Raw genomic sequence first — 126407 nt, 5'->3', positions numbered from 1 at the left:
AGTGGTATCGTTCTGCAACAGTAGGTGAAGCCAACTTTAGGTCCAATGAACCTAGAGATATAGGCTGTTTTGTTTGGATCAAGTAAATCCCTGTGAGGCTGTGTGTCATGTGGTAGGTGTGTGTTTGAGTTCATCATTGTGCAGACATTGTGATTGTTACATTACTATGCACTTCCCATTCTCCCCACATGTAACACAATAGCCTGCTTTGTTTACTGAGTGATAAGCACAGTGCTAACCCCATGTGGCTATATCATCATCCCTGGGTCTTGGCAATTACACTGTATGGCCATGTGAGACGAGCAGTTCTCCGCCCACTGACCGTGCTCTCCTTTATGTAACCAGTGTGGTGCATGTTATACAACTACTGGCTTGGAATAAATTGCACAGAGCTTCTGTTTGCACTGCCTGAAGCTGTGCTATGACCAAGGCAGCCAACGTTCCACCTAATTGGACCTCTAGCACTTCAGGATAGTTGTGTCTGTACAGCAGGGACACTTCTGAACAAAATAACTATAATTATTGTATAGATTATCTTGTTCCTACTACACACGTCAGACTTTTTTTTTGTCAATAACTTTTTATGTCTGATCAGTTAATTCTTGTAAGTAAAATAATTGACCCCATGCATGAAATATCCATGAAGTTTCAAACAATAACCAGCAACGGTGGCCTTCCCTCAGGCAATCATGGACCTGTAGAACCACCATCTTACTCCATACATAGTAACCCATTAGCAACAAATCAGCAATTGTGGGGGGGGGAAAGACCAAAGCAACCAAATCATTTTTATGCTTGAAATCAGGGCTGGAACTAAGGGTAGGCAGAAGAGGCATGTGCCTAGAGTGCAGTGTGTAGTTTCTTTATTCATTGTCCAAACTGGTGCTGATTGTAATTGGCTGTCCCCAAATAGTGGGGAAGCTTATTTCTCAGCCTCTGTACTTTGAAATTACAGGCTGGGTGGCTTTCTATTTGGCTTTAAGTGTTAGAGGAAAGACGATGCAGGCACCCAAGCTCTCACCCTCCCTTCTGAAGTCTGCAGTTCACTGAGAGCAGGGGGTGCAGCTAATCAAGTAAGTGCAGCATGGCCAGGCCTTCATAAGACCCAAAAATCCACCGGGCCCAGGACAACTGTCCCCCTCAGTGGCGTCCGTCCAGAGGTGGCAGCCCCAGGGAGGCCAGAAGCAGGCCCAATAGGGGCGGGATGGGGGCAATATCACCTCTCTAGGGAGCAACAATTATGGGAGCAGGATAGCCCCCTGTGCCTGGCAGAGATCAGATGGGGGGGTCGCTGGGGGCAAACAACACAGCAGCAGGGCAGACACCTGGCCAAAGCATGGAGGGGGGTATTGGCAGCCATGGCCTGCAACTAGGTTTGTGTCCCCTTCATCTTGCTGCAGTTTCCAGCTTCAGAACAGCAGTCATGGTGGACCCCAGGGGTGTTTATGGGACTATTGCAACCAAAGGTATACCCTTTACTAGCCCCAGTTCAGTCACACCTTCATTAGCAATACAGTGGATATAAAAAGTCTACACACCCCTGGTAAAATGTCAGGTTCCTGTGCTGTACAAAAATGAGACAAAGATAAATAATTTCAGAACTTTTTCCACCTTTAATATGACCTATAAACTGTACCACTCAATTGAAAAACAAACTGAAATCTTTTAGGCGGAGGGAAGAAAACCAAAAAAACTAAAATAATGTGGTTGCATAAGTGTGCTCACCCTTAAACTAATACTTTGTTGAAGCACCTTTTGATTTTATTACAGCACACAGTCATTTTGGGTATGAGTCTATCAGCATGGCACATTTTGACTTTGCAAGATTTGCCCACTCTTCTTTGCAGAACACTCCAAATCTGTCAGATCGCGAGGGCATCTCCTGGGCACAGCCCTCTTCAGATCACCCCACAGATTTTCAATCGGATTCAGGTCTGGGCTCTGGCTGGGCCATTCCAAAACTTTAATCTTCTTCCGGTGAAGCCATTCTGTTGTTGATTTGGATGTATGCTTTGGGTCATTGTCATGCTGAAAGATGAAGTTCCTCCTCATGTTCAGCTTTCTAGCAGAAGCTTGAAGGTTTTGTGCCAGTATTGACTGGTATTTGGAACTGTTCATAATTCCCTCTATCTTAACTAAGGCCCCAGTTCCAGCTGAAGAAAAACAGCCCCAGAGCATGATGCTGCCACCACCATGCTTCACTGTGGGTATGGTGTTCTTTTGGTGATGTGCAGTATTGTTTTTGCGCCAAACATATTTTTTGGAATTATGGCCAAAAAGTTCAACCTTTGTTTCATCAGACCATAACACCTTTTCCCACATGCTTTTGGGAGACTTCAGATGTGTTTTTGCAAAATGTAGCCTGGCTTGGATGTTTTTCTTCATAAGAAAAGGCTTTTGTCTTACCACTCTACCCCATAGCCCAGACATATGAAGAATATGGGAGATTGTTGTCACATGTACCACACAGCCAGTACTTGCCAGATATTCCTGCAGCTCCTTTAATGTTGCTGTAGGCCTCTTGGTAGCCTCCCTGACAAGTTTTCTTCTCGTCTTTTCATCAATTTTGGAGGGATGTCCAGTTCTTGGTAATGTCCACTGTGCCATATTTTCTCCACTTGATGATGACTGTCTTCACTGTGTTCCATGGTAAATCTAATGCCTTGGAAATTCTTTTGTACCCTTCTCCTGACTGATATCTTTTAACAATGAGATCCCTCTGATGCTTTGGAAGCTCTCTGTGGACCATGGCTTTTGCTGTGGGATGCGACTAAAAAAATTTCAGGAAAGACCAACTAGAGCAGCTGAACTTTATTTGGGGTTAATCAGAGGCATTTTAAATGATGGAAGGTGTATACTGACTTCTATTTAACATTATTTTGAATGTAATTGCTTAATTCTGAACACAGCTTCATCCCCAGTTAGAAGAGGGTGTGCACAGTTATGCAACCACATTATTTTAGTTTTTTTGGTTTTCTTCCCTCCACCTAAAAGATTTCAGTTTGTTTTTCAATTGTGTGGTACAGTTTATAGGTCACATTAAAGGTGGAAAAAGTTCTAAAATGATTTATCTTTGTCTCATTTTTATACAGAACAGGAACCTGACATTTTACCAGGGGTGTGTAGACTTTTGATATCCACTGTATATCTGTCAAGATTTTCATTCATCCAGGTCATGATATACTGTGTAGTAGAATTAAGTCTAAAAGAACTGGACTTTTCTGAGTTTTTCTTGAAAACGTTTTACCACTCATCCGAGTGGCTTCTTCAGTTCAAATGACTGGTAGAGAATTCCCCGGCATTTAAACCCTCGAGGGTAGTACAGTCACAGACATCCAATCACAATGGTTCCACTGAAATTATTCAGTTACTGAGAATAAGTTCAATGGAACCATTGTGATTCGATGTCTGTGACTTCTACTAGATACGGAACTACTTTAGCACAAAGCATAGCAGGCCCCTTTGCAGAGTCCCATCTACTGGGCCTTAGGGTTTCCCTGCTGGGGTTTGTACCCAAAAAAGAGGCAGGGAAGTTCCAATTCATTCATCATTTACTGTACCCCAAAGGGGGCTTGCTGAATGACAAAATAGACAAAGAACTGGTTTGGGTCTCATCCACCTCATTGGATGAGGTGGTGTGGACAGTTAGCGAAGCAGGGCAGGGTGCAATAATGGCCAAACCTGACACTGAATTGGCCTCCATTACACTCAGAATTACATCATCTATTGGGCTTTTTTTGATGGGGGTTACTATGTAGAAAGGAGCTTGCCAATGGGATGCTCCATCTCCTGTGCGTATTGGAGTGGGTAGTTCGCAGGCAAGCAGGAGTCAGCTCTGTTATCCACTACCTGGACAACTTCCTGTGCATTGAGCCCATGAACTCCGTGCTCTGTGCCAGACCAGTTTTTGTCCTGCCACTGGTGCAGGACAAGACAGAGGACCTAACCAGGCATTTAAAATTTTTGGGGATTGAGGTTGACACTACATCAGGAATGTAAGTTATCATTGCACAAGGTTCAGCTCCACCAGGAGGAGGTGTAGAATGCCCAGACTACAAACAAACTAAAGCTCAAACAGCTAAAGTTGCAGTTGGGGAAGCTGAACTTTGCCTGCAGGATTGTCTCAATAGGCAAGTGTGAGTGTCACTGACACTTTCCAAGATGGGGAGCTCCTGTGACAACTGTGAAGACCTAAACTATTGCTGCTGTTGAGATGCTGAAACTTTAGGCTGGTGCAGTAATTTCAGTAAATAAAATATGGCATTTCTGGCCATATATATTGTTAGGGCTTAGTTCTCCTTTAAGCTTGTGTTGAAGATAGGATGCCTCATTGTACAGGTCTTATTTTCAAGTGAGTTTAGGAAAGGAACAGCATTCCGTTTACCTGCTATGCTTACCAATGGAGAGTGCTCTGGGAAGGGAGTGACAGCTGGATTAGAATGTTGTGATCCATACTTGGTCAAATAAATGACTGTCCCTTTTAAACAAATTGTGGCTTCTGTCTAGATAAATAGGCAAAGAAGTTCAATAGCATCTTCTAATTTTACAGAGCAATTTTATTTCAGTGCTTTAAAAATGGGAGTTTATTTCTTGCAAGCCGTGGTATATGACAATACACAATGTACCCGGCACTTGATGACTATAGGACTATAGGGCGGTAATATATTAAAGGTGCAGTTCACCTGCACAAAACTCTTCATTTTCAAATAGCACAAGTACAACTTTTGCAATTTTCTAAATTGTTAGTTTATACTAATACATACCTGTAAATATATATATATACATATGTATATATGTTAGTTGCTGAGATATCTCTGATGCTTCTTAGAAATGTACTGTATTGTATGTATTGTATTTTTTGTCCTAAGTTATTCAGTGTCCTGTACATTATATGAAAGGAAGGAAACTGACCAGATAAGTATTGTGTCCCTGCAGTAGCCTGTTGTTTAAGGAGGCTACTGTAACAGAGGAACACCAGCAGAGGGCACACACAGCTACTGCCATGGACAGATTATAAAATTGATGGCTGACAGAAGAGAAATTATTACCTGGATTAAACATAGGAAGTAACATTTCTGCCCCAGTTCCTGTGTTTCAGAAAAGCATAGAGGGGTAAGGGTGGGTAATATTGTGTGCTCTGCCTCAGGTAGAAGCAGACCCACAAGGGCCTCTGGACCTAGGTGCACATTTGTTACAAAGATAACGACTGATAACTAACATAGATAATGACCGTGCCCGCTAAGTATACTCTAATGAAGTGTTTGAAAAATAAATTAGAAAGATAGGGACATAATGTATTTTTAGAATGCTGCTGTAACAATATATTGCTCTTGTTTTTTCCATTTTCTGTTCATCTGCTATATGGTGCATTTTAGGCACTATTTTGCCATAAGGGGACACAGGGGCTCATTTGCTAACACTAAGCAAAATTGACCCTCAGCAACCAATCAATATTTCATTTTGATTAGTCTGCTACAAGTAGAATACAAATATCCAATTCTTAGCAATATTCCATTATATATTAATTACAAATGTCAGTGTTTTCAACGTTACATGCAACTGAAAGCAATATATCTACATTTACACATATCTTGCAAACCACTGAAAATGTATTTACTTACTCTTTATTCAATATGTTGCTTAGAACACAAAAATACTAGAATACAGTACAGGTACAGGATCTATTATCCAGAATGCCTGGGATGTGGGGTTTTCTGGAGCGGGGTCTTTCTGTAATTTGGATCTCCATACTTAAGTCTGTTAAAAATCATATAAGCATTAAACAAATCCATTAGAATTGTTTTGCCCGCAATATGGTTTTATGCAACTTAGTTAGGATCATGTACAAGGTACAATGGTATTAAGCAGAAAAGAAAATTATTTTTATTCAATGGGATTATCATATCCACACGGAATGATAAAGGAAGGACTAATAAAAAATGTAAACTAAAACAACTAATAAAAAATTTGCATCTGGGTCCACTTTTTCTTCAACAGCAACTGGTGCAAATGCTTTAGGAAGATTGTAAAGTATAAGTGCTAGGGACTGCCTCTGTCTTGTCCAACCTGTGATAAATGTGAATCTAAATCAGCATGACCTAGTTATCATGAAAGCATTTCAGACAAATACTGTTCAATGAAGTGAGAACATTTGGTCCTAGAAAGAGGCAGAAAATAGTAGCACCACTGTTACTGTCAATCATGGGTTTTAAAATACTCTTGATCATCAGCGTGTCCATTAGGAGCCCTGAAATTCATTTAGCAAGGCTTGTAATTAACAGAGTAATGATCTGCTAATATAAGACGCAGCTATACCTTAAATAAATAGAACTGTTGTTTAAATTAACTCCATATGATATCAGTGATAATTCTCTTTACTTTTTATTGTATATATTTTGTATGTGCCTTATATACTTGAAATACCCACACTTGTTGTGCCCATGTTTATCAAGTAAACACTTTAGCAACTCTAGAGTTTGTTGGTAGTTTTACCTACAGGTTACATTATTTCTCCTTATTTTGCATTAATATCAGTGCAACGGGTCAGAATGTTTAAAGGAATTTTGCCATGATTTTTATGATATACTTTTTATTTTAAATCACACTGTTTACATATCAAATAATTCACTCTACCATTTATAATTCTATTCTCGGACCAACGAGTGTAATTTTTTAATTATAATATTGGTGTGTAGGGAGCCAGCCCTACACATTAGAACTGCTTTCAGGTAACCTATTGTTTCTCTTACTCCCATGTAACTGGAGGAGTCCCAAGCCTGACTTGGATTTTTTACAACTGAATGCTATTCTGATATCTACCGCTTTTGGCAATACAAGTGTCAGGGAGCTGCTATCTTGCTACCTTCCCATTGTTCTGCTGATTGGCTGCTTGGGGGGTGGGGTGTTGATATCACTCCAACTTGCAGTGCAGCAGTAAAGTGTGACTGTTTATCAGAACACAAGTCACATCTCTTTGGCACCCTGGAAAATGAAGAACATCTGTTTGCACTTTTGAATTTCAATGCAGGAATCTGTTGGAGAAGTTCTATTAACAGATTGAAGCAGCTTTTTTCATGATGTCATGCTTGGGTGTGGGGGAATATTCTGAATCTCAATTTTATCTGTCTTGGACTTTTACAATGCACCATTGATTACCATTACATGATTACTTATAGCTCTTATCATTCTTTATGCAACGACACCATCTTGCGGTGTTTTATTTCTATATTATTTATTGGGTATATGGTATTGGTACTGATTGGTTAGAGTGTTGTCTTCAGAAAGAAAATACATAGCCGTGCATATTATAACAATACAAAAGGACTCATTGTTTAATCATTATTTATTAAAATAACATTTACTCTATATAAATATCATAACAGTTGCTCATGGCAGTATCACAAAATATATTCCATAATATTCTTGCTCAGGTTACACCTTCTTTAGAGCATTTGCTATATTTAGTAAATATTTATGATTTACAGCATCACAAGATGTATACACTGAAGGTAGAAAAATACAGTCTAGTTAATCTGACTTTGTACCTGGGCTCATATTTACTGAGTGCCTCTACTACTATGAAATACATTTCATATATAATATAGTCACATTAACCTTGGGTCTCTAGCCACATTAGGGGTCACAACCAAAAAATGTTATAGGTAAAAGTGTATTTTAACATTTACTGTGTTGTGTAATGGACTAATGGGCATGCCATTCAGTCAGTAAATTAATTAATAAATCAGTTATATAAAAAATCAGTCCATGTGGCGAGTAGAGTTCTGTGTTCAAATATATTTCATTATAATTAATAATAAAGTGCTTTTATTGACAAGTGCATAGCCCAAATGTATTCTTTTGATTTATACTAGCAGTTACTATTCATTGTAAATGCTACTAGATTGCATTGGTTGTATTTTATTTAAACACAACCACTTTACAATTGGTGCAGTCCAACATTGTGCATTTATAAGAAGTGTCACTTGGTAACCCTAAAGCTTAGTAGAGCAAAGGTCTCTAAATATATGAAGCACAGAACCCTGACTAGTAAAAGAAGTAATAAATCACACCTCAGCAAAAGTGCTTAGTGTTAGTGATCCATAGCAATAGCTCCACTTAGTAAATATGAGCTCACCTGTTGCTTCAAGTTAAATACATTCAAGTACACGTTACTTAACCAAGATTCGCTTTCAATGTGCAACAATAATAATGTAAACATTATGCAAGATTGGCACCATGTATATTTAGCTTTAAAGTCACTTGGTTCACTGATTGTGTCTGCCATCTGGGGACACTGTTAACCTTGGGTTAATATAAAATATACCAAGAATTCACATGACCAATAAGGTATTGTCTTTCTTTATTTCTATATCATGTAAATACTCTGAGCTTAGTCAAAGCAAACAGGCACAAGGATCAGTTACTGAATGACAGCTGCTGCATTGTGGATTCATAGCCCAAGATAACTTTGGGTGTTAAAGCTATTTTAATAAAGTAAAATCTTCACAAGCACAATAGATACAAATTTGTTCCAGTGCAGTTAGTCACAATAACCGACAAGCAATTACAACTAGTGAAGATAAGGTGGCTAGAAATAGGTGTTTCAAATTTGTTTGATATTTAATTATTCCCAAACTGGAAACAATTAAACTTATTTTTCTAGATATCAATATAAAGAAAACTTCCCTGACATAGATCTTAAAAAACAAATATGGGTAGAAATGCCGTATTTTATATGCTAAGCTTGCTGCACCAGCCTAAAGTTTCAGAATCTTTCTAACTTCAATGCGGCCACCATTTTGTTAGAAGTGTCAGTGACACCCACATGCTCAGTGCACTCTGGGCAGCTTTTGCGAAGCTGCAAGACAATGAGGTTGGCGTGCTGAGCGCTACTAGGCTGATTATTAAATTGCACTGGTTTCTGAACTGCTGTGTAATGAGAATCTAATTAATCAGTCTTGTATTGTAACTCTCTATATACAGGAAATTGTGAGTCCTTCCCCAAGCTAAGGTAACTGACAGCAGCCCAGAGGATCAGTAGAAAAGAAAATTGCTGGGGGAATAATCTGCGGCACAATTCTGCACTGCTTAAGGGCTCTGGTTGCCTTGGACTGGTACAAAATCTCAGATCATAACGTGCATCAATTTCTAGCCTACTTCTTTGTTCAGCTTTAGTTTTACTTTAAGGCACCCACACACAGATAATGGTTACCAATTCAGCCTTTCTTGACTATACTGGCAGCATATTGTCCCATATATTTCCACTAAATTATTTTTTTTTACATATTAATTAAGCTGAATAGAAAATCTCCCCTGACCAAGGACCTTCTTGGTTCATGTGTGTTGTCTGTTTGTTTAGACAGTTATGAGCATATTTATGAAAGAGTGAAAATGAGCTCACAGCAGTTCTTCAGGGAGAGAGAAGTGGCTCCAAAGGGAAATATGGGAGCCTGTTATGAAGGAGTAAACTCTCATTCTGATCTCTTGATAAATATGCCATAAATCTATGGAAGTGAATGGATAGCTGTAAAATTACCCTCTGCCAAACACTGGGGCTCTCTATTTTCACAGTTTAACAAACATATCCCTGAGGTCTGAACATTTCATCAGGTCACTAAATAAGTGGATTTTTAAATATATTGTTTATATAAAATACTGAAAGCAAAAGCCTGATTTGTTGCACTAAAAGCAAATTTACCCAGATTAGGAGATGAGCGCAAATTTGTTTTAAATTCCAGGAAAAATCTAACATATTTGAAATCTGCATGCACAGAAATTAATGAATGATACCTACAAATGGCAAAACACAAAGTGTAGGTGACTAGTAATACAGTACATTATGATACACGCACGCTTATATACAATGAATGAGGTAATTTTAACCTGATTTGTGTAACAACATTTAATTATTTGCCCAACTATAGATATCATAGCACAAACACATTACTTACATGTTTCCTTAAAAAAATAGTCTTTTAATATTGGGCATTTCTAAATAGCACAAAAAATGTACATTTGTGTTAACCATTCTTAAATATTCTTTGTTTTTGCTCTAGTGTCTGACCTGCCACTCTCTAGCTGTGGCAGAAACAAAAACTACTTGGCTATATAAAGTGTATGTTATGGTTTGTTATTGCTATCACTAATTCAGTTAAATGATATGATGATATGAACTGATAACACACGTTCACAGAGACTTTGGACTGCTGAAGAAACACACAAAATAAACCTTTCCTGTGTCATACCTTCCAGCAGTTTCAAAGCAAAAGTTGGGGTAGTTTAAGCTGTGCACCTGTTATGTATTGGCTGTGCTCAATTACACCCAACCAAACCCCTATTCCTTTAAAACACAACCCACTCTCTGGTAAGCACTGACCCTTTGAGGGTCCCCAGTTTAGGACTTTCCTGCCTAAAGATATGGGGAAATAAGTGGCACATTATTAAAAAGCTGGTAGAAACTTTCATTACCTTTCTGAGAAAAAAATTAGCTTATTTTGGGCTCTTTCACACGAGTGTTTCTTCATTTGTTTCCCTGTGGTACCTCTTTCATGCATTAGACCGCAAGAGAATACTTAAATTAAACCAGCAAGTTCATTCTGTTTGTAGCACTGAAATGGGAGATGGGAAAATTAATAAACTACATTTGAGATTATAATGACTGCTTAGAAATGAAAATTGAATTATAGGGAACTGCTGCTTTAAAGGAGGAAAACAGTATTGAACAAAAAGAAATATATATAATATTATATTTTAATATATATATATATAGGAGGCAGTGGACACTAGTGCACCTAGTTGAGGTTTTGTCATTAGGTTAGTAACAGTAGACAGACACAGTAGCCAAGTAAATAGGCAATGTGCTTACAGTAAATCTATATCACCTTAACAAGAGGAAAAATTGGGGAAATTACTTTTACCTATTTTAAAAGGAACAGCTCTTTGTAGAACCTACAGTACTAAAAGCCTTGTAAGTGGCATCAGCCAAATGTGTATTAGATATTGGGATAAAACATTCATTCAAATGACATAAGCACATCTATATATAGTATTCAGTTGTCCAATCCATGACCCTCCAGCTGTTGTGTAAATACAGCCCCTTGCATCCTTGATGGGGTCTAAGAGTTGTATTTCAGCAGCAGTTGAGTCCTGGTTAAACTGTGCTTTAATAGCATTATAATAGGATTGTGTCATATTAGATACATTCAGAATTTATAGGAAATAAATATGGGCAAGGGTTGAGATATTATGTAATAACACATGACAAAAGTATATTTCAATCCTCAGTTTCTATCCCACTTTTTCAAAGGACCAGCTATTGGTCTCTTCTGTATAAGTGTCTCAGCGCTGAATATGATGGTCAGAATACGGGTGGGAGTACTGCGAGGGTTATTGGTAAAAAGCACAGGTGAAAGTGTGTTGTGACAACACACACTGATGGAGCCGCTTCGTGTCCAGGATCACATTTCATCATGTGTCGTTGGGTTAACCACTGTCCATATCATTCTCGGGTTTAACATTTCTTGTGCAAAAAATAGCAACAGCACCAGGTGCAACTTTCCATTTTGAGTTTCAATTCAGCTTCAAAGTATCCTAAATGCTCTTTTTTTTTTTGTTCCAATGTAAAACACTGTTGACCTCTTTTTCCCTCGTTCAGAAATAAAATACAAAAGTGCCTTAGCTGCATTACATAAGTTCAGTGTAAACAAAAGAGTGCAGAGCAGCTATATTTAGAGCAGATCTATATTCAGTGCAAGAATTATGCAAGCTGCTCATCTGAGTCAGTGTCCGCATACACCTTAAATAGACAAGTGCTTCTCGCCTTCCCTGTGCTGAAAGAGGGTAGAAAAACACACAGGACCATTAGAATACAGATCTTTTATATGCTATATGTCATACACTATAACAGAAGAGTAGCACAGCAGAAATTGGGACCTTGGGGAAAACATCCATGCTACCTGGTGGAATGGAACTAGTTGCATAATTTCCCCCATACTTTATTTTGATCACATTACATTCTTGTTAACATAAATACTATTAAAAATATCACCTAATTCCATAAACTAAAATTTGTCTGTAGGATTAAAAAATCTCATAGGGCTGCTTAATGGAAAACCAGTACAATTTTACTAACAAAATCACCTCACCAATGTGCCCCTATTTTGCTATACCACTTTGATTTGTCAGACACTTGTACATGGATATTGGGGGGGGGCAAAATTACCCCAAAGGTTGTTCTTTAGGTGTCATGGGGCTGCTGTAACTACAGATATGTACAGCAGACTTATGACAGGAAACAAACCTCTTGCCAAGTTTTAATTCTTCTGATTTTGTTGATCTTCAAACCGGCAACTTGCTGTATTTTTTTTATCTTGATTTATCTATATGTTATAAAGATATTGAGGAAAAGAAAGTGATGTACACTGATGACATATTTAGGTTGATAACCACTGTCTATAAATTTGCCAGCCCAAATGTATCTTCCAACATCTATTGGCAGCTATTAAAGGGGATTCCACCCAACACCTATTTTTTTTTGTATAATGTTGTAATTCTAAGCAACCTTCCAATATACATAAATGGTTCCAGTGGTTTTAAAATGATAAGTAACTGTATGAAATCAGTTCTTGCTGTGCATTACTGGTTCTGAAATTATACCTGAAGAAGAACTGGCTTCTGCTTCATTGTTTTTAAGGGTCAAAAACAGAAGATAGGACAGAGAACAGAAAGGGATAAACAAATTCTGTTTTGAATTGCAGTAATATTTACAAACAACTATATAATTTTTTTACAAATTAATGTATAATGGAAAGTTTCTTTAAATTACATTTACTCCCATTATGCAAAAATACTGTTTAATGAGACTGGTGAGTATCATTAGTGAATGCTGCAGGCTGCAGCACAAGCATATCACTGTGTACAAATAATACAGATGCACTGCACATTTGTACCTGACAATACAAACACTAAGAGCTTCCTGCAATATCATTGACAATTGGAGATTTGCAATGCTGATGTAGTTCAATCCAAATCAGAGCTAGATGCCTCAGTTATAGAATCACTATATTTGTCTTTTTATATTGTTGCAAATATTTTATACACAAAATCCAGTATGGAGTGCTGCTGTTGGCAGATTGCTGTCTGCATTGGTTTAAGTACATTCTAAGTAAGGTGTGTGCCTAATCTATGGCTCATTTTTGTCAGTATTTGGGGAGTTCAAAAAGAGCTTGGGGCTGCAGGTCTAAAGCTAATGGCACATGGGTTAGTTTCTATGCTGGTGTATATATTATATACAATGTATATATAATATAACATGCTATATCATCTTGCAATTTGGTGTTAGAATAAGACTAAGTACATAAGAGCAGTATTAAACCCCCAACCCCACCACCAAGTGGAAGGTTTATGTATTAAAAAAGCATTTGACACCGTGTGTACAAGAGAAAAAAAACCCAAATGCAGGCAGAATGCCAACACAGAAAAGTAGGTCTTGACCCATATTTCTGCATCAGCATTTGTTCAGTGTCCATGACTGTGCACACACAGTGAAATAACTCAAACATTTATTAATATATTTGTCCTCGGGCCAGGAGGAAGGTGAACACTGCACCAGCGGCTAACAGGTGATCATCCATACAGAGTAATATAACTATTAATTGGTGGGCCCGCAACAAACTCTCTTTAGGCCCCCCTACATCAAAAGCTGAAAAAAAATTCAACATCCAACTGAACCCGCTTTACCTCTAGGCCCCCAAAGCAACTGCTAGGTTAACTGTTGTTTTGTCCTATATTCATGCAACCTTATTTTTACTCCTAGGACTAATAAAGTGAACATAACAAAATTTAACTGGAACAAAATCAGAATAAGGGTCCAACTGAAATAAATTATTCAAAGCAATATGTATTATTTAGAATAAAGCATTTACTGAAGTTTTCCAACAAAATGTTATCACTGCTGCAGACCCATGGTCAGCCATTTGTTGATATGGAATCCACTAAAACGGAGAAAGAATGCTGGAGCAACAGCTGGAGGTCACTGACTCCACATTCTGAATCAAGTGCACTTATAAACATACACTGCTTGCAATGAGATACTGTCATTAAATATCTCAGAGTAATACTGTACTGTTTCAGTTGGATTCGCATATTTGCAATTATGGAGCTATAGTAAAAAGGAAATTACATGACCCAAACAGCCTTTTGGCACCACTCACCAGTTTCCGTTGATTACTTAGGCAAAAAGTACAGATGGGTCTTGGGGCAGCACTGGCCATAGAAGATCTGTACTGAAGGCACGGTTGTCCATCCATACAGTCTTCCCCTAGTAGCAAGATATTTGCTAGATGTGATATGTAACTGGAAGCCAATCTCAGTGTTTCTATTTTGGACAGTTTGCGGTCTGCTGGCTCTGTGGGGATAAGTGTCCTCAGTGCTGTAAAGGCTGTGTTCACACTGTGTGTCCGGTCTCTTTCCCTTGCATTGGCAGCTTGTCTCTGTTTGCTGACTCCAGATAACCTGCTCTTCCTTTTCCTTTTGCCTCGACTCTCCTCTGCTGGGCTGCAGCATCCACCTTCATCCCCCCCACCCAGAGATTTGTCAGAGCTGTCACTGACACTCTCCAGATCCTCTGCGTCAGACAGTAGGCCATTGTTGCAGTCACCAGGTTGCCCCATACTAATACCCGCACACTTCATGGCCCAGCAGTCCACTCCAGTTGCCTGTGTCTCTTTCTTCATTAGCAGCACCATCCCCCGGGCCCCCATCACTTTTATGCACTGTGGGCAAACAGCACCTGTTAGCATCGAGCAACTCCACTTGATCCACTGACACCTCAGCAAGTCATTTTTTGAATGGTTGCTCCTTTTAGCCTGAGCATGTGGTTGCTCGGTAAGGCAAGGAAGGTGGGGTTGGTGGAGAGAGTTGTAGACAGTGGGGCCACAGCACCATCCTGAGCAGTGCACCTGTTGCCGTTGTCATGTTGTGTATAACATCTACAGACAGAAGCTTTTCCTTGCCTACAGAAAGAGTGAGAGTGGACTTAGCTAGAGTCACAAGAATGTCACCTTCATGAACTACAGATATCAAGGTAATCAAGTTTTATCCCTGTTCCCCATTTAGTTCTACCTTTATGTAATTTACATACCATATAAGCATATACATGCATGTATGTACTGTATATTTGGCTACATACACTGGGGTGATTGAATATTGCTGACCGCATGCACTATAGAGGTAGAAAGGTACATTGTATGTATAGCTGAGAGACTGTACATAGCCTCAAGAGACAACATATCTTGTAGCTGATGGGGCCAAAAGAAAATTGGGGGCTCTAAGGGTCTGACATGTCTAATTAAAAAATGTCAGGATTCCCTTGCATTCTGCTCCTGTAGTTTGCACATGTTGTGCCTGTTAAATCACACGAAAGGGCATGTAATTGCACATCTATGGTATGGCATCAGTGATGCAGTTTGCATGCACAATTCTGTTACTCTTAAATCTGGTGCAAAAGTTTGTGCCTGTTGCACCAGTACAATTACGCTGGAATTTTGTCACTTAACAGGCCAGACAGCTGCTCTCTTAACAAAACACCATGTTATTGCTTGTCCTCTCTGGTAAATTCCCTTCAGTTATATCTGTCCCCCTCCTCTTCACTATCTCTTTAACTTACTAAAAGATATTATATTCTGTAACTTATACCCCAGCGTTGACCTGCTTTTTAATATTGCTGTGCATCTGAATGGGCTTGTTAAAGCTGCCAACTCAACCACCCCAGACGAAGTCGCCAAGAGCATTGGTCTATACCTACAAGAAGAAGCAGCGAATAAAGAGAAGAAGGAAGAATAGCAGGCTAAAATGGTGGAAAGGAGTTAGGGAAAAAGTAAAACAGAGTGGGAAAAAAACTTATAGAAGATAAAGAGGGAGATTGCTGGGAGAGGAGTAGAAAAAAGATGGAGAAGTGTTATATACAGTAGATAAGTTACTGGCCTATAGGTTAATGACCACTTTCTGTTACACTTTGATATAGTGTTGGAAAGGGGTGGTTCTTTCTCTTTGGCCTTCAATCCTCTGAAGCAAGTGGGGCCTTATGTCAACAAGGGCCAGTAATGAGTTCAGCTTTAAATGGGAAACCCTTTTAGTGAGAGGTGACCAACAGGGAATCTGTCAAATAAGTCTGAATAAAGGAATAGTTTTCTAGTTTTCAGAGTATGTTTCCAGGAACATGAGATAGCGAGACATAGCTGGAAAGAATAGCTTTGTGGTCCACCTAAGGAGTGATAGCTAGAGGTAGTTCTCCCTAGGCATTGCTGGCTTAAATTAAAGGGACCACAGTGCTGAAGGGATTCAAGCTTAGCATATGGCTCCCTGAACAGTTTTCATGGGAGGGGATCTGGACAATGGCGTAACAATGGAGGAAGCAGACCCCGGGGGGGGGGGTCTGGGGGACCTGCTTGTAAATCTGTACTCCATGCCGGCTCTGAGTGGGCGGGGGAACAGGGGACACCTCAGAGTGGAGGGACGATGTATCATGGGGGGCCGGGGGCCAGGTAAATTTACTACTCTTGAAGATTTTTTTACAGGGGGGCCCGGCGCAGAGTAATTACGCCACTGGTTTCGGACCACTTGCTGGTAACCTAAAGGTGTACCTTAACCTACCACACATCTCTATTTGCTGCTTTTCTGTGTGATTGTATCCGACTGCACACCAATACTACTTCATTGCTTTGTAAATAACCCTATGGTATTTTGATAATAAAGCCTTTTTGTTTTGTTTGCAAGAACCTCAGGCCTCCTATTTTTGTTTCTACACAGCAGCAGGAAGGTATGTCTACCTTCCTCCTCCATTTAGTGAGGGCACATCTGGGTAAGAGAGTAGAGTGTGGCCCACAATTGTAACTTTCTTTCATTTATAAGAATAGAAGGAAGTAATCCTATGCAAAAAGACAAACATAATAAAATATAAGTAAAAGTATGTGAATTTTATTAGTTATTCATTTCTACAAAGTGCTTTTTTTCTAATAAATTTTCTAAGCACCCTTGTGTCTGCATAATGGTCTAATACTCTAGTGATAACTAATTAATAGTCACATTTAACCTCTGAAAGCCCAGGATGATGCCAAAGCATTTGTTTGATGCACTTACTGGTCCATCAACTTTGATGAAGGGGCACCTATCTTGCTCCAAATAAAAGAATGAAGAGGCTATCTCTGACTTCCAAACATTCTGGACTCTAGTAAGTTCTTCAGATATCTGATGACTTCCAGTCAGCTCAACAAGTCTTCCTGTTTATTCCAGACCTTCAGTTGGAAGAAAAGCAAATTAATGTCCACACTGCTATGAAAAGATGACACTACTTTAGGTGAAGAGTGTAACACTATGTTTTCCAGGTACAAGATTGCTTGATCCATTGAACTCTTAAGTGAATGAATTTAGTCCACTTACTAGAAAGAATGGTGTTTTAAGAATAACATCTGGTAGGGGTATTAGCTCAATAAATTCCAAAGGTGCTTTCAGTAAAGCAATTAAAGCTAGATAACGATTTTGATGAGTAATAGTTAATTTTCTTGGAGATCTGATGTGTTTTATGCCTTGCAGAAATCACGAATCTGAACAACTGCTGAATTAATGCTGGCAGGATCAATATTTGGATTTTGAGAGTTATAAAGTCAAGACTTCTATCAATAGCTTTTTGTAAAACTTCAAGCACATTTTCAATAGATAAATCCAGTCCTTTTTATGCCAGCTCCTATTTACCTGGCTGCCAGGAGGGTATATGAGATGTGTATGTTCCCCTTCAGTCTCTATGTGATTAAACTTGATCTAGTATAATGAGGATGGGGTACAGGACCCTGGCAAATGACTGGTCCTCCAAGAAAGAATACCATTCTGTGTAGGTTGTACTTGAACTCATCCTGTAATGCCTGTGTGTAAGGACCCTTACAATATGGGCCAGATTTATCAAACTGCGAGTTTAGAGCTTAATACATAAAGCTCACCCACGTTCTATTCATTCTTATGTGATTTTTAGAAGCGTATATATCAAATGGTGAACTCTAACTTTCCCCCATTGATAAATAAGCTTCCAAAAATTCAATAGGAAAGAATAGAACATGGGTAAGTTTTGTGTATTAAGCTCTAAACTCACATTTTGATAAATCTGCCCCTGTGTGTGTAATCACCTGCACTTCTTCTGGACAAGTAATATACCATCAGTCTGGGGTCTACTAGAAAACCCTGGAATTTAAGAGTTTGAACTGCTACAGCTCTATACTCTTCCAGCCAAGGCCATATTTATATATATATATATATAGGCATGTGAGGGCCTGTGCCTAGGGCAGCAGCTTTGGGGGTGGCCTTTAGGTGCCTATATAATAGATTAATTATTAAAAAAATAAATAAATGTCCTCTCAGCCTCCGCTGGAAACTTGTGGGGTAAATCCAACGGCTAAGCTGGGAGGGGGTACAGGTACTTCGACTGGCTGATTTGACGTCACAAAAAGAAAGTGACATCATGCGTAAGCATGAAAGAAAGTTGCAGGAGAGTTTGCCATTTTTCCATACTGGGACATGCAAATAGGCATCCAAGAGATTCATCTTTGTTATGCTGTTGCTTATGCGAAACTGTATAACTAACTTTTACAATGACTCCTTTAAGATACTTAAAACAAATTATTTAATTTGGTAGCTACCATTAAGTTTTATATAATGTCCTGTTATTAAAAACTTTTCAGTTGTTCTTCAAGTTCCGAGTTTTTGAATCATTTGTCCACATACATGCATCATACTAAATGTTTAATTATATTTCAAAATATTTTTAAGGCCTGCTTGGCTTCCAAAGCTTGATGTTCTTTTCATGTCATAAATGAATGACTGTCATATCCAAGGAGAAACCTGATGCTATTGTATCTAAAAATGTATTCATCTTGAAATGTTAAAGCCCATAAGTCTTGAAACCTTTGGAGTGGAGTTTGGAGCCCCATTTGAGTAGGTATTTCCAATATTAGAATTCTGCCATGTATTCAACAAAAATAAGCTGCAGTGCCCCCCCCCCCCCCACCTCATTTCCAAAATGGGTGTTTATAGTTTAGTCTTGTCCAGGTTTATATTGAGCATCTCTGAAGACTTATCATTATGGTATCTTCCTTCCTGTGGAATTGTAGTTATCATGGTGTCCAGCTTGCTTCCAAAGAGTAACTCGTCTTCATATAGAAGCATACATATATTTTGCTTAAATGTACTGTATATACATCCTTGTGCTGCTTCCTTAGCAAAGATACCACAAACATCTGACTGCAAAATATAGAACCATAGATTTAGCTGCTAGATTAAATGACTATATAAATAAATCTGCAATGATCTTTAGTCAGTTTGATCTCATTTTGAGCTTATGCGGTTATTATAAAATTTCTGTGTTTCAGTATTTGGCAGCCACTGTATTATTGCACTAGTGAAACAAGAATTGGCCACTGCTTGTCGGATCTTTGCTTTTGCCACTCATATGGCATCTACAGTACCTTCAGGAAAGAGTTCCATGTCTTAACATTTACTTCTAGGAACAGATATTTATTGTTACATTTTTGTTATAAATCTTCTTTGCTCTTCAGACAATTCATCGCTGAAATTCTTCTGCCGGACCTCGTACTGGAAATGTTTTGTTTGTCTTTATTTAACTGTCATAAATGTCATATCAAATACAGATTGAACTTAGATGATTCATGGAAATGTAATTCCATGGAATATTCTTCTTTGACATAGCTCCTGATTCTTTTCAGACATATGTGACTAGCTCTTCTTCTTCATCAGGGCTGAAAGCTGCCTATTCTCTGTGAGGCTTAACTGATGTAGAGGTTAAATGAACATTTGTTGAAGCTTCAGCAGCTGCAGAAACCAAACACTGCATAGTCTATTTAAATGAAGCCTTTATTCACTGCATACATTACTCAAATCTGCCTGAAGTAGCTGAAGCCCATGCAGCTCCTTCTATCAAAGTTTCATCACACCTGTATGATTTTTGGATCATCTATTTCCCTCATCTTCTTCAGCGGGTAGTACAGTGCAGCACAGCCGGGCGTATGTTCCACTAACCTAGGCCCACCAGGTGCCAGGTGTAAAATAGGGAAAGAACTTACCTTGTGCTCCTTTTAGCAGAAAACTGCACTGTCCTGGGGTACCTCTGAGCAAACACCACTGGGCGATAGTCTTCTTCCTCTCCTTTGTTTACATATGCAGTACAGTGAAAAATGTGGTACAGATCAGCTATTCACTTTACTTTGTGAAGATGGAAGACGTAGGAAGAAGATTGCTCTGTGGTGTTCACAGGGTTTTCTGCTAACAGGAGCACTGGCCTGGGGTACCAAGTAAGTGATTAAAATAGCTGGCAGTACATAGCATTTGACACCCCCCAGTAAATTAACCTTTCCTTCTCCTTTAAATATTTTTTTTTCTTGGGCTTACGTTGGCAACCTTGGGTGCATTCATGTCAGTATATTGTGGTGAGGAAGAATCGGCAGTCTGCTATTAATCAACTGAGCAGCAAATTCCCAGAATTGCTATCTGTGCCTTTGCCATTGAACTGAATCAAATTCTTTCTCCTTCACTTATGCATTTAAAAAATCATATGCAGTATGGGTAGTGAACAAATTAAAAAAAAAGTGAGGTTGCAACTTAAAAATATAATAATAAAATACCTATACCTATAAATACCCATTATGATACCTAAGTAATCCTATCACTGTAACCCCACAACATTTACACCTCTATGAGTTTCAGGTGTCACCTCTCTGAAGAGTTACAATGGGCCATTGTGATTGGATTAGTGTAAGAGTTTATTTGCTGAGGACGTCCCATACCAGTCAATTGAACTGAAAAAAGCTACTTGGATGAGTAGTGAAACAACTTCAATGATTACTCAGCAAGTCCATTTACTCTAGATTTACTTATACTAGATAATAATAATAAAAGGTAGGTTTTCATGTATTCAGTGGTGTAACTACATTTTAGCAAATCCAGTGACTGTAGTGGAGCTCCGGGAGGATTTGGCCCTGTAAGAATCCAGTTCCCTCCCTCTAGTCAGAGGAGGACCAAGGCGGATGGGCGCCCTTGCGCAACTTGCGCAACTTTTTTGACACTTTCACGACTTTTTTGACGCTTGCGCAACTTTTTTGTATTTTTAGTGCGAAAAAATCAGATAGGTTTTGCCACTGTTTACAATGGTTCGGTATGAAAATTTTGTGACTTTCTGTTTGCCAATACGATAGTATTGTGACTAATACGATTTTTTCAGAAGCATTTTCGTGATATTTGCGATCTTCAGAAATTTTCATTTCCAATCCGAATTTTTCCCATTCAGGATTCAAACTCATGTTTTGATAAATCTGCCCCTAGGGGTGGCAACAGAGACACCTGCCTAGCACCACTTCACTCTTGCGCTGTAGGCAGGTGCCTCTTCTGCCTACCCCTAGTTCTGGCCCTGCCTCTTGCCATCTTGTTGTTGCCTCCAAAGCCCCTTGCTCACTACTTGTCTCCCGAAGTATGCAATGTATGTTTGGGAGGTGGGAGCAGGGGTCTGCAAATTGCAATACTGGGGCACCTGATCATGTTAGTTTATTCATTTGTATCTGTTCAGCTTGAATAGCACCTAATAATAGTTTTGCATTTCAAACAGAGCAAGATCAGCTTCAGGAGAAAGGCCTGGATGAATAGCGCCTTTGTTTTCAATAGTTATCCATTTCAGTTTGATAGAACTGGCAGATAAAAGTATGGTATTCCCTGGAGCTGTAAAGCTATACGTAAACCAACTGTGGAAATCCATTTTAAAATTCTGAGTGTGAATTCTTATGCCTGGATTCAACACAGCTGATGCACATACATGGTATCTTGGCTGCTAGTTCAAGAAGTCCAGCTGTTGGAATGACCTTGCACCTGTAAATGACCTATGAACCAAAAATAAAGCCCCCAAAGGCTTCCATAATAAAACATAGCAGTCCTGGAAAACTACAAACCAGTATCTTTTTTATTTTTTTTTTCACAAACAGGCCAAGTGGAATGCTGCAGGTTTTTGTATATAGTAGCTAAGGTTGAAATGATACATGTTTCCTTCCTAATACCTTGGTCTCATTTAGTTCCAATAGTGTATTCAGTGCATTATATGGGGTGTGCAACCATTACTATAACCTGTAGAATCAGCTGTGATTGGTTGGAAATATTGCTTTTGAATTTTTTATTGATGTATATGTTGGGGCAAAAATGACACAAATATTTAAGGTAATGTAAATTATGTGGAGGGGGCATCAGTCAGGCATCTGACTAGAAAAACATATTCTGACTTGTGTATTTGTAGGACAGACTAAAACTTCTCCTAATTGCTCTACTGATTATAAGTAGACCCCCACTCAAAATGTATAACCAGCTTCAATCAGCTGGCTTGCAACCTTGTTTCAGGAGTCAAAGCCAGGAGCACAATGACCAGTTAGAAATATATTGCAAGTGCAATATTACATACTGTGCAGCTCTACCACATTGTGGTCACATTGAGATTTCATGGCTAAGGGCTGTTACACATGTTCCTGCGGTGGCTCTTGTACATGTTCAATCGTAAGGGAATTTATTTAAGTTAGTTTACCCCTTTTCTTTGCAATCTGTTAGTACTCACTGTGGCACACAGAAACACTGAATGCAGGTAGGATACATCAAGTTTCAAGTTTTCAAGTTTCAAGTTTATTGTCATATACAAATAACAATGAAGCATCATTACTGTAATGAAATTTTTTTTTTTTTTTTGACCCGTGTTCCTCCCAACTTTACATAGACAAACAAAACAAAAAAAAAAACCAAAAAAAAAAACCACAACAAACAAAAAAAAAAAAATACAAATATTAAATATAATAAAAGTGTGCAATAAGGTACAAGTATTTACAATAATAAAATGCAATGCAATATTTGAAAGTGTACAGTGAGGATTTAAAGTGACACTGTGAAGAGTCCAGTAGTTATGGGGAGTGTGTGTTGGTTTGGGTAGAATGTCAGCAGTTCAGAAGCCTGATGGCTTGTGGGTAGAAACTGTCTCTGTATCTGCTGGTGCGGGTCTGGATGCTCCTGTACCGCCTGCCTGATGGTAGGAGCGTGAAAAGTCTGTGGCTGGGGTGGCCGGGGTCAGAGAGGATCCGCTGCATCTTCCTCCTACAGCGCTGTCTGTACAGGTCCTGCATGGCCGGCAGTTCAGTCCTGGTGATGCGCTATGCTGATCTCACCACCCTCTGCAGAGCTTTGCGGTCCAAAGCATTACAGCTGCCATACCAGGTGGTGATACAGCCAGACAGAATACTCTCAATGGTGCATCGATAGAAGTTTGTGAGTATTCTGGAGTCCATGCCGAACCTCCTCAGGCACTGCAGAAAGAAGAGCCGCTGTCTTGCAGCTTTTGTGATCACACCAACATGGTGAGACCAACTCAGATCCTCACTGATATTGATGCCAAGGAATCTGAAGCAGCTGACTCTCTCCACCTCTGCTCCCTCAATGTGAATGGGGGTATGGCCTCCTCCCTGCAGTCTCCTGTAATCCACAATGAGCTCCTTAGTTTTGCTGACGTTGAGCAGCAGGTTGTTGTCCCGGCACCATGATGTCAGGGCTCTCACCTCTGCCCTGTAAGCCGACTCATCTCCATCAGAAATGCAGCCGATGATGGTGGTGTCGTCTGCAAATTTGATGATAGTATTGGAGCTGTGTGTTGCTGTACAGCCGTGGGTGAACAGGGTGTACAGCAGGGGGCTGAGCACACATCCCTGGGGGGCACCGGTGCTAAGTGTCAGTGTGGATGAGGTGATGTTGCCGATCTGAACCACCTGAGGTCTGTTTGTCAGGAAGTCCAGGATCCAGCTGCACAGGGAGGAACCGATGTTCAGGTCACGGAGTTTCATGACAAGTCTGGATGGTACGATGGTGTTGAAAGCAGAGCTGTAGTCAATGAACAGCATCCGCACGTATGTGTTTCTCTGGTCCAGGTGGGAGAGGGCAGTATGAAGTGCAATTGCTATTGCATCGTCTTTAGATCTATTTGACCTGTAGGCAAACTGGAGTGGATCAAGTGAAGCAGGGAGTAAAGATGTGATGTGAGCCTTGACTATACGCTCAAAGCACTTCATGGCAATGGAGGTGAGTGCTACTGGGCAGCTCACATTCATTTTCTTAGGGACAGGGATGATGGTGGTCCTCTTAAAACATGTTGGGACAGCAGACTGGAGCAGGGAAAGGTTAAAAATGTCTGTGAAGACATCTGCTAGCTCATGGGCGCAGGCTTTGAAAACACGACCTGGGATGTTATCTGGTTGTGTTCCACCGGTGTTCTGTGCTTTTGTGTGGTGCATTGAGTACAAACAGATAGCAAAGAATGGGCTGTTTTCTTGTGGTGGAACGCATGAGGAAAATGTTCTAAGTGCCCTAAACAAGGAATTCTGATCATTCTGGCAGAAAGGGTCTACCATTATGTTAAATAAACAAAGGAGATTGCTAGAATTTTCAGTGGATTGTAATATAAATCACAATGTGATAATAATTGCTTTTCATTTTGTTGCTGTTTTAAGTACTTACTATATTAAATGCAGATATATATTATTTTCTATCCATCATTACTATGGGACAGCCAAAATGGCCAATCTACATCTGCCTGAGCTAGGACAGTAAGCATGTATTTAGGCACTATGCCTTCCTTTACACAATATAAGCGTAGGCTATATAAAGATCCTTCAGTGTTACTCATAGTTAAAGGCAAACTGTCACTGATAAAATGAGAATATTGGTCCTCTATATGCCCGCGTGCTCCAAAATCTACTCTTGTCCGCAAAAACTATCAGAAAAAACAAGTGTGTAAGACAGTACCATGCCTCCATATTCTCACTGTTTAGATATGATAGTTCTGATCAGTAGTTGTGAGTTGAAGTCTGGTTAAAAAGGAAGAAAGACTGAGCATTGGCTTTGACACAGACTTGTTTGCTATTCATGGCATTGTTAATTCATCACTATACCTTCCTAATGTAAATTGGATAATGTAATAATTTGTGACTATATAAGTGGGAAAATTGTAACATAATATTAGCCATGCTACATATGATGGTGGGTGTTTTCAAAATTCTGATGAGCCTTTGTAGGTCTCATAAATTTCAGATTTTGTTGTGAAAATGGTAGAGACCTTCTAGGCAAGATGCCGTGGACCACTGCAATGGTTATGCATTCAGGGAGTATGGTGATTATCTGCAAATTTGTTTGGGGGGGGTCATTCTTTTGCTTGTATATATAGCAAACTAGGGTCAAAAGTCACAATGAAGTAACCTGTGCAACCTTTTTGAGCATGTCATCGTTTGGATGCTTTGTATCTCAAGACAATGAAATTGTGTATCTATTGCCAGATGTAGCAAATACTATAACCAAAGCTATACCTCCTGAGTACTTAAACAGTTACAGTGTCCCTGGGTATGGAGGTTTTGTTATGCTTCTGGTTACAAACCACAAAATGGGTAGAAGTTTGGGCAAATTGCAGGTGGATCTGGGTATGTCTGCATGTGAGGAGCATGGTCAGGCATGTTCTATTGTTTGTTGTTTTAATTTTTTGTCTGGTAAAAGAAAATGTAATTAAAGTTACTTTTACCATATACATTAATCACCAGTTCCCCTGCCACAGGGGGCCCAAGTTGCTAGACCACTGCTTGTCTGGGACTCTGGATTCAGGCCCAGTAATTTCCATCCAAGAAAAATAAAAGAAAATGGAATTCTAAACATCTTTTGCAAAAAAAATTAATAAAATTATTTCTTTCTATCCTTTGACTGTGACTCTTGAAACAATGTAGCAGAAGCCAGTTCTCCTTTAGTACGGTAAAAAAGCTGACTTTGGCTACAAAGATTCAGAAGTCGAACCAGTCAGAATCAATGCAGAGAATACAGACAGAGATAAGTCTTTAGCTGGTATTTGTCCTAACTATGATTTCCAATCCTACTTTGTCATCTCAGCATTAGCCTTTAGGGGTTTCATGCAAATGTAAAAACATGAAGCAGAATGTGACTGAGATACTGATTGACTTATTAAACATTAATCTGAATGAAATTGCATCCAACTGTGTAATCTTGGTCAATCTTAAATAAGTTGCCAGGTGATTATTGTAATTAACACAATTTGAATGCAAATGATTTTAATTTATTATATTTGTAAATGATACTATATTTTAAAATATGTAAAAAAAATTAAAAAATAGCCAATTTTTTTTTTTTTTTTTTAAACGGAGATTGTATATTCTTCTCTTTAAAGCTGCAAAAAGAACCTGAAATATACATTTAGGGCTCTTTTGCACAGGTGTTAAGCCCTGCGTTCTCCTGTGGTGGATTCTTCTGCTTGCTTACATCTGAATCGGGAAGAATGGGCTGCATTTCGTCCTGTGTTCTCCTGAGGTGGAGCACAGGAAAGATCCACCTCAAGAGAAAGCAGGGCAAAATGACCATATGTAAGAGCCCTAAGGGGTTATGTGATAAAAGGCCCAGGAGCAGTAACCCATAGCAACCAATGAGCAGGTAGAATTTACTATTCACCTGATTCAAAGCAAAGTTCTTATTGGTTACTATGGGTTACTGCTCGGGCAAACTTAGTGCCTTTTATTACATATGGGCAGCACCAGATTTCTCTGGAGGGCTCAAAGAGGCCACCCTCATTCCCCTCCGGATCGATCAAGCGGAGCACTGGGGACAGGACACACTTAAGATTTCTGTATGTCATGTTCCCAGTAGTCCGTATGTGAGCAAATTTAGGTGCGGTGGGGTGGCATGCCGCCCCTAAATTTGTGCCGGGCCTGCATATGGGGGGTTAAAACCTAAAAGTTTTTTAGTCCGAGTGGAACCTTGACAGAAACAAATTATTTGCCTACTGTGCCACTAGAGGTCGCCATATACTGAAACTTGAGAGAAGATTCAGGCAACATGTATAACCTTTTTCTATAAGCAACAAGGACATCCAGTAATGTTTTTGTAACTTTAATTGGCAAAGTAAAATATAACATCTGTAGAACACATAGAAATTATGTATAATTTTGGACAGGGCTGTTTTAATAAATGGCAAAAGGGGCATTTGCCCAGGGCCCACCAGGACAGGGGGCCCACTAGCACACCTTTCATCTGGGATAACTTATGGCAGAAGCATCCTGCAGAGATGCCAGACATTTTAATTCATAGTATGATTATTTTAGCTTTTTTGCCTTTTATCTTGTGGCATCACTGTTTTGCCATTTTTCTTCTCCCAGGGCTGTTGGCATCCGTAGAGAAAATGTCTACTTCAGTAAGCGCAGACCATTTATTCTCTGCCTGCCTTACTGTATTCAACCTTTATAAGCTTGAGGGTTATTCTATCACAAATTTCTTGGGGGCAGTGGGGGCCCACCAATAAAATTTTGCCCAAGGCCCACTGATATCTTAAAGTTGACTATGGAACTTTTAGATTTAAAAACTAAACTGAGCAATTTTAAATTTCAATAATAAGATTGAGAATAAGAACTGGCTAAAAATTGGTTTTAAGTTTAACCAAAAAGGTGTTATTGATGTAGGTGTTGCTGGTAAGAAAGAAGTTAAAACTGAACAAGCTGCCATGGGCATGTTTGGGAGTTCCTAGAGCAGGCATGTCAAATTCACTGGAGGGCCAAATTAAGGGGCAGAATTATTAAATGGTTTTTTTCAGTCTCTTGAATTTAACTTTTTAGCGCTAAAATCACCTATTTAGATAATTACACTAAAATACAATTTTTTCATAATTTATCAAGCGAGGTCATGTAAAAGTCAGTGGGAGTTGTCCCTTGCATATTGAGGTTTTATAGGTTTTCCAGATTTGTATTTATTTGTGCTTTTTGTACTTGTACTAACCCTTGGAATAGTACTTAGCACACTCTAAATGGTCCACATTTGCACCATAGTCCCACCAATTTATAATGCATTTAATTGGGTGCTTTTTTCAGATTCTAAAGCCATGATTTCCCTCATTTTGCACCAAAAATGTTACCTTCCTTTCCTAAAAATGTGTTGAATGTCCTTTGCGGACGTTAATTTTAGTGAAGTGTAGATACAGTACTATACACATGCATATCTTGCCCTGGGCCTCCTATATATAGTGATTTGCACCTATGGTCATTCACAAGTCACTTATTGTGAGGCTGTGCATCTGACATGCAGAGTAGTTTATGTACATGCTGCCCTATAGTTTTACATTAATGCACTGCTTAGTCCTTGACATTAACACAGTAAGGTATTGTATTTGTCAGCTAACCTGACTCCTGTGCTTTTATCCTTTGAATACTTGAAGCTTATATTAAGTTGCTTCACCACATTTGCCACATTTTACATTTTCACAGATTTTCTGGTCCCATGAGAAACATAAAATGGGATTTCTTCTGTATCTGCAAATCTTTACAGTGCCATAATCTTGAGTTTTGTTACCTCTTTATACCAACTATACAATAACAGAACCCCCCATCCTTGATTTATACAAAAACAATATATTCCCTTACGTAGTAGGCAAATGCCAGGAGCAATACAGATAGGGGATATCTGCATACCCGCCCCACTTCATATTCCAAAAAGCAAACTTTTGATGCCCCCTGGACTATCAAAAATATTTATTATGTAGATTATTTATTTTATATTATTTAGAAGTAATATAATGCAGCATTTCTATCCATCCCTGCCCCAGTCGAGCAGGTCCTATGACATGTCCACTCAGATTGTAAGCTCTACGGGGCAGGGACCTCTTTCCTACTGTGTCTCATACCACATGGCACTTATATATATATATATATATATACATATATGTATTTATTGTATTTATTTATTATATCACTTGTCCTCCCTGTGTGTAATTTTGTATTCTGTAAGACTGTACAGCGCTGCGTACCCTTGTGGCGCTTTATAAATAAAGTTATACATACATACATATACATACATGTCTTGGGGCATTGGAGGAACCATAAATGACGACACAGGCAAATCATACAAACACCTCCTGAGTGTGGCCCCTTGTACACTCTCTGTCTTATCGGGTGTTCTTAATTGACCTGTGTATTTAGGATTGAGAAGTTGTCAATGGAATGGATCAGTGATAAACTCCTGTACAGAATCTATGAAGGGAGGCTGGAGTGGTTTCTGTGGGCCTAGTACCTAGAGGATCTACAGAGGAGCGCCAATGATACCACCTAAGGCAGTGATCCCCAACCAGTGGCTCGTGAGCAACATGTTGCTCCCCAACCCCTTGGATGTTGCTCCCAGTGGCCTCAAAACAGGTGCTCATTTTTAAATTTCTGGTAAGGGGGCAAGTTTTGGTTGCATAAAAACCAAGTATAATGCCATACAGAGCCTCCTGTAGGCTGCCAGTCCACATAGGGGCTATTAAGTAACCAATTATAGCTCTTATTGGCACCCCCAGGAACATTTTTTCATGCTTGTGTAGCTCCCTAACACATTTTCCATTTGAATGTGGCTCACGGGTATAAAAGGTTGGGGATCCCTGACCTAAGGTATGTAATATACAACAAGATATTTCTTGCTTAAGTAAGCAGAATGGAACCTGAAACTACACTTTCTTTTCATTTTCCTACCTCACCCACCTGTTTTTATAACTTCCACTCTTTTTTTCTTTATCCTTAAATATCTTAAAAGAAATCAAGAGAGACAAACAAAGATGTAATCGGGCACAACTTTATTGTACTAAATTGCTTATTTCTTCTTAATGCACAGCAAAAAGATGGATATGCATAATGCAATACATGTCAATAAGATACACAATTGCTTAACAAGATACTGATATTATTTTGTCTCCGTTGATGTAATCACATTCTGTCAAAATAAGTAAAACTTCAAAGAAAACAAAATTGATTGAGAAGTTGTATAATGTAGTAATGTTGATATCAAAACAACAGTTACACCAAAAATGAGAATATTTATGTTGACTTGTCATACTAACTATTTGTAAGATCATCTTTTCAATCAATTTACTACTAGGTCATTGGAGTTTTTTGACTGCATCACTGATTGGACACAGCATAAATATAAAATATGAAACTGGGGAAGACCTTAAAAGTTATACAGCCTATCAGACCAAAGACTAATGCTTTGGAAATGGTAACAAAATGTGCATGTGGGTTTGTGATGAAAACATTTTGTGAGTTCAGGGTTATGGCCAAAGCAGATTTCTAAGCTAAATGTTCATTGGTCCATTACAGCCAGACTACAGAAATAACTTGTTATAGGGATAGGGGTAGTATTGCTTTGCAGTGTTGGGAATGAGGAAAAAAGTCCTACCAGCAAAGTAGTTTCCACTTCAGTACTGTGTGTTGGTTATATGTTAAGGGAATATGGGAAGTAGAATCTTATGGTGATATTTGAATACTTGCTATCTTGTCTAAGTGCATTCTTGTTTGGCATATCAGTTTTATTCTTAATGTTTACATGGCTACAAACTAGGCTCAGTTTCCCCTCAGTAAATACATCTGATGCAGCTTGCACCTACTCTGTGTGCAGTGGGCTACACTGTTGAATTTTCCCCCAAATATGACTCAAATCAGCAGAATGGGAGCTGTAGGAAAAGCCAGCCTACAGAACCTCACAGCTGACAGCCTACATAGGCCCCATGTAACTGGCCGCCTGTCAACTGACACAGATACTGTGACTCAGCTCCTTGATAATGCACTGTTTTATGTTGCTTGTCTTTGTTTCCTGTTATTCTTATCACAAAGTGAAATAAAGGATGTGTTTTACAAAAAATAAATCATAGCTTTTATTGAGCCAAAGCTGATTTTTTTTTTAGAGAAAACTATTTTGTGAAACAATTTCAGGTTCAAAAAGGACAACCTTTTATAACAGATGACTCCAGGGTTGGACTGGATTGGTGGGACACCAGTGGAAAACCCAGTGGTCTCTTATGAGCCCCACCACTCCAGGTGCCCAGGGTTTTTGTGGGGATTGGTTTGCTACATCTGCAAATTTTTAGCAGCTAGGAAAGGGAGGTGGGTAAGGGTGGTGGCTGCAAAGGGGGTGGGTCCTTAAGGACATCCCAGACACTGAATGTGAGTCATATGCATTACGAAACCTAGGCAAAGAGGAACCATACCATATATTTGTGTGGAGTCAAGGTTTACACTTCAGCATATGTTGGAACTGATCATGATCAGATTACATGACATATGTGAGGGAAGTACAGAGGACAGCATTGCTCTTATATTGCCATTAGCAAGAGAACTGAGATTCAAAGACTGCATAGTCACTGACATTATATCCCCAGAGAATTAATCTGGTTACCAAGCTACAATTACATAACTACCATAATTTTACTGTTAAAAAGTAGGACAAATTAGGCCTGACCCCATTCTGGCAACAGCATCAGACAGATTACCTGTTTGTTGGGTTTTATTTGTAGGTATTGCACAATTCTTTATGATCTTGTGTCTTTCAAAGAATGATGCATTATTTTGTGCTAATACAGCAGACAACCTATGATTAAAGGAGAAGGAAAGGCTAAATCACTTGGGGGTGCCAAAATGTTAGGCACCCCCAAGTGACTTAAATCGCTTACCTTGTACCCCGGGCTGGTGCCCCTGTTAGGAGAAAACAGCACCAGCCTGGGGTACCTGTAGCGAGCGCTTCCTCCTTCCGCCTTTGTTTTTGGAAGGACTAACGACAGGCGCATGCGCAGTAGAGTGAAAAGCCGATTCTCTGTTAAAGTTCGGCTTTTCACTCTACTGCGCATGCGTGCGCAACCAAAGACGGAAGGAGGAAGCACTGCAGCTACCCCGGGCTGGTGCTGTTCTCTCCTAACGGGCACCAGCCCAGGGTACAAGGTAAGTGATTAAGGTCACTTGGGGGTGCCTAACATTTTGGCACCCCCAAGTGACTTTGCATTTCCTTCTCCTTTAAGGGTTCTTCCTGAAATTCACCACTTTGGTTTTTATCTTAATGGAATAAAGGACTTTTTCCCCTTTTTTTTTACAGAATGCAAAAAGTTGCCACAAAAAATGCTGTTGACATCAATGCGTTTCACACATTTTTGCCAATTTTCGAACTTTTCGCAGAAGCAAAATGGGACAGATTTGCTCATCACTGCTAATTTCTGTTTTTCATTTGTGACTGTATTTTTAATATTTAAGTTTAATGTTCCTTGGTCTTACAGTTTGGCAGATTCTCAGCAGTATCTGTGGAAGGTAAGCAGCTATTGTATCATTGTAACTTGGGCTTATGCTCAGCGGGGTGAAAGATAACAAATGTATCAACTAATGTATTAAATTAGAACAGTTTACAGAGTTTGGGACCCCTATCCTTCCAGAGCTGCTCTTGGGAGAAACAAAAAGGTTAAAGGGGACATATACCATAAATTTTTACAATGCACTAAACCATGTAAAATAATGTAGAATAGAAGTAAGTGCTTTTATTTTAATATCTTTGGGTTCAAATATTTCCATAACTGCTTGAAAACTGTGCTCTACCCAGCCCTTATGCCAGCTTCCGGTTTAGACTCTTCAGTATGTGGCTGGGGCTGCCGGCCCTGATAGACTTCAGCAGCATAGCAGCAGCTACTTAAAGTGCAGTGAATATGCATGGGGTGGGCCTGGCTTTGCGATGTCACAGGCAGTCCTTTCTCTTCCCTCTCCCCCCGCCCCACTGTTGTGTAAAGCCTGTCAGTCAGTGCTGTGACCACTTCCAGTGGGAGACTGAAGCAACACTCCCATCTTTCATTTAACTCTGGCTTCTGACTTGAGAGGTTGTCTCTGCAGCTCTCATATAATGACGGTTTTAGGAGGTAAAATTCTTTCAAAACATCTTTCTTGCTGCATCATTTCACATTTTGAGGGAGGATGAATATTATAACTGAATATGAACTTTATATAAAATGTCTCCTTTAAAAATAAGACTTTAAATTTCATTAGAACACTGTATTAAAATACAAAATAAAAAACCGTGGTAAAAAGTCTTCATTCAGGTGTTTTATTTGAAACCAACTGAACTGAAAAAATGTTTTTGGAAGGTGAACAACTCATTTAAGTAAAAATCTGAAAAAACTATAGTTGATATGTTTTTCAAACATAAAAGTGTATTTTATACAATTTATTAAAGGAGAAGGAAAGGCTAATAAAGAGTTAATCTCAAGCTGCAGGCATATCTTCAGTTGTTTCAATAGTGCCCTTAAGTCTCCCATTATTTCACCTGTTCAGATGATCAGAAGCCAAACAGGAAGAAAAATGCTGAGCTGTGTAAAGAAAGCTCATAATGCCTCACTCCTGCACAGACACCCAGACCAAGTGAACATGCTCAGTTAGTTAGACTATGGGGCAGCTTTCTGCTGATTGGCTCAGATCCACATTTTTAAGACAGGGGAGTGAGTTCTTAGCATTCTTGAGGGAGGGGGGAGCAGGAGAGGGAAGAGAGCAGAGAGCTGCGTGTCTCTAGCACATGAATTACAGACAGAAATCTTTTGACAGAGAAGTCAGTGCAGTGTTTCTGTGAGTGCTTATGGCTGTATTTACATAGACCTTTCTGATAAAGCTTACTGAGTTTTTACCGTTCTTTCTCCTTCAAAATAGAAAGTAGTTTACCACTGATAATTAATAACATTGTCTACTTATTAAATGAAAGAAAATGTCTCTCTCTGTTCTACACACTCCACGCTTCCACTGAGGCTTGCTAGTTGATTACAATGCTAACAACTTACCCTCAGGTGAGAGGCTTTCAGGGAATTAACCCTCTCATCCCTGTTATAAATTAGGGAACTGTGGCAAAAAAAACTGTCTTCAAACAGTTTCTAGTTACAGCATATAATATATGATGATTCAGAATACAGAATACATGATGGATAGTGCTATAAGACCACAAAGGCCTAGGGTGGCACAAATTTAGGGGTGGCATACCACCCAGCTGCACCTAAACATTGCTCCCATACAGAGCACTGGGGACAGGACTTACAGAAAGCTTTAGGTGTCCTGTCCCCAGTTCTCTGTATGTGAGCTAAATGGATGCACATGCATGGGGGGGGGCTAATTACTGTAGCCTCTGGGTGCAGCATTTTTACTACTTTCAACCTATACAATAACTAGTAATTTGATCCTCTGTGAAGCAATTATATAATGAATCCATCCCAATAGATTACTGTTGATAGACTACGACCAAACACACATTATTAAAAAAAAAAACATTGCTACATACAAAATCCAATACACACCTTCCTTCAGGTATCCCATAATATACCTTCACACTCCAACAAAGTGCATCACTGAGTATATTTTGTTCACTAAAAGTACAGAACACATAGGGGCTGATTTACTAATCCACGAATCCGAATCCCGAATGGGAAAAAATCGGATTGGAAACGAACATTTTGCGTCTTTTTCGTATTCTTTGCGATTTTTCGTGAATTGTCGCGACTTTTCGTAGCCGTTACGACTTGCGCAATTTGTTGCTACTTTTTCGTAGCCATTACGACTTGCGCGAATTGTTGAGACTTTTTCGTAGCCATTACAACTTGCACGAATTGTCGCAACATTTTCGTATTGAGCGTTAGTAAACAGCGGGCAAACCTTTCTGATTTTTTCGCGACGGATACAAAAAAGTCGTGACAATTTGCGCAAGTCGTAACGGCTACAATATACGAAAAAGTCGCGACGGCAACGAAAAAATCGCAAAAAAACGCATTCGGTTGCTTTCGATCTGTTCGTGGATTAGTAAATCGGCCCCATACTGTATCCCCCAAACCAGAGAACCCAAGTAAAAACAGTTTTCCCAAAAGTAAACGGTCCTAAATCAACACTAAAACAATTAACTAAACTAAAATAATATGACTCTAGAGCAGGCACAGTTCCAAAGTTTTAAACTGAGCATAATACTGCACATTCAGGCATGCCCACAAAGGCACTGCTGCATCTATTAGCAACTGTTGTTGCAACCAAACTTTTTCACGTATGCAATTATGTTGGAGTGGTGGGTAATAAACATGGTAAATGGTGTTGAAGTAGTGTCTTCTCTGGTGTGTAATCTTCTGTGGTGTGTTCTTAAAGGGATGTTCACTATTAACTGTCAGTATGTTATAGGTATTCCTAGGAACTTTTCAACTGGCTGTCATTATTTATTTTGTATGGCTTTTGAATAATTAGTGATCTTATTTCTGCAGCTGAAAATGCTATCTGGTTGTCAGGCTCATTTACCCCAGCAACCAAAAAACAGATCAGGGTTCAATTTGATTGTTCTTATTTTTTAATTGTTTATCTTTCTTTTCAGGTTCTTAAGAAAGTGCCAGTAACCAAAAAGCAAATGGAATGGCAAACCTTCCAGGAAAAAATGTATACAAATTGCCTTAAAATATTAATATCTGATTCATGCAAACAGTAAAGTTTACAGTGACCTACCCTCTTTTTCTTAGTTTTAAAACGTTTATTGGAGATTTCACAAAATATAAAGAGATACAGGTTTGTTGGGAAAAATATTTACCAATATGGTTTTGCTAAATAAACTGGTGTTTGTTAACACATTTTGGGCCTGATTCACTAAAGTGCGATAAAACGTGCGCTATTTTTAGTGTGCGCTATAAATTTTACCGCGTCTTAATTTTGGCGATTTTTCGCACGATTCACTATAAGCATACTTGCGCTTTTTTAAGCGCGATATTGCATGCGTTATTTAACTCACGAAGACTATTTCAATGCGGTATTTGCCGGTACATGCGCTAAATTACGCACGCGAATAGTCGCCGTATATGAATGGTAGCATAGAAATAGTGTATAAAAATTGTCACCAAATATAAATGGTGTATATAAATATTAGCCACATATAAATGGTAGCATATAAATGGTATCATATAAATAGTAGATGCTTATAAATAGTAGCCACTAGTGATGAGCAAATGTGTTCTGGTTATCTTTAGTGAAAAATTAGCAAATCTTTCGAAAGATCCACGAAACGGCAAAAATGTTGTGCGGGCAAAAAAATTGTTGGCCGTGACTATTATTTTTTGACGCTTGTATAAATTTTTGGATGTGCGTTGAATTTTTGCGTGGCGAATTTTTTCATGCGTTTTGCCATTGGCGGATTGTTTTGCGAAACGCATGAAAAAATCCGCCGCGAAAAAATTCAACGCACGTCCAAAAATTTGCTGCGTATCCATGCCTGGCGAAACATTTCATCGCTTGTAGCCAAATATAAATAGTCGCGCAAATGAACGCACGCCATGTTAGCCATACACGCCAATACTTGCGGAAAATTACTGTATTAAAAATGAACATTTCGCTGCAAACTGGCGGCTGCGTCACTCTAGGGGAAACACAGACTTCAATAAATAACACTGCAAAGTCCATATTTTATTGCAAAAAACTCATTTACTGTACTTTTCTATAATTATCGCCTGCCTGTAGTAGGAGTTAATTTTGAGTAAAATTGAGTAAAAAGACACATACTTGAATAAATAACACTGTAAGTCCATATTTTATTGCAAAAAACTAATTTACTGTACTTTTCTATAATTTTTCGCCTGCCTGTAGTAGGAGTTAATTTTCGCATAGCCGAATGCGATATTTAGCGCGCAAAAGTTATAGTGAATCATGCGATCGTATTCTTTTCAGCGCGGAAATTAACGGTAAAACTAGCGCGAGAAATACCACATGCGAAAATGGCGATTTATCGCACGCGATAATACTATGGTGAATCGCGCGCAAATTCTCGCGTCTTTTTTACCGCTAAAAAGCGTGCGATAATTTTTATCGCACTTTAGTGAATCAGGCCCTTTGTGTCTTGCATCTCTTTGTGACCTAAAAGAAATGTAAACGCTAAAATAAAAGGAATTCGTAAATGAAACAGCATCTGTTGCTTCCAATTCTCTGACTCTCCTGCTGACTCTCATTACTAAGGCTGATGCCAGACGAGGCGTAGAGCGGATGTTTTCGGCAAGCGGAAAAGTGCTTGGCGAAAATACCGCCCTACGCCTCCTACATGTGCCTGCACCTGAATGAATGAGATTCGCTCGGGTGCAGGCACGTGTAGCCGAAATATGCATAAAAACGCGAGGCTTTGCATTCTCTTGCATTTTTATGCGTATTTCGGCTACACGATCCTGCTCCCGAGCATATTCCATTCATTCAGGTGCAGGCACAAGTAGTAGGCGTGGGGCCGTTATTTTCGGCAAACGCTTTTCCGCTTGCCGAAAATATACGCCCTACGCCTCGTCTGGCATTAGCCTAAATGTTTGAACCTTGCTGATTTAACAGACCTGTGAAGACACATTGTGGGAAATAGAAGCTTGGTTGGAGGAGAGCTGGCTCCTGCTACATTGTTTCAAGAGTTAGAACCAGCTGTGCAGAGACATTCAAATACTGCTTTTGATTGTAATGAAATTTACAAATAGCTTTAAACCACTGAAAAATTACAATTTTTACAAAGGAAGCATTTCCTGCTTTTTGATCCAATATTATGCATGCTGATTCAGTTTGCTGTTGAAACAAGTGTCAGTGCAGTATTTATCTTTTTTTATTAATAAATTGTAAGGATGGCAGTCATCCAGCACTCCAGTTTGAACTCTAAGCTTCCTCTGAAAGCTGCTCAACTTATTTGATATAGTTGGTTAATTGCAGTTTCCTGACAAATATATCAAATTCATGATTCTTCTCCCTCTCATATATATTTTAAACAAAGGGCAGATATCTGGTACCCTGTGACTATATGATGTAGCCAAGTAAAGGTAACTGTTGCTGCATTTATTTATGCAATTAAAATTCAGAGCTCACAAATGGAAGCAGTATACATTTACCTGAAGGGATCTATTTTCATGTTCCCCACAAGCAGAAACACACACATAGTAAGACACAAAATGACACACAAACACTCTCATAGTCACACATTGACGCACCCAGGGTGATAAGTGTCAGCTAGTAAATTGAGCTGATGAAAAGAGACCTCTGAGAAAAATGATGCCCAGTTATACAAGAGGAGGAGCAGGCAGTGGACTTGGTCACATTCCCTTGTTTTCCCTGCACGGATGTATCCGCAGACCCTCTTGTTTCTCCAGCAGGGCACATGGAGAAAGACACAGAACACATGAGCTAAACTGTATGATCTCCAGGGCAGTGAGAAGAGCAGGCTTTTCATAGCTTGGAGGGTAGCTGTTTGGGGGTCACGTGTTAGGGTGAGGGACAATTCTCTGTCAGGTTGATTTCACAGTGACATCTGTCAGGATGCAGACTGCCCCTAGCCCTGCTGCTGCTGCACTGGATTCTACAGGTAACTAAATGTCTTCATTTCTATCTAATTCCTTCCTCATTAGGAACTTTTTTTTTATGTTATATGTCCTTCTTCTTCACCTTTTCTGATCTATTACATCTCTTTCTGACCCATGATCCCCATTGAAACTTTTTTTGGTGACCCCCCCCTTCCCTTGTTATTCTTATGGGGATTTTTCAGTGGGCAATACAGGTATGGTATAAGGATCCCTTATCTGGAAACCCATTATCCAGAAAGCTCCGAATTACGGAAAGCTTGTCTCCCATAGACTGCATTTTAATCAAATAATTCAGAAATGTAAAACTGATTTCCCTTTTCTAATAAAACAGTACCTTGTACTTGATCCCAACTAAGATATAAATAATCCTTATTGGATGCAAAACAATCCTGTTGGGTTTAATTAATGTTTTATTGATTTTTTTTAGTAGACTTAAGGTATGGAGGTCCAAATTACAGAAAAGATCCCTTATCCGGAATACCCTTGGTCCCAAGCATTCTGGATAACGGGTCCTATACCTGTACAGTAGCATTTTATTTAATGGGTATACTAAATGTTCATTTCATATTTAATGATTTCATTAATATTACTTTAAATAAATTTTCAATAGTGTATTAAATGCAAGGACATATACAGTGTGTGGAATTCTCATGCTATTTGTTATACAGGAGAGGGGAATTAGTGGGGCAGAAATTCACAAAAACATTGCACAAAGACTCACAAGACATAAACGGCCTCAGACAACACACTCCCCTATAGTTAATTCAACAGCTTCTGCCTTTTGGCAGACTGAAAGGTACAAGGTCACTGTGGTACATACATATCTATTGCAATGTAAGCAAGGCTTTGTCTTCAGCAGTGAGATTTCATTATTGTTAGGCCTATGGTTAACACTGACATTTGTTTTGTAGTCAAAAATGTGGTTTGGAAATTGCTGTCTCCCATTAAAGCTGCAGTTTGACTCTTGTCTTTTGCCAGTGATTTTTGAATCTTTGCTGCAGATCCTGCTCTGTCTCATAATGAAGTTAGTTTGATATACCGGACTTCCGATCTTACACTCACTTTGGGTCTGGCCAGTCTAGTTTTTTTATGAAAATGTGTTGGCACTCCAGTGTCCCTCCAGTGTACACCATATAGCTTAACTTCCATTTTTAATTCTTTTTGTATTTTGAGTACACATTAAACAAATAGCCCTTGAATTGTTTCAATGATCTCCTTTGGCATTACAACAAAAACCTAAAAAAATACAGTATGTTAAGTATTTCAATGATCTAGCAAAACAGTAGCTATTCTAATTAGAGCACTATAATAGTAGCACACAAACACACACAGTTTTTTTTAAACAAATGAACATGTCTTTACGGAAATTTGAAAAATGTTAGTTAATACAAAGAAATCTTCTATTGTCTGTCAATTCTAAATATTGTGTTCTTTGTAAATTAGTATCTATGTGTCTAATGAATAATAATACAGGTAAGATCCATTATCTGAAAACCCATTATCTAGAAAGCTCCAAATTAGGGGAAGGCCATTTCCCATAAACTCCATTTTAATTATTCAATTTTTTAATAATGATTTCCCTTTTCTCTGTAATAATAAAACAATACCTTGTACTTGATGGTAACTGAGATATAATGAATCCTTATTGGAGGCAGAACAATCCTATTGGATTTAATTTACTATTTATATTATTTTTTAGTAGAGTTAAAGTATGATGATCAAATAATGGAAAGATCCCCTATTCATAAAACCACAGGTCCTGAAAATTCTGGATAACAGGTCTCATACCTGTATATATAATATACATGGGATCTATTAAACAGAATATTTAGAAAACAGGGGACCAGGAGTTCCCTGATAAGGAGTCTATTAACTACTAGGAGGGACAGTTACTAACATTTGTATTTGTTTTTATTTTCCTAAAATAAAACCTTAAAGCTGTCGAGGTTATATAAAAGTCAATGGGGCTGTCCTAGGAAAATTGTAACAATCTTTGTTTAATTAATGGTTTTAGAGAATTTTCAGATCTTTTAATAAATAACTAGACATTTGTGATTTTCGTGGAAAAGAGTTTATTCAGGGCAGATATAAAAAACTATTAACATAAATAAAAATCTTTTCAAATGAAAAAAAACCTATAAAGCACAGAAGCATGTAAGCACTAAACGCAGGTGGAATGCAACATGCTGTGGCAGTAGGGGCACGCCCTTAGACTGACAGCAAGCAATTCTGACATTTTTGGGAGTATATCATTGCAGGTACTAAGTTGCTCTACTTAGAAAATAATCAGTAGGTAGAAAGGGTATTAGCTGGAAATCATTTCTCAGATTTCTTTGAAAATATGTCTTAAATGTTTAGATTCATTATTTTAACTAATCTGAAAAAGTGAATTATATCATTCAGTTATCTTTTCTGGAAGAGCAGAAAAACTGCTGCACTTTTGCTTTTGCCAGTGTTGTCAGTTGTCAGTCCCATTTTGTTATTAGGGGGAACTTTGCCACAGTATTGTACCCAATACAATTTAATAATCAGCACTGTAGCATCAGCTTATATGACAGAGGAACATAATTTTCTGCTTGATGATTTGTGATGACCCCTAAGCTTTGATTCTCACCAGCTGCCCAGAGCGCACTGAGCATGTGGGTGACACTTTAAAAAAAAGTTCAAGATGGGGAGCCCCTTTCAACAACTTTGAAATCCAGCATTGTTGCTACTATAGAGATGGTGGACTTTTAGGTTGGTGCAATAATTTCAGTATATAAAATATGACATTTCAAGTGAGATTAATTTTTAGGATTTAGTTCTCCTTTAAAGGAGAATCAAACCCCTTTATAGTACTTCTATACCCTGCAGAGTCCACAACACCCTCCTCACTTCTTCCCCTGTTAGCTAGAAAATGAATTGAGTTCATAGAATTCACTGCTTAAAGGTGGCCATACACGTGGCGATCCGACGATGTTTCGTACGACCATCGGTCGCACGAAACATCGTAAGATCCGCCACACACCATTCAGGGCTGAATCGGCAGGTAAGGAGGTAGAAACAATAGGATTTCTACCTCCTTCTGCCGATTCAGCTCTGCCTTCTATGGCGCCCGATCAAATTTTCAAACTTGTCCGATCGGCGAATAATGATAGAGACATGCCATACACGCACCGATTATCGTACGAAACGAATACACTGCTTAACTCTCAATCATATTGTCAGTTTGTCCGCCCTGTGGTTGAGTTAAACTCTATGGACACCTGCCATTTGCAGTAATGTCTAGGAAAAGCTTATGTTTTCAGGTACAGTTTAGAGAAAATAAAAGGTTACTGAGGAAACCAGCAAACTGATAGTGTGTAAATTATTTAATGCTGAAACTATGGTAGCACAGCAGATGCTATTAGGTTACCTGACAGTATCGGTTACATTCTGTAACACTTTACTAATATGTCTCACAAGTGAGTACATTATGGGCTTAGATAAACTGGATCATGGTATTGTAAATTATGCATAGTAATAAGCTGTTGATGGCAGTTGGATTCTAGAATGGTTATAGCTATTTTTATTTTACACATGTACTCTATGATACTGTCTTGTCTTTGCTTTACTATGTTATCATTAACATTGAATCATTGTTTTCAGCTAGTATTCTATCATTGAAAGGTGACAACTCTCTGTTTCTCTCTCTATATACAGTTTAGTCAAAAGTGATTGTAGTGCTTCATATGTTTATAGAATGGTAGGATCTAAACATAAAAATTAATTCATATAAACTTATTCAGAATGCTTCTCTAAACACTTTTGCAATTTGCATGAATTTTTATTTTAAATGGTTTGTGAGATGTTAGCAGTTTTAGTTATAGGCTGCCAATAGCAGGCTTGGCCCAGAGTGTCAGTGAGCTTAACTGTTTATCCATTTCCTGTATTTAGTTAACCCTAGGTCTGAGTCTCAGCATTCCATAAGCTTGGAACAAAAAGGCAGCAATTGGCCATATTTTGCAATTTGTATACTTAACTTGGGTGTGCATAAATAGACCCAGACCTCTGTGCTCCATTTTGCATTGTACAGGTATGGGACCTGTCATCCAGAATGTTTGGGACCTGGGGTATTCTAGGTACATGGGATCTTTCCATAATTTGGATCATACTTTAAGTCTTCTAAAAATTATTTAAATAAACCCAATAGGATTGTTTTGTCTCCAATAATGATTTATGTCTTAGGTACAAGTCAAGTACAAGGTTTTGTTTTATTATTACAGAGAAAAAGGAAATCATTTTTAAAAATGTAAATTATTTGATTAATATGGAATCTATGGGTGATGGGCTTCCTGTAATTTGGAGCTCTCTGGATAACAGGTATCCAGATAAAGGATCCCATATAGGTACTATCATATTTACTACCATATGTACTATTTACTATATTGTATAACCATATTACTACTTGCTTAAGATTTCCAGTGTACCATGACTAACAGTATAAATGGCAAAAAAAATTGACTTGACTTGAGGTAACTTTACATTAGCACTTTTGCTCTGGTGTTATATACATGGACTCTGGTCCATGTATATAACATGGTGTCTGGTGTCTTAATATGCATGGAACAAGAGTTTGAAATGTATACTATCACGCTAGAGGGAGGGGCTAATGTGAATGGTATATAATCTCTGTACAGTCTTGCAGAATATGTTGTATGGAATATATTAAGGTTCATAACAATGTTTATGAGAAATTTAGTCTGCTAATACAGTTGTAGACTGTATTGGAATAATTTGGGAAACAGGATCTCATTGTGTGAGGTTATATCCCCACCCTATTAAACTCAATTAATGAGCTGGAGAGAGTGCAGAGACGTGCAACTAAACTGGTAAAGGGGATGGAAGATTTAAGCTATGAGGTGAGACTGTCGAGGTTGAGGTTGTTTTCTCTGGAAAAGAGGCAATTGTGAGGGGACATGATTACTCTGTACAAGTACATTAGAGGGGATTATAGGCAGATGGGGGATGTTCCTTTTTCCCCATAAAAACAATCAGCGCACCAGAGGCCACCCCTTTAGATTAGAGGAACAGAGCTTCCATTTGAAGCAGCGTAGGTGGTTTTTCACGGTGAGGGCAGTGAGGTTGCGGAATGCCCTTCCTAGTGATGTTGTAATGGCAGATTCTTTTAATGTAGTTAAGAGGGGCCTAGGTGAGTTCATGAACCAGCATTGTAGCCACGGCTACTGTGATACTAATATCTACAGTTAGTATTAGTGGTTGTATATATAGTTATGTATGTGTTAGTAATAGATTGGTAAGTATAAGTTGTCTGTGCTGGGTTTACTTGGAAGGGTTGAACTTGATGGTCTTTTTTCAACCCTATGTAACTATTTAACTATGTAACAATTGACTGCAAAACAAACAACAGTATGGTGTTACAGCTTCATAACTAAGCAATGCTGATTTTCATTCTCAATGTGTCTGTAATTAATAAAATATATCGATATGGTTGTGTCGTTATTATGTTTATTTGTTTGGGTCACCACAAACCTGAAGTCTGCATCTCATCTCTTCAGAGTTTTCGAGCGTAGTGCTTTCCCCTGTGCTCTGTCTCTGAATGATACTCGGTTCTGTTAAACAGCAAACATTGTTGTACTGATAAAGCTGTTTCCTTCACAAGGGAAAGCTCCTTGGCCAGCCTTGTGCTTTGGAGTAAAAACATGCAGAATCAGAGAATTAAGGACCGTATATACTCGAGTATAAGCCGATCCGAATATAAGCCGAGGTACCTAATTTTACCTAAGAAAAACTGGAAAAACGTATTGACTCGAGTATAAAAGCCTAGGGTGGGGAAATGCACCAGCTACTGCTAAGTTTCAATTAATCAAATAATACCAATAAAATTACATTAAATGAGGCCATCAGTGGTATATGTTTTTCAATATTTATTCAACGAAAAACAGTAAACTGGCTGGTAAGCCGAGAAGAACGGTCACAAACAATATAAGTACTACCCATGCTCATTGCACATTGGCAAACTGGCAGCAGAAACCCGGTACAGGAGGAGAGTAAGGGGAATAGGTATTGCTAGTGGAGCTAGGCCAGGGCAACAGAGAAGTCTGGTTGCAGGTGGGCCAATTGCACACAAAGAGAGAGGGTGCTAGTCTAGAGAGCCCCATGGCACCCGACTCGAGTATAAGCCGAGGGTGACTTTTTCAGCACATATTGGGTGCTGAAAAACTAGGCTTATACTCGAGTATATACAGTATTTTAGAATAAATATTACCACAATGCCAAGTTCTAGCTTGGAGGAAAAGGCAAGAGGCTCAGCCAGCTGACTGGAATGAATGCATGTGGTTTTAGTGGGCATATGTGTAAATATTTTCATTAATTCAAACTCCGTGTTCTCAGTTTTGTTACGCTGTCCATAGTTTTAAACATAGTAAAGTTTGTATATAAAGAAAAGAGAGGATCCTCTGCCATCCCAGTGAGCAGAATCAAATTTATAAAAGGTGAACTCCTTGTGAGCTGACAGATTTTTAAGGGACCCTAAACAGCTGTGGTGCAAATATTGGGGACAGGTAGTCCACCAAGCAGTGCACTGTCCAGGGAGGGCTGCAGCATGAAGTTGCCGCTTGTAACAAATTGCAAGATGGGGTGCTCTAAAACATTTACTGATACCAATAGGTCTCTTGTTACGCCACTAGAGAAAGCAATTTATAAGGGACTATTTACCAGATCCATTGTCACAAGTACTAGAACACTAAGGGGTGCAAAATCATGCAGCTTAATGTTCATTTACAGAGCACTTGTGGCAGGGGCTGGGTGCAGCCTGTGCCTTGCAATGAATCCAGCAAGGCACAGCAGTGTGCTCAGTGCAACCTATAAGACAGGTACGAGGTATTAGGTCCTGCTGCATACCTGCCAGGTCTCCCTAACCTGTGAGTTCCAATGTTGCACCTTCTGTATTATATGTGTGCATTGTTTTTGTTCATAGGGCTGTTTGCTAAAAGGAAAAGGACGTCCCTTTTGTTTGCAATATCCCTTCTTGTCTTGTCACTTTTTATACTCACTATTGGCCTAGTGGCAACTACAAGGACAGAGAATATAACTGTGGGAGGCTACTATCCTGGCATTATTGTAAGTATGCTTAATTTGGATATTTGAATCCTATTTTTTGGCACATGTAATAAAAGCTAGTACATTTTAAAGGGCTAATTTGCAAGTGCACATGCTAAGAGCATTTGTTTTGCTTAGTGTTTTAAACATGTGGCTATAGCAGCCCTGGGATTAAGCCACTGTACCTAACTGTGGAGGGATAAAGTAGATCCCCCCAGCTCCTTTCTTATTATGCCTTATTACCCCCCTGTATGGTTTTGTATCATTTTGTGTCATAAATACTAATTCAAGATTAAGCCAATACTCAGCATACTATATAAGGGAACAGTGCTTTTTTTTTACTGAGATTAAGTCATTGGTAGAAAAGACCCCACAATGAGAAATACATAGAGTTAATAGAGAGTTGGATTGGTGAAAATGACTCCATCCATCCAGCAACATTAATCCTGGGCTATCAGCTCTGATCTTCACCATTTGCTGATATTTGCAATATCTAGAAATCAGCTAAAAATTAAAGTGGGTTAAAAATTACATTGAAGCACAATTACTTGAATTTTGCCTGTGTATTACAACACAATCTATTCCTTATTTCTCCTCTGAAGAAGCGGGTTTCCAGACACCTGTAGTCATGTCCCCTAAATTTTATCTGCCTTTTTAGCCATCATTCACTCACAATCCATTTTTTTAGATAACTGTTGTGTTTTGATGTTTCAGCTTGGTTTTGGATCTTTCCTTGGCATTATTGGAATCCATCTTGTAGAAAATAGAAAACAAATGGTATGTAACTGAGGTATAATGTTGTGGTTTGCTCCTCTCCTTGTGTCTCCTACCATGTTAAAGGGGAACTCCACCCAAACACAAGCATGATTTCAATCAACTTTGCAACATACATTGATTTAAAAAATATGCAGCCTTTTCATGATTTGTAATGTAATAATATGATTTGGAACAGTTACCTAAGCTTGGCCCCTGTTCCCCTGCTGATTTGGCTGACTACTTTGAGACTCACAAAAAAAAAAAACAGTAGTCAACTGTTTTCAGCCTGCCTTCAGCCTGCATACTCCCAATCACACAATTCCCTGCACACGTGATGTCAATAAGGAAAGGAACATCCTAGCGCAGTGCATTGTGGGTTAAGTAGTTCCTGCATGCTGTCTGTAAGCTGTGGAAAAGTTATTTTGTAACATCAATGTTTTAGTCCATTCTCCCCTGCCAGGATTTCAGATGATGCAGAAAGAGAAGAACTGTTTTGCAGCTGCATTTCAGCATATAAAATAGTATTTATTCATACAAGGCATGCACCGAATCCAGGATTGGTTTGGAATTCGGCTACGATTCTGCCTTTTTCAGCAGGATTCGGATCCAGCCAAATCCATGTGCCTGGTTGAAATGAATTTGAATCCCTAAAATCACATGACTTTTTGTCACATGGAAGTTGAAAAATTTTCATTGTGCTTGCATTTCTCTTTAACCCATCAGTGGCTGAATTTGCACATGCAAATTAGGAGTCAGATTTGGTTTAGTATTTGGCCAATTCTTTCACAAAGGATTTAGGGTTCGGCCAGATACCAAAATAGTGGATTCCATGCATCCCTCATGCATACTGTTTGATGTAACAGATTACAGTGATAGGTACAGTATATTAGAGCGTTTCTGTGTTGTGTGGGGCTCTTTAACAAATTTTGTTGAGTTCTCCTGAATATGCACCTGGTATGAAACTGAGAATTTTATTTAGGATAATTGTTTGCAGAAAATAAATAGTATTTTCCTTAATATAAATCTGACTTTTTGAAGTTGAAAATAAATTGAAAGCATGCTATCCAGTGAGGAATCCATAATGCACAGAGGAGGCATGAAATGTAGCAACAGAGCATGAAATGGCCCACAAATGTAATTCCTGTAACAATTGCACAGATCTATTTAGTGTCATCTTTCTCCTCTGGGAATAATATTTAACTATTTTGGAATACAGAATGGAATAATGTTATTTATGAGAATTATGTGCATCCATTTTCCCCATCAAGGGAGATGTGAATACAAGTGGCAGTGTTTATGACCATGTCTAATGCCTAATGACCTGAAAAATGATCCCAAATTGTTTGCATGAGTAGCAGTTCTGACAATCCTGAAACAAGAATTGTTGATAGTGGACAATGATAGAATGCTTTAATGGTAAAATATACTCACTTATATGCAATGTCCCCCCTAAAAAATGTTTTGGCTGCACAAAGATTGTGAGCATTTTTAAAAATGCGTGTACAGAAATTGGTTTTGTTAGAAAATGATAAGAAAATTTGTGTTTCAGTACTCTGGGCTCTAGGCAAACATTGGCGCTTTCAGGCAATCAGCACTTGATGACTCATGACTTTTTATAGGACACTGCCATTCTTGATAGGAGTTCCATGTGTCAGGGCGATAGGCCATCTGAAGATGAGGTATCCTATGGGTTAAACAAGTTCGTAGTCAAAATGTATGCAATGGTCAGGACATGTAGCCAAATGGATGGTCTGCAACAGGCAAGAATAGTGCATCCAGGAATTTGACACAAAGCCTCTGCTGTGCAATAATGATGTCATGGCTATGGGTGATGCCATCTTGGATTTGGGGGTCTCTATAAGCACCAACTGGCATTCTTGAAACCAAGGTGGCCAAAACCAGCCATGTGCCATTGACCATTGTAGTATTATAGGTGAAGAACTACAGCTTACATGCATTTATGGGATTTATGACAGTATTAGCAGTGGTGGTTGTAATAAAGGTTGTGTTTATTAAAGAGAATTCTGGCTATAAAAGGCATCAAAAGCCAGACTAAGAACTACAAAAAAGTGACATTGTTGGTTATTATTAAATAAAAAGTCCCAGTAGGAGGTATTTAGGAGAAATATGTTATTTAATTTTTTTTTTGGAAATAAAGGGTGCTTTAAATATCAATAATGAATCCAACCAGTTCAGTGACAATAGCTCCAAGTTAAGTGGGCTCTGCAAGATAACCTTTGTCTTACTTCTCCCTAAATTTCTTGATTTCTAATTCTGTCTTAAAAGGTCATGAATGTTTGTGGAATCCATCAAACTGTCCTATAATTAAGATTTTAAACATATCACTTTTGAAACCCCTCATTCTTTCTATACTTTTTTATAGTAATGAGAAATACTTTCGTAAACCTCAACCTCCCAGGGTTAGATCTAAGGTACGTTATTAGAAGAGATGCAGTTTTATTAAAATGTCTGCACTCCTTGCAACACCCTGCAATATATGGCTCTGCTTAGTTAGTTCAGGGGAGATCTCTTCCCATACAGCACGTGTGTCTGTAAAATATTGTACCAAAAAATATTGTATGTATGAGCCTTTAAAGGTCATGATACTGGAAACCAGGGAGTGGCGCCTGTATTCTTAATGTGAAATGGTAGATTGAAAGTGATCCCAAGGGCTCTGGACATCATATCCTTTGATAATTCGTACCAAGGTCTTTACAAAAAAATTTAACTGAGAGTGATGTGACTGCCTAATTGTCCTTGATTAACAACATTATCATTGCAGAGCATTAGGAGCCTGGGCAAGCTCATTATTGATCTGCACCTGCAGTATTTCTTCAGAACATACAAGCTTTCTGCGGAAGTGTCTGTTGTGGTTGTACTAGTGGGTTGTTCAGCTTGCAATACACTTAAAGCATGCAATAGTGAACTAAGATCAAAAAATCAATGACACCCAACAGATTACATTTCAGCTATGCCATAGTCAGGATAATGTGGCACATTATAGCAGCTGTAGCACGCAAAGCTAGAACACAGCTGGCAGACAGCTTTTGCAGACAAGTTACTAAATACTATAATGTATCATTGTTTAGTACACTTATCTTCCTATGCCTCCCCCAATCTGCTGCTGAGAGTCCTGTAACAGCATTACAGCAGCCATTCACACACACACACACATATATATATATTGTATATATATCCAATAATATATAACCAGTTTCCTATAATTTTCCATATACAATATAGATGTTACCCTTTGTTATACAAATTCCACTCTTCTCAGATTTCAAATGATTTATGCTACTGTAGAACAGTACAGTTTTACTTGTGTTATTATTGATACTTAACAAAAACAATATGTCTTTTTTTTCCTAGCTGGTAGCATCTATTGTTTTTATAAGCTTTGGGGTTGTAGCAGCTTTCTCCTGTGCTATTGTTGATGGGGTGTTTGCAGCTCGGCATATTGTAAGTATTTTATATTTTTCTCTGTTATAGCTGTTATATTTGTACTTAATGATACGTGGGCCAAATGTTTTTTGTAGACCTGCACAATTACCTAAACTGTAGGTTTGAAATCATAGGAAAGAGCCTTTTATTGGCACTGTATTAATGGCGTACATAGTACAATAAATAGTTATCATTACTTTCTGGTTTCTGTGCAGCAAATATGATAAATCAGAAATATGACAGGGTGCATATTCTCATTAACAACAATAAAGAAGGCAGACATATTTGGACATCCTGCATTCTTTTCTAGATCAAGAGAGGAACTTTTCATAGAAGACATTTCACTACTCAACCACGCTGAGGACTTTCCATACTAGTCAGTTGAACTGAAGAAGTTGCTCAGATGAGTAGTGAAATGTTTTCTATGATTACTCAGCAAGTCCAGTTGTGCTAGATTTACTTCTACTGTTAATATACACAAGCTTGTTTGTATTAGGGCTGTCTGCTATTAGATCCAGTGGTTGAATAAATAAAACATGCATATTTCCTTTCAGTACATCTTATAGCATTTTTTGTTAATATTGTTAAAAACAGAACCTCAACCACCAACCGAGTATATATGTGTATAAGAATGGCAAAGCCTTAAAGGAGAAGGAAAGGCTAGTAAAGAGTTAATCTCAAGCTGCAGGCATACCTTCAGTTCTCTCAATAGTGCTCTTAAGTCTCCCCATATTTTACCTGTTCAGATGATCAGAAGCCAAACAGGAAGAAAAAACTCTGAGCTGTGTAAAGAAAGTTCCCATAATGCTTCGCTCCTGCACAGACACCCAGACCAAGTGTACATGCTCAGTTAGACTATGGGGCACATTCATGAAAACACGAGTTCTAATCCCAAATGGGATAAATTCAGATGGGATATGAAAATTTCTGAAGATCGCAAATATCACGAATATGCTTACGAAAAAATTGTATTAATCACGAAAATATTGTATTGACGATCCGAAAGTCACGATTGTAAACAGCGGGAAAAGCTTTCCGATTTTTTCGCACAAGCGTTCGAAAAAGTTGTGCAAGCGACGAAAATTTCAGCGAAAATACGCTCGGAACGTTTGTGTCTTAGTTAATCTGCCCCTATGAGTCAGCTTCCTGCTGATTGGCTCAGATCCACATTCCTAAGGGGGCAAGTGAGTTCTTAGCATTCTTGAGGGAAGGGGGAGCAGCAGAGAGGAGACAGCAGAGAGCTGCGTGTCTCTGGCACATGAATTACAGACACAAGAAATCTTTTCACAGAGAAGTCAGTGCAGCATTTCTGTGAGTGCTTATGGCTGTATTTACATAGACCTTTCTGATAAAGCTTACTTCGTTTTTACCTTTCTTTCACCTTTAATAGAAAATTGAAGTTACCAGAAGCCATATATTATTAGATCTGCTAATTGTGTTCTGTGTTTGTGCATTTGGTGGTGCTCATTAGAATGAGGGGTCTGTCATTTCTGGTAGATGCATTCAACAGTTGTTGCAAATGAAATAATTGATGATGGCCCCTACTATCCTAGTGGGCCCTGGGCAAATGCCCTTTTTGTCCACTTTAAAAGTGCCTCTATGGGGACCACTGGGCCTGAAGGTGATGCAGATTTATATTCACCTGGTGGATGGAGGAGAGAATGAGACCATGTCTTTTCTCAGCGGCTGGCAAACTCTTGTTCTGCCACTGCTCCATATCATTCAATGCAGATTGCTGGTATGACAATAATAACAATATTACTTGATGGGTTAATTGATTAGTTTGTATTTTGGAAAGCAAGTATTTCATATCATATAGTAAATACCATTCTCTCAGCTACTGTTCTAGACCCTTAATAATCACATTCTAGCTAACCATATATATTTTTTAACATCTTTATTGTTTTAGTTCACCAGCTGAAAGGCTATTAACCTCTACTGACATCAGACAATTCAGTAATGTACTATCCATTCTGTGAAGCGTGTCATCTTGTTCTCCCGTGTTTCACTTAAATACATTTTCCCTCTTCCTTTCTTGTAATTCCATTGAGTTTCATTACTCATGGGCAGCATAGGTCAGATGACTATTCTTTATATAATACAAAACTGTATGCATGATAATCCAGGTGTCTGTCTGAATTTTAAATCAGTTTTCAAAACTTAGCAAACTAATAGCTCATACAGCAAATTAATATAAATAAGAATTTGACAGCACTACAAGGATTACATTATAACTAACCATCAATGATTAATAAGGCTTGCTTGGTTCCAGTACCCAACACTAGCAAAGCTTTGGTGTTGTGGGAGTCAAAGGCTTGACACTATTATAGCCATTCCATGTGTATTGCATATCTCCCAGCTGTCCCACTATGTCATGAAATGTGTGGCCACAGTGTGTCTGACATAAAATACTGGTGCACCAAACACTTCTGTACTCCGGAAAGATGGAGATTTGATATTGAATATAGGAGTTTTACCCTTAAAAGTAGAACTAAAGTAATAAATACTGAGGGTAAACAACATTGCTAATTTTTTACCCCAAGATAGCGCAACTATTAAGTTGCAGCTGCCGCTGCAAAGGGCACCACCTTTTCTCTGCTCTTAGGTATCCCTTATGGTGGCTTCGGTGGGCCTATGCACAATGTTTTACTTTTTGCAAGCTGTACAGTGCTGTGAATGTGATCAGCTGATGCCATCACAAGCAGAACCTGGAAGCACAGGAAAGATGCAGCAAAGTACCTCGGGCCTTTTCATTTCCTGAAGAAGAGGAGTAAAAGGTTAGCACCATTGGTCAGTAGGGCGGTACCAAATCAGCACTGGCCAGTAGTTTTTATTAATTTCTACTAAATAATATTTAGTTATATAAGTCATGTTGAAGAGTACAATAAAGACACACTAATACACTATATATACATCATGTAAATAGTACTGTAAAAGATAATTATAAATAAAACAGACAATGTAAAACACATAGTAAGATACCAACAATACTTGACAAAACAATAAATTCTACACCACACCAAGAAAACAGTAGCTGGCACAAGTTGTTCTGGCACAAAAGTGGCACAGTGGTCTGTTGTTGTCTGATTCTATTTTATAAATATCTTTTACAGTATTGTTTACATTTAGGGTTGCCACCTGGCCTAACTGGTTATTACAAATTTGTTGTTTCCTTCTCTGGCCGTCCCAATTTATGTTTAACTTGCCTTCTTTGGCCGACTGCCCCTTCAGTTCCAATACCAATATTTGTATAGCTTTCATATAAGCATTTTATCCACACAACAATTAGCAACACTCACAAAGCAGAAGTTTAGTTTATTGGCAAGTGTGGTCTTGTTGTGTTTGTATATATTTTTATATTGTCTGCATCTAGTCTTCTATGCATTTGCTGTACAGTTGCCTGATATGCATACATACATACTCACTGACATATGTAGGCACATGCAATACACATAGAGGACATTCCACACGTAAAATTAAATTTTTTTTACTGGACCAAGATTTGTTCTTTTCTCTTATAAGATAATAATTAGGGGAGATTTGGGCCAATTTATGTGCTATAAAAAAATCTTACATGTTCCCCAAGTGCTCCGCACTGGAAATAAAGGAACTAAGTGTAACATATGAACTGTGGCTTCAAGGGTTGATTGTACTGTTTGCATTTTAAAAGAGACCCATAGCCCATGTCTGAAGCAGGTACATCATTAATATATGGCAAGGGATCTTGTAGTAAACTCCCTAGTCACAAATTTCACCTTCCTCCTCTGTGTCAGACACAACACTTACTCTAACCAAACTTAGTAGGTGTTATTGCCAAATTATCCCTCCTTTTAAGACTTTTGATTTTTAATTTATTTACCCTCCTGCAGCCAAAATAGCCCTTAGCGAAATAGCTTACCCTTTCTGTCTATTTTTTATAAGACCCTGCAGCAGAGTTAACACTTAGGGGCTGATTCATCAAAGTACAAGTTTGAATCCCGAAATGGGTTAAATTCGGATTAAATACGATAATTTCTGATGATCGGAAATGTCACGAAAATGCTTACGAAAAATAGTAATAGTCACGATAATATCGTATTGGCGATCCAATAGTCACTAAATTTTCGTATCCAAACTATCGTAAATGGCAGGAAAACCTTTCTGACTTTGATCCTTCTGTGCATGGTTTTGGAAGCCTCCCATAGGACTCATTGGCACTCTGCAGCTCCAACCTGGCCCAAGGAAAATCATGATAACGAAGCTTGAAAAAATCTGAAACTTTCATACTCATTGCGACAAATTTTGTTGTGTAAAATTTGACGCAAATTAACGAAAAAATCCCAGAAAATATGCACAGTTCTATAAATTAGAAAAAATATTATTTTTTTGTATTCAGAATCAATCGTACTTTGATAAATGTGCCCCTTAGGGGTGTATTTATTGGAGACAAACATTACCAGTGATGTTTCCCATAGCAACCAATCAGCAATTAGATTTAGCCGGTCACCTACAAGTTAGAAAACAAAAGCAAAGATCTGATTGGTTGCTATGGGCAACATCATCGGTCATGTTTGTCTTCAATGTTAATAAATACAACTGGTAATATCTGATCTGCCTCTCCTTCTTCTCACTCAGCTGTACAGTTCTGTACAGTAGAAGCTGCAATAACTGCAATTAAACTGATTTAGGGTAACATTTTAAAAGTACTAATCGTAGATTACAAATGGAAGATAACAGCAGTGAAAGCTAACACATATCTTATTAGTTAACATTTATTTTGCAATGGATGGAGAATTCAATAAATTTTCAGACTCCAACAGGGCAATCAGAGAAAATGCAGAGCTAGGCATAAAGGCCGCCAGGTATATTAATGGGAGCCATTCATTGATCTGCCAACAGTGACCTTCAAGGACACAGCACAACCAGAGTAGAAATTGCCGATAACGTGTGAGCAGTTGGTCCTACACAGATAAAACCTGGTTATTTATAGTTTATTTTTGTCTGCTTTCTTCAGCTTAAGATACTCATCAAGGCTCCCTTATAAATAGGACAAATTACAAAGAACATGCAGAAGCTCCAACCTACCCTGCTCTTTTGTATCCGCACAAATCTTTGTGTCTCTTGTATGGGGTGCTTACATTTGTGCATGACAGTCAGTGATAGTAAATAAACCCTCTCATATCTAACATCATGTTTTACTTATTAGTGAGAAGTTTCCACCATACAAGTCAAGTCTTAATGATTACGTCTCTTTTATTTCCTGGCAGATGCAGTCGGTACTGCATTTAATGTTAAGTTATGCTCCCCTTGGGACCTGTATACAGAGAAGCGAACCAACTTAGATAGTATTACACACTCCCCCTTGTCTATCCATTGATAGATAAATATCAGGTCATATTTTCATTAGAAATACGCTTTTAGCTTTATATACACATATATATGTATGTTATACCCTTATTTCTAATTAATCAATACACAACTAAACCATTACTTTATTGCCACATGCGATATAATGAAAAGTAAAGAGGCATATGTAAAACATGTTCCTGTTTGCACATGGGAGTCAGATGTATTCACCAATATAATGGGAATAGCCATGTTAATTTTCTGGGATTGATGGAGAAGGGTAGAAGGTGCCAGGAAGGCCCCAGTGAAGAGAAGACCTAAGTGGATTAGCTAGTGGTAGGATAGATCCTAGGGTATTAGCTCCAGGAGCCAAAAGTAGTAGACACACTAAGTAGGTCGTATTATAACCCCAGTGTGTCTAAGCCACCCCCTCTTCCACCGAAGTCACACCTGTTCCATCTGCCAACACTCCCCCAGGCCACAGCTTCAGTTATGCTCCCACCTCTGCCTGTTTTGGAGGATTTCATTTTTAATCTTTTTCAATGGCAGCAGATAAAGTATATTCAGTTACAAATTCTGATGTGACTGGACTGTTAGTGGGGTGACTGGGTGACATTAGGGTGAGTTGCAACCCAGGTTATAATCTTAGCGTTGAGGAAATACCCATATTAAAACAAACATATAGAGACAAGCCTATAAAGATATCAATTAATTTTATGTCACAAAAGGGCAAACTTTGTTAAAAACTCAATAGACGCACCTTGTGAAATGTGTTTAAAACTTCAACTTCACTGCTGCTTCTAAAGTTTGTAATTATGTCATTTAAACACAATTGGTGGTGTAAAATGTGATGTAAGAAAATTATATTTCTGATACACCTTTAAGCCACTTGATATATAAATGCCTTTGCAAATACTACAGGTATGGGATCCGTTATCAGTTATCTAGAAAGCTCCAAATTAATGGAAGGCCATCTCCCATAGAGTCCATTTTAAGAAAATGATTCTATTTTTGTTTGTAATAATATTCCCTTTTTCTGTAATAATAAAACATACTGTGTTCTTGATGCTAACTAAGCTGCATGAATCCTATTGGGTTTATTTCAAGTTTAAATCAATTTCAGCAGACTTAAGGCAATCTAAATTACGGAAGTATCCCTTTGCTGGAAAATTCCAGGTCCTAGGCATTCTGGATAGTAGATCCTGAACCTGTATTATATAACTAGGTGGTCTTTACGCTGAATTATATAATGATATATATGTAAAGGAATTGTGTTGAGATGGGCTATAAAGGTGTCAGTTGTGACATTTCAGATTTCGCCTTCAGCATGTGGTTTGAAGATAAACCAGACACACAATACATACATAAGTCTGTATCCAGACTCATGGGTAGGGGCTACATTTCAATTATATGCACAGATCTGCTCTTGAATTATATGTGCCATAGCTGTGGCTGCAGTAAATATTCACTGATTTATGGATCAGCCTCATTATCTCAAGCGCAGCAGAACAAACATTAGACTTGGTTACAGTGCATTTTGTTTTTAATGTTTATTGAAATACTTTATTTGTCTTGTAAAACCAGTATTATATATAGCCAGATATTGCTATGAATGACACAAGTAATTTTGTAATTTTACTGTGTGAATAAGAGTACAGGGAATGAACAGATTTTTGAGTACAAACCAGAAACTGTAAAGTGGGGTATGACAGTGGTACTGACAGATTTCCACTTAAGTTTCCATGTTTGTTTCTGAATAGGTATATAATTACACAGTTAATGGGTTGCAGCATTTTATGGTAAAAGTAATGGCCTTCTTATGTCCGTTATCTTCTTCCCTATTAGTCCAAATGGCAACAATTATTATTTATGCCTGCCAGGCTGTTGAAATATTGCCAGAAGATAGCCATACTGAAAAACCTTTTAACACACCACTTGTAACTGCTGACCGAGAGGAAGACAACAGGTAGTACCAGAGGATTTCCTAATTGACCCCAGATAATGGCACAGTTCCTGTTACCAGGTTCTCTGTTGGACATTATGGGCCCATTACAGCACTGATTTTATTGCACTATTTTGGTGTTATAGCCACTCCTTTATCAAGACATGATAATCATCAACAATTCATAGTGGAGTTTTAGAATGAACTAATGATCACCAACTACAAACCCACTTTTTCTTTTGAGAAAAATGTCCAGTTAATTGCTCTTCCACAAGCAGGGTAGAATTTAAAGGACAGGTTCTTTGAGTAATACAGAAAGGCTGAGACTCCAGCATGAGAAAAAAACCTATGAAGATTATGGATGCCCAACTCTTTGTGGTCAAGAGTCTTCTGCCAGTCCGCTTCTGCCAGATCGTTAACTCTTTTGTGCTGGGTCATCTTTACCTCTTGTATCAACAGCATTTTTGTATATAATGTGTATTTCAACATATACTGTATACCCATTTACTATATAGCGGAGCTAAATGTATTGGCACTTGTTAATAATAATAATAATAATACCAGCCTGTAAATGAACTGTACATGCAAAGAGATACAAACTTTTTATTTTATTTACTAATACCTGTATACATGTATTAGCTGACTATAACCATTTATACGGGAGTAACTCAAAGTCCTGGATATGATAGATTGTGTTTTTACCCCAATTAAAATGCATTGAAGTTCATTTGGAGAGGCTGCCCTATTGTGCAACAGGCGCACAATGGAGGAGTACAGTGCAGAAATTATGTTTTTGTGATATCTGAGGTCCAAATATGACGTGCCTATTGACACTGGCCACTGTAGGAACCCAGGAGCGACACCATTCTCCCAGCATCTATATGTGCACTTGCACCCTCTTTGCAACAGGAGGCTAACAGATGCACACAGTGCAACTATGTGGGAGTTCAAGGAGCAGATTTGAATGAAAGCACCTTTAATGAATGGCGTCAATATGTGGAACAACATTTTTGCATGCCAGCAACAGCATTACCCCTTATGTGGCACATGAGATTCAGTGTTGATAAATATAGGATTATGCACTTGGGATTTAAAAACATGCAAGCCATTATACCCTTAATGGAACTAATATGGATACATCCTTGATGGAGAAGGACCAGGGCTACTTGTGTATAATAAACGTAGATGCAGCAAGCAATGCCAGCCAGCAGCAGCAGTGAGGGCCAATAAGATATTGTCCTGTATTAAAAGGAGTATATGTTTATGTGATGAAAGGCCCCAATTAGAATATGCAGTTCAGTTTAAAAGGAATATTACTGAAATAGAGAAAGTCCAAAGAAAAGTGACTAAGATGATAAATGGTATGAAAGGTGTCAGTTCTAAGGAATTGCTGACCAAGTAAGGAAAGATTACAATGGAGAAAGTGTGCTTCAATGGAGATGTTAGCTATGTATAGATATATAAGAGAACCGTAAAATAAACTCTGTGATGTCTTATTGACCAGCAGATCCTTCTAATAGATAAGGGGTCATACGTTGAGATTAGAGAAAAGAATGTCTCATGTTGGGTTTAAGAAGGAATTTTTACATTGAGAGCTATGAAATTGTGGAATTTTCTCCCTGAATCAGTTGTACTGGCAGATACAGTAAACTGCTTCAAGAAAGCAGTTAGGCAGATTTCATATGGGCAAAAACCTTAAAGTCGATGGATGAGTCTCTTTTTTAGATTCCTACTATGTGTCTATGTATTTATGCACCTGAAACATATATTATATATGTATGTTCTTTCCTAGGAACCTAGACCTTTGTATAATGGCAGATGCCAGTTTTACTCCAGTGAATCTGGGATTGCATATGACTCTTACCAGACTGAAGTAAGTTCATTAATACCTATATTGAGTCCAAAGCCAAGCATATATAAAAGCCAATAAAATGGAACATATTTAGTTACATAGAGCAGATTTGCAAATATGTATCATAAAAATCTTATAACTCTTTATTTTGCAAATTAGGTCCTAATAAAAACATTGTAACAGGTTTGGTGCAAATTAGCAAGCATTTCACTTTGACTTAATTCTTTGGGAATTGTTTATGATAACAGACTTCTTGTAAATGTAAAACGGAAGCAAATAAAGTCACAAAAGGTCATTGATGAAATCCCCGGCTGAACATGCTAAACCAACTGCACGCTCATTAGTGCACAGAGCATTTTGCACAAAAGCACAGGATGTGGATGCAAAGCAGCATGGGCCAACCTGGCACAATATCTGAGCGACTGGCCCAGTGGCAGCTCTTCTTCACTTCACATCACTGACTGAAGGAAATTTTCCATCAGAACCAATAATCCTAGATCCACTATATTGCACTTCCATCTATAAGATGCCTCATATTAAATGGCAACATTCAATGCATCAAGATCAAATGGGACGTGGTGCTCAGGGGATTAAAACAGCACAACTATAACATAGACAAGATTCACATCTGATTGGTTATTAGTTCCTAACTTTCTAAGCAGGGTCGTCCTTCACTCCCCTACTCCTCTGATCTGTATGTTTTCTAATGGCTTCCAGGCTAGCAACTCCATTTTCAGATGCATTTATGGTGTATTTGTTGGAGAAGTGCAAAATATTAGTGGTGACTGACCTACAACAATTATATGGATTTTCTAAACACCCCCCACCAATAAAAAATATATTGAGTATCCTTTATTATCTTAGTGTTAAATTCCCTTGGGGTTCTGCTTTATGGCCTTGCCTACATTCTTTATATTCTCTTTGTAGGTGACATGCTATAGAGAGGACAATACATGCCGGCTACGATTAAAAACCCATACATGTTACTGCTGTGATCTCTACAACTGTGAAAGGTAGGAGTACTAGATGTTCATTTTATTATTTCCCTCTTGAGAATTAACTATGGAGTAGCTTCAATTTCTTTGTAGGACCCACTTAATGGCAATGCACTCTGCGTGTTTTCCGAGAAACAATATCGGAAAAATTGAGTACTGACGAAAACACATTTTGTATCTCGTAAATATCTAGAAGTAAAATAAATGTGACTTTTTCTCAAAATAGCTTAGTAAATATACCCCTTAATCCCCTTCAGCACAGGCAACAAAATGTGAACATTGGGGTCAGCAATGGAAATTGCCTTTTGCATTTTCCAGCACTTGGCGGAATGCGAAGGTATTTTTTGATGTTTTGTTGCCTGCAATGAAGGAGATTAAGCACTGTGACAAAATGTACCATTTTCCTTCAAGGGTACAAGTTACACTGTGGGAATTGAGGGAGGGCCATAAACTGGGAATTAGGGTATATGCTAATTTAATTTTTGTATAGTTTTTTTTGTCTATTTCTTTCTTCACCATGATAACCTAAACGTGCTTAAGATGAAGACGTTCTATAGAGATTACCACATAATAGCAAACATCTAACTAGATATGAAAACTTTAAAAAAAGGAATGTAAAATTGCTTAGAGATCAGAAACCTCAGATGACCCTGTTTTTACTGAACAGAGCAACATTAGAACAATTAGAGTTGGAAAAACTGACCAGCAGAAGAAGCTGTTGTTCCAAAAGTAATAATATTAGCAGTTAATAAACAGCTTACTAGCTTTGAAAAAGAAAAAAAAATACAAAACACCAATTAGTTTGTTTTTAGCAGTCTACTACCAGATAGAATATAAAAGCAAAGGAAAAGATCTGATTGGTTGCTATGGCTAACTTATATTTGTAAATAAGACCCATAATCTGTACTCTTCGAGATCTAGGGCTTATTTACTAACATAGGCAATGAATAAAACATAGCAGGAAGTGAAATATAATGTCTGATTGGCATACTGCAATGGGTAATTTAATACAAATGTTACTAAATGAGTAGTGTGTATTATGCTATACTAGTGTGAGATGCTGAGTAGGTAAGATTGAGAGGGTCACTTATTGCAGTCAGAACAGCATTTCAAGCAGTGCAATAGGCTAGTCATGAGGAGCAGGAAAAATATCTAGTGCAAACTATGGTCATGTTTCATGAGCCTAGTCTTAAAAATAATCTTGAATCTTTTCTGTATTAATTTTTTTCTGCAGTCCAGATCCACCCTCCAGCTACTATGAATTTGTGGGTGTTAACAGCTGCCAAGATGTAGTACATTTATATCGACTGCTGTGGGCCTCTACTGTGCTGAATGTGGTGGGGCTGTTCCTTGGCATCGTCACAGCTGCTATTCTGGGAGCCTTTAAGGACATGGTAGGTTATGGATTTTAGAGAGATGTATACAGGAGATATATAGGGAGAAGATAAGGTTATTAGCTTAGTGAGGTTGAGTCCTTTTACTAATCCTTGAGTTCCAATGGTGTTTTGCAGGAGTTAGGAGACATACATATAAAATTGTGTGGACAGATTTACTTTGTTTTCTAGGCACCATTAAACCAACCAAACTTCAACTCAACGCCACCTCCTCAGATTCTGTACAATCCAGCCCAGCAGATCCTAACGTATACAGGCTTCTGTTCTCCCACAACAGCTCTTCCTTCCTACGCATCTTATCCAATGCCTATGCAGGTAAGGTACAGGCACATCTCACAGCTACACAGATACAGTGCACTACACTGCAACAAAAAGGGGGTCAAAATATAAAAAAAATCTGAAATCTGATAAATGCAGAAGTTGTTATGCCTAAAAAGTGGTATAAGTGGTTTTTCACCTTTTGTGAATATCTTCTCATGCTTTCCGTGCTTATCCAATCTGAGGGCCTTTTCTTGCACTGTATAATGAAGAGCAGGCACTCACTGAGCAAATCTCGAAGCAGAATACTCAAAGTAGATCAGTTTATTGAAGTACCACAGTAAGACAGTCACCTCACGTGTTTCGTGTTCCATGATAAACTCCACAGGAGATTTTGAGGGTCTGATTTTATCTGATCTTGTCATGCAACACCACAAGATTTTGTAGTATCCCACAAAATCTTATCTCCGTCAGTTGTAATGTAATGTCAGATCAGATAAAGCTGGATGGTGTGTTTTATTTGTCCATATACAACAGTCAATGTATTTCAATGAGAAAAAACATCTGTCAGACACCATCACATTTTATCTCATGGGATGAAGACACAGTAAGCAGCGTTCCCTTCTGACAGGTGTGTTGTGTCGGATGGCAATTCTTTCATGTAGGATTTTCATTATTAGGTTTTTATATCAGTCCTATATATCAGTCCCATTATTTTTTGACTCATGCAACTACATCCCACTTGTAGAATGCATTTTGTCGATCCAACACCATCATACAAAATCTCCAGTGGAGTATAGCCCTCAATCATAGGCCTATGATAAAGGATCATTGAACACAAAACGTGTAAGGTGACTGTCTCACTGTGGTACTTCAATAAACTGATCTACTTTGAGACTTCTGCTTGGAGATTTGCTCAATGAGTGTCTGCTCATCATTATACAGTGTGAGATCTGCTCCCCTAGCTGAAGGCTCAGGGCAGTGCACCTGTGTCTCCTTCCAGTCATGGTGAGACATATTTTCTTGTTCTGTGAATACCTTTTCTTGCCCTACATTCATGAGTAGGTAAGCAGCAGCTTAGCCGGTAGAATCAGGGCAGTGCAAACGTCAACTGCTTACACAGTACCTAGTGCCTTGTGCCTTCCTTGTTCGCTTGCACATTATTAATCTTACTGCCAGTCATTACAATATATGCTATGCAAATGAGTTAGGAAAACACAGGCCATGCACTAAAGTAGAAGTCCATGTTTCCCTGACTCTTCATGGCTACTTTGGCAAAGACAGCCTTTAACTTTTAGAATGGGTAAGTGCTTGGTTTATAAAAGGAAAACAAGTAATAAAGTGCCTATTTTGGCTTTAGGGACAGCATGGAATGATGTCCACAAAAGTTGAACTAAGCCTTTAATTGGCCACCCACTGGTTGCAGTAACAACAAAGTGATTGTGGTCCTACAGCTCAGGTGAGTTACACCAAGGTACAGCATATAAATGGTATTTGCATACACATATACATATAGATATTTAGCATAGATGATCTAGTCAAGCTTTTGTCTAATCGCTGTTTGGCATGTAACTTACTGCCCTACAACCTGCCTGGCAGTGGTTATCCCAAAAACTAGAAGCTCTGAGAGGTCATTGCAAACCAATATCATTTATTTAATTGGTGTGACTGGCAGGTGCTTTGAGGAAATGTATGCATGTTCTATGGGGATGTTGTTGTTCAAGGAAAGTCAAACAGTGGACCTTTCAGCAGATGTCAGATGCAGAGAATCTTTGTTTTGTAGCTTGAGGGCCCTGTGGCACAGAATCTATCTACTGCTTATATGAGACCAAATGTGAAATGTGCCTTTGTCCATCGAAATAGATATCAAGGGCTCAGTTAGCAAGACCAGCTTTCTGATTGTCAGATATCTTTGACAGCACAAAGGCCAATCAGAGAGCTCAATGCTCTGTCAATCACAAAAAAAACCTCCCACCTTCAGGAGATGGACAAGTGGTGCAAAGACAGGACACTAAACAATAAGTCATATCTTAACAATTATTAAGCATTTTTTGATGGATGCTGTTTGACAGAATGCTCATGTAATGTACACCAAAATGGAGTTGATTTCTTGATAGTTCTCCTGTACAATTAGTCCCAAAACAGTATTTTGGAAAAAGGGTAATTGTATAGGACAGATTCTATTGGTTTAGTGCCAGAATCCTCATAAAATGCAAACCTATTATAATTTAAATATTACAAATAAATGCCACTTCTAATGTTATTAATGTATTCCTATGTCATAAGTGAATAATTAAACTTTGTTTTATTACAGCCGTCGGGCTCTTATCCAGCCATTTCATCTGCAGATATTTCTTTATCAGATGATATCCAGAATCCATCACAGTCCAACTCAATGAATGGCCTTGCTTCTAATGCTGCATCTCACTATGCTTCCAGTATTCTGTTACCAGGTGAAAAGCCACCACCATATGTCCCCTAATAAGTGTACATAGACTATAAAGGCACAGACAACTGCAGGAAACAATGGATTAAAGGGCTTGTGAGTCATTCTATAACACTGCAATGGAAGACATGCCTGCGTGGGTAATAAAAACAAACACTCTGTTATATGTTGTGGTATAATAGATTGAACTGTTTTGTTGTTTCATCTGTTCTTACTATTCTTGTAAAGAATGTTATCATTCTATTCACAGGTAATAAACAATCCCCTTAAACCTTGTATGACACAGTACTGCTTAATATCTATGCTGCAATTTAGGCTAAAATATCAGCGGTTGTGCCACCTCTTAGCAGCCACAACATTTCTCCAGAAGAGTAGGGGGTAACAAAACATGTCAGATTGTCTAAAGGTGCATCTTTGCTTAGTGAAAATTGGAGTTGTCATTTGGAGTTGTCCACTCTGGGGTTGTGGCCTGTTTATGTGGCCCTTAGTAAGGGCTGGCCAACAGATATCTGACAGAATATCGGGCAGATATCATTGGGCAGGTTTGAAATATAAAATACCAGAAAATGAGGACCACGTTAGTTTGCTATGTGGTCATCACCCAATGGGTCTCTGTGGATCTGCAATATGATCCAATCATTGGGCCACAGTCTAATGATGAGATCAGCCCAATTGGGTGCAGCACATGAGCTGCCAAATTCGGTGTATGTCCAGCTAAACTCTTTTGGTTGCCTTTTAAATATGAATTCCATTAATGCACAGAACACTTTTCTTAAAACAATGTAACTTCTGATTAAAAAAATATTTTTGTAAATATTTTAATTATGTGTAAATTGTTAATTATAAAGCAGTGTTTGCTATTAAAAAAATAACACATTTTCCAGTTTTTGTTATCGTGCGAAAGTTACAAGATCACAACAATCCCCAACTGTACTTAAAACTCACATGTCCATGAATTACAAACCAAAATGGCCACAATGTTCTGATACTTAATATTGGGGTTTTTTTTTTTTTAAACTATTTACAAATATATTACAAACTTGAACCACAACTTAAGGGGATAACATGAAAAAACAGTTTAACACGGTGTAAAAATCAGCAGGTCCTACTTAACTTCAGTGTTTTAAGAAACTATACAAACAATACTGCAAGTCTGAATAATTTATATATAAAAAGTCATTTTGAATATTTGGTAAAGAGAAAAAGGCAATGAACTTATTTGGCTGATTTAATCGGAGGGCAAGAGTGTGATGTGATGTCATTGTGCTTGTATACAGAATCATCCAAGTCTAGTGGTTTATTCTGAATCTTCATTGTCATACAGCCATGGTAGAATGCGGTGACTGGAGTCGCAGTGACAGCAACATCTGTTTAACACAGAAGTCAAGTCAGAAATATACACACAATGTTACTTTTGTTGCATCACTCTCCATTGTTTCTATCAAATTGTATTCACATTTTCCATCTCCACAACCCTCCTTATCTTGTCCCAAAATTTAACAGCAGTAAAACTATAAAATAAAATGGCTAAGCTAAACTATACCTTCTATATTTTTGGGGCAAATTCATCAAATATGGTTAACTCTTTACAAGTGGTACCTCTGCAGGATTCAGACAGATGAGCACTGCTGAGCACTACCACTTTATAGGTCAACTTCTTAAAGCAGTCCAATGCACACTGATGAATTGACTTTGGTATCAGCTTTGATTAATGTGTCAAACCTTTAATAATATTTCTGATGGTCAGCAAACTTTTAATAAATCATGACCTAGAGCAAACTGTTGGAAAAGTGTCTGGATTCCCCAGTTCAATTTATAGTAAAATCTGGGAAATCCAGACACACACACATACACCTATGTTTACACATTCCCAGTATTAACAGCAGGACTATGTACTTATCGAGTAAAACCCATTTGTCTGTATGTTTCAGTAATCTACAGGCCCGCTTGGACTGCCACCTTACTTATCCACAAGGGATTACTCTTTAAAAAGAAAGGTGAGAAGTTACTGACAAGTTATAAATAGGCTGTTGCATAAAGATACTGTAAAGGCAAATTGGCTGTGCTGAGGGAAGGATTAATCAGAGTGAATAAACTTATTGTTTTATGTCACAGATTGTGTTGGGTTACAAGTCTACAACTTTACCAATACAATTGATTTAAAACACATTTTAGAAGGAATGGCTGAACCTCTTCTAACCTCTAATTTATGTAATACCCCAATCCCCAGCCATTTAACTTGGATTATGAGCTATATTAATGAGAGTCTCACAAAAAATCCTATGTACATACAGTACTGAATGAGTATGTCCTCACCTGGCAATCCTCCGACATATGTCTTTACACCCTTTTCTAAGTGGTCATTCAGCAAAAGCAAAGTAGTTTGCAGCTGTGATTCATCCAATTCTTTTTGTCCGAGAGTCCCATCAAAGGAAAGGAATACATCATTGATGCTAACAGAAATCTCCACAATATGTTCTCTGTCACAGACCTGGATTTCTATTCTGGACACAACAACGTTTTCTACAGACATAATAAGGAACTAGAAGATAAACAATGCAGAGGAAAAATTAATTATTAAATGCTATAATGGTGCCAGGCAACATTTGTAACATTACAAATGGAGAAAACAATATTAAGGACTCCCCAAAAGAAGAATAACTCAAAACTCATAATGAAACAAATTACAGGATTTAGTACCATAATTGTACTTCCCATTCACATGTTGTTTCCCAGAAGAAATGATTCCCTACCCCTATCACTACTACCCCATGTGACATTGAAAATATCAGAATACAAACAAGATGCAATACACAAAATATACACATTATAACTTAGAAAGAAAGATTTTTCAGTAGACTATACTTACTTGTCTTTTCATTTTTGCAGTGGAATGGTAGTCGATTAGAGCTAAAGATAAAGGGACAGCCATGTCCTTTGAAACCAAGGCAAAGAGGACACCAGTATCAGTAGCTGGATTTATTTGTGCATTAACCTCTACCCTCCAGTTTGCCTTACTTTCTTCTTTTGAAGGATATGCTGCAATAAATAAGAAAATTAATGTATTTGAATATTATCTCACAGGCAGAATTAACAGGATTGGTGCAGTTTGAGATACTGAGGTGATCAGACCGATCATCATAATGCTTTTGAATTTTGTTTTATTTCTTTACAGCATCTTGCAATTAAATTAGAAAATTAGAAAAAAATAGACCTTTGGATTCTTACTGTAATCTATGTGAAACAGGGCAAATCCTCTACCAGGGAAAAAAGAGCCCCTCCCAGCAACTAAGAAACACTGCATTTTTTCTGTCATCCTGACTGTCTCTTGAATTGATGTATCTTCACCATTTAACCAGTTCCAGTTGCGCATGCAGCCATCAAGGCGTGGGTTTATCTGGGGACAGAGACAAGGGAGAAACTGTGTTTGCAATGGAAACAGATAAAATTACAGATTAATGGTGGAAATTGTAGTTTCATGACCCTGAATAACCTGGATATTGCATATTCTTGGTTTATGAAGAAACCCTGCCTCACTGTCACACAGTTACAATGCAATGTAGTACATTTCAGAACTTAGAGATACAGATTTATCTTGTTTTTTTGGTGCAAATTTTATTCAGCAAGTTTACATCCCACTAATTTTTATCCCACTAACAACAGAAAATTATGGCTTTTAAGACTCTCTTACAGTATATAGTTCATATATAAGTTACTATGTAGCAGGTCTAAAAGGACTGCTAGGTCCACAACAAAGTACTTTATGGTAGTCATGGTGTTATGTTTGCCCAGATATACAGATTTCTGGAGTGCTTTGCATACCTTGGAGCTTGGTCTTTTAACACAACCACTGATTCCTATCCTGCTTGCCATCAACTTTGATCTACCATACAATTTAAATTTGGGATTTTCCCTGCTTCTTTGTTCTTCTTCCATAAATCCTCTCTCTCTCTCTCCCAGTCTGCTAAACTTTCTACACATACATGACAAATGCTTCTGCCACTCATCTAATAAATTGGCCTATAGGCTGAACTATTAAAATCACAGAGTTTGGTCTTGTACAGACAGAGGCTTGTTAGAGGTCTGCCTTCTCTTTCCTGTCTTTCACATTGTTCATACCTCTTCTGGCTGAAAAAGGGACCCTGTTGTAAAAAACATGTTTTAACAGAAGTCTAAACAGCGTACGTGGTCAAACAGACATCTATGTAACTCATAGAATCAATTTTTAAACAAAATATTTTATTTTAATGTTCCAATGCAAATTATGAAAACAAAAGTTAAAGTTTGGCCCCTCCAGCAATTTTAAGGATGCAGCAATAATGAATCATGGTATCTGGAAGGTCAAGAGATTTAAATCCCTGCATTATACATGCTGGTTATTGTTCTAACATTTGAACATGCAGAAACCTGAATAAGATGTTAAAACATAAAGGTCACTGTCAGCCAAGATTCATAGCATTCATAATTGCACTTACCGACTGAACGAGCTCACTGCTTTTAAAGGGAATGCCTCCAACTGTTAAATTCAGCTGGTATAATCCTTTGTCTACACTAAACAGATCTCCAGACACTGCTATTTTCATGACTGCATCTTTGTTGACCTTGATAACTAGATTCCGCTCCAATTCCTCAACAGAAATCTGCCGGAGAAAGCACACGTCAAATCAAACAATTAACAAATATATTTCTATCCACATAGTAATAATTTGATTTTCTGTGTAAATATACAATAATACATCTGTTTTTTTCGCTTTTTTGCATTTGAATAAATGGTTGTTGCTTTTAACTTCGCAAAAAATAAATTCTGTAAATGTATGATACAAAAGAAGGGTAGCTAAAAAGCATTTGACTGTATCCACTTGTGTAACATCTACTCAATAGATGGAACAATAATTACATTTAAAACGTTCATCCACCGACACAAAAAGGTTTGTTTTATTGTGATTATGGTTGTTTTATTTGGACGAGCACACAGTAGTACACAGTAACAGGGAATAATATAAATAGGTAGGTACAAACAAGGAAGCAATTTTACAGAAGTAATGTTAAGGAGAAAAAATATACTATCTCACAAAATAAACTGAACTGTATTCCCTTAATTACCACAAAGGATACTAACTTAAAAATGTAAAGAATTGTGGGTAAATATTGGGGATTTTAGAAAATTGATCCAAAATAAAGGAACTGGGAAGGTATTTTCTGCTCCTTCGTTATTGTCTTTTAAAAAAAATATAGGACAGCTGTAAAAAAGGAAGTAAGAAAAGAACCTGTGGAAAATGTACATATGGGCAATACACAATTTGGTACTTACCCCTGTAGGAACTGGGAAAATTTCATGGAGATCATTCCTGGTAATTGAATGATACATCCACTTAATGGACATATTTCCATTAAAAAATATCATACTTCTAATAGAAAAGCAGCGGTATATTGTATCAAGTGTCCATGCGGATTAGTCTATGTGGGCCTGACTTCTAGGCAAGTAAGGATCCAGTTAAATGAACACAAAACTAATATCAGAAATTATGATCCAGATAAAGAACAAAAACAAGAAGGTGTAAAGAAAAAAAAATTATACTTTTCTCGCAAGGCATGTTTTTGAACACCATCATAATATATCTGCAACAGGTTTACATTACATGAGCCAATACACCTGAGATGAAAGGATTTATTGGTGCAAGAAGAATGTAGCGGGAAAGCAGATACCAAACTTACAGGAAGTATGAGGAGTGCATCTGTAGAATTGATTTTGCCTGATGATTTCCTACCACAAAAGCATTATCGCTAATATAAACCAGTTTGTGCCCCACTGTAAATGTATTTAGATTTTTACAGCATGGTTTGGCTTGGGATTAATTACTAGAAACTGGGCAGCAGTTTGTAAATCAGAATGGAGAGAGTCAGATAAGAGAGCTAAGCAATAAAAAGTGAAATGCCATTGTCAAATGATTCTGTGTTTGTTAATATCGGTCAACCAGGCAAAATTTTTCATTGCAGGCTGAAATAGGCATTGTAGGAAGGCTAATGATTCACAATCCATACAAAATACATAATAAAGACTAAGAAGTTGCTTAGCATAAACCCGACTGTAACATACTAAAAATTCATATAAACTTAAACTTCCCCTTTAAAATGAGAAGAAAAATTCCACTCATTCAGCAAAATGACATAAGGGTGTATGTACAGGATTCCATCCACTCTGACTGCAATATTTTGGGTTAATAGCACAAAACTACTTAGTGGTACCCATATTTTTCAGGATCTATTGGAGTTTATTCTTTGTTAAAGCATTAATGTAAGCCTGAGCAGCTGGCAACCAAACAGGTCTGCTGGGCAACTTATCCAAATGTAAGCCATAAAAACAAACTCTAATGTGGTTTGATTAAACAAATTATCCTTGGATTTTAATTTGAAACAGCAAGAGTGTACCATTTCATATACACTTTTATATTTGCCCCCTTTAAGTCCCACAAATAAAATGGTATAGGTTTCCTCTGTTTGGGTGGGTTTCCATAATCAATGTCATGTGCCTGGTTTCTAAATGAGCTATATAGCAGGCACAAACTGAGATTGCATGGAAACTAGCCATATTGACTTACTGTCAAGAAAATACTTTGAGGAAAGCAAAGGTAACCATGCTGTTGCCAGGTAAACTGTGATTAATGAGCTGTTACATTTCTCTCTCACTGTACTTGTATGGTGACACATTTATGGCCTGACACAAAATCTGGCATAGAAGCCAATGCTAAAGGAGTTTATGACAGCAATGCTCCATATTCCACTTGAATAGCACCAGTTCATTGTACAATAATAGTATTGCACTGAAATCTGTAAATCAGATTGTAGCTGCCAATATTGGTCCCTTGGACTGATTCGGCAGTTTAGCGGCCTGTGTAGGGGCAACAACGACTGGCCTGCCCGACCGATATCTGGCTTGAAATCTCCAGATATCGATCGGGCAGGTTAAAAAATTCAGTCGGATTGAGGACAGAATCGACTCGTTGATGTGGTCCCCGAACCGACTGCGTCCATTACAGTTGTTATAATTCGATCGAATTAGCCTAAATTCCCCTGATATCGCCCACCCGTAGGTGGGGATATAGGAGAGTGGATCTTTACGTGTATGTCCACCTTTAGATATCACACACACATTTTAGCATCTGTTTTTGAAACATAAGCAAATTGCATTCTAAGCACAAAAACTTAGCACTGATAACCAGACCCATAGGAAAACATGAGAGCAGTACAATGCCCTGCTGTACAATGGATTCAGAGAACAGCACAGCATGGCAAACAGATTTAAAGGGATGGTTCAACATCACTTACTATTCTTAGCAACTTTTCAACTGGTCTTCATTTTTTATTTTGTATAGTTTAATTATTTGACTTCCTCTTCTGACTATTTCCAGCTTTCAAATGGGGGTCACTGACCCAAGAAGCCAAAAAACTATTGCTCTGTGACAATGTTATTTTTTTTTTTTTTATTACTTATCCTTTTATTTAGGCCCTCCTCTATACATATTCTTGTCTCTCTTTCTAATCACTGCCTGGTTGGTAGGTTAAACTGAACTCTAGCAACCAGATATCTGCTGAAATTCCATACTGGAGAGCTGCTGAACAAAAAGCAAAATAATTCAAAAACCACAAATAAGAAACTAAGAATAACTCCTTTAATGTTAGGGATCCTGCTGAGTGTATGAAGCCTTGTGAAGAAACAAAATATTTTAATTTGTTTTCTACTTTGGCTACTTCATTCAAGGAATCTAACTGAAATCAGGTATGTAAAAGAATGGAGTTGTAGTTAAAAGTGATGGAAGGCTGAATGATGTACATTGCTAAATGTAAATGAATAACAGCTTTAGGGGTGTGGTAAAATTGAGAATTAGTTCATCTCATAGAAAGTATGAAAAGAGAGCCCTATTTTGCAGTATCAGTGATTCACTTGTGTAGAGATTCAATAATGACTCCAGTGTCGGATGACTGCTTACAGACATATATAAGGGCATAAGGTTTTCCTGATGATTAATGGGAAATGGGCCCTAATGTAAAAAGGCCAAGTCAGTGTTGGGGCTAGTGATCTTAAACAGAGGTTATGTAAAGCACAAAACTTGCTAACCAAACAGCAAAAGAGTGATAGTGGGGGTTAGTATTCTAATGAATTAAGTTTTATTTTCCACCTGCCTATACCCCCAAATTTTGTAGACATACATTAGAGGTAATACTGGAAGTTAAGGGCTCTGGCACACAAGGAGATTAGTCACCCGCGACAAATCTCCCTGTTTGCTGCGGCGTGATTTCCCTGAAATCGAAGAAGTTGCCTTGAGAGTAAACTTCCGTGATTTCAGGGAAATTGCGCCGCCGCGTATGCCAACCCACCGGCGATTTACATTTTCGCCGGTGGGATGGCATTTCGGGGAGACTAAACTTCCCGTGTGCCAGAGCCCTAAAAGTTTCTGTAACTTATGTAATATTCTGTGTTACTAACCTTTTGCCACTGTTTCCCCTGTCTTTTGTGGCATTGTACCTATCAGATCGGTTTAATGAATGCTACAGTCTATTAAGAACAACTGGCACCTATACTGTGTACATCTGCCCTACTCTCTTAAAGGAGAACTAAACCCTAAAAATGAATATGGCTAGACATGCCATATTTTAGATAATGAACTTACTGAACCAACCTAAAGGTTCATCATCTCTAAAGTAGTAATAATCCAGTCCTTTAAAGTTGTCACAGGGGGTAACCATACTGAACATGGACTGGACATGTCTGTTAGAAGTGTTGGAGACACTGACATGCTCAGTACGCTCTGAGCAGCTGTTGAGAAGCTAAGCTTAGGGGATGTTGGAAATTATCACGCAAAGAAAATAATGTTTGTCTGTCATATAAGCCTTATATTGTGAAATGTATTTTCTATATATTCAGTAGTGGGTCCCTAAACTGACAGCAGCACAGAGCATGTGCAGTGAATCATGGGGAAGATGGGGAGCCACTGGCATTTTTGTGGGCACAGATTTTCCCTAATAAAGGGCTGGGGTTGCCTCGGGCTGGTACAGAAGCACAAAACATAATTTAGATTATTTCTAGCCTATGTCTTTGGTTAAGCTTTAGTTCTCCTTTAAGGTAAACAACCTCTAATATAAGTGAGTATCAAACATTACCCTAAAAAGAGTAATGTAAATAGTTATTTGTGGATAAAAATAACTGGAAAGGGGATGAAAGGCAATGCAGAAAGGCTTGGGCATTCAGGAATATGCAGTTTGTGGCCTTCTAGCTGTTATTGGATTGAAATGGCGCTTTATACAGCGCTGCGGAATATGTTGGCGCTTTATAAATAAATGTTAATGTAATGTAATGTAATGCAGAATTCATGGCATTTAGCTGTGGGTGGAATGATGAATTTTAACAAAAGCTTGTCAAAAAATGTCTCTGTCTCAGTAATCTACTGGAGCTATATACACTATTTGCAAAATCATTGCTTTCATTCCTAGGGACAGGTTTTTTTTCCCCAAAAACTGCTAATTTTGTGTGTACAGATGCCCACACATGATTACTCACTACAGACATTACTGCCCCGATTATTACATATGGAGGCAAGTTCAATTAATAATGCTTGCATAGGGGAGTGGACAAACTTGACATCTACGTTCATCAGGTGGAGGTGGGGTAGGAATTGTAATTCCCAGAATATCAATTATTGGGCATGATAAACCAATAATTTCTATTCAGGATATGCACATTATTTACATTAAAATAGTACAGACTATTTACACTGCTAAAACATGGGAAAATAATTCACACCTGAATAAGCATCCATGACAGTTGTCTATATAAACAAGTCAGGATAGACATTTTGCTCATTGGCAGCTCAACAGTTAACACTAAACTGTTAAGCAGAAAATTTAAATTCTGGAAGACAGCATACTAAAAGGCTAGACATGACTCTATGCTCTGAAAATGTTACCAGAATATTCCTATCTTGTATAAAAATATTTCCCTTTGCTGTGCCTTCCTTTGTACCCCTGTACAAAATTCTGAAAAATACATTAAGGCAGCGTTTTTCAACCACTGTTCCGCGGCACACTAGTGTGCCGCGAGATGTTGCCTGGTGTGCCGTAGGCAGAGCACCAATGTACTAGGGGGGCACTGCTCTTGGCACCAATGTACTAGGGGGGCACTGCTCTTGGCACCAATGTACTAGGGGGGCACTGCTGCTGGGCACCAATGTACTAGGGGGGCACTGCTGCTGGGCACCAGTGTACTAGGGGGGCACTGCTGCTGGGCACCAGTGTACTAGGGGGGCACTGCTGCTGGGCACCAATGTACTAGGGGGGCACTGCTCTTGGCCCCAATGTACTAGGGGGGCACTGCTGCTGGGCACCAATGTACTAGGGGGGCACTGCTGCTGGGCACAGAGTTAAATTTTTTAACATTTTCTAATGGTGGTGTGCCTCGTGATTTTTTTCATGAAACAAGTGTGCCTTTGCCCAAAAAAGGTTGAAAAACACTGCATTAAGGAGCTGGGTTTATTTTGTCAGTTTTCTAAAACCTCTCAGGACACAAGGTGAAGACAGAACTTCAAATACCCTCACCCTCTAAGATAAAACTCTAATTTATTTATTTGAAATTATTTTGTGTTTTAATTTCTACTTAATTGTTAACACTGGTCACAAGAAACCCAGCCTCATGCAGTAACTGTGTATTGGAGTTAATGTCTGTCTGTGCAAGCTAAACACATGTACTTGTTCTTGGGTGCAGGGAGCCCCCTGCTGTTCTGGTTATTAGTTGCAAGTAGAATACTCACTGCTTGCCACATTCCATGGTTTATAAGTGGACCACTGCTGGTTACTCTGCCTATTCCATTATATTTCAGCTGCAGCTCCAACCTTCCATTCCGCAAAGCCAAGACAATCCAGGAACTGTCTTGATGGCCTCCAGCAAAGAAAAGGACTCCTTCAGGGTCAAATGTCCTAAACTCGAACTCTGCCATAAGTCTACCAGGATTCAATAGAAACAAACACACAGTGAACTACCAACAACATAAACAAATACCAAAGAAAATGAGTAGAGCACAGTTTAAATACATTAACCTTAGCTTAGTAAAGGGTCCTATCCTATGTTATGTCTGTGTTGGCAGAATAGTTAGCACTGCTACCTTGCAGAGCTGGGGTCCCAGGTTTGTTCCAGCCAAGGCACTATTTGCAAGGAGTTTGCATGTTCATTCCCTACAGGTATGGGACCTGTTATCAGAATGCTCAAAAACTGGGGCTTTTCGGGTAAGTAGTCTTTCCCTAATTTGGATCTCCATACCTTAAGTCTGCTCACATATACAATAATTAAACCCAATGGGATTGTCTTGCCAACAATATGGATTAATTATATCTTTGTTGGGCTCAAATACAAGGTACTGTTTTGTAATTACAGTGAAAAATGACATATATTTTAAAATTTTGAATTATTATGGGACATGATCTGCAATTTGAAGCTTTCTGGATAAGAGGTTTCTGGATAACAGATGCCATATCTGCAATTGAATTGGTTTTCTCCAAGTACTCTGGTTACCTCCCACATTTAAAAACATACTGGCGAGTTAATTGGCTCCTAATAAAACTGACCATAGTGTGTGTTATGGACTTAGATTGTAAGCTCCATTAAGAAGAGAATGATATGAATAATGTGCAGTTTCTGAAAAGCATTGCAGCATATGTTGTGCAGTGTATATAAATAAAAATCTGTGATTCTTACAAGTTTTCTTGTTGTCAGATTTGTTGTTTTGTTTTTTTTTTGTTGAATTAAGCAAATTTCATCCCAGATGGTAGCACATTTCGCAATTCCTCCCTAATAATTAGCTACTAAAGCTAAAAGCACCCTTCTAATGAGTGCTCTGAAATATTTTGTAAACTAGTTTCCAACTTATAACAATGCTTTTTGTCCTTATTCTGACAGTTATGTGTCTCACTCCTCAGTTTTAGAATAGCTAAATTGATTTCCCTTTTGTAACTGATTTTAGTCCACAGGCTCCCAAATGTCCTATGTGTCCTGTGTCATCAGTGCATGTTAGCGGAGTTAGTCACAGAACCACAAACAGAGCTTTCAGAATTATTGTTCTGCTTAATGGTTCACCAGTACAGGTATAGAATCTATTATCCTGAAATGCTTGGGGACCTGGACTTGGAGTTCTCTTTTTATAATTTGGATCACCATACTTTAAATCTGCTATAAATTATTTAAACAGTAAATAAACCCAATAGCACTGTTTTGTCAGCAAAATGGATTCATGCAACTTAGTTAACATAAACTACAGGGTACTGCTTTATTATTGCAGAGAAAAGGGAAATTATGTTTTTGAAAGGGGGATCCAATACCTGTATGCTTTGAGGCTATATGGAAAACACGTCCTGTTGGTAAGGCTAGGCTAAGACAGGTTAAAAAGGAAGACATTACAGGTTTAAGCCTAGCCTAAGACAGGTTAAGAATGGAGACATTACAGGTTTAAGCCTAGTACATGCTACAATCTGAATATAAATTCTCCCAAAATGACCTGCTTTTACAAATTCACAGCATTAGAAATGCTGTGAAGGGGCACAGTTAAAGGCCCGTAGATACTAGTAATTGACTCCAGTTTTGACTCCAAAAGTCTTAAAAAAACCACAAGTCATATTTCTCAGCATTAGGAAATTCTTCAGAATAATACATCAGGATCCTTTCCATGACCTAGGCCAGCAAGTAAAAAAATCCTAAGGCCAAATGGTAAGTCACTTATAAGTTTGTATGCCAGAAATAATTTTGCCTCTAATGAAGACAGCTTAAAAATGTCAAGCAGCGGTTTTAGAAAGAAAATCTAGACAAGCTCATTGCCAGATGTCTAGGAGCCAAGGCAGAGAGAGAAAGAAATAACCAAAATGAAGTTATAAGGTAAATATTTTTACAGTCACCTAAAATATATATTAAAAAAAGAAGAAGGAATGCCTGGATCACAGAGGGTTCTGTGAGAATATTACTACTTTAGCTGATTTTAAACATGATTTAGAATCTGTAAGTCTCAGTGTATAAAAGCTTGCCACATTTGGCAGGGCATCTTTGGATGATTTTTACCATCCTGCCTGACCACCTGGGCTTTTATGCCAGGTAAGGGTTTGGTTCTAACACAAATTCTGTGATTCAGTCAGATTTCTGATGAACAGTCATGTTTGAAAATGTCATCTGTCCATGCACCATGACAGTAAGTGTATATCAGCAGCTGAGGAAGTAAGAAGACACAACTTCACTTAAGTTTGTGCATTTACAATTGGTTGACCCAAACGTAAGGAACAATAGAATATGGACATTCACATATATATTGAATCATAAGGTAAATGTATGTCTGGCCCATATTTCAGTCTTTTCTGATTTCCCATTTTATGGAATAGCGATACAAGACCACCTCCCCAAAGCAAAGTACACAGCTTGTAGTTTGTGTGTCATCACTTGTAAAGAATTGTACACATTGTTGCTGTTACAATATTTACATTTGTGCATCAACTTCCCTGGATCTGGTTAAGGCATTTCATGCCTGGTCCCTGAAAGCAACTCTAAGTACTGGTCTCATATATATAACCCTTAAGCAAGACTTATATAAGAGATCATGCTTGGGAAGTATTCTTTTAGGCTATTTTGCATGGTATTAGTGCCCTATACACCTAAGTTACAAAAGTTCTGCAAGCTGTATTTCTAAAGCAGATGCACAGCTATGTGTCTCAGCTACAGATTCTGCAAGGACAGATTTCCAGCATGAAAGAAAGATCATATTTTGTAACATTTTCACTTGCTGATGTTTCATACATTAACAGACATGCCATTGGATAATGTAGTAAGGCTACCCATAGCAACCAATTATCAAGTGACTTTTACTTGTCTGCAGCAAATATAAGCAAATATCTGACTTCCTGCTATGGGGGTTAGCAGACCCTGGGACAATTACATTATCCCCTAGGAGGAAACAACAGCCCATGCCATACTGTACTTAGTAACAAAAACCTTTATGGCAACACTTTTACATTTATTCCAACTGCATCCCTGTGTTGTACAGTATTTGACACTAATGAGCAGTGTTGTCCATAGAAAGTGTAATATCTGTGGGGTATACTCCCACCTCAACATTAGTCAAATGACAAGGACTCATTTGACTCATGTTGAGGTGGGAGTATACCCCACAGATTTTTGCTGGACATACTTTTTTCCTATTGTTTGAATCATGTAAAAGCTATGTTTTTTGCTTTCTTTTGAGCCAAACATGGAAACTGAAGCTATTTAAAAGTTTGATTCTTGTGAGGAAAAAATAACTAGATTGCTAGTGTAAAGATAATCCTCCTTCAGAATAGACTTCTGCTAACAAAACTGGTAACCTAAGGATCAAACATGTAGTAGGTTCAGTTTCTCTGTTTAGCTTAAGCAATAACCAAAACTATAGATTTTGCTTTTTTGCAATTTAATCAAATTCTCCATTGGTGGACAATTCCTTTAGTCCAGTGCTTTCTGTAATATTCCAAGATGATACTAACGCAGAAAGGAGAGTGTATTATATGCAGCGACCATGGCTGATACTTTCCCACATATGTAATAAATAGCACTAAGTTTGCCCACGTGCATTAACCAACAGCAACCAAACAGGTAACCAGTAAATGCTACCTGTTGATTGGTTGCTTTAAGTGACCAAACCTGTAGCAAACTTTGCGCCATTTGATTGGAGAGCAGGTTCAGTGCTCACACGTACCCTCACCTGGTGGGTTGCTTTCTCTTGAAGCGCAGGCGGATGACAGGCGTGCCACTGAACATTCTACCAAGGTATAGAGAATTTCTACTTTTTTCGGAGGCAAAAGGAATGCATGGCAGTATATCCTGCAAAATAAAGTCATGTTTTAGTTTGGAATCTGACTGTTCAAACACTTGAAGTTGATTGTTTTTCTAGATCTTAAAGAGCCAGTACTTATCCAGTATCCTCTATATTTTACCTCACAAGTGTTCATGTTCTGGGATAGCTTAACTCCTCCTCTCCCATCACAGTGACAACTGTAGCTTCCAGGAGAGTTCACACAAGTCTGCTCACAGCGTCCCTCTAGGCATTCATCTATGTCTTTAAGAATAGACAGAAAATAGATTTAAAAATAATGGGCCACAGCAATAAAAGTATCAGGAAAAAACTATACTGCCACTAAAGTGATTGGTGTGCACCATACAGCTACCAGTATTAATTCAATCTATTCTAATTTCCTGCCCCTACACATTACATAAAGGGCACCGCTGAATCTATGCTTCATTCAAACGTTACTAATGTTTTAAATGACCTTTTTTAAAACTATTTCACGTATTCTAAAAAAATCAAACCTTTTAAAGGACATGTAAAGCCTACATTTGCCTGCAATATAGATCAGTTAGGCATGCCTCCCCCACCCAAATGGCATTATTTGTACTGCATATATCCCCTTCGATTGCCAGCACCATCACATTTTCCTAAAGCAAATTACAGCTTTCACCCGGTGGCCATTTTTCCTCTGATACATAATCGGATACATCTAAATCTGCAAACAGCCTACACACACAGACCCTTATTCAGCATACATTCCATCAAGAATACAGGCTCACACAGGCAGAACTGTCTCTGATAAAATTTTTGCTTTGTTTGAGCACTGTAATGGTAAAGCTGAGCTCGGAGAAAAAAGTTGAAGCAGCCAGCTAGAGCTGAGTTTCTATGGGAACCAGCAATGCCATCTCTTTACTGGCTGCTAGACTGGGGGGCGTGTTTAGTAATCTGAGTTTAGAACAACTGAGCATGCCCACAAGCCAACAGCCAAAGCAAATTCCTGAGGGTGGGGGCTGAGTGGGTTACAGGAGAAGAAGCAAATCTAAGTGATTAAGGAGATGTTGTAGCCTTATTATTAACCTCTGGACAACAAGTGTGGCAGGTATTGTAAGATTTCAAAGAGGCTGTTCACGGATTAATTTTTTTTGTGTGGGGTCTACTTGTCCTTTACAGGGACGTTCTCTTTTAAATGGACTTTTAGTAGTTTATAGATGTATGATTACTAGCACCTTTTAAAATGGTCTTCGTTATTTATTTTCTATGTTTTTTTCATTTCTAGCCTCTCTAATCTCTTAATAGCCTGAAATAATGTATTGTGATCACTAACCCTGGCAACCAAAAGAACAGACTGAATTTCAGGGTTTACTTTTATTGTTATTCTTGCTTATCTTTAAATTTAGGCCCTCTACTATTAAGCTTCTATTATGACTTAAAACGGCTGCCTGTTTGCTAAGGTAATTAAATAGAGGAAAAACAACAGTTATCACTGTGCTTAAAGAATACTATAAAACTAAATACGTTATTAAAATGTTTTCTCCAATAAACCAATGTGAACTAATGACTGTGGCAAGGGATGTCACAAATTGATTGGGATTTTGATGGGGTTCAGGGAATACTATGGCGTCTGAACCCATTTCCTAATGCAGCTGGCTGCAATTTTGCAAAGTTGCACACTGGGGAAAAATGTTGCCACAACAGGAACAATTTAAAAAAAAAAGTATAAAGCTACTTTTTAACGTATCACCAAAATGCACAATGAATGCATGCATTCTATATGAAAATAAATAGCACAATACAAAAATGAAATCAGGAAGTATACCCTGGCAGCTCTTTGTCAACTCATCATATTTGTATCCGTCTTCACATAGGCATACGTAGGTGCTGCGCACATTTTTGCACTGGGCTGTCCCACAGATATTGCGTGATTCTGCACATTCATCAATATCTGTAACCAAAAAAATCGTTCCAGTGTTAATTTTGCACAGCTGCAAGAAAGAGAAAACATATTTTGTCTGTATGCTTATGTAAAGGCTGAGTTAATGTTCTATTTTATTTCCTTTAAATACAGCTATTTTAAAAAATATCCTCTACACCCCTATAAAGGGGAAACCTTAAAACAGATTTCCTAAAGACAGTCATTTGAAAAAAAGCGATACGGCGATGCAGGGGAAGCATCCACTATGCAGCGATCGATTGATCAATCCTAGCCTTCCTTCTGTATAGGAAGGAGTCAGGCTAGGATCGATCAATCGATCGCGCATAGTGGATGCTTCCCCTGCATCGACATATCGCCTTTTTTCAAATGACCGGAAGCCAAGTTTTAACAGGTATTTTCTAATAAAGCATTCAAAATACTAAATGGTTTGCAGGATAGCACAATTATTGGGGCAGGGTAGAATATATTTTTTACTTGAAAATTTTTAGTGTTACTTTTCCTTTAGAAGCTAATTTAAAGGTGAACTTCCCCTTTTTCTGTTGCAACAGTGACCTAATTGACTTTTTGGTTCAATGTCTTCTTTTGTCAAGACCTTTCTTTCCTCCCCACTTATAGACAGATTATTATAAAGAAAAGTGCCAAATACTACTGTGTGCAACAGATAAGATATTTACATTATTTATGATATTTTAGGTCAGATAGAATTACTTTTAAACAGAAAGCCCCATAAATGACAGGTGCCATTATTTTAATTAAAACATATACATTTTCCATTAAACTGGAAACCCCAGCAAACCTTTTTAGCAGAGTGCAGAAGGTTTTCCTTCTATCCAGGCAAGTCCCTTAAGACAAACACACCCATAACATGATGATAATAAACCATGTGCTATTTAATGCACTAGAAATAGCTGACCTAGGCCCTGGGGTAACATTTCAAAGGTGCAGTGGGACTTTCTATTGACATGACCATCATTGGTTGGTAGTAAAACAGAATAATGGTCAAAATTTGCTTTGGGCAACTATGAGGCTTGTATTCTGTACAATTTCAGGAATTCTTTAAAAAAGAAGGGGTGGCACAACATCATAAAGTTATGCTGATTCTGTTGATAAATCAAGCTGGGAAAAAAAAAAATCTAAGAGCAACATGTCCAGGCATGAAAGTATGTACTCTGTAACACTGCAAAGGAAAATGTTCTTAGAGGACTGCTGGTTTCGAAATATCTCCCAAACAGAAACACCATTGCAGCTGCTAATGTTTACACAAGCCAAAATCAGCAAAATGTGAAAACGGCATGTAACTGGCTGATTGCATTGGCTAGTCACATGAGGTTGTGCAGATTTGCTCTACTGAGTTGTTTTATTCTTGCCCTGTTATTTAAAGGCTCTCCCAAGTCCCTTGTTTTATTAAACAAAACAGAAACAAATTTACAATAAAACTGCCACACACGCAACAGCACTGTGGTTTCCCTTAAACAGGTGCTCTCCTGAATGTTATGTTGCTCATGACATACATTTAGTCCAGGGCTGTCCAACAAATGGCTTTGGTGGAAGATCTAACACTCCATCTGAATCCCCTATGGTCCATAATAAAAAAAATTCCCAGTTTTGGTTATATTGAGGAAGTTATATTTTAATAGAATCACCAGGTGTACTACAGACGTACAGATTATCATTTAAAAAAACGATACTTACCTATACATAATTTGTTGTTTACATGAAGCCTGTACCCGCTACGGCACAAACACTGGTATGTTCCTGGCTTGTTAACACAGATTTGACTGCAATTTCCATTGTCTGTTGCACATTCATTGATATCTGCAATTAATAAATAATTTCTAATATTAAAGCCAAAACATATGTGCTGTCCTTTATCTATAAGGCACAATGAGTTCAAATGTGGAGACTCAAATAAAAAAATTGTTTATGTATAAACTAGAGATGCAAAAGCACCCTGATCTACTGGCATATGATCCAAGTATATGTGCCCTTTCTAAGGACCTGAGGGCTTATTTACAAACACATGTGACAGTACACAAGGATGCAAGGATGTGTGTTTATTGGAGAATAAACACACATGTGTGTTTAAAGGAGAATTAAACCCTAGCCCCCCTTTCCACTGCCCCCCTCCAAGCTCCCCGCTCTATATATTCTTTTCAGAAGTCTCCTTGTGTCCTGACCTGCCATAAATTAGCAGTTGGGCAGTGGAGTTCAAAGGGGCCATCTTCACATGTCTTCTGGACAGGCCTGGATTTGTGGCAAGGCCAGAAAGGCCCGGGCCTAGAGCAGCACAAATTTAGGGCCCTGCCACACCGCAATTTTGAAATTTTGTTCCTACGCGGAGCAATGGGGACCTCTCACCACAGCTCTGTTGGCGGGATGGCAAATGCGGCGGCGCGATTTCGCGCAAATCGCGATTTCCTGAAATCGCCCCGCCGCGTCTGCCATCCCGCCGGCGACTTACATGTTCGCCGGTGGGATGGCAGGGGTAGGCAACTCGGGGAGATTAGTCGCCCGCGAACAGGGAGTTTTGCCGCGGGCGACTAATCTCCCCCTGTGTGCCAGAGCCCTAAATATCTGCGCATGCCTGCCGGTGGGGGGGCTGTGGGGTTCATGAATGGGGGGGGCTTCTCAGGGCACCCGGATAAGAAATCCGGCGCTGCTTCAGAATCTTGGAGGAGCACGTGCAGTAGATCCCACAACCCAAATCAGCTTCAACTGCGCACGCTCCTGCAAGATCCTCACTGACAACTGAGAGAATAGGATCAGAAGATAGACAGGAGATGGCACTATTAAGAGCTCTGGCACACGGGGAGATTAGTCGCCCGCGACAAATCTCCCTGTTCGCGGGCGACTAATCTCCCCGAAATGCCATCCCACTAGCGAAAATGTAAATCGATGGTGGGATGGCATACACGGTGGCGCGATTTCCCTGAAATCGCTGAAGTTTCCCTGTGTGCCAGAGCCCTAAGCTAAGCATGCAACTCTGAAGATTTATAGCAGGTTAGCATACAATGAGACTTCTGAACATATAGCTCTTGTGGGGAGGGTGCTTGGAGGGGGCAGGCAGGTGAGGGGAGGCTGAGAATAGGGTAGGTTTAAGTTCTCCTTTAAAGGTTCCAGGTAACAGGTTCCTTACAGTTCAACATTGTTGTTCTAAACGGTCTAAGTGGTTTGTTATGAAAATCATGAGCAAATGTCCTATGTACCTATTGATGCAAAGTAACCCTGGAGCTACTGTGACTCTGAAAGTTATGGTAATTCCAGGGTTCCCATAACAGGTTGTGTCACCAGACGTGATGTTGTTCTGCCTACAAAGATATCTACAAAAATTTTAGTCACAATGTACACCCACATAATTATCAAGTGCTCACTAAATTATTTTGGTTTTGATGTACTAGTCACAACTGGGATGAATGTAATGCTGAGCTCACCTGCAATGAATGTGGAAATGTAAGAACATATTCTGCATTGTGAGTAAAAATATATAGTGACTTGCATCTTAAATCATTTCTGTCATACATTGTTCAAAAATAGTTGTACAAAATGTTATTCAATTTATAATATATACATTTTCAGGCAAAAACAAACAGTTTGGATTACTGTGTCCCTTTAATGCTATCCATTATTGTATTTGCGATTTTTGGCCACATATTATTCAGGCAGATGAGCAGAATTTTACTGCCCCCGCTCGATTGGTCAGAACATATAACATTTTATAGATTGGGTCTTGAAGTCCATTAAAAATTCTTATTTTGCAACCGTCGGGGCATGAGGATAATAGTACAACGTGACCTCATTTGGCTTACAGTTTCATGTAATAGCCTTCTACAAATACATTTGGCTATGATTCATCATTAGTCCTGTGTGAAAAGTTATCATGTTGACATGACTATACAAATACAAATATATAAATGAATTGGATTTGTCAATGTGTATTTCTTCTTACTCCTAATTTTACATAGTCGATCACCATATCTGATATGTATCAAGGCGGGTGATTTATGTCACCTCAGGCCAGGTGTAATCCAAGTCAATGTTGCGGAGGTGAAATGCTTTGCTTAAAGAGCTGTTATTTCATAAATTATGGGCTATTCAAATTCACAAAAAAAGTTTTTAGTGTAAATTACAGTATAGAGAAGGCAGATTTAACCACTGTGTTTTGGTAGAAAGTCACTTTCAGTACCTGTACTGCAGCTTTTTCCAGTCCATCCAGGCTTGCAGTGGCAGAAAAAATCTCCGTGCAGGTCTATACAGTTGAGGGAACCTTCTCTATAACATGGGGCTGATGAGCACTGGTCTGGTATATCTGTGAGGAAGGGAAAATACTAACTTTTTTGGATCAAAAAGTAAAATCATTCTTCTTTTGTATCTTGCCAAGGTCAGGTCAGTGGCTAAACAGAAAACTATACACATTACTGAAGTTGAAGACTAAATATAACATAATAAAACAATAGCAAGCCTTTTATGTCAGTGTTAAATGAGGGCTGGGTGTTACTTGGGTTTAAAAAAACAACTTTGGTTTTGTTTGAATTCACCTTCCTTCCCCTTTACAGCATGTACTTTAGCCTACATATTGCTAAGACACCCTGTAAATGCAGTAGTTTATCTTTGCGGTTCACAAACAGCCTGAGGAATCTTTAGTTATGCTTGAAGTGCATCAGTACCTCAAATGCCTTTACCCTCATAATGTCTTGAGATTAAAATAACCAACACTGACAGTGATTATTCATTTAAAACAAATTACAAGAACATGCCTTTAAATTTGAGTTCTATTTAAAACTAAACCTAAAAGGGAAATGCAGTTTAGATCATTCTGTTCTGTTTAGTACTTCCAAAGGTCCCTTGAAAATCTATTGTACTCTGAATGCTTTGCCTATAAAAATGACCAATACAGATATATCTGTAAAGAGCTCATATGTTTTCCCTGTGTTTAAACAGAGTTTGTCCATCTACTCTTGTTTCCTCACACACTCCAAAAACATGCAGGAAGGTTAACTAGCTCCTGATAAGAATGAGCACAGTGTGCATAGACTGTAAACACCACTGGGGCAGGGACTAATATGAAAAATGCAAACCTCTATAAAGCTCTGTGGAATATGTTAAAGCTATATAAACAAAAAAATAATTAGAATCTACCTAAGGGCAGCCTCAACCGCATGCAGACTCTTACAACCCTATATCATCCATCATATCATTGTGCAAGCTAAATCAATACACTCAAAATGTCAGTGTGCAGACTCCAATAACATCACCACCTTTATTTCCAACCAAATAAAAGAGGCCTCGAAGCTTACTGTTATTGAAGAATGAAGGCTCAGGGCTCCTACCAGCTCTTGCCACAGAACTCACCTGTGCAGGTAGTCAGGAAGCCTCACTGGGCTATCTAGCCACTACCACTCAGTGGGATTCAATTACTAAAAATGTGCACATTTACCAAAATAAGAACAAAACACTTTATCTTTAAACTCCAACAGTTGATGTAAAAAAACAGTTAATTACTTTCTGCAGTTTTATCTGTTAGGTAACATTGGTCAGCTTGATTCTGGTAACCTTGGCTAATCTGTCTGGGTTGCATCTGGAGACCACTTTCTTGGAAAAATAATCATAATAAAAAAAATTTGACAAGCTGCGAAACAAGTGTGTGAAAAAAAAGCGTAGGTATTTTTATTGTCCTCAGTGAACAATTGGTTAGGCAGCCGCCCAAAAAAATTGTAATGTGTGCTGGGAAATGATTAACTGTTTGCACTGCTGTGCGCTGAAACAACACTATTAGAGCTATGAGAATAGTATTATCTATTGACACAGAAAGATGACACACACACAATGTATTTCTAATAAATGCTTACATGTCCTTGAAATCTGCTTTACTGTGTTATTATACAGTGTGGTCAGACAAGTTTTTCTGTATCAGCAAGTTAATTTATTTTTTGTTTTTTTCTATGCACATGGAAAACAAACTTTGTACACCAACTCAGCCTTCTTGCCTCAAGCAAGGTTAGTGGGAGAAGAGGTTAATACTTTTGCCCAATGCCTCCATTATGCTCTGCTAAGGGTTTTAATAACTAATCCATAAAGAGAAGTTTATCAAGGCACTTCTTGAAGGCTTCTTCAAACCAATGTTGACCTCAAGACACAGTAAATATAAAACTGGTGTACCAAAAAGTATTGTTTAACAGTAATAACTACACATATAGACACCTACATGAACCAAAACTGACATCTGTGCTAGTTAAAGTGTGTTAGTATTAAGAGATCCTAATAGTCGTAGGAATAATATTTAGCCTGTAGTGATAAACAAGCTGGATAAGTGTATCACGTAACATAAGCAAAACTGGATTCTTGCCATGTGTAGGCCTGCGATCAACAGCAGCTGATTGGGATAGCTTATCTTGCAGCTGTGCCGTGAGTTTCGGGAAAAGGAGGAAGGAATTGGGGAACTGGTTTGGAATTTGAGAAATTCTGTGCAAACAGTTCTCCAAGCTACATCAGGCACAGAGCTTCCAACAACAGCAAAGCTGTCAACATTATTAAAAGGAAAATATACTTATCAAACAAGCTGTTTCATTGTGATGATATAGTGTACTAAGTTTACAAAGAGCTGAAATCGACAAACAATTTAAATTACAGCATTGCTGCATAGGTGGGGCTAGGGCATGGAAAAGAACAGTGCTGGAGGGCTGACCTGAGGTAAAAAGTGCATGAGGGCTGCCCTGGAACAAAAAGTAAAAGGTACCATGGAAGAGTGTCAGAGAACAAAGATAGGTCTGGGGATGGCCAGAATGGTGAATGAAGGAGAATGGTAATGACCAGAGTAAACGTCATCACATCTCCCCGCCTGGATCTTATTTTTGTGTCATTAGCTCAGAACACAAACAGACCAGGTGAACATATTAAACTTGAATAGTCATCAGATCTATGTTTGTATACATACGAACACAGAATTTTTAACTCCCAAGAAAGTTTAATAAAATTGCTACAGTATAATCCTCTACATTTCAACAAATCAAGTAAACTTTTTTCTGAGAGTGCAGTTAGAACAACCTTTAAAAACCATTAAGAAAACCTTGAAGAATGTAAATCTTTAGGGCCATGACAGACGGGGAGATTAGTCGTCCACGACAAATCTCCCTTGACGTGGGCGATTAATCTCCCCGAAATGCCATCCCACCGGCTAGAATGTACATCGCCAGTGGGATGGCATACGTGGCGCGGTGATTTGCCAAAATCAGCGAAGTTGCCTTGAGAGGAAATTTCGGCACCGCATATGCCATCCCACCGGTGATTTACATTGTAGCCGGTGGGATGGCATATCGGGGAGATTAGTCGACCCGCAACAAGAAAGATGTCGTGCGGCGACTAATCTCCCCGTCTGCCCCAGCCCTTACCTGCAAGCCAATTTACATTTTGTATCCTAGAAGAAATAAAGTGCAACATAACTAATGTTCACTACAAAGCAAAAAAGGAAAAAAAAAAGCAAAGTACAGGGTGAATAAGGTTTAAAGGCAGCAAAATTTCTTTAAAGGGCAAGGAAAGTTATATTCACTGGGTAGTGACAATTTGTTAGGTACCCTACCTCTCAATGGGTAACTCAATTTACCAGTGATTCCTTGTGCCAGTGAATGAACAGGCCAGGTGAATGCACACTAAGATGATGAGATTTCCAACTTTACTATAGTGAGCGTGCGTTGGCCCAAGGCATTTTTCACCAAAGAGGAAGGGGGATCTATTTATATTGGCATCTTGTGGCTAATTCAATAATTAACACAGCTTGAGAACACTTACTGTGTATACATGTTGTCAGGGAGTCTTTTCTGTTAAGAAGCCTGTATCGCCGATTGCACTCTGTATAGGAGAAGAAACATGCTTTATTACATTTTGTTCAAATGCCAAATGACAGCTTTGATTTGAGTGCTGCCAAGAGTGTGTCACTATTGCTAGGTGACCTACTTGCAACATTGTGGTTATTAAAGGGATGATTTGTAATAAAAAGGTTAAGAACATTTGCTTGTCCTGCTGCTGTCACCTAAGGGTAATGTCCCACAGAGAGATTAGGAAAGGCTTCTCAGAGAGATTAGTCACCCGCGGTAGCAGAGATCTGTGGTGGGCAACTAATTTCTCCTTTCCACCAGCAACAAAGAGAATCGCGAATGCTTATGCATCACTTCAGTTTTCCGTAGTGGCGTGAAGTTTCCTTCTGCAGGCAACTTCAGAAAACGATGCATAGCCCTTTCCACTGGCTATTCCCTTTGTCGCTGATGGAAAGGCATTTTGGAGAGATTAGTTTCCAGTAGTTGCCAACGGCAGCCGAGATTTATTGTGGGAGACAAAGCTCTCCCTTGGATATTACCCATAACTTTTGGGGATACAGGAAGTTGGTTCAGTTGGTTCCATTTCCTGGTCCTAAAGAAAGGTTGGGCATGCTGAGTATTCTAGTTCAGGTAACAAACAAAAATTAATTACAGTATAGCAGCTGAAGAAAATTTTACACTGACATCCAGTAATGTCAAAAAGTATTTCCTAAACCGCAAAGCAAAAGAATAACAATCAAGACCACCCACAAATAATACAAGTAGTTATTTCCCACATGTTAACAGAAGCTGGAAGTGTGGCGTGAAATAGCAAGAATGTGTTTTTAACATTCCTACAAATGTTGTTCCACTTTCAAGTAAGTCAAGTGAAAATGCCAACCAAGTTCTGCTAATCCTGGAACATGTTCTTTCATTGTGACACATACATAACATGTACAAGCAAGTACTGAAGGTTCATCTAGAAGAGCATATGCCGATGTGATCCTCACCCTGACATACATCAGTTGGGTAGGCCTGTTTGAGGTCCTTAAACATGGCCAGTTGGCAGCTTTTTTTTTTTTTTTTTTAAGACTGCAGAAGACTTTAAAAAGCAGAAAAGCATTGTTAAAAAAAAAAAAGATTGGGCTCCCAGTATGATGTCGCTTCTGTTTTCTCAGCTTTATATCCACCTCCACTACTCATGTCACCTCTAGTTTAATAGACTTCCAGCAGGGGGCAGGTTGGTTGTGGGAAAGCTTTTGTTTGGGTAAGTTCAGTTAGGCAAACACATTGCTGAAAAACAGGGCATGTGGGTCTGGGTTGCACACGAGTCTGCTAAAACAGACCTCCACAGGACAAGCACAATCTGTCATTTTTGAACTTTGTACGCTGCCTACCTTTCTCTCCTTGAATTGCTATGCTTGGTTTTGGAGCACAAAGAACTTTGGCCACCCCCATGAAATATATGCAAATATATGTATGTACATAAGGTAAATTATATGTTTAAAACACTTACCTAAATATTTTGGGTAAAAATATTCCTGTTAGGAAAAAAAGAATTTTATTAACTAATTATTATATTTAGTTTACATATACAGACATCTAACCTGATTCTTGATAGAAAGTTAACTTTTCAGGTCTGAACTGCATGAATAGATGCTTGTACCATCATTTTCATACTATTTACATACAAAATGGGATCCTTAAAATACAGCAGCATGACACAAATATGGTGGGGAAAACAACCCAAAATCTATAGGTCTAATTAATTTCAACTAACCAATTTCACCAATTTCTGGCACATAGGCTCTGTTCCTTGAATTAATCAATTTTCAACTGGCTAAAACCCCATGGTGAAATTATATTTTCAACTCCCCCCCTTCCCCCCCCCCAACTTGGAAACATATGTTTACATTGTTTATATTATATAGTACGGCAACAATGGAGATTTAAATTGTTTGGGTCACCCATTAGTCAATTAACATAAGCGCTATCACCTTATGTCACCTGGGTAAAATAGATAGACTGCGCAAAATAAAAAAATTTCAATATAGGTTAGTTAGGCAAAAATGTAAGCTATAAGGGCTGTAGTGGGCAGATGTCTAACATTATAGCCAAAACTTTACTTCCTGCTTTCAGCTCTCTAACCTCTTAGTCAGTTATGTCTAACATAATGGCCAGAACTCTACTTAAAGTTTTGGCTATAATGTTAGACATCTGCCCACTCCATCCATTATAGGAATAAAACTGGCTCTGCAAATCAAAGTGCACCAAGCCGACAGAAACAATGGGCAGACTGTAGCAATCTACCTTTGGTAATGGCTATGGAGCTCTAAATACAGAGCATTTAGAAAGCTGCTTAAAATTATATTGTCTTTCATTATGCAAAATTGTATTTTTGGGTTGCAACCCTTTTACTGGCTAGAAGCATTTTGAGCGCAAATCAACTGTACGTAGTTCTGTATGTAGCCAAATCATGATACAGCTTGTCAATAAAGTTTGCCTGTCCCAACAGGAAATTTTGCCAGCAAGAGGTGGGATGAAATGACCTAGAAAATGGCATAAAAGGACAATGAGAGATACTTAAATATAAAGAAATCAGAAAGAATCAAACTGGAAAAAAATAAAGAAGGTAGCAAGAGCTACATTTCTAAAGGCCTAAATATGTTTCTTGAAGCAGAAAATGTAATTTACGCAAAGATCGAATGAAAAATGATGATAAAAATGGTACACTGTGTACAGGTACTTTGATTACAAAATTATAATCTGTAAATATCCTTCAAATACGAGGTATTTTGTAAGAAAAGTATCACTTTCTAAAATGGAAAGTGATGTGTATGTGTCTAAAATGGTTGATAATGTTCCTTCAACTGGGAAAAAAAGTGAGGACAGTGACACATGGGGAGATTAGTCGCCGCGCGACAAATCTTCGTTGTCGCGAGTGACTAATCAATGCCATCCCACTGGCCGCATACGCGGCGCTGCGATTTGGCGAAGTCGCCTTAAGAGGAAACTTCGGGTGACCTGGGCAAATCGTGGCGCCGTGTATGCCATCCCACCGGCGATTTACATTCTAGCCGGTGGGATGGCATTGCGGGGAGAGTAGTCGTCCGCGACAACAAAGATTTGTCTCGCTGTGACTAATCTCCCCGTGTGTCACTGCCCTAAACAATTACATATCCTATTGTTGTGACTAAGAGAGCACTAAATGTATGACTAATGTGCACTAAATACTGGCTAGGGTATAAGATCAATAAATAATATAAAATATTTTGACTATTTTTGGGGGGAATTTTCTGTTTAGAAGCATACAATGTAGTATTTGGAAAAGGATCTAAAGCAGGGGTCGGGAACATTTTTGGCTGAGAGAGCCATAACCACCACATATTTTAAAATGTAATTCCATGAGAGCCATACAATATGTTTGGCCACGGATGCTGCGGGGCAAGGTAGGGTGGGTCCCAAGGATGGCAGATGCGATGCGGCGGAGGGCGTGGCCTGCGCTCGGCAGATAGCAGATGTGTTCTAAGGCTTAGAACACATCTTCTATACGCCGTGTGCAGGCCAAGCCCCCTGTTATTTTTTTTATTAAAGATTTGGCAGCGAGCCAGATGCAGCCATCAAAAGAGCCACATCTGGCTCCCGAGCCATAGGTTCCCTACCTCTGATCTAAAGCAATTATTTTATTTAAGTATCCCTTTGTATCTTTAATGCATTTGTGTATTTCAAAACGTCACTGTTGTAGTCTGCTCTTTATTTCTTTTTCTTTTTTTTTCTTTCTGAGTCCCCCCTGACCTGGTAGCAGTGCAGTGCAAATAAAAGTAACTGATCTTGCCATATGTCTCTTTACACCAGGGATCCCCAACCTTTAATACCCGTGAGCCGCATTTAAATGAAAAAGGTGTTGGGGACCAACACAAGCATGAAAAAGCTTCATGGGGTGCCAGTAAGAGTTATAATTAGCTACTTAATAGCCCCTATGTGGACTGTCAGCCTACAGAAGGCTCTGTTTGGCATTATACCTGGTTTTTATGCAACCAAAACTTGCCTCCTTACCAGAAATTAAAAAATGAGCACCTACTTTGAGGCCACTGGGAGCAACATCCAAGGGGTTAGTGAGCAGCATGTTCACTGGTTGGGGAACACTGCTTTAGACAATAAGCAATCCAGGTAATTACCTAAAAGCTTTGCCATAAAGCTAGGGAGAGCTGTTTTATATTGCCAAAATGAAGGAGAAAAGCAGACAGGTACCTTAAAACAGAACTGCAGGAGTTTTGAAAATAACATTTTCCCCAAAAGTCTCTGTCTCTTTATGAGTATCCCTTTAAATATGACATGAATATGGATGTAATCAGTTCTTTGTCCCTTTAAAACAATTGCATAAAAGACAAAGACAAATCAGAGGTCAAAGCTGATGTGTGTGTGCATTAATTGTTCTAAGTGACAGTGGAGACTGTTCTCCCTAGTGTGTGGATAAGCTGCCCTTTGTCTCTTCTTACAAATGCACTGAAAGTGGTAGCTGAAGCTCTCATAGCAACATCTAAAGTGAAAGCAAAATTCCCCTCCATCATCCTTGCTCTATTTTTTATCGTGTGTCAGGGAAATAATATTCAAAAGCATACGATCTGAAACCATTGCAGATACAGCAACTTTACATGATGCACACTAACACAATAAAAGTATATTTTAAAGGCCAACCAGCAGAAACAGGTAGACCATGAAGAATGCTACTAAAGGTTGTTGAATGCCAGAAGGAAACATCTGTGGGATGTAAGATGAGTTGTATCAGATCTGCAGAGGTGCAAAGTGCTCAATGTGTGTAGCAGCCAAAACAGAGCTGTCCAAAACTAATACAGGAATGGCAGAGCTTAGAGAAAGGCATGGCAGACACATTGTGAAGACAAAGAAGCAAAGTGTGAAGGAAAGGCAAAATGATATTTTGTTGCTGTTACTAACTGATAATGATCAAGGATGGCAGCTACAGTGTTGTGCGAGGCCAAAAAAAGCCTGTCCTCACATCATCTGACCCTAGATCTCATTATTGAAATATTGGCTGGCGTGATGTCCTTTCTGTAGCACACAATTCCCTGCAGGCTTGTCCCAGCTCACATCCATTAGTTCTTTGTTCTCTGTGCCTGTCATTGCACTGGATCAGTAGGGAATTAGCTTATATTCAAAGATGAGTACAAAACACTAACAATGTTATAGCTAAAAACAAATTCTTAAATGTTGTTTTAAATTAATAATATAGCTTAAAATAACTTTCTTTTAGCTGAAAGGTCATGAGATGGCATGCAGCAACAATAATCATTTAGATAAAAAAAAATAGTACATTTTTTATTGTCCTGTGGCAGTCCATGCAAGCACAGCCAGTTCCTGATGATGGCATGTAAACTTACATTATTTAAAGATAAACTGTCTGGCCATAATCATGCCATTGTGTGGTGTTATAAAAGACAAGGTGGCATAGATATTATGACCAGCCAAGAGAAAAATTAATAGTAAACTGGCAGCAGGAATATCACCTTGAGTTTTTCTGTAGGCAGTACTTTCTGTAATTTGGATCTCTGTTTGAAAAATCATTTAAACCTTAAATAAACCCAGTAGGATTGTTTTGCCACCAATAAGTAATTCTACCCTGCCCCAATAATTGCCCTATCCTGCACACCATTCTGCACTATACAGAAGGAAGGCTAGGATGGCATTCACTGCATCGCCGTATCGCCCTATTTCAAATGACCGGAAACCAAGTTTAAGCAGGTATTGTCTAATAAAATAGCATTCAAAATAATAAATGGTGTGCAGGATAGGGCAATTATTAGGGCAGGGTAGAATAGATTTTTTACTTAAAAATGTTTGTGTTACTTTTCCTTGGAACTTAGTTCCTTTCAATTAAAATGTCCAAGGTTGTACTGGGCTGGTAGGACACCAAGAAAAAAAACCCAGACCCAATTCCCATCTGCCTCTCCCCCCATTGCTCTCTCTTTCCCAATTGTGGCAAAGTATAAGGAACACATGTGGGGGAAGGGGCTAGCGATGTGTGAGTAGGCAGTTAGGGGCTACCCCCAGTGGGCATCCCACACCCCAGTCCGACCCTGAAAAGATCCCCAGATTATGACTTCCAGAATTAAGAATTCCAGCAAGATGATGTTGAAATTCACACGCTTCCAAATAAAAGATTCTAAATGGTGTGCTATAACTCTCTTTCTCACTCCTGGCACTAGAGCTTTTTCAGGGCCTTGGCCTCATTCACTACCCAAGTCAATCCACCAGGCATTCCAAGACAACACCAGCCGCCTTCATATTCACACTCTGAGCTTCTGTAGATCCATCTTTACATCATGCAGCCACATCCTTGGCTGGGAGGATGGCCCTACCAAATGATCAGAATGGGATCTCCATATAAATAATATATTTCAACCTAAATAGCAAGGCATTAGCCTATGATGTGATTAAGCACAAGCTCTGACATTTAGAGCAATGACACACCAGGAGGTTAGTTGACCGCTATTAATCTCTGCTACTGTGGGCAACTTATATCCTTCAAATTATCAGTTGAAAAGCACACGTGGCATGGTTACTTTGAGAAGTAGTCCGAAGTTGCCCTTTGAGGAAACTTTAGCCTGCTTCAGAAAGTAGCCACACCTTGCATGTTTCCCCACCGGCGATTTGCATTCTAGCCGGTGGGAAGGAAAAAGGAACATTTGTTGCCCAAGGCAGCCACAATTTACCATGGGAGACAAAACATCCAGTGTGTTATTGCCCGCACAGAAGCCCAAGTACATACATGCTGTTAATCACTGATCTATCACTCACTCTGAGGAAAATAGTGAGTTCCGAGGCCAGGATTTGTGGAAAGGCCACAAAGGCCCGGGTCCAGGGCGGCAGAATTTTGGGGGGCGGAATGCCGGCAAGCTGCATCCGAATTCAGTCCAAAGTACTGGGGACACGTGGAAGATCTTTAAATCTCCCATGCGCCAATTCCCAGTGCTCCAGATGCGAGAAAAAAAAATATGCACGTGCACTCACATTTGTCGCCGGTGAAAGGGTGGCGGAGGTGATGAGCTGTGCAAGCCTAGAGGCACCTGCAGTTTAAATCGAGCCCTGTGATTTCCTTCAGGCTGTTTGTATAAATCAAACATAATTTAGGGCAGTGTTTGCAAATAAACTTACTCCAACCAGTGGCTTGCTGTTGCTCTCAGTGGCCTCAAAATAGGTGGCCATTTTTATACTTTTGGCTTAGGGACAGAAAACAGTTTTACTTCAGGCAAAGCCTCCTGCAGGCTAGAAGTCTACATGGGGCTTCTAAAACGCCAATCACAGACCTTATTTGGCATCCACAAAGAACTTTTTTCATGCGTGTGTGGCTCACCAACACTTTTTACATCTAAGTTTGGCTCACAAGTAACAAAAGGTTGGGGATCCCTGTTTTACACCAATAGAAGAAAAAGCTTTAAGTTAATATTAGGGCTACATACAGCTTTGTTCCCCAAAATTTGAACTGTCCCCCATTAGAAGGCTTGGATCAGAGCCAGTAAAGGTAACATTTGGGTATACAGTAATGCTAAAAACAGTTCAAAGTTAAACTAAGGGGTAGAATTTTAGTACCAGAATGCTGTAAATATTAAACTTGTGCTATCCACTCTTTATTTCCCATTTTGTAGAGTCAAGTTCAATACAACTTAGATAATACACTAGAAAAGATTTGTAACTGAAAGTAGATATAATTAAAATGAACATGACATGAATGATATATAATCTCTGCAGAATGTGCTGGTTCCATATAAATAAAGAATATTATTATTATTGAGCATAATAATTGCACCTACAAAGTAACATGATTTTGTCCAGTATCTGGACATGGTAAATTAACACCAGTTAACTTTGACTTTTGCCTCTGAGGAAGCTGATTGTTCAGAGAAATGCATCAGGTGAAAGTGATGTCACAGGTGCAGGCAGAGCCATGAGGGGAGCATACACTCTGCCGGGATCCTCCTCTGAAATGGGACAGTAGCCTTGCCAACTGGTGTATTTTATTTGACTGATCTAAATGGACTAAATGTGAGTGCAATTTGTTTTAATGAATTAATATATATTAAACAGTATTATATTATTTGGAATTTTTCTTTTTATTGAAATCTGAAGAAAAGGAGAGATCTGCTTAATTTAATGACTACAGGCAACGCCTCCAACCATTGGTTTGTAAATTGGTACTTCTACTAGATTGTGGATGTTTAACAGCATGAACCCATAGAACATCTGATTTTACGCACTATTTGTTTGAAAAAGGAAAAGACAGTTTGGCATTTTCTGTAACACAGGGTATTAACTTAAGTGTATTCGAACTACTACACTATACGAGTACCTGATTTCTCTGTTGCTATAGGCGCTGATCTATTTAAGTATTCTGTAACTTTGACTGGCCTCGTATAGCTAGAATAATAAAAAAGACAAATGACTGGTTGCTATCAGTCGATGGACAGTACAAATTTTATCTTACAACATAGGCATTTACAGCATTGTAGAAATGATGCAGAAGATCCATAATGTGCATTAAAAAATTATAAATTAATGGCTATGTAGAATATTCTGTTATGCTACCGCTCTTTTATTATTTTAGGTTGTGGTGATATCATGGTTGGCATTTAGTGCACATTCTTCTGCTAACACCATATTGGTGAACAAACGTTTTTCCAACAAGAGTGATTGCAAATTTCCATTTCACAGTAAATAGGATATGTTTTTCATAGCATCATTTTATGTTGTGCATTTTGCCAAACTACTGTGGTGAACTGAATCCCGTCAGGATGAAACAAACAGTGCTGAAGCTGCCAATTCCTGCTTCTAATTAAAGGCACTACTCCTCCATTTATGGCACGTAGTAAGTAATGCATGAAAAAAAAACATTCACTAGATGTGGTACCTATAGGAGGCTATGCATTTAATTGTGTGCACTTGCCAGTGGGGATTAGCACAAGCAATAATGCTGCATGTCTAGCTGCTGAAATGACAGCACTACTGCCAGAGATGTTTGTAAACTAGCTTATTTGACAAAAGGGATATTTGTAGTATTTGCAATTAGGATCTTCCAAATGGGCAATACAATATTTATTACCTATGCATACTTGCACCTCTTCCTTGCATTAACAATCTTGAAATCATAAATTCTATGCCAATATTTTGTACAGCAATTTTAATATAGAAAAATCCCTGCTGTCCAGGTCTCTTAGATGATTTTAAGCATTTGACTGGTGGGGAATGCTAGAATCTGTAGTTCACAACAGCTGGAGTTCACAGATCTCACATTCTGTACTACAGCCAGAGAGCCTTAGGTGACAGAAGGTAATCACATTATAAAATCCCACTTTCTCTGTTCCCTGAATTTTTCACTTTTGGCAGAAACTCCTCTATTAAAGCATATGTTCTTGGAAATCTCATCAGGCCCTCCTCATGTTTTTTTAAAGGGAAATGAACCCTAAATGTACCTGGATTAGAAACTTTGGGAATATCTAGCTGCTGCCGTTGAGTTCTCTTGGAGATACTTTGCCCCCTCTTGATAAAGAGCCAGTTAGGCTTGAAACGTTTCTGCTGACTGTATTAATAAAGGCATTTTAATTAAATTGACAGTGCTGCCTATAATCATTTAGATACTTTGCCTGGCCATGCCAAGAGGCACAGTTTAAGGAAAAGAGGAAGCCACCTTCCAAAGAATATTGCAAAGAATGTGTCTATAAGACCATAGGGGGTGCTGCAGCATTGAGGTGACTGAGACTTTTGATTATTTGGTAATATATTGAAAGTGTCACTGACCCCCTATAACCCCAGGGCACCCCAGAAGTTGTAGGACCAGCTTCCTCTATAGTTTCACTCCTGCCTTTCAAATTTCTTCACATTAAGAGTGCACATAAATTAGTGTTATAGTAAAAGCTTTCCTAGTTACTGTTGCTGCAGAGATTATGATGCTATGGTGCTTGATGTTTAATCCTTGGCATATTAATTAAGGCCAGCAGATTTAGTAAGTGAAATATTAATAAGCCTCCTACCTAATAAAGTATATTTATATATTTATTTCCTGGTACATATCACACATTTCAACAACTCTTTAGAGATTATACATCACTTACATCACTCCCTAACAGTGAAGTTTACAATCTAAAGGTGGCCTTACACAGGCAGATTTTAGCTGCCGTTTTGTATGATTCTTGGACCGTGTGTGGGTTCTGAATTATCGCCCTGATAATTTTCGTACAATGGTGATTGGTTGTTTAGCCAATAGGACAGGTTAGAAAATTTCAGTTGGTTAATGAAAAAAATCTGCGCCTGTATTGTTTATTGGATGATATTCTTGGGGGACCTACAATGGAAGTCACTTTTGTACGATTGGTGTCTGCCAACTATTTCAAGTTCAGAACATCCTCCGATTTATCTTTTAAGGGCTTTATCGTGCAATTTCAGTCGAAATATTAGTTTTAGATTGTTGCATTTAAACGTATGACCGATATCCAACTAATATCTGAAAGTGTATGGCCACACAGAGCTATTTAGTAGCACAGTGCTGTCCAACTGGCGGCCCGCGGGCCACATGCGGCCCGCGACCCCCCTCTGTGTGGCCCCCCACCTGTCTGGCTGCTTTGATGGCTTACCTTTGAGTAAGCATTAAATGGTATCAGTTCTGAGATTAACAGCCCCCCCTGCATGGTTCTCACCTCAGATTCAGGCTGTAATCCCTCTGTATTGTTTAAAAATGTAATCCCCTGTGTTTTTCACACCTTTTAGTTTCTGCATTGTTCACCCCCTGCAGTGTTCACACCTCAGACTCACTTCTTCACACCTCAGACATAGGTACTGTAGGCACATACAGCCAGCATAGGGCAGGCAGAGTATGGCACACACAGGAAGGGTAGGGCAGGCAGAGTATGGCACACACAGTCAGGGTAGGGCAGGCAGAGTATGGCACACACAGGAAGGGTAGGGCAGGCAGAGTATGGCACACACACAGGAAGGGTAGGGGAGGCAGAGTATGGCACACACAGTCAGGGTAGGGCAGGCAGAGTATGGCACACACAGGCAGGGTAGGGCAGGCAGAGTATGGCACACACAGGCAGGGTAGGGCAGGCTGAGTATGGCACATACAGACAGCATAGGACAGGCAGAGTGCTGCCTGTGTGTGCCATACTCTGCTTGCCCTATGCTGCTTGTGGGAGGTAAACCTGGCAGGGGTTTGTTGTGGGAGTTTGTTAGCAGTTGGAAATAGCCATTAAATGGTCCCAAAGGTGTGTAATTATGTACTGGGGGTTGCTCTGCTATCCACAGGGGAGCAGGAGGCATATGGAATTTAAGGGTATATCTTAATATGACATAATTCTTTCACATATGAATGATGGTTGATCTCCCCACAGTAAGGACCAAGCATTTGGGATTTTGCTGTGCTACCACCATTGTGATAAAATAGGTGTGGTTTGAAGTGGGTGTGGTTTCAAAAAGGGGAGTGGTCAAAACTGGCTTCCATTAGCGGCCCTCCACCATGTATGCTAGAGAAATTCCGGCCCTCGGCACCGTAGAAGTTGGACAGCACTGTAGTAGCAGATATTTGCCATAATTCTTAAACACTAGAAAATACCCTGCCATAAACAATACTGGGAATTGCCTCTGCTAAAACACATGTAGAGACAATTACCAGTAAATGATCAGCATTGCCTATTTTTTAGCTGTAACAAGTAGCTGCTACTAAGTAGCTCCGTGTGTCTTTGCCCTAAGTTGGCAGCTTATTTGGCTGTGTATGGGGCATGCCGATAGGCCTACCCAAGCGATATCTGCTGGAAAATCGATTAACATCAAAAATGTACATCCACACACATACTTGTACTTATTGAATGTTTTATGCAGCTATTTGTCCCACACAGTTGGCTATTCTGGCAAGTCTCCTATTTGGAACAGGCTCCTGCACTATTCAGTATTGCTCCAGCCTAGGCGCCCAGTTATGGGTCAATACAGAATTAGAGGGCTGCATTCAAGGGAGATATTTCATGTGAAAAATGTGTACAAGTGTGCATATACACACATTAAGTGAATAGTCATAAGGTTTAAATAACTGTTTGTACATCCATGCTGCATTCAGCAATGTGCTCTTGTTCCATCCCTAAATCAGTGAAAAAAAAAAAAAAAAAAAAAAACAGACACACAAAAGAAGCTTTGTCTTTGGACACATGGATGACCAGGCGGCAGGAGGGAACATATGGTCACTTAAACAGTGCCAGCACATTGTCCATTAACCTGCCATCACAGTGGGACTATGGCACCACATGTGTGCAGCGACACGTTCAGAATCTGCCTGTCAATGTGCACATGGAGAATATTTTGGTCAGAAAACACTTAAGTGACCAATGTATGACCGAGGCCTTAGCATTTCCCACTATTAACACTCTAGTACAAAGCTGGATGAGGCCCTTCAAGGTATTTTATGGCCGCTAGTTTGCTGAAGAGCGTCATAGACATAATCACTATAATATAATTCTTTTTAAAGGAGTAGTACCATGGGGCCACCCCAATGGCCTACCCTACAAATATTTGTCTGAAAATCTACCACATCTCTATCAGACAGTGTAGAAAATATTGTCATGCCTTCCTAGGTCCCCCATTATCATTGTTAGCTTTGGGGGGTTAAAGGATCTGATCATCCTAATTTGGCCCATTGTGTTGGTGCCTACATTGGGTAAAGATCCTCTTGTCTTAAGGTGGCCATACACAGTAAGATCCACTCACTTGGCGACCTCGCCAAGCGAGCAGATCTTCTCCCAATATCCCCACCTACGGGTGGGCTAATTGGGTTGTTTGACCCTGGGGCCAAACTATCGAATTGGAATGGTGGGTATAGGCACCGTCGGTTCCGGGACCACATCAACGAGCCAGTGCGGTCCCCAATCCAGTGGAAAAATCAAACCTGTCCGATCGATATCTGCCCGATTTCAGGACAGATGTTGATCGGACAGGCCGGTCATTCCTGCCCATACACAGGCACAAAAGCTGCCGAATTGGTATAAAGGGTCAATATTGACAGCTAGAAACGGACCATGTATGGCATTGACTGGTGCTTTTGATACTCAGTGTTGGCCATGAGCAAGTAATAAACATCAGTACTTGGCTTTCCTAGAGCTGACAGCGAGTGTCACTTAAATGTCACCTGCAGTTCTAAAAACAACAATATAGTTGCTACATGTGTTTGGTCTTGTTTCCTATGGAAAACAACATTGCTCTCCCATGGTATCTGTCACACAAGAAACAATTAAAATCTACCTATAGCCAGCAACAACATGTAGCAGTTACTAGTCCGACTGCATAGAATTACAAAAGCACTTACGGTTTCTGGGTCATTTTCAAAGACTTCTCTGGCTTCCTCTTTGCTGCACTGCTCTTCCACACACTCCCTTTCCAAGTGCCCCTGTTTGGTCTCTTCGAATATATGGTTTGCCCTCCGCTGCCTCTGACGCAGGAACTGGGAGGCATCTTTGGCAGACAGTACGATGGCTAGATATGTCCCATGTGAAAGAAAACATAATCAGCCCCATCAATGCACAACTTTCCATACAATACTACAATTCAATATCTTCATCTATCGTAATCGGTTTATCACCACATCAGCACTTTAATGTAAAAGAATCAAAGTAGTCCTCTTTAAAATAAAAGCTAATGTCTAGACCTTCCAGACAGAGAATCAATAATTCAGTACTGAGTGCCATTTTATGGGGCAGAATTGTCTATTAACTGGCAGAACAATATATCACCTTCCCAAAAAACAAAACTGACTTTCAATTTTAGATAGCGCTCACTTTTTAGTGGCATTATACACAATAATTTGTAACAAAACCTTGTTTCTTGTCTTATTTCTTACAATTACTGCTCTCCTGTAAATCCCTATATAACAAAGTGCCACAGTAGGCGTTGGATTCCTGAGTGTATCTCAGGAGGAACTGCAGTAATAAGAGACCAGCTGATCTCTTCCCATAACTCTCAATAAGCACGTGGCTTATGGTACACTAGGGAGCAATTACTAAAAGAGCGCATAGATGCTGATGATGGGAAACAACTGGCTGCATATTCGGGGGACTATTGCTGTAAAAGTGCATGAACCTTGGGATTATGTCACAGATATATATAGTACTGTGACTCACTATAACAGGTTATGGTAACAAAAGTTGTGTGTGAGCCTACAACAAGCTTGGGTAGATTGTAGCCCCTCTAGCTACTCCCATAATCCTCTAGGTAACCAAGGGGGCTATGAGGTGTATTGTAAAGGCAACAGGAATCCCACTGTACTCTGTGTTCTCTTTTATACAGGAGGTAATGTGACAATGGATATTTATGTTTAGTAAATAAACCACACACTGACACCTGCAGGAGGTAAGTGCTTGCTCAATGTAGGTTACCCATGCCCAAAATAAGCACTTAATATCTTTATATTTTTGTTTAAAGCAAATAAACAACCAAAGTTCAAGGCACCCAAAAAATACCTGCTTGGGTTTCTCAGAAAGAAGCCATGGGTATATACAATTGCAGCCCTTTAAATTAGGGTAAGTTTTTCTTTTTGTTTCCTATATTGATCTCTCAAAAATTCCAAAAATGTAGTCTAAATCATTATTTCGATTTTTATTTTGTAAAAATGCTGAGCTATATCTTGCTAACTTTCCCTGACACTAACTCACACTGGGAAGGGAGACACAACCCATATTAATATCTGGGAGCTGTAGGCCAGTTGCTGAAATACCTAGAAATGCTACTGGGTGCCATCATTTTTAACCCTTTGGCTCACTTCTGCAAGTTATGCCATCACACCTGAATGGAAGCAAAGTGTGAGTGGCCATGGTGCAGAGACTGAGCCCACCCCAAGGCCATGCAGTGTGTGGGTACAGCAAGTAATTCATGCACCTCCCCCCTAAAGTGCTTGCCCCCTACACCAGAGATAAGTGCCAAGAGGAGGGCATGCCCCTTTACTCACTGCCATGCAAGGGCTCAGCAACCAGGAAGGTGAGAAGCAGCGTGGTTGTCAGGGCAGATGTCGTCCTCATGTTGTGCGCACAAACCCAGCTACAGAGAGGTCCGTCCTTGCTCTAGTAGCGCCTGAGATGTGGAGCCAAGATCCCTCCAGTAGCTCCTGTGTGAGAGAAAAACATTCACAGCCAGAGCAGCAGCAGCCCCAGCGGGGGAGTCACTGGCTTTGCCTCACTCCCTCCCAATCATTTGATAAAAGTTTGCACACATATACAGACACACCTATATGAGCCTGGCTCCGGCACAAAAGCCTTTCACACTCCCCGAGCGTGCAGGGAGCAGGCAGACGCCTCTCTCGGGCATAAGAAGAGAGAAAAAACAGCAGTCTCTTAAAGGAGCACTAGCATGAGTGGAAACAGAAAAATATCATGCAGTTCTTAAAAAAATATCTGAAATTTACAGCCATTCAAAATTAATTGGCTTTCCTATATAAACCAAATTGCTCTGCTGTACTTTCACTCTGCTTCTGTTCTGGGCTGAATAGAGTGGGCGTGCCCTTACTCCCCTGTAGCTCCGCCCATATCAGCTCCAGCACACACATACACAGCTAGAGAACCTGTAAAAGCCACCGACAGAAAAGGTGTTATAGCAACACTCGAGCAAGTTCGTACGTACACTGTTTGGTCGCCCACACGGTGACGGTAGGGCACCCTTTCATTGCTTAATAGCCAACACCAAGTCTGTCTAATTATTGCCTGATAGCGGAGCCCAGACGAACTGAACCCCTTCATTGCCTGGTAGCCAACAATATCGACGCATTTTTGGTTTAATGGTACATTCGTGAACAAGTTGCGGTGGACACTTCTTAGCAGGCGCTTACTATTGTGCTAGAAATTGTAAAGAACAGCTCAACATTGTAGCTAAAATGTACTTTGGACATTGCACTGCGTGCGTATATTATCCAGTTATCCCAGTACAGGGGTTACAGGAAACGGCACGCAGGGCAAAATAGTCTCATGAAATATTTACCTCTGTACGCAGAGTACACTATACTCAATGTCACCCCCCCCCCCCCCCCCCCAATCACTTTGAATGAAAATTGCTGGCGCACCCAACACGACTGCCCCGGGCACTCAGGCAATTCCATCGAAGGTAAGGGGGGGGGGGGGAGGTAATGGTAGTGTCCCTTGCACATGGAACTGCAAAACTAAGCTGAATGTAGATATTATTAGATTTATTTTTACCAGTTGAGACTAAAAACTGCCCTTATCTTTTCTTTGATCTCTACCTGTCACTTACCTGTTCTGCTGCGCCAGAGTGCGTTCTGTCTCGACTGATTATTTTTGAAGACTTGTTGCTGCAGCACCAAGCAGTGCAACTATGCATGTGATGCTGTCACACAGGGACATAGAAGAGAGTGAAACAGAGCTTAAGCAAACTGGCTGATTAGCAACCAGACAAATCACTACCACAGAGAATAGAGTATTAAGCCAGTCTGTCAGTCCCAGGCACACTGAGCATTTAGAAGCTCTTAAATACGAATAATGTCCTATTGCACTCTGCCCTATATTTGTCATATTTTAAAAAGGCATACAATGGATTCTTTACAGAGAGTCTCTACACCAACACACTATGCAAAGCAGAGAGACTTCAAGAATCCAAAAGTCCCAGAATCCATCAGGGGCTGAATGACAATGTAAGCCTAAGGGGGGTTGAGGAATGGCTTCAAGGATATAAGCAGACAATACTGGTTACCTTTCAATCTGTGGAATCAGGTAGGTCTGACTAACAAAATACAATGATATCAACATGGGCTGTTTTCTGCTCTTTTGTCTTTCCCAAGAAAAAGTGGCATAGAAACAAAAACACCCCATGCATGAGGTTCAGTGAAGTCATTTTACCCTTAAAAGGCAGATACATATAAATTATACAAACTGCAATGGTTACTTAGCAATAAATTTGGATATGTGACATTTTTCTAGGCTTCGTAATAAACCGACTGAAGTCCATGCCATGTATTGGAGTAAGCATTCTTATTTGGGAAGGGCTGCATGTTGCAGACTATACTGTTTTATATAAAGCATTACTTATCATTGTTTATAGGCCATACACACCAACATTCTGATCTGGAGAGTCAGACTCGTGAAATCATTTTTAAAGCATTAGCCTACATTAGTCTATTTCATGAGTCAGAAACTTGGTATATATGATACAGATTTAGAGCACACTAACCTGAACAGAATATATAAAATTTGCCTTTTTTACATGGCAAAGTACAGCAGGTACAGTGCCAAGAAATGCTTATAACACACAGCAGATGGCACACACACGCAGGGCAATACCGTGTGTATCCAGCAGAAGTGGTGCAGCTGCGTGCAGCTGTACAGCTCAGTTGCTCCCTGGGGTAGCTAAAGGGCAGGGGACTGCACACAGGGCTATGCACTTTCAGAAGAGTTGCGTCTCCTCCCCCACTTGAGGCTGTTTTTATTTGCAACACAATGAAAAGAAAGGAGCTAGCGATGGCACCACCTGCTGACAATACCCAAACAGCACTGATATGATTCCCAGTCTTAAGACTGTAGTTTCACATTCCTGTCAGTGATTTTTATCTAAACAGTTTTCTTTTAATGTTTGACATTCTATCTAAACAGAGTTTCTCTTCTAGTGTTTGCAGCTTTGGGTGGCCCAAAATCAAGTCTTGCAATTTTATGATCAGCACAGGATGTGCTGGATTATATCATGCTAGGTGCACAGCTAATATATACTGTATATATATGTGTGTTCTATCTCAAATAAATACACATTTTATACAGCAATGCATGGCATTCCGATGGTGGTGTGGTCCATTTATACAATGGTTTTTAAACTGATTTATAAATAGGTAGAATTTACTGATCATCAAATATCTGGCTGCTGTGGGTTATTATACCACTTGCAACTGAGACATTTACCACATTACCCTTACAGATTGTTAGGGTACCTATATCAACCAATCAGATCTTTGCTTTAAGTCAATAAAAGCTGCCAGTGCTTGCCAGATTGATATCTGTCCAAAAATTATCCAGAAATCTATTGGGCAGGCTTGAAAATCCCATCAGGGACTGCATTAGAATGTATGATCCAAGATGATTGGGTCAGCTCAGTTTGACCCACCATGTTGTTGTCCAGATCAGGGACTCGAGCAGATCTTGTCAAATGAGCGGATCTTTCCCCAATGTGGCCACCTAAAGTGGTCAGTTCAGGCTTATCTGATCATTTGGCCCTAGGGATACTGGGATACAGGCTGTCGGGGTGAGGATCTTATTAACCAGCTGAATAGGTACTCAATCCAACCAGAATTAAAACCTGCCCAATTGACATGTGGCCAATTTTCAGCCAGATACCGGTTGGATAGGCCCATCAGAGGGGCCCCATATACAATCAGAAAAGCTGACAAATTGATCTGAAAAGGGCAGCTTAAATCTGCTTGTGTATGGCCAACTTAAGAATGAACTAAAAGCTGATGATCATTTTCAATATTTGTTGTAGTGATGTGCGTGCTGCCCTGATACCTGGGTCAGACGGGTTCCGGCCTACCTCAGCAAAACAATTGCGGGTCGGCCCAGCTTCCAGCTCTCTGCTGGCTGCTAGCTCTCTGATTTATAGGAACACACCTGCCCTCGCCCCTATTGTGACGTCATTGTCGGGTCTATAAATAGAGGGGACAAGCTGCGTCGAGTAGGATTCGGGCTGGGAGCGGGTAGGTTTGGGTCGGGTTTTAGTCGACCTGCACATCACTAATTTGCTTTCTAGCCATATAATTACAAATGATGTAATTATGCTACAAGGCTCGGTAATATTAATTTTATTGAGAGCTTGCAGTTATGGACAGAGAAAGTTATACTGAAAGATTATACACTGTCAGTTCAGAACATATAATGGCTCAAGGGAATTGTACATAAACTAGGTTTCCCCTGGCATTATGTGTCACCTGATTTTTAACCCTTTCTATGCTTAAATAAAAATGAAATGTGACAAAATGGCTAGATTGTGTGTCTTTTAGATTATAATTATATACATATTGCACACTGCGTGTACTATCGATAACCAAGTAAATCACTGTAATTGACTTACAGAAGAAAGTGAATTAAATACACAATAATGATTGTTGGAACTGCTTGTATAAATAATTATATTGGTGAGAATTTACTATGAGCAAAGTAATCCTGTGCAGACAATAAAGACATTTTAACGAGTTTTAGCTTCCCCAAAAAGAGAGAAACTTGTTTCCCAGTGGGAAACCTTCTGTTGATGATCTCTCTAAAGAAACATTTCACCCTCCTCCCCACAGATACATTTTTCCATTTCTAGTGGCAATCACAGTGAAAGTAATTGTGTGACCAGCTCTGTCTGTTCACAGCTGTTGGTCTGGCAGAAGCTGGGCTTCTAGAGAAGAACCCAGCAGGCATTGTAGTGTTCCCTAAATAAGGTGTTACTGATGTTGCCACACATATTGAATTTGTTGCCTGCTCGCTTAAAGGAGACATATGCTATAAAAATTATGAATGTACCAGTGAATTATACTCCTCTAGATATAGAAGGATTGTGCTTAAAAAAGTTGTGTTTCAGACTGTCCCGCCCATCTGTTTCACTATCTGCTGGCTGAATCCTCTGGATGTGCAGGGGAGCCGGTGGCACTCAGTACAGTGCTCTGTAGGATAGGAACCAATCAGCAGCTAGGCTGACCTAATAGGGAAATGAAGCCTGTCTTTGCTTGTGCGAGTGCAGGGCTGTGATTGGCTCTCCCCCCTCCTACTGTGCTTCTGGGAGAGACCATTAGGACACACCCACCCTTCATATCAAACACAGAAAACTGATAGGATCTATAGGGAGCTCCAATAAAGGGGCCATTTTTACAGATAGGATTAATTTTCAGCACCATATATTATTCATAATTGCCTACAAAATTAGGGTTTCCCCATTTATCCAATATGTCTCCTTTAATGAACAAATTAGGATGTAAAGGTATGGGACCCATTATTCAGAATGGACTTTTTTCTGGATAAGGGGTATTTCCATAATTTGCATCTCAATACCTTAAGTCTATTAAAAAGTCATTTAAACAGTAAGGGCTTTGGCACACACAACATCTCCCTTGTCGCGGGCAACTAATCTCCCTGAATGCCATCCCACCGGAGAGAAAGTAAATCGGCGGTGGGATGGCATACGCAGCGCTGCGATTTCCCTGAAATTGTGGAAGTTTCCTCTCAAGGCAACTTCCGTGATTTTGGGGAAATAGCGGCGCCGCGTATGCCATCCCACCGGTGATTTACATTCTCTCCAGTGGGATGGCATTTCGTGGAGATTAGTCGCCCGCGTCAAGGGAGATTTGTCGCGGGCGACTAATCTCCCCGTGTGCCAGAGCCCTAAGGTTGAAGACACTCAGAGCTACTAGAAGCAGCTACTTGTCGTGGTTACTAAAAGAAAATGCTGATCATTTACTGATAATAGTCTCTATGTGTGTTTAAGCAGAGACAATTCTCAGTACCTAATATCTAATTTTTCATAAGGTTATGGTATGACATGCAACCTTTGGAGCTCTGCTTGTTGCAGTATTTCAGTTTACCGGTCTCCAGTTGCACAATAGTTTTTTTTTATTATGTTGAGTTATAAAACCCAACATACTGTTCTTCGACTTCAGCTTATTCTTCCACTTTTTCTTATTGTGTTGGGTTGAAAACCCCAACATACTGTTCTTCGACTTTGGCTTATTCTTCCGCTTCTTCTTCTTCCGCTTCTTCTTCTTCCGCTTCTTCTTCTTCCGCTTCTTCTTCTGCTTCTTCTTCTTATTCTTAGCGCCCCCCATTTTCTAAACGCTACTCCTCCTACAGTTTTAGGGGTACAACACCCAAACTCCCCACACGTCTTCGCCCTATAGCGGAGCAGGTTGTTTGTGTGGGAAAATTTTCAAACTGCTGCCGCACTTAGAGCTTTGAAGCTGCACCCCCCCACTTGAATAACATAATAATAATAGTGTCACCCCGAATAAAAAAGCGACATATGTTGGATGACCCAAAGTGGGAGGGGCCAACAACAGCCAATCAAATTTCACCCATTGACTTTAATGCAGAAATTGAAACTGCTGCCAATCTTACAGCTTTGAGGCCACACTCCCCAAACTTCAATCACATAGTCATGGGGTCAGCCTGAATTTAAATATGATGATTGCTGGATGCCCAAAAGTGGGCGGAGCTGTGAACAGCCAATCAGATTTTACCTATTGATTTGGTGGAAATTCAACCTGCTGCCATTCTCACAGTATTAACACCAGGGTCCCCAAACTTTTTACACTTGGTCACTAGGGGACTGCAGTTTTAGATTTGAAAAGTGGACGGATCCACCAACAGCCAATCAAATTTCACCGATTGATTTTTATTGGTTTGATGCCAGAGTTCCCAAAGTTTGCACAGTCAGTTACTGGGTGACTACACATTCAAGTTTGTTTGTTTTTTAAAACCGCAAAGTGGGAGGGGCCAACAACAGCCAATCAAGTTTTACCCATTGACTATTATGGGAAAATTTAAACTGATGCCAGTCTTACAGCTTTGAGGCTACACTCCCCAAACTTGAATCACATAGTCATGGGGTCAGCCTGAATGAAAATATGATGATTGTTGGATGCCCAAAAGTGGGCGGAGCTGTGAACAGCCAATCAGATTTTACCTATTGACTTGGCGGAAATCCAACCTGCTGCCATTCTCACAGTAATGACACCAGGGTCCCCAAACTTTGCAGGGTTAGGCACAAGGTAACTGAGGTTCAAGATAAGAAAAAGTGGGCGGAGTCAATAACAGCCAATCAGAGTTTACCTATTGACTTTCAATGGGGAAATTCAATCTGCTGCCATTCTCACAGAATTAACACCAGGGTCCCCAAACTTTTCACAGTTGGTCACTAGGGGACTGCAGTTTTAGTTGGCGGAGCCACCAACAACCAATCAGATTTCACCTATTGATTTTTATTGGTTTGTTGCCAGGGTTCCCAAACTTTGCATAGTAAGACACTGGGTGACTACGCATTTAAGTTTTTTTGTATTTTTGGAAGTGGGTGGAGCCACCAACAGCCAATCAGATTTTACCTATTGATTTTAAATGGGGAAATTCAACCTGCTGCCATTCAACCCAACATACTAGGGGACTGCATTTTTAGGTTTTAAAAAGTGGGTGGAGCCACCAACAGCCAATCAGACTTCACCTATTGTTTTTTTTGGTTTAAATTTAAAATGCTGCTTTTCTCACACTATTTATGTCAGGGTTCCCAAACTTTGCACAGTCGATCTCTGGATGACTACATATTCAGGGTTAGAACAAGTGGAAGGAGCCACCAACAGCAAATCCATTTCCACCCATTAGATTTCATTGGTTTATATTTAAACTGATGCCATTATTTAAAATTTTATTCCAGGGTTGTTAAAGTTTCCAGAGTTAGTCACTGGGTATTTGCCGTTCAAAATTAGAAAAAAAAGTGGGCAGAGCCACCAACAGCCAATAACATTTCACCTATTTACTTTCAATGGGGAAGTGTAAAATGCTGTCAGTCTCACAATTTTTATGCCTGAGCCCCCAAAATTTGCAAAGTTGGTCACTGGGGGACTGCAGTTCAAAAATAGGAAAAGTGGGTTGGGCCACTAACAGCCAATCAGATTTCATCCATTGAATTTTATTGGTTTAAATTTAAAATGCTGTCATTCTCACACTATTTATGCCAGGGTGCCCACTGTTTGTCACTGGGTGCCTTCGACTCAAGGTTAGAAAAAGGGGGCACACCCACCAATCACAATTCACCTATTGACTTTTATTGGTTTAAATTTTAACTGCTGCCATTCTTTAACCATTAATCCTAGGGTCCCTAAACTTTGCAGAGTAGTCACTGGGTAACTGCAGTTCCAGGTTAGAAAAAGGAGGTGGAGCCACCAACTGCCAATCAGATGTCACTTGTTGACTTTCGTTGGGGAAATTTAAGTTGCTGCCTTTCAGACACTATTAAAACCAGGGTCCCCAAACTTTGCACAGTGGGTTTTGCTGTATAACTGTGGTCCAAGGTCAGCGAAAGTGGGCAGGGCACATTCAGTGACTTCAACCCAACATGAAGTTTGTTCTCAAACTTCCCTTTCTAGTTATTATTATTCTTAGCACCCCCCCCCCCCCATTTTCTAAACGCTACTTCTCCTACAGTTTAAGGGGTACAACACCCAAACTCTCCACACTTCTTCGCCCTTTAGCGGAGCAGGTTGCTTGTGCTTTTCTAAGCGATCCTGCCCCCCATCTTTTTGTGGCGCCGCTCCGAACACCCCAATTTTCCCATTGACAGGGAAGATTTTCAAACTGCTGCCACTCTTACAGCTTTGAAGCTACAGCCCCCAAACTTGAATAAAATGATCATGGGGTCACTCCGAATGAAACAGCAACATTTGTAGGATGACCCAAAATGGGAGGGGCCAACAACAGCCAATCTAATTTCAACCTTTGACTTGAATCACATAGGCATGGGGTCAGCCTGAATGAAAATATGAGGATTGTTGCTCAAAAGTGCTCAAAAGTGGGCAGACCTGTGAACAGCCAATCAGATTTTACCTATTGACTTGGGGGAAATTCAGTCTGCTGCCATTCTCACAGAACACAAAGGTCCCCAAACTTTGCAGAGTTTGGCACCAGGTAACTGTGGTTCAAGGCAAGAAAAAGTGGGCGGAGCCACCAACAGCCGATCAGATTTTACCTATTGACTTTCAATGGGGAAATTCAACCTGCTGCCATTCTCACAGTATTAACCCCAAACTTTTCACAGTTGGTCACTAGGGGACTGCAGTTTTAGTTTAAAAAAAGGGGATGGAGCCACCAACAGCCAACCAGATTTCACCTATTGAATTTTATTGGTTTGATGCCAGGGTTCCCAAATTTTGCACAGTCAGTCACTGGGTGACTACGTACTCAGAGTTAGAAAATGTGGGCGGGGCCGCCAAAAGCCAATCACATTTCTTTCATTGTTTTCAGTGGGGAAATTTTAACTGCTGCCATTCTCAAATTTTTAATGTCAGGGTCCCCAAACTTTGCACAGTTTGTCACTGGGTGACTACGTATCAAGTTTAGAAAATGGCAATAGCCAATACGGTTCAGGATTAGGAAAAGTGGGTGGAGCCACCAACAGTCAATCAGATTTTAACTATTGATTTTCAATGGGGAAATTCAACCTGCTGCCATTCAGACACTATTAAAACCAGGGTCCCTAAACTTTGCACAGTGGTTTTTACAATATAACTGTGATCCAAGGTTAGAAAAACTGAGTGGAGCCAACAACAGATCAGATTTCATTCAGTGACTTCATGTTTTTTAAACCAACATGAAGTTTGTTCTGAAACTTCCCTTTCTAGTTCTTCTTTTTCTTCTTATTCTTAGCACCCCCCATTTTCTAAACGCTACTCTTCCAATAGTTTTAGGGGTACAACATTCAGATTCTCCACACTTCTTCATCCTATAGCGGAGCAGGTTACTTGTGCTTTTTTTTCTAAGTGATCCCCCCCCCCGTCTTTCACAGGGAAGATTTTCATACTGCTGCCACTCTTACAGCTTTGAAGCTACTCTCCCCAAACTTGAATAACATAATCATGGGGTGATCCATGAAACAGCGACATTAGTTGGATGACCCAAAGTGGGAGGAGCTACGACATCAATCAATAGCCAATCAGATTTCACCTATTTAATTTTATTGGTTTAATGCCAGGGTTCCCAAACTTTGCACAGTTTGTTGCTGGGTGACTATATCCCAAATTTAGAAAAGTGGGCGGAGCCAACAACAGCAAATCCAATTTCACCTATAGACTTCCATTGGTTCAAATTCAAACTGCTGCCATTCTTTATATATTAATACTAAGGTCCCCAAACATTGCAGAGTTAGTCATTAGATAAATGTGCTTCAAGGTTAGAAAAAGTGGGTGGTGCCACCAACAGCTAATCAGATTTTACCTGTTGACTTATAATGGGGAAATTCAATCTGCTGCTATTCTGACAGTAATAATACCAGGGTACCCAAACTCTTCACTGGAGACAGCATGTTTAGGTTTGGGAAAGTGGGTGGAGCCACCAACAGCCAATCAGATTTCTTCTATTAGATTTTTTGGGTTGAAATTTAAAATTAAGCCATTCTTATACTATTTATGCCAGGGTCCCCAAAGGAAATTTTAACTGCTGTCATTCTCACAAGTTTATTGCCAGTGTTTCCAAACTTTTCACAGTTGGTTACTGTAGGACTAAGGTTAAAGGTTAGGAAAAGTGGGTGGAGCCACCAACAGCCAATCCGTTTCCACCCATTAATTTCATTAGTTTATATTTAAACTGATGCCATTATTTAAGTATTAATGCCAGGGTTGTTAAACTTTGCAAAGTTAGTCACTGGGTATTTGCAGTTCAAACTTAGAAAAAGTGGGCGGAGCCGCCAACAGCCAATCACATTTCAATGGTGAAATGTAAAATGCTGTCAGTCCAACAATTTTTATTCCTGGGTCCCCAAACTTTGCAAAGTTGCTCACTGGGGGCTGTAGTTCAAAAACAGGAAAAGTGGGCTGGGCCAGTAACAGCCAATCAGATTTCATCCATTGAATTTCATTGGTTTAAATTTAAAATGCTGTCATTCTCACACTATTTATGCCAGGGTGCCCACTGTTTGTCAGATATCACTCATTGACTTTCAGTAGGGAAATTTAAATTGCTGCCATTCAGACACTATTAAAACCAGGGTTTCCAAACTTTGCACAGTGGTTTTACTATATAACTGTGGTCCAAGGTTAGAAAAACTGAGTGAAGCCAAAAACAGATTAGATTTCATTCAGTGACTTCAGGTTTTTCAAACCAACATGAAGTTTGTTCTCAAACTTCCCTTTCTAGTTCATAATCGGATTTATTTATACTTGTGATGTTTACAGTTATTGCCACCATGGCTTATTATTTATGTTGGTCTTTAAATCCCTTCCTCGTTTGATTTATTTTTATATTTAAGCTGCCAGTAATGTAAATCCAATGTTTTTCAACCTTCTCCAGATATTGGGTAGTCTCATACACAAGATATTTGCATTTTAAAGATCTTATACAAAGAAGACTATAGAATTCTCAGGCAGTCCATATACTATAAAATACCACCTGCCTTTAGCTAGAACAGTAAGGAGGTGGGCAATAAGCATAGAAAAGCTCAGTTGTTCTTTCAGTGTAGAATCATAAAGCGTGGATAAAATATATCTGGTACCATCTGGTTCCTAATTGTGGAACCTCAGGGCAAAACAAAAGCTTTATTTACAATTTGCTGAATAGCTTTCAGCATGTCTAACACCAGTGCCATTTTACATTAGAAAGATCATTGTTTGGGGAAATGACATACAAACTTTCACATGCCTCCAACTCTTTTTGAAATGTAACCTAGAGCCTTGGGCCATAAAGAGATGGTAGGAACTTGACTACAGCTGGTGTGGCAGAGATACAATAACATGATATAGAAGGATAACTTGATTAAAGGAGTTTTTTTTTTTTTTTTTTATAACTTCTTTTATTTTCGTATGTACATTAGTAATAACATAGCATCATTTAAGCATAATTTCTAATTACATTCGACTTATAATTTTCTTAACATTTCTCTTTAACATTCAGTATGATCTTTACTTGGATCGACAGAAAGGTGGAAAAAAGATATCGTGGACCTTTAATTCCAAGTCCAGGTAGGGAGAGTGGGGGGGTAGGTGGGGGGGGGGGAGATGGGTAAGGGATAGGGTAGGTAGTAAACATATAACTTTTAGGAGTAACATATTATGTGGCTTATAAATTTTCAGTAACTATACAGACACCAGGTTTGTGGTTTTGTTATTAAGTATTCTAGGTTTAATAGAGCTGTTTTTCCAGGGGGGGTGTAACACCTGATTGCGTTGAGAGAGGGTGAAACCTTGGGGTGGGTAGCAAAGAATTTTTCTGGTGCTAGCCTACTGGTATGAGTCTGCCGTCAGTTGCAGTTGCGTTTTTAATTCTTTCTTGATATTTCGTCCATGGTTCCCAGATCGTGTCAAATTGGGCTTGTTTATTGTCCTTACTGGCTGCCATTCTTTCCATTGTAGCCCTTGCGTTTAGTCCCTGTATGATTTGGTTTATGTTAAAAGGGCCTCCCGTTTTCCAATGTTTCGCTATGTATGTTGTCGTTGTATTGAAAATTTGGAATAAGAGTTTTCTCCACGGGTGTGGGGTCTTATCCGGTAAGTGTAGTAGTAGAGCTGTTTCTGGTTTAGCTGGTAGTGGTTTTTGTAGGTCCGATTCTATTAGGTTGAACACCTGCCGCCATAGGTCTGCCACTGTTGGGCAGTGCCACCACATATGTAGTAGGGTGCCCATTTGGCCACATCCCCTCCAGCACCTAGGGGGATATGTGCTTGTAATTTTATTTATTTTAGTTGGGGTTAGGTGCCATCTGTAGAGTAGTTTCCTGTAGGATTCCAGGTGGTTTGTGCATTTTGTTGCACCTGAGGTCGCGTCGAGTATATTGGTCCATTGTTCTGGGGTTAGGTTTATTTGTAGGTCCTCCTCCCATCTATACATGAATGGGTGTTTGTGTTCTGTGGGTAGCTCCATTAGGATTCGATAGCACGTGGATAGAATTCCCCTGGGTCCGTTTTGGGCAATTCTACATAGTTGTTCCATTCTGGTAAGTTGTCGTTTATTTTTGTAATCCTGTGTGCTTTGTTTTAGGAAGTTTGTAATCCTGATGTAGGTAAAATGTTCCTTATCTGGTAGTTGGTATTTGTCCTGTAGTTGTTGGAATGTCAGTATGGTGTTAATGGTATAGAAGTCTCCCAGTGTTAATATTCCCTTATCTAGCCAATTCCGTACCGGGAGATCCTGGATGAATCGTTGCGTATTGGTAATGGGTGATATTGGGGAGGGGAATTTTCCCAACTTCCCTTTTTTGTTGGTTTTGTCCCAGTTCAGTAGTGTTAGTTTCGTAGTCGGTAATAATGTTAAGTTCTTGGGTCTTGCCTTTGGCGGTAGCCACAGCAGGTTTGGAAGCATTAAGTTATCGAGAAAGCCCGTTTCTATTAATAACCATTTTCTGTTTTCTGGTGGGCAGTGCATCCTGACGGCAGTTTCAAGCAGTGAGGCTTTGTTATAGTTTACCAGGTTTGGTATCCCCAGTCCTCCACTTAATTTGGGTTGTTGCAGTACTCTAGCTGCAATTCGTGGCTTTTTTCCTTGCCAGATAAATGTGTTCATTTGGGTTTGGAGCAGTTTAATATATCTCATGGGGAGGGGAATTTGGATCGTTCTAAACAAATATAAAATTCTTGGTAAGACATTCATTTTAACCGTGATTATTCTGCCCAGCCATGATATATTTTGGGGTTTCCATTTGTGATAGTCTGTTTGTATTTGTCTTTGCAGTGGTTCATAGTTTAACCTGAACATTAGTTCGGGATCTTTTGGTATTTTAATTCCCAGATATGGGATAGATTTCTCTTTCCAGTCAAATTTGTGTGTTTGTTGTAGTTGTTGGAGGGTCTGGTGTGGGATGTTGATTGGTAGGGCTTGAGTTTTCCCTGCGTTGATTTTGTACCATGATATTTGGTAAAACTTTGTTAGTTCTTGCATGAGGCTGGGAACTGCTATCTGTGGGTTAGTGAGAGTCAGAATAATATCGTCTGCAAACAGGGCGATTGTTTGTTGGCTGTTTTGTGTGGGAATACCTGTGATGTGTTGGTTCTGTCTGATTTTACATGCTAGGGGTTCCACCATTAGCGCGAATATAAGTGGCGATAGCGGGCAGCCTTGTCTGGTGCCATTTAAAATTTTGAAGGTGTTGGACAGGATACCTGATGTGTTCACTTTCGCTGTTGGTGATGTGTAAAGTGCTGAGATTGCTTTAATGAACGTGTTTCCCAGTTGGAATTTATTGAGTGTGTTTGTCATATATTCCCAGTGGATCCTATCAAATGCCTTTTCAGCGTCAAGGGACAGTATGAGGGTTGGGTACTTTTGTTGTTTAGTTATGTGTAGAAGGTTGTGTAGTTTCCTGGTGTTATCTGGTGCTTGGCGGTTCATAATGAAACCGACTTGGTCATTATTGATGAGAGAGGGGAGAATTCTGTTTAATCTTTGGGCTAGTATTTTTGAGTAGAGTTTGAGGTCAGTGTTCAGTAGTGCTATGGGCCTGTAGTTTGCGCAGTTATCTTGTGGTTTTTCTGGCTTGGGAATGGTGGATATGTGTGCATGGAGGAACTCTGGGTTTATTTTCCCTGTGTTCATTATAGTTTGGAAGGTTTTGAGTAGTTGTGGTGCTAGTATATCTTTATAGGTTTTGTAGTATATATTTGTGAACCCATCTGGGCCTGGGGCTTTGCCCGTCTTTAATAACTTTATTGCTTGCAGTACCTCTTCTAAGCTGATTGGGGCATTGAGATATTCTGTTTGGGTAGGAGTGGGCTGTGGGAGCTGTAGGGTGTTAAGATATTCTATGATTTGGGATTTGCTTGGCTGGGGTTCGTTCTGTTGATTTTCTAAGTTGTATAGGGATTTATAAAATGATGCAAATTCATTTGCTATTTGGGTGGGGTCAGTAATTTTAGTGCCATTTTTTGTTAAGTGTGATATTCTCTGTCTGGCTTGTTGGTTTCTCAGCTTTGAGACTAGTAATCGGTTTGCCTTATTGCTGTGGGTATAGTAGAATTGGTTCAGCCGTTTAAGTCTGTATTCTGTCTTAGTTAGCAGTAGTTGAGTTAGTTCTTTTTTATTTTCTTGCAGCTGCCTCTTTATGTGTTGTGTGGGTTTCCTGTGGTATACTATTTCTGCTTGTTTTATTTTCCTTTCAAGGCTCTTTTGTCTTTTTTCATTTTGTGTGCGTATTCCCTTAGCTATTGCGATGAGTTCTCCTCTTAGGGTGGCTTTATGGGCCAGCCATATTGTTTGGGGGTCCATGCTCTGAGTTGTGTTTATTTTAAAGTATTCTTGTATTGATGTTTTAACTTGGTTTTGTGTTTCTATATTAGTTATCAGTGATTCATTTAGTCGCCAGGGTGCTAAGTGTCTACTGTCTTTATGTGAATCTATTTCTATTCCAACTGGGGCGTGGTCAGACCAGGTTTGTAGGCCTATCCATGCTTTCGTGGTAACAGCTGATGTTTGCCTGTCTGTTAGTATGTAATCAATTCTAGAGAACATGTCATGTCTGGGAGAGTGGAAAGTAAATTCCCTGTTACGTGGGTGCTTTGCTCTCCATACATCCACTAGTGCTAGTTTATGGAGAAGATCTCTAGCGTTTTTGGCTACTTTTTCTTGTTGTTTGCTAGTGGTAATGTTGGTGGTTCTTTGGACATCTAGGTGGGGGTCTAGTATGCAGTTAAAGTCTCCTGCTATTATACATCTGCCTTTCTGATGTTCCAGTAGGCTTGTTAGGGTTCTGGTAATGAACTGCAGTTGGTTATCATTTGGCACATATAAGTTTATCAGTGAGTATTGCTGGTTCCCTAGCGTCCCGTTTACCATTAGGTACCTGCCTTGTGGGTCTGTAAATACCTGTTGCTGTTGGAATGCCATCCTGGAACTAATCAGGATGGACACTCCTTTAGACCTGGTTTTGGAGAAGGCATGGAAATTGTGGGGGTAGTGCTTATTTAAAAAGTTTGGGTGGTTTGACCTTTTAAAGTGGGTTTCCTGATAGAAGAGGACGTCTGCTTTGGCTTTATGGGCCTCATGCAGTGCAAGGTTTCTTTTTTGTGGGGTGTTTAAGCCCCTAGCATTCAGTGAATAAAACTTTGTCATGTTTGTGAGCTCTCTTGTGCTATAGTTATCAAATACCGACATACATTGTGTACAGTGACCTGGTGTCTGTTACTCAAAATTAAACATATAACATAAACAGTAAAACATAACTTGCATAACTTTGTTGCAGTGGTAGGTTTCTTATTCTTACATTCAAGACAGACGGAAAAGTTTAGCATTTTTTTTCCTGGGTGGTATTCCGTATGTACTGTCTTGTGGCGCAGTGGTTTAGTGGCGGATCTGCGCCTTAATATGTCCTTAAGCTTTTAGGCTTGTGGACTGGGGGGGGGAGAGACTGATGTTTAGTCTCCCGGGGTGTTCCGAGTACTTTCGTGCCCTTCATAGGTTTGTGGACTGTGTTTATCTGGGAATAAAGTTATCATGTACAGTCATTTATACTCACGCCACCTGCCATTCTCTGGTTAGCTGCCTTGATGGTGGGGTGTTCGGTGGGGTACGTTTTGCTGGTGAATTCGTGGACCATCTCCGTATGGCCTTGTGGGCCTCTTCGGGTGTAGATAATGTGGTGATGGCTCCATTGCGGGTGACTATCAGTTTCACCGGGTACCCCCAACGGTAAGGGATTTTTTGTTCCCTGAGTTTTGTTGTCACCTCCACAAACGCTCGTCTCCTAGAAAGAGTAGTTTGGGATAGGTCTGTATATATTTGTAGACCTTTATACTTTTCTGGCCAGCCTTCTTTTTTCCTTGCTGCCTGAAGCAGCTTTTCTTTGGTTTTGAAGAAATGTATTTTGGTCAGCACATCCCTTGGTGCTGGCTCTGGCGCTGTTTTAGGTTTTGGGATGCGATGTATCCTGTCTATTGTTAGATCTGTTTGTGGTGCTTCTGGCATTATGGTCTCCAGTAGGCCTTTTAGGTATGCCTCTAGTTCAGTTGGCGTGACCGTTTCGGGTATGCCCCTTAGTTTAAGGTTATTTCGCCTGGAGCGATCTTCTAGGTCTGCTACTTTATCTTTTAGCTTATCCATTTCGGATTCTAGTTGTGTGTGCGAGTCTGCTAGATCGTTGTGGGCCGCTGCATATTCCGCCATTTTGGTTTCCATATGGGCTGTGCGGTCTCCTATGTCTTGTATCTCTTTTCTTATGTCGTTTGCTAACTGCTTTATATCTGCTTGCAGTGTGCTCTTTAAGTCTTTAATCATGTTTTTCAGGTCATCTACCGGTGATATACCTGAGGGCTGTGCTGCGCCGCCTTCCCCGAGATCCGTTTGTGACTCCAAGATGGCGTCCGCTTGCCTCTGTGGACTTGTGTGCGGCGCGAAATAGGCAGTCACTTGCTGCGGGGGTTTTTTGGCTTGCTGTTTTGGCGGTATGGTGAGTAGCGCTAGTTCTGCTATCCTCTGCAGTTTTTGTTAAAGGTGTTTTGGAAGTATTCCCAGTGCTTTTCGGGCTGTGACTCGGAGAGCTCCGGTCTCACACGTCCATTCCGGATGCGAGCTAGCTCCGCCCCCCTGATTAAAGGAGTTTTAACCTTCATATTAATATTATTATTATGTATACCAGTGATCCCCAACCAGTGGCTCATGAGCAACATGTTGCTCTCTAACCCCTTGGATGTTGCTCCCAGTTCGCCTCAAAGCAGGTGCTTATTTTTCGATTCTTGGCTTGGAGGAAAGTTTTGGAGGCATAAAAACTAGATGCACTGCCAAACAGAACCTCCTGTAGGCTATAGTCCATGCTAGTCCATGTAGGGGCTACCAAATAGCCAATAACAGTCCTTATTTGTCACCCCAGGAACATGTTTTATGCTTGTGTTGCTTCCCAAGTCTTTTTACATTTCGATTTGGCTCATGGGTAAAAAAGGGACCCCTGATGTATACTATTCAGAGTCATTTGTACTTGGCATGTGTTTGTATGTGTGGGGTGGGAGGGGTTTGTATTTTTCCAGTTTAGAATCTTTGTGCCTTTTATTATATATACAGTAGGTGTTTTATCTGGTTGTTAGGATACCACTGACTCTAGCAACCAAGCAGTGGTTGTGTGGCACAACCTGTGTGGAGCTGAGAATAGAGGGATACAGACCTACAGAGAACATGTTTAGGTACTGCATCTTTATCTATGTCTTGTCTAATATACATAATTTCCAAGCTCTTTATTTGCCCTTTTAACTGCTGTAAAGGTTACACATAACCTTACAGAACATTCAGCTTAACAGGCATAAACAAACGGAATATCAAAACAAGAGCAAACAATTACATTTGCCAACAGATGAGGAGACCAATGAAGGGCTAAATTTTGGTTTTGTTGCTGATGAGGCCCTTGGACTTCATGAAAATCTTTTGTATTAACACCTGAAAGAAAGATTTTTAATTATAGTATAGTTGAAAACACTTTTGGAATACCAGCAAATCGCTTTTGCATTTTCCACACTGCTATAAATTTTTGTCCTGAAAAAATATGTATTATTGTTCCTTCTTGTTGTGTTCTGCATAATCTCCTGCGCAAGAACAACCATAGTTCTTATGCCCCTGTCAACATGGTGGATCATGAGGATATTCATACTGGGATCGTTGTACCAGTTGAATGGCTTTTTATGAAAGCAGCATGCTTCTACAGCTGCAAGGTTCTCAAGCAAGAAACACAGCGACCGATGCTAAAACCAACAGATAAAATTATGAACAGTATTTCACTGGTGTTGGCAAAGTAGACTGGTAATTCCGTATGATTTCAAGTTTTTCCAGTTTTTGCAAATATGTATTTTTTATAGTGGATAATAAAGTTATTATATAACACTTGGTACAAAATAAACAATTGATTTGGTGTAACTGGAAACGTTTGTTATGTTGGGTTGATTAACCCAACATACTGTTCTTCGACTTCAGCTTATTCTTCCACTTTTTCTCATTATTATTATTCTTAGCGCCCCCCGTTTTCTAAACACTAGTCCTCCTACAGTTTTAGGGGTACAACACCCAAACTCTCCACACTTCTTCTCCCAATAGAGGAGCAGGTTGCTTGTGCTTTTCTAAGGGATGCCGCCCCCCCTCTTTTTGTGGCGCCGCTCCGAACACCCCAATTTTTCCATTTATTTTGACAGGGAAGATTTTCAAACTGCTGCCACACTTACAGCTTTGAAGCTACACCCCCCAAACTTGAATAACATAATAATGGGGTCATCCCGAATGAAACAGCAACAGTTATTGGATGACCCCAAAGTGGGAGGGGCCAACAACAGCCAATTAAATTTCACCCATTGACTTTTATGGGAAAATTGAAACTGCTGCCAATCTTACAGCTCCCCAAACTTGGATCACATTGCCATGGGGTCAGCCTGAATGAAAATATGATGATTGTTGGATGCCCAAAAGTGGATTTTACCTATTGACTTGGCGGAAATTCAACCTGCTGCCATTCTTACAGTAGTAACACCAGGGTCCCCAAACCTTGCAGGGTTAGGCACCAGGTAACTGCAGTTCAAGGTTAGAAAAAGTGAGCAGCGCCACCAACAGCTAATCAGATTTTACCTATTGACTTAAATCCAACCTGCTGCCATTCTCACAGTATTAACCCCAGGGTCACCAAATGTTTCACAGTTGGTCACTAGGGCACTGCAGTTTTAGTTTTGAAAAGTGGATGGAGCCACCAACAGCCAATCAGATTTCACCTATTGTAATTTATTGGTTTGATGCCAGGGTGACTTTGTACTCAAGGTTAGAACAAGTGGGTGGGGCCACCAAAAGCCAATCACATTTCTTTTATTTTTTTCAGTGGGGAAATTTTAACTGCTGCCATTCTCACATGTTTAATGTCAGGGTCCCCAAACTTTGCACAGTTTGCCACTGGGTGACTATGTTCCAAATTTAGAAAAGTGGGCGGGGCCAACAACAGCCAATCAGATTTCACCTATAGACTTCATATGTTTACATTTAAACTGCTGCCATTCTTTAAATATTAATACTAAGGTCCCCAAACTTTGCAGAGCTAGTCACCAGGTAACTGCAGTTCAGAGTAACAAAAAGAGGGTGGAGCCACCAACAGCCAATCAGATCTTAACTATTGATTTTCAATGTGAAAATTCAACCTGTTGCCATTCTCACACTATTAACACCAGGGTCACTAGGGGACTGCATTTTTAGGTTTTAAAAGATGGGTGGAGCCACCAACAGCCAGTCAGACTTCACATGTATATGTGAAAATATATAAGGTGATCATATAATAACCTTTCTAATGTTTTATTTACCAGTAGGTCCTTCCAACGGACATGAGGGCACCCACTCCATTTAAAAGAAGGGAGGTTCCATTTAAATATTCGGAAAGGATTTTTTACTGTGAGAGCTGTGAAGCTGTGGAATTCCCTCCCCGAATCAGTTGTGCTGGCTGATACATTATATAACTTTAAGAAGGGGCTGGATGGCTTCTTAGCAAGTGAGGGAATACAGGGTTATGGGTGATAGCTCTTAGTACAAGTTGATCCAGGGACTGGTCCGATTGCCATCTTGGAGTCAGGAAGGAATTTTTTCCCCTCTGCTGCAAATTATAGAGGTTTTTTGCCTTCCTCTGGATCAACTAGTAGTTAGGCAGGTTATATATAGGCATTATGGTTGAATGTGATGGACGTATGTCTTTTTTCAACCCAACTTACTATGTTACTGTTACTATGTTACATATTGATTTTTTGGGGGTTTAAATTTAAAATGATGCATTTCTCACACTATATATGTCAGGGTTCCCAAACTTTGCTCAGTCAGCCACAATTTTATTGGTTTAAATTTAAAATGCTGTCATTCTCACACTATTTATGCTAGGGTGCCCACTATTTGTCACTGGGTGACTTTGACTTTACCTATTGACTTTTATTGGTTTAAATTTAAACAGCTGCCGTTCTTTAACTATTAATCCTAGGGTCCCTAAACTTTGCACAGTTAGTCACTGGGTAACTGCAGTTCCAGATTAGAAAAAGGGGCGGAGCAACGAACCGCCAATCAGATATCACTCGTTGCCTTTCAGCGGGGAAATATAAATTGCTGCCATTCAGACACTATTAAAACCAGGGTCCCCAAACTTTGCACAGGGGTTTTTACTATATAACTGTGGGTTAAAGGTTAGAAAAAGTGGGCAGAGCCAACAACAGATCAGATTTCATTTAGTCACTTCACGTTTTTCAACCTAACATGACGTTTGTTTTCAAACTTCCCTTTCTAGTTACTGTTTTATTATTATAACGTGTATTATTTTAAAAAAATAAAAGTGCATTCAGAAGTCGTGCCAGAACTATAAAACTACTCAAAACCTTTAACATATTTCCATAGCTCCCAACTGTTCCGATTTTCATGGGACAGTTCCTCTTTTGACAGCTCAAACCACAGTCCTGGATTTTTTACTGAAGAGTCCCTCATTTCCCTTTGATCTCCTGCTCTGAAAGCTAAAAACCATACAAACTTAATTAAAAAGTAGTGTAACCCTTTCTTGGCTGTAACCAAGCCAACAGCATGGCTAGATAGGTCTAGAGCATGGGGTACATGCGACTCAATCCTTCAGGATGGGCCTTCGCTATGTAGAAGTGACCAAACGGAGCTATGGTGTAGTGAAACTACAACCCAATGTAGCTGTGTGCAGTGCAGAATAACAAATGGGCGCCAGAACGTTCTTGCAGTTGAACAGTAGAACTGGTTTATTGTCAGAGACAATCAATATGCAGGGTTGGTGCAATATAGTCACACATCAGTTTAGCATAGCGTTTCTCTGAGGACAGCACAGAGAGAGTGCGCACCCGCTCCTGCCAACTCCTCTTGAGCTGGGCAGGATCAGTGCCACCGGTTCAGTTGCCCACTCTTTGGAACAGTCAGCTTGGGTTCCCCACTCCTCAGGTTGAACACCTCTAGCCCTCAGGGCCCCAACTCTGGATCAGGGTTCACACACTACCTGCCTCCTATGTCTAAACCGTTGCCCTACACTAAGGCAACAGTGCCTGTCTGGAAGGGAACTCCCACAGCTACTTTCCTCTGAGCCAAACTGCTCTTGTTTCCTTCCCTCACTATCTCACTTTCCTAGAAAGTGCTCCACAAAACTTGCTATCTAACTGGTCCTCATTCATGGGGTCCCTGTCCCGACTTTACCAGAGTGGATGATAACACTCTGGGGCACATGGCTTACTGGGGCTTAGTTCTGCTCCAGGCTCAGTGGTCCTTCCCCTGTGCAGGGTCGGACTGGGCCGCCGGGACACCGGGAAAAATCCCGGTGGGCCCTGGCGGCCCAGTCCGACCTTTGCCGGCGCTCCCCCTACTGACTTTTCCTCCCCGACGCATTCAATTTATACGCGCTTGGGGAGGACGTCAGGCGGGGGCCCTGCGGGGGGGGGGTTTGGGGGGCCCCTGGGGGGGGTTAGGGGGGCCCCTGGGGGGGGTTAGGGGACGCGGCTGGGGCGGGAGCCCCGGTGGACCCTGCACCCCCCAGTCCGACCCTGCCCCTGTGAGCAAAGGCAGCCAAAGAGGCAGACCCACCCCCCTGCTAAACACTATATCTGAGTGCCCAGGGAGTGGTCTCCCTATTAACCAATAAACACACACATGCAAACTCAAAACTAATACATGGGTCTTTGCCCAGTAACAGCACAAAACAAGGAAGCTGCAGGGTTTAAAGCCATAGTTAACCTAGTTAACCCTATGGATCCCTACAGTAGCTTTTGGCAGAGAGCCCAGAAATCTTAACGAGCTTCACTTGCACTTAGATACATTGTTTCTCACATTTAATTAAATAAGTAGCTTTTGGCAGAGAGCCCACAAAGTAACAAGCCACACCTGCACTGAGATACAACTGTAACTAATAAGCTAAACAGGTCTCTTGTGGGAACGGAGACTTGCAGCTTAAAGGGCAATTTCAGCTTTTTTAACAAAACTGTAATAACACATAAAACAAGACCCCAAAACCCCCAGAAATGTGTTCAAACTTTAAATAACCTGCCAAATTTAGTCAAACGGGAGTGGTATTTAAAAAAATGCTGTCATGCTACACGTGCCATTTCTTTTTGTCCCTCTTTCCATTTTCAAAATGTTGGGAGGTATCAGTTACTAAGATATTTAACATATTACTAAAATACAAACTTTAAAAAAAAGTTAAATCTTTAAACCAATGTCCAAAACTAAAGTGCAGTTCCATATTACACAAGTGCACAAATTTGGAATCAAATATGTTGCAAGCTTACAAGTGAGTGTACCTGGTAGTATCTAAATGTGATTCCAGGTTCTGTATGCTTTGTTCACTGTATATTGGGGAAGGGGAATTGGAAAATGAGAGATTTCTTGTCGTTGGTGAGGGGGTTGATGAACATGGCTAAGGGAAA

At 39.4% G+C, this 126407-nt stretch overlaps 3 protein-coding genes across 8 annotated transcripts; 1 reads left to right on the top strand and 2 right to left on the bottom strand.

The window, feature by feature from the left end:
• Window positions 1-7324: 7324 nt before the first annotated feature.
• LOC100493338 (transcription factor 15) lies at window positions 7325-14861 on the bottom strand. Its single transcript, XM_002937867.5, has 2 exons — window positions 14211-14861; window positions 7325-11828 (listed from the first exon to the last, which is right to left on the bottom strand). The coding sequence occupies exons 1-2, from the start codon at window positions 14796-14798 to the stop codon at window positions 11796-11798; spliced, it is 621 nt and encodes a 206-aa protein (XP_002937913.2). The 5' UTR covers window positions 14799-14861; the 3' UTR covers window positions 7325-11795.
• A 16-nt stretch (window positions 14862-14877) lies between these two features.
• On the top strand, window positions 14878-64025 carry tmem255b (transmembrane protein 255B). 3 transcript variants are annotated; one of them, XM_031897009.1, is made up of 9 exons: window positions 14878-15082; window positions 45216-45358; window positions 46052-46114; window positions 49466-49555; window positions 58597-58677; window positions 59584-59669; window positions 60886-61045; window positions 61217-61360; window positions 63618-64025. In XM_031897009.1, exons 1-9 carry the CDS (start codon window positions 15064-15066, stop codon window positions 63783-63785), a joined length of 954 nt encoding a protein of 317 aa, XP_031752869.1. In that variant the 5' UTR covers window positions 14878-15063; the 3' UTR covers window positions 63786-64025. The 3 variants fall into 3 exon arrangements, with proteins under 3 accessions (XP_031752869.1, XP_017947127.2, XP_031752870.1); XM_018091638.2 differs by lacking the exon at window positions 14878-15082 and adding an exon at window positions 37977-38259; XM_031897010.1 differs by lacking the exons at window positions 14878-15082; window positions 63618-64025 and adding exons at window positions 37977-38259; window positions 62664-62755.
• Window positions 64026-64551: 526 nt separating this feature from the next.
• gas6 (growth arrest specific 6) lies at window positions 64552-105733 on the bottom strand. 4 transcript variants are annotated; one of them, XM_012956916.3, is made up of 17 exons: window positions 105637-105733; window positions 104594-104686; window positions 103302-103457; window positions 101667-101833; window positions 89826-89850; window positions 88305-88364; window positions 84706-84828; window positions 82215-82337; window positions 80406-80531; window positions 78738-78859; window positions 78506-78624; window positions 74552-74741; window positions 68225-68389; window positions 66978-67146; window positions 66619-66788; window positions 66066-66291; window positions 64552-65116 (listed from the first exon to the last, which is right to left on the bottom strand). In XM_012956916.3, the coding sequence occupies exons 3-17, from the start codon at window positions 103369-103371 to the stop codon at window positions 64965-64967; spliced, it is 2007 nt and encodes a 668-aa protein (XP_012812370.1). In that variant the 5' UTR covers window positions 103372-103457; window positions 104594-104686; window positions 105637-105733; the 3' UTR covers window positions 64552-64964.
• Between the last annotated feature and the right edge of the window lie 20674 nt (window positions 105734-126407).

Source organism: Xenopus tropicalis, chromosome 2, assembly GCF_000004195.4.
Source record: "Xenopus tropicalis strain Nigerian chromosome 2, UCB_Xtro_10.0, whole genome shotgun sequence".
NCBI lineage: Eukaryota > Metazoa > Chordata > Amphibia > Anura > Pipidae > Xenopus > Xenopus tropicalis.
Note: the sequence above shows the minus strand (reverse complement) of the source record. Positions and strands in the feature narration are given on the sequence as shown.

Bases quoted from the DNA above. Each gene is read 5' to 3' on its own strand.
- LOC100493338 (XM_002937867.5), bottom strand. From the start codon at position 14,798: ATGCTAACAGGTGCTGTTTGCCCACAGTGCATAAAAGTGATGGGGGCC. The intron at 11,829-14,210 runs GTGAGTGGTGCC...ACCCTCTTTCAG, and splicing joins TAAGTAATCAACGGAAACTG to CACAGGGAAGGCGAGAAGCA.
- tmem255b (XM_018091638.2), top strand. From the start codon at position 38,214: ATGCAGACTGCCCCTAGCCCTGCTGCTGCTGCACTGGATTCTACAG. The intron at 59,670-60,885 runs GTAGGAGTACTA...TTTTTTCTGCAG, and splicing joins GATCTCTACAACTGTGAAAG to TCCAGATCCACCCTCCAGCT. The intron at 61,361-63,617 runs GTAAGGTACAGG...GTTTTATTACAG, and splicing joins CTTATCCAATGCCTATGCAG to CCGTCGGGCTCTTATCCAGC.
- gas6 (XM_012956916.3), bottom strand. From the start codon at position 103,371: ATGAGGACGACATCTGCCCTGACAACCACGCTGCTTCTCACCTTCCTG. The intron at 89,851-101,666 runs GTAAGTGCTTTT...TTTTCCTAACAG, and splicing joins TTGAAAATGACCCAGAAACC to GAATATTTTTACCCAAAATA. The intron at 82,338-84,705 runs GTACTGAAAGTG...TATTAATTGCAG, and splicing joins TGGAAAAAGCTGCAGTACAG to ATATCAATGAATGTGCAACA.